Raw genomic sequence first — 144,179 nt, forward strand, 5'->3', positions numbered from 1 at the left:
TATTTTTAAAGTGAGAAGATCTGAAAAGCTGGTTGGAAACTGAGCGTCTGTGTGTGTGTGGCTTGTCATCTGTGAGCCTCGTATTAGGTTGATCGGGCTGGGCTGTTTCATTTTGAAGCCTCTGATATTAGTATTTTTGGGTCTTTTCTTCCTTTCAGGCTGGTCAGATTCCACAGAGAAGTTGTCTCTGGTTTCCTGCCTGGAGGACAAAGGCCAGTGTTTAGGAACCCAGGGGGAAGAGGCCTGGGGGTCTTGGCCTCCACTATGTGAACATTTTAAAAAATATATCCCTGCTTTCCAGTGTCCTGGGGCCCTTGACCCAGAGCCCCCCATTTTCCCCTCTCTAGGGAATAAGCCTTTACTCTTTTACCTGGCCATGTGGGGCAGGGAGTGGGGGTCTTTGAGGATTTGACTGTTTTTTTTTTTTTTAATTCAGTTTTATTGAGATATATTCACATACCGTGCAGTCATACAAAGCATAAACTCAATTGTTTACAGTGCCATTATATAGTTGTGCATTCATCACCAAAATTAATTTTTGAACATCTTCATTACCACACACACAAAAATTATAAGAATAAAAATTAAAGTGAAAAAAAAAAAACAAGTAAAGGAAAAAAGAAAACTGGGGGCCCTTTTTTTTGCCCCCATTTTTCTACTCATCCATCCATACACTGGACAAAGGGGAGTATGGTCCACATGGCTTTCCCAATCACATTGTCACCCCTCATAAGCTACATTTTTATACAATCATCTTCAAGATTCAAGGGTTCTGGGTTGTAGTTTGACAGTTTCAGGTATTTACTGCTAGCTATTCCAATTCATTAGAGCCTAAAAAGAGTTGTCTATATTGTGTGTAAGAGTGCCCACCAGAGTGACCTCTCAGCTCCTTTTGGAATCTTTCTGCCACTGAAGCTTATTTCATTTCCTTTCATATCCCCCTTTTGGTCAAGAAGATGTTCTCCATTCCATGATACCAGGTCTAGATTCCTCCCCTGGAGTCATATTCCATGTTGACAGGGAGATTACTCCCCTGGATATCAGATCCTATGTAGGGGGGAGGGCAGTGATTTCACCTGCCAAGTTGGCTTAGCTAGAGAGAGGGCCACATCTTGGCCAATTGGTTTTTGACAAGGGAGTCAAATCCACTCAATGGGGAAAGAAAAGTGTCTTCAACAAATAGTGCTGGGGTACTGAATATCCGTATGTAAAAGTATGAAGGTGAACCCCTACCTCACACCATACACAAAAATTAATGCAAAATGGATTAAATACATAAGTATAAAAACAAAACTATGAAACTCCTAAAAGAAAACATAGGGATGCATCTTCAGGCCCTGTGCTGGTTTGAAACTGTTATGGACCCTCAAAAAGCCATGTTATTTAATGCGATCTTGTGGGGCCAGACCTATTAGTCTTGATTAGGGTATGAACTTTTGATTGAATGCTTCCATGGAGATGTGACCCACTCAACTGTGGGTGGGAACTACTGACTGAATTATTTCCATGGAGGTGTTGACTATGCCGACTCAGGGTGGGGCTTGATTAGTTCACTGGAGTACTTAAGATAGAAGCTAAAAGCCAACACAGACCCAGGTGCTAGCTGACATTTAGAGATGCTTGGAGATGCAGACAGAAGGACATTTGGAGGTGTTAAGCTAAGAGATGAGGCCCAGAATTTGCCCTGGAGAAGCTAAGAGAAAACCCCCAGATGCTTAGAAAGAAACATCCTGTGAGAAAGAAGCAAGGATGCACAGGAGCCGAGAGAGAGGAGTGAAGACAGAAGCCAAGAGACATTTTGGAGAAAGGCACTTTGAAACATAACCCAGGAGCAAGGACCAGCAGACGCCAGCCATGTGCCTTCCCAACTGACAGAGGTGTTCCGGACGACGTTAGCCATTCTTCAGTAAAGGTATCATCTTGTTGATGCCTTAGTCTGGACACTTCTATGGCCTTAGAATTGTAAATTTGTAATCTAATAAAATCCCTCTGTAAAAGCCAATCCATTTCTGGTATTTTGCATAACAGCAGCATTAGCAAACCAGAACAGATTTTGGTACTGGAGAAGTGGGGTGCTGCTGAGTTTGCAAATACCAAACATGTTGAAATGGCTTTTTAAATGGATAGGAGAAAGATTCTGGAAGATAGAAAAGGCCTAGATTGCCTTAAAGAGACTGTTGATGGAAATATGGACTCCAAAGACACTTCTGATGAGGCCTTAGACAGAAATGATGCATGCATTATTGCAATCTGGAAGGAAGGTGATCTTTGTTTTAAAGTGGCAGAGAATTTGGCAAAATTGAGTCCTGGTGTCAGACGGAAGGCAGAATTTGAGGGCAATGAGCTGGGATACTTAGCTGAAGAGATCTCCAAATTAAATGTGGAAAGTGCAGCCTGGATTCTCCTTGAAGCTTATAGTTAAATGCAAGAGGAAAGAGATAAGCTGAGAACTCAACTCTTGGCTACAAAGAAACCAGAAACTGATGGTCTGGAAAACTCTGAGCTTCCAGAAAGTGAAACCATAGAGAATAATGCACCATGTGAGGATTTAATAAAACCTGGAACCAACCAGCCATTTCACTACAAGCCAGTATTGGAAATGGAGTTATCCAGAAAGGGTCTGTGGAAAGTCCTATTTTCTGATGATTTTGACCCGTCTGCTGCATGCCAAGCCAAAAAATTTTTTGCAAGATCTGTATAAAATGGAACCCCTGCCAGTCTGGACTAAAAGGGTCAGAAAAGGGACAGATTGAGAGAAAAATCTCTTCAGAGAAGGCAGAACAATGGAAGCCAATGTCTGAAGCCAAGAATGTCTGACAAGGAGAGCAGAGCAACCCATGAATGTGAAAAGGGCAAGTTTGCTCCAGAGGCAGAGGACGGGCCTTCCACCTCATTGTCAAGAAGAGTGCTGCCACCCCAGGCCTCAGAGAAGGTGGAGCACATTCCCTGGAGAGCCTGGCCACCACCCCACTGTTCTGAAGGGGTTGAGCATCTGCCCTGGAGTTGGAAGAGAGTCTGGGTGCCATCCCGATGTTTGAGGAGGGTGAGGCCAAGAAGAAGATGGTCTCCCCAGTGTGTGGATATATTGGAGCACTCATCCCAGCATTTGGAGAGAAAAGGGCTGCCACGAAGGCCCTTAGAAAGGGTTAGACTCCTGTTCTCTCAAGCCTCAAGGATAAAACATCATTCAATAAATGACTCTCAGACTTTGAAATCCAATGAAGTTTGCTCTGTGGGTTTAAGGAATTGTTTTCGTTCTGTGAACCTCATTTTTCTTCCAATTTCTCCCTATGGCAATGGGAATGTTTATCCTATGACTGTCCCTCCTTTGTATATTGGAGGCAGATAAGTTGTTCTGAGTTTCACAGGTCCACAGCTGGAGGAGAATGTTGCCTTAGGACAAACCACATCACTAACTGATTTTGATAAAACTTTGGACTTATCTATACAGTGAAGGAATGAATGTATTTTTGCATTGGGAAGAACACGTCTTTCTGGGGTCCAGTGGGTGGGATGTGCTTCAAACCATTATAGACCCCTGAAAAACCTTGTTATTTAACCCAGGAGCAAAGACGAGCAGACACCAGCCACATGTCTTCCCAGCTGACAGAAGTGTTCTGGATGCCATCGACCATTCTTCATTGAAGGTATCATCTTGTTAATGCTTTAGTCTGGACACTTCTATGGCCTTAGAACTATAATTTTGTTACTTAATAACTCCCCTTTATAAAAGCCAATCCATTTCTGGTATTTTGCATAATAGCAGCATTAGCAAACTGGAACAGGACCTTGTATTAGGTAATGTTTTCTTAGACTTTACATCAAAAGCACAAGCAACAGAAGAAGAAAAATAGATAAATTGGACTTCATCAAAATTAAAATTTTTGTGCATAGAGGACTTTATCATGAAAGTAAAAAGACAACCTATAGAATGGGGAAAAATATTGGAAACCACATATCCAACAAGTGTTGAATACCTGGAATTTATGAAGAAATCTTGGAACTCAACAATAAAAAAATAAACAACTCAATTAAAAATGGCAAAAGACTTGAATAAACATTTCTCCAAAGAAGATATACAATGGCCAATAAGCACATGAAAAGAGGCTCAACATTATTAGCCATTAGGGAAATGCAAATCAAAACCACAATGAGAAATCATGGCTATTAAACACAAAATGCAAAATCACAAGTGTTAGGGAGGATGTGGAGAAATAGGAACACTTGTTCATTGTTGACAGGAATGTAAAATGGTGTGGCAGCTGTGGAAAACAGTTTGGCAATTACTCTCCTTAGTTCTCAAGCATTCAAGGAAAATTAGGCCTGATTGCCTCTGATTCATTCATGTCCAGCATACTGCCCCTGAGAACAGTAAGGCTCCAAGTAAGCCATTTATAAGTCAATTACCTTAGAAACAAGAAACTGCTATGTGGATTTGGAGGAATGACTGAAAGGAGATACCTAGAGGTTTGCGGTTGGAGAACTGACTTAACCTGACAGGCTGTCTTTGTTTCCAGGCATCTGGGTACAAAGGTACATGGCTCTCAATGTGTCCTAAAGAAGGAAGTATTTATGTTGGTTATTTAGGGAAATAAATGAGGCTAGAGAAGATCTAGAGTTGTTTGTTTGTATTTTTGTTGCAAAATCCTTTCCTTAGCTGTGCTGACTGATGCATGCCTTCTGATACAGAAGGCAAATTTTGATGTTGGAGGAAAATTCTTGCCCTTCCTGACCATGTCTCATAACAATAATTGTTGTGTTATGTTACCATAATACTATTTCCATGATACTTCCAAAACATTATCTCAATTTATAGATAATTATTACAGAACCCCTAAGAGATAGGTAGAATATACTTCATCATATCCATTTTACAGATGGGAACACTGAGATTCAAAAACTCACTTGCCAGAATTTTCCAGTCCAAAGGGGATAGAAGAAGACTCAAATGGTCCATCCTACTTTCTTAAACTCCACAAGCCTATATTCTTTACATTTCCTTTCTTTTATCTTCTTTCATCCCTTTTGACCCCTTTATACCCAAAGTTGTCCTGTACATGAATATTCACCCATCCCCTCCAGGTAATAATATAGAGCCCCATTGCTTTTGATACCCTAACCTTCACTTTCATCCCAGTTTAGGAGAAAAACACTAGGAGGGTGGGATGAACTCACCCTGTCTTCTGTAATGATATCAACTTATATTTGTGAGATACTTTTAACATTTAGAAATTAAAAATATGAACAATCTCACAGGCATCCTTTCATCCCAGTGAGGTGGGGTAGGAATGCAAACAGTATAATTATAGCAGCTATTACTAAACACCTACTCTGCCAGGGACTTTACATGCAGTAACTCATTTAATCTCAGGGACAGTCCTGCTGCCTCAGAGGTTTTATTACTCCTTGTAGTGGTAGGGAGCTATGTACTCCAGAAAAACACGTTCTTTATCTTACTTCATTTCTGTGGCTTTGAACCCTCATAAGTAGGACCTTTTGACGAGGTTAATTCAGTTAAAATGTAGTCTATCTCAGTCAGGATGGGTCTTAATCCTGTTACTGGAGTCCTTTATAAGCAGAATGAAACTCAGACATACAGAGAGAAAGTCAGAAGGAAGAGCCAGAAGCTGGAAGTCAATGCAACTTAGAAGAAAAGCCAGGAGAGGCCACCGTGTGCATTGTCATGTGACAGAAAAGCCAAAGACCAAGGATCACTGGCAGCCACCCCCAGAACACCACAGTCTTCTAGGAGAAAGCATTGTTTTGCTGACACCTCAATTTTGGACTTCTAGCCTCAATACCATGAGACAATAAATTCCCATTGTTTAAGCAAAGCCATTGTATGCTATTTGTTTTAGCAGTTGGGAAACTAAAACATCTCCCTAGATGAGTTAAGTAATTTGCCCAAGGTCATTCAGTTAATCAGTCAGAACCAAGATTTCAAAACAGGTCCATCTGTTTCTTAACCCATTATACCATAATACTTCAGTAGCAAATGCAAGCCTCCTGACTGCCAATCCGGCACCTTCTTCAATTCCAGAGCATGAGACTTTGGCAATAATTATGACTCCCCGGTCTGCAGTTTACCTTAGCACCATCTTTAAAAGAAAATGTAAATATACAGTGTAATAATATCAGATAAGTATTTAGGTAGGCCGCTGTGCTGGTTTGGGTATATTATGTCCCCCATAAAAGCCATGTTCTTTAATGCAATCTTGTGGGGAGCAGACTTACTAGTCTTGATTAGGGTGGAGCCTTTTGATTTAATGTTTCCACGGAGATGTGACCCACTCAGCTGTGGGTGATAACTCTGATTGAATTATTTCCATGGAGGTGTGGACCATACCCATTCAGGGTGGGTCTTGATTAGTTCACTGGACTACTTAAGAGAGGTCAAGAGCCAACACAGATACTGAAACTTGGAGATGCAAACATTTGGAGATGCTAAGCTGAGAGATGAAGCTCAAAGTTTGGCCAGAGAAGCCAAGAGAGGACCTCCAGATGCAGAGAGAAATGCCCTGGGAGAAAAAAGCAAGAACACACAGGAGCTGAGAGAGAGGAGCAAAGACAGAAGCCCAGAGACATTTTGGAGAAGCCATATTGAAGCACAACCTGGAAGCAAAGGACCAGTAGATGCCAGCCATGTGCCTTCCCAGCTGACAGAGGTGTTCCAGATACCAATGCTGTTCTTCAGTGAAGGTATCCTCTTGTTGATGCCTTAGTATGGACACTTTTATGGCCTCAGAACTGTAAATTTATGACCAAATAAAACCCCTTTATGAAAGCCAATCCGTTTCTGGTATTTTGCATAATGGCAAACCAGTATTTTGTAGCTCTAGCAAACTGGAACAGCTGGATAATGGCCCCCAAAAGATATCCATGGCTTAATCAGTGGAAACTGTGAATACTACCTTATGTGGCAAAAAGGACTTGCAAATGTGATAAAGTTAAAGATTTTGAGATAAGGCGATTATCCTGGGTTATCCATGTGGGTCCTAAATGTAATCACAAGGGTCCTTATGTGAGGGAGGCAAGACGGTCAATGGACGAAGTAGGAGATGTAATGACAGAAGAAAAAAGGTGGGATGAAAGGAGGAAGGGGTCACTAGGGTCAAGCAATGCAGGCAAGGGCCTCCAGAAGCTGGAAAAGGTAGGCAAAAGATTCTCCCTTAATGCCTCTAAAAGCCTGCTGATGATCTTGATGTTAGCTCAGTGAATCTGATTTTGGACTCCCAGCCTCTAGAACTGTAAGAAAATAAATTTAAATTATCAAGTTTGTGGTAATTTGTTACAGCAGTCATAGGAAACTAATACAAGTGCAGTTTAGTTGCTCAAGAAAATAGACAATTTAAAACATTTAAAATGCATCCTTTTGTAGATAAATAATAAATGGTAATTCACTGCAAGTAGGGCCACTTGAATATTTGAATTAAAAATCATTTTAAGATTCTCTTTAAAGCCAAAATTATACTAGACCAGATTTGGCAAATCCAATTTTGTATTGGAAATAAGGTGATCTTGGTTATGTAATTTTTTAAATCTCTGTTTCAGACGTGACCTAATTCAGAATGACCTCCTCTCAATGTATCTATGAAAGAAGTATACTTAGTCCATCTGACACAAAGACTAATATTCTTAACAAGGAGGGAATAATTAGCATATTAATTGATATTGCCTTTGATTTAACTTCCATCCTGATGGTGGGTTATTTTTTCAGTTATGTATTTTGGTGTTGATTGGAGGTGTCTATATAGAAATATATATCTTTTGGCATATAATGTAAATTATCAACTTCATAGGATGATACAAATAGCTTATAATTCGAAATCCTGTAACCAAGGCAAAAACTGTATACAAACCATTAGCTTTTGGACCAGCAAATGGAAAGAAAATTCATGCTTTGCTTATTATTCTTCTCCAAGATGGAGAAGATATAGATTTCAGCTTTGAAATATTCCTTGTATGTACTTGTGCTTTGGAGTAATTGTTATTCACAAGCATGATGTTTATCATACATATTATCTAGCTGGAATTATCACCAATCACATGAATTACCATTTGGAATAATGACTGTTTTAATTGTAATCCTTTTGCTGATGAACGTGGGTTTGAACAATGTGATACGAAAATCTAACTGACATAGGCTAAGATGAAAGCCAGGGCTATCATTAGGTATTTATCCACTTGCTTTCCAAAGCAGCTACACAAATGTTCACAATGGAGTTCATTCAGCATTAGGTCAAGCAATAGAGCCCGGACAATCACAGCATGCTTAGAATGATGTTTTCTATTAGCATCATTTTCCTGGTGACAGGATGGTCAGTCTGTAAGCCACCATGGTGGAGCTCAAAGAAGTATTGGCTGCTACAGCAACTGGAACTATAACATATACAGAATACAAACATGAATATAAAACATAGACTATAAGTCACTTTAATGTAATAACACTGAGATGGAATTAGATAAGCAGTGGGGGCAACAATGGGGGGGCATGTGTTGAGCTTTGAGGCTTGAATTAGCTGTTATGGATTGAACTGTGTCCCCTCAAAAAGATATGTTCAAGTCTTAACTCCTGGCCCTGTGAAAGCAACCCTATTTGGAAATAGGATCTTTGAAGATGTCAAGATGAGGCCAAAGTGGATTAGCATGGGCCCTTATCCAATATGACTGGTGTCCTTATAAGAAGGGGAAAACTGGACACTGACAGGCAGGCAGAGGGAGGACGACATGGATTGCCAACAAGCCACCACCAGAAGCCAGGAGAGAGGCAGGGGGCAGATTCTTCCCTACAGACCTCAGAGAAAGCATGGCCCTCTGACAACTTGAGTTCGTTCTTCTAGCCTCCAGATCTGTGGGACAATAAATTTCTGTTGTTTTAAACCACCCGTTTGTGGTTCTTTGTTTTGGCCAACCTAGCAAACTAAGACATGGGCTTTTGATAGAAAGACATATTAAGTCAATTAAGAGGATGTACCCAGCAAATGAGAGGTGGACCTGTGGGTTTAAGCTGAGGCCTGGAGTTGGCATCTGCCAGAAGCAGGTTGGATGCTATTGAAGTTGCTTTGAGTCCTAGTAAGTATCTTTTCTCTCTGTTTAGTAAGTATCTTTTCTCTCTGTTATCCTCAGAGTAGGCCCAGCTGTAGGCCAACATTAATGTTCTCCCAGAATGCACTAAGTGGTCATGCTGTAGTCTCTGCATGCCGAGGTGGATGGCCGTCCCAAAGCCCATTTATTAACAGCCCAGCTGGTGCAAACTACAAAGTGTCCCTTTTAGGATCCAGTTTATAGTGTTTCTTTGGGGTTGGTGTTTAATTTGGAATTAGTTTACTCATGGGCTGTATCACTAATTTATTTCATAACCTGACTGTCACCTGATCTGTTCTGGTCTGTGTCAGCCCATGGGTATGACTTTTCTCACCCTCTCTGGATTGGGGACATTTGACCAAGTCTTTTTCTTCTGTTGTATCCTCCTCCACACCCTGTCAGTTCTAGGGAAGTACCCTAAACCTGAATTGATCCACAAAGCCAGGTTTGGGTGCCAATGGAAGGATTCGGTGGGAACTTTTTTTAATTTGATGGGATTTTAATAGCCATCTGCAAAGGAAAACTTAAGATAGGGAGTAAGAGAAAATTATTTTTTCCTACTAGCCAAATTTTCAGTGTTGCTCTGCTTCCATATTCTTGCCTTCAAATTACTGCTAAGATCTCCACTTTTCCAAAGACAGGTGTTCCGGTTTGCTAAAGCTGCCGGAATGCAATATATCAGAAATGGACTGGCTTTTACAATGGGGATTTATTAACTCACAATTCATAGTTCTTAGGCCATGAAATTGTCCAAAATAGGGCATCAACAGGGTGATACCTTCTCTGAAGACTGGTTACTGGCAAGCTTGGGCTTCTCTGTCAGATAGCAAGGCACATCGTGATGTATGCTGGTCCTTCTCTTTCGGGTTTTGTTGCTTCCAGCTTCTGGCTTCAGTGGCTTCTTCTCTTAGCTCTTCTGGGGCTTTTTCTGTGAGCTTCTCTTAATATCATCTCTTAGCTTCTGTATGTGTTTTATCCTCCTATAAAAGACCCCAGTAAGAGGCTTAAGACCCATCTTGATTGAGGTGGGTCACATCTCAATAGAAATGACCTAATCACAACGTCCCACTACAATAAGTCTGCACCCACAGGAATGGATTAAAAGACCATGGCCTTTTCTGGGACACATACGGCTTCATACTACAACAACAGGTAAAGTAACTGCTTTCTACCACAATAGGGAGATTTCTAGAGCTGTCAGGGCCATATGTAAAATTTTAGTGGCAGGAGGCCACTGATGCCTTTTTGGCTGCCATTCTACCTGGGGAAAAATCCCAAAGGTCCACTTGACTCTCAGACCAGTGGACCAGTATGTGAGTCTCCTCCTTGGTAGCATGGGGGCTGCTGCAGGGCTGGTGATGGATGCCAAGAGCCACTCAGAACAGACTGTTGACAGATGGTCTGGACATGGCTCTGTCCCTGCACATGGAGCCAGGACAGGGGTTGCTTGGGAACAGCACCCCTTTGTGACATCACTCATCTGGGAGACTATTTCCTCACTGCAGATCTGGAAGCAGTGAGTCTGACAGTGACAGTGCTCTGCCCTGACAATTTGATCCAAACAGGCATAAATAGGGGGCCTAACTGACTTTTCCTTCTTGTGGTTATCTGGGTACATGGGCACTGGTAGCTCACCTTCCAGGAGCAAGGAGCCCTTCTTCCCCTTTCAGTCACACTTGCCTCTTGCAGAAGGAGCACTGCCCCTTGGATCCTGGAGTTACAGGTGGTGGGTGAAACAGGGTCTCTTGACCCATGACTTCTAAACCCATAGCTCTGCCCTTGGGCCATGCCACCTTCCCTGCTGCCTGGCTCACAGGTGACTCAGCGAATCCAACTGCTTTGTTATCTAGAAAAGACTTTTCTCTCATTTTCCCTTTTCCTTTTCTTTCCCTGCCTCTATTTGATTTTATTGTTGTTTTATTTTGTTCCGGACATGTTTGTTAGGAAGGTAGATCAGGGAGGCCTAATATATCTGGGCTGGGTGGACTCCTATCACTTATGAACACATCTGCCTCCAGGGCTCACTCCTCCCTAACAGCTGGCACCTGGAGCGGGGAGATGACTGCTGCAGCGGAATCTGGAGAAGCACAGCTGTCTGGGTGGCACAGCTGACAGGCGGGCCCCCCACCACTAGAGATAGCCAGGGGGAGATATCTCTGAGCAGCCCCACCCTCACCCCCACCTCAGACAGGGCCCTGCAGCCCATTTCTTCTCTCTTTGTGTCGCTTCCTCGAGCTGCTTTTTAAACAAGAATGAGCAGAGAAGCTTGGAAACGGCACCCCTGGTATGTGGCAGTGGCTTAAAGTCAGGGGCAAAACCAAAAGTGGGGCATCTCTGAGGAAGTTTGACCACAACTGCTCTGATTCTTTCAGGGAAGGTAGACGTGTGTGTGTGGAGCTAGGGAGCCTTTCTGTCCACAGACTGTGCCTCAGTTTCCCTATTTGAATCATCTTCATAAAAACAACTTACTGCTCTTGGAGCAGCCAATTTAGAATATGCTGAAAAATATGAAGAAAAAAGCCACCCACAGTTCCACCATTAACATTTTGCTTTTTGTTTACCTTTTACATAAGAGATCACAGCGTAGATACAATTATATTTCTTGCTTTTAAACAATAACTTTTTCCATATATATGTTCATATGCAACATTTGGAAAATTCAAACACAAAGAAGAAATGTAAATTGCCTTCTTAATGCTCCATTGAGAAATAACCAGCATCAGTATTTTTTCAAACAAAAGTTCTTATTTATTACAGAGCCAACTTATTTATGCAGAAGCATAAAAACAAAGAAAAAAACCCAGTTTTCCCCCCAATGAAATAAGTTAAACTGTCCAGAAAGAGTGGCTTTTTCAACTTGATATGGCAAGATGCTGGCAACCTTCATACAGCAGAAATATGTATGCAATTCGTTATAGACCCAACTTGGTTCTTCTCCAATGTCTCCTTTTAGAGTTGAACCTGATTTTATTGTCAGTTTTCATTCGAATCTATTGAGCAATGGGACAGTTCTGTTTTTTTTTTTTTCTTGGCCAGGAATTGCTTGATTCTAAAAGTCTTAAGAGAAGCCATGGTGAAGCTGGGAGTCTAACGTACACACACAAAGATGGCAGATGAGATGGGGGGTGAGAAGGGAGACAGGAGGGGAGGGGGGGAGGGGAGGGGGAGAGGGACACTATTATTTTGATGTCTATCTTTCCAGTCTTTTTAAAAAGCATAATATATCCAAAAAGCATGACAGATTCATATTTTTTTGTAACTTTCTTTAATCACTTAATTCAACATGAACATTTTTTACATCATTAAATGATCTTTTGCCTCATTTATAGTGGTGACAGTGTATGGATATGCTACATCCTATTTACCCAATCCACTACTGTTAAGCTTTTGGTTTGGTTCAAATTTCTCCCCATCATAAACAGGGCTAATTGTAGCTTATTTGCATTCCTCCTGTTCTGCTTAACACCTCCAAAGCTCCTGGGTACAGCACCCTCATGGATTATGACAAGACTGAGCCTGGTTACAAATGTGACAGCGCTTTGAGAAATATACATGTTGTTGTACACATGGGAAGGGTCATCACTGTTTATCAGAGTAGTGTAGCATTGGTAGAAACGGGACACGCACTAAGCAAAGAATAGCAATAAGAGCAAACACTTACATGGCACTTCCTATGTGCCAGGCACTGTTCCAAGTGCTTCATAGCTTCGTATTATTTTCACACATTTAATCCTTACAGCAGCCCAGTGAGGTACTATTGATTATTTTAACTTTCAGATGAGGAAACTGAGGCACAGAGAGGTTAAGTATCTTGCTCAAGGTCACAGAGCTAGAAGTGGTGAGACTTAGATCTTAAGCCAGTCTGGCTTCCGAGTCTGTGTATAAGCCTCTCTTCAGAAGACAGGACCTGAGGGCAGGCCATAGGGAAATATGGGAGTGATGGAGGGGTGAGTGTGAAACAGGATTTCCACCACCCATGGTGTACTGCGTGATAGTAACAGGGGGCTGACAGGCATATTTTAAGGGAGCTCAGCAGCCTCAGGCTCTGTCTCAAAGATAAAGACACCTTGATAACAGCATGAAGGTATTTTTTTTTTTTTTTTTGAGTCATCTTTTAGAGATACACACTGCATATTTAGGGATAAAATGACATGATGTATTTCGTTTGCTTCAAAACAATTTGGGGGGTGGGGGGGATAATGAATGGATGGAGTACAAGTGAAGCAAAAAATCAGCCATGAGCTGCATTTCTTGAAGCTGGGTGATGGCCTATTTCTTCTCCTGTATTTGCTTGCAATTTTCCAGGCTAAAACGTTTCAAAAAAACTAATGAGTACACCTCAAATCACCAGAGAGTTCACAAATGCCCTTTGTTGGGCTATTCTGGTATTCCAACCCTGAGTGAAAGCTTCAGAGTAGAACCAAAGAAAGACAAATCAAAGTCGTTATTGCAGCTTTCTAGAAAGCTCCACCAGTTTCAATTGTCTGCGTAAACATTCCTTCAGGAGCCAGCTCCTCCTAATGAACCTGTGGAGACAACATCATAGGTTTGTTCATTCCTTCAAGGATGGTTTTCATCTTGAGTATAGAATGAGCTGCGAGGGATGCAGCTGAGTTTGAGGAGATAATATCTGCAAATCAAAGGTTAAATGACAATACAAGGTAATAGTTCAGCAGATGTAGCATCCTTATAGGAGGCCAAGGGTGGGAGGGGGGTGGATTGTGCCTGGTGGGCCACTGACTCCTTTCCCAGGGTTTAGCAGAGTTCCAAAGGGAGGGAGGAAGGAAGGGAGGGGTGATGGGGGGAAGGGCGAGGGAGACCCATCCTGGAGCTGGTCTCTGTTCCCCAGTCATCATCTTTTGCATCAGGGGAGTCATCTATCCCAGACTGAGTTGAGTCAGAGGCAGGTGCTGCCACTTTTATTTCCCCCCATCTATTTTTATAATCACCTGCCCTGGGCTGGATTGTACGTTTTGCAAATGGAGACCTCCTTTCCAGTTCGCTGAACCAAAGGGAGAGAAAGCCCCTCTCCTTCAACACCTCCCCTTTGCCTAAAAGACAAAAGTTAAGACAAACCAGGCTGCTTTGTATTTCTTCAGTGACTTAATTTGCCAGGAAGAATAACAGTGTAAGAGGATATATGTAATCCACTCCAAAACGGTTTCTACCCATTAAGAGATAGATTAATAGAAAACAAAACCCCCAAAAGGTGGGCTGGGCCCAATGACGAGGACCGAGGGGAAGAAACCTCAGCGTTGCTATGGAACATCCTAGTCCTCTGCGGATCACGTGCTCCTCTCCCACCAATAGAAACTGAATGAGTTTCCACCCCCACCCGCGTTCCTCCCGCCCTCTAAAGACAGTGTTTATTTCCTGACTTAACTCACTGATCTACGCCAGGATTTAGGGTTAACAGGGAAAGCGGAGATAGGGCACCCTGTAATTAGATTTCTTTCTGGATTCCAAGCAGGGCTGACTGGTTAAAATGCCTGATCTTTCCGGTTTGGAGGCAGCAGGAGAGGGCCTAGCAGTTCGCCTGCTCCCGCTGCCGTGACCCACCGCGGGCGGCCTCGCCGGCCTCCTGCCCGCACGTGCAAGGCCAGTCTGGGTGCTGTCAGTATTGTCCTGGCGCGGGGGAAGACGTGAGCGCAGGAGGGCTTCACGGGAGTCAGGCTTTCTGTGGATTAGAGGCTGCCAGCAGGGCCCCTGGGCTCAGTGTAATTGGGGCCCTGAGAATTAATTTCCATTTTGCGTGGCCTGGCACACACATTGGCATAGACAAGACAGAAATTTAAGAAACTTGAGCTCTCACTGTTTCCTACCAATCCTGAGAAACAGGAAGCAAAGAGGAAGAAGTTGCCAAAAGCACACATATGCTGTTTGCCTATGCAGAGTTCTACCTGTCTGTACCTGGAATGAGTCACATTAAAAAAGTGATGCATCCAGAAGGTTCTTTATTGATGGGCACCACCCTCCCTGGGCATGGAAGCTCTCACAGTAGCCCATAATGCTGCAAGTCAGGTTTAACTATAGTTAAACATAGCTATCTAGAACTTTCTGGGAATGCATCTTCTCACAAAGCTCAGGGTTTATCCCTTTAATCTCTTCTTGTAATAGTTTTTACATTGTTCTTCAGCTTTTACAGGAAAGGCAGCGCCCTGCCTTTCTGTATTCTTGTCTTTCTTGAGGACTCTCTCAAAGATTTTCTTCACTGTTGTAGTTGCTAAAGTTGCTGAAATGCAATACACCAGAAATGGACTGGCTTCTAACAATGGGGATTTATTAGCTTACAAGTTTACAGTTCTGAGGCTGTGAAAATGTCCAAATCGAGGCATCATCAGAAGACACCTGGACTCCTCTGTCATGTGGCCAGGCACATGGCATCTGCTGGGCTCTCCCTTCTCTTCTGGTTTTGTTACTTCCAGCTATTGGCTTCAATAGCTTTCTCTCTGTTTCTATGGTTTTCTCTCAGTTTCTCTGTGTGTCATTCTCCCTCAGCTTCTGTTCTTTCTCTCTATTTTATTCTTTTATAAAGGACTCCAGTAAGAGGATTACGACCCACCTGGGGCATGCCTCAACTGAAATAACCTAATCAAAAAGTCCTACCCATATTAGGTCTATACCCACAGGAATGGGTTCACTTTAAGAACATGATTTTTGGGGCTACATTCAGCTTCAAACCTTCACATTCCCCAAAGCAAGCTGAGTTCATCGTCTGTGAGATTTGTTTTCTAGTTTATGTGAAATTGGCCAAGGCTGTTTTGTTAATAGCAAGGCCAAATGGTAGCTAAAGCCTGAATCTGTTATCTCAAAAACTAATGTAACCTTGGAAGCATTCCTTTTTCAAAAAAAAAAAAAAAAAAGCAAAATAAGGAATGGATTCTCTTCTTTTATCGCACAGGTCAGATGGAACCTGGAGAACTGCATTAACTTCTGGGTTTCAATTTATAAGTGACAGTGACTATTTTACAAGATTTCCAAAGGAGAGATCAGGATGTCAAGAGCTCTGGAATCATGTCCTAAAAGGAATAGTTTAAGATATCAGAAATGTTAAGGCTGTTGAAGATAAAACTGAAGAGGGATATGAGAGCCACTTGCAAACCTGTGAAGGCCTGTAGTCCTCAAAAAGGCAGTACCAGGGCTAATGGGGGGAAATTATGGGGAGATAGGTTTTGGCTTTATAGTAATAAGAACTTTCTAATTATTAGAGATATTTAACCATGGAAAGAACTCAGTGGGGTAGTTAGTGAGGGCCTGGTCACTGCATAGCCCAGCAGAGGTGGACAGCCACTGCCTGGAAAAAACGCTGCAGGGGGTTTCCTTCATTGGGTAGGAAGTTAACTCTAAGACTCTTGTTCTGTAATTTTCTGAAATGCAAGATCTGTACGCCATAGATAAGATGAGGGAATATACTAAAAATATTTAAGGGTTTCTTAGAAACACTTCGGCCTTTGTTTGCAAAAATGGAAAATCAATTAAAGTGAACAAATGGGAACCATGGATAATTTTTCTAGGTTACTATCAGCATTCTGATTTCTTGTCTCTTTATGTTCCACTTAATTTCAGGTCCCATTTTCTTCCTTTTACCTCTCCTTAAATTTCATTATATTTTATATTCTCTTCTCTCGCTTTTCCACACAGAGGGTTTTCATTTGTGCCTTGGGTGGGAGGGCTTTGTAACAAACTGGAGTAGTTTAAGGTCTGCTATTTGTGACATGGTTAGAATAAAAATGCCATAATATTTTACCAAGACTAGTAAGAGTTTTTATATACTTTTTCTCTCTTCTCCAACCACTATCTTCTGGTCAAGACCACATTTGGGTTTAAGAAAAATTTTTAATCATATGAAAAATGCTCATAATATTTTAAGTAAAGAATAAAAAGCAGAATGTTGATTCTGAAGGAATAAACATGCAAGCACAACTGAACAAATGTTGAAACCAAAAAGAAATTGTGAAGACTTTCCATAGTACTAGAAGTGGCAGACACCATAAACTATGATAATGAACATGATGCTCACAAAAAAATAGACATAGCAATTAAAACAGAAGAGAGTCCACAACAGACTCAATTCAGTATGCAATTTAAGAACCATTTGAGAACAGTAAAAAAAGATGGCTTATTCATGAAATGATTAACTCTTGGGAAAAAATGGAGTTCGATTCCCATCTCAGTCTTAATACTGGAATAAATTTCAAAAATAAAACCATGAAAGTATTGGAGAAAAGTATAGGTGAATTTGAAATGAAAAGGATTGATATATTTAACTAAAAAATGTCTGTATGCCAAAGACACAGTAAATAAAATGTAAAGACATATGGCAAAATAAAAAGGAAAAATATTAATGACATACATGAAAAAGAGTTAATGTCATAATATATATGAAGCTCTTACTAATCAGTAAGAAAAAGAAGAATGCATCAATAAAAGACAGAGCAAAGCCCATGCATAGTAAATCAACCAAGAAGAAATACAAATTTCTGGTGAACATATTACAATTTAGCCTTAAGACTGATGACAAATTAAAGCTGAGATACCAATTTTTGTCTATCAAATGGACAACTTGTTTTTTATTTTAAAGTAAACATTTAGTGTTGGCTTCAGTTTTGGGAAGCAGTCATGTGAATGAATTGATTCAACTGCAGGTATTTGGGCAGTATTTCTCAAAAGCCTTAAAAAATATTCAGACTCTTTGCAAAGGAAGTCCACTTATGGGAATTTTTTTCTAAAGAACTAATTACTATATTCTGTGTAACTCAAATAGCATTTAAATGGAAATCCTGATATTGATTTACAAGTCTTTGGAAAAAAAAGAACTAATTACTGCTGTGTGACAATATTTAGCTATAAGAATATTTGTTACAGTCATGCTTATAATAAGTAAAAACTGGAACCAATCTACAAGTCTAACAATCGTGATTGGTTAAATTAATGTTGACATGTCCACGGAATATAGTGTTATACAACCATTAAAAATGCTGTAGAATGATATTTAATCACATGCAACGATGTTCACAGTGTATATTTCCATGGTTGGAGTAACGTTTATCTATTTTGTTCTGGAAGGTTTGCTCAGAGAAAAATCAGTAAATGCTTCAAGTAAAGGAATGAGACTATTATTCTGGAAGGTTAAAGAACAATTAGAATTGCATCTCCAGGGTGCTTTGATGTTTCAAACCATGTTCCTAGACACATAGCAAAGCATTCAGCATTTTGCCTGGAGAAACCACTCCTGGGCATCCTCTGTGTTTTGAGAGCTCTGAGTTAAGAGTAAATGGCCCATGGTGGCTGGAATAATTGGCTGAGATATGCAGTGTAGATGCTGGCAGCTCTCCTGGGAATCCTCCCCTCCCTTCAGGAGTGGGGCCGGTCACTGTCAGGTGGCTTCTGCTAATCTCCTCCAGATCTGGAGCAGTGTAAACATTAAACTATAGATCAAGCCAGATTCAGTGTTGCTGTCGGTTCTCCAGTTCACAGTAAACTTAAGTACAGGCTCTTGAAAGGGATCCATACAAAGGAAGGCCTTGAGCGTAGATTTTATAATCTACCTTTGATCCTGAATTTTTTTTTATCATTTTCTTTAATTTCTTTTCAATTTTTGCTATATATGTATTCTTAAACTATATTTAATATTGTTTTACATGTTTTTAAGTTTTATATAAATGGTAGACTCTGTGAAATCTTTATGCCGTTTACTGTTTTTTTTTTTTTTTTTTTGGTTTTGTTTTCTTTTACTCAACATTATTATTTGAGAAATACATCCAGGTTGACACATGTATCTTTAGTTTGTTTTTTTTTATTGCTATATAGTATTCTATTGTCTGACTACCAGAATCTATCCATTCTCCTGTTGCAGTTTTTCAGTGAAAAAAAAAAAAATAGGTTATAAAACAAAAACAGGTTGTAAATATACATACACATACATAAACTGCGGAGTAATTAAATTAGTCTCATTTTGTTGTCTAGCTCAATAGAACATAATTAATTAAAAATCCACAAACAATACTAGGAATTTGGTATATGATAGAGGTGACATTTCAAATCAGTGGGGGATAGAATGGACTGTCTAATAAACAGTGCTGAAAAAACCAGCTTTATATAGACAAAATAAATAAAGCCAAGCCTCTATCTTCTTTGATACACAAAATTAAACTCTAGGTGAATTAAAAACCAAAATCCTCAAAATAAAAATTTTAAATTTTCAGAGAAAAAAGTATAGAAAATAGCATTATGAACCCAGGAAAAGGGAGGGCGACTTTAAACAAGTCATGGAAAGCAGAAATCATACAGCAAAAAAGAAAAGAAAACTGAAAAAAAAAAAAAAAAGGCTGGAAAATTTAAATTAAATTTAATCTGAATTGTAAAAAGAACTCTATTACAAAAGATACCCCAAACAATGTTAAAAGACAAGATGAAGAGTGGGAGAAAATTTCACAACACATGTAACCAAGAATTAGTATAAAGAATAAATAAGGAAAAACAAAAGCCTTCAGAAAAATGAACAAAGGATTTGAACAGGCGATTCACAGAAGAGGAAAGTCATAAACATACAAGAAAATGCTCCAACATATTTTTACCAGGTATACTAGTTAGAACAATTAAGAGACACTGTTGACACCTACTATGGTGACCACATTGAGAAATTTGGTAGGTGCAGGGCTGTTGAGATTGCTGGGAAGCAGAATCCCTCACACTCTTTCATCTCTGAAATGGCCCAGCCACCACAGAGAGCAAGGTGAGCAAAGCTTCTGACCCTACGATTTCCACTTACAGGAATTTGGAAGAGAGAGACACAGGAAAACACATACAAGGTATTTATTGCAACACTGTTTGTAATGGTGAAAAACTGTTAACAATCTAAGCGTCCATGAAAGGGGGAGAGGCCAAATAAAATATGAAAGAGTCAGCAATTATAAGAAATGGATTGGTCTCTGTAGTAACAAGATTAGATTTCAAAGACATTGCTGGGTTGTAAAACAATATTTATAATATGACACCTCTTATGTAAACACAGCACAGAAATACATGGTATATAATTATTTATACATAATTGTTATAAAGAATTGTATATACTAAAGACATACAAATTCTGGGAGAAAACGCAGCAAAGCCCTAAGAGTGGCTGTTTACCACGAAAGGGGGAAAAGCCTCTAGATTATGAGAGGTGGTCAAGGGGTAATTTAGTGTTATATATGATCTGATTTTTATTTAAAAGGTGCATTTATTCACACATCTCTTGTTCAGTTGAAAATAATTTGAAAGATAAAATATTGGAAAGATTATGTTCACCGTTCTATTTCTTGGGAATGAAATTATAAGTGATTTTTAATTTGTTCTTTTTTCTAATTGCATTTTCTAAAATTTCCACAATTTGAATCCATCACATTTATAATAAGAAATAGTTATTTCTAAAGGATTTGCTGAAAGTATTTTTTAAAAATTAAAAATTAGTTTTCAATCACCTTAAACACACCTCCCTGCTCCACCACATTCACCCCATCCCCACTGCTCCCCACGTACTTAGATATACATCACTGTGTTTGGGAAGGGTGGCAGGTTTTATTGGAAAATGAGACAATTCCCCCAAATTTGGAAGTATAGAAAAAAGGTTTCAAAATTCATTAGCCAAGTCACGGCCATTTATAAATGATCTTTCTTGGGTAGCTTCCCTTGCTATTTTTGCTGAACTTCAACTTACTAGGCACATAAGTTAGCTATTATCATATAATCAAGTTAAACTTTTTTGTACAGAGTTTCTGTAACATTCGTTAAAATGGAGGAGCTTATATGAGATGTTAGTTTGAAGGGCCCTGGTATTCTACAAACAATTGACTTAAAACTGATTGTTTACTTTTCCTGATCAATTAAATAGAAGGCAGTGAGACCCACTGTATATACAATATGTAACTAATATTCCTTTTTCATTTTGTAGATCTCTCTTTCGCTCTCTATATATATGTATCATGGTAGTATATATTTGTAAACTTGAGCACCTTTTGAGAACTTGATTCATCAAATATTCATTTATCAAATTTCAATAAAGCTTTTTGGATATGTGTAAAAAAAAAAATTCATTAGCCATGGCTGGCCAGAGGTTTCTAGGTAAATGGCTTTTCCACTATATTCACTGATGTTCTATGAACCAACACACTCCAGGGATTTGACTTACCCACTTACCAACAACAAATATTTAGCTATACTTAAACAAAGCTACCTAGAACTTTCTGGGAATGAGTCTTCTCAGATAGGTGAGGGTTTATCCCTTTAATCTCTTCATCATTTTTACATTGTAATGATTTGGAGTAGAAGTATCTCCAGAATATTTTACTTATTTTCCTGCCTTCTTAATAGAACACTGAGTCTCTCTCTACAGATTTTCCAGCATGGACATCTCTAAAGGCTGCCACACACTACACAGTCAGTGCCTGTCCACAGCATCCTCTTACCTTTTAATCTGCTATTTCTAATCCACCATAGGGCAGAAATTAACTTTTTGAAGTAGTAAAATAAACAATTTGAGGGTTCACACTAAAAGGATTCCCTAAGAATAAAGAACACATACTTTATGGCACCTATTTTGGCTGTTTCAAGCCCCCCCCCCCCCCTTATTTAAATTCCTTCTTGCTTTGGGAGGTGTCCGGAAGAGCCAGCCAGCTCTGAAAGGTGGTCCAAGGTAGAGAGTTTGTGGTAGGCACCAGGCTCTTTGCCTTAGAAATGAGTCACCAATCGATAAGATGGTTGAATAACCCTAAGTTGAGGCAGGGACTGGAGTCAGGCAGTATCTGTATAGGATTTTGTGGTTTTATACAAGTATTTCCCAAGACATAGCAGGTGACTATTCATAAAACCTCTGTAAGTAACAACTCTATACATCTGAGAAAATGGAGGCCCAAGGAATTTTGTGCCGAGCTGGGGCTGTGATTTTAGGCCTACTAGGCAAAACCTGAAGGGAAAAGGGAAGGGGAAGTATAAACGGAGCAGCAAAGCTCAGGTATCACAAACGTGAACTTTTCTTATTTGCAAGTCACTGTTCTTTGCTCTTCATCATACTGCAATAACCAGGCAGTACGTCAAAGGGGTGGAGATTCACAACTAAATTCCAAGCCTCTGAGTGCAGGAAGTTATGGCGATTAGATGATATCAATTAGCTGGTGAACAGATCTAATAAAAGCACATAGGATAAGAGTTTCAAATTTCTTTAAGGAGGGCTCTCACTCTAAAGAGTGCAGGGCCCGAGCAAATTGCTTCTCTGATGTGTACATGCAACAAAAACTCACAGCAGAATACTAAAGAAAGGTGATTGGTCTATTGATAAGTCTCGTCCTGGGGCCACGTGGCTCATCTCTGGCAGATGCAGAGCAAATGATGGCTCCCAGGGAGTCAATGTTTCTGCACCAAAGATACAGTGAGAAAGGAGACCCCAGGACAGACACAGGCATCAGGGGTGGATGGGGCTGTCCCTGCCTCTGAGCCACTCTGTCCCTCTGAGCTTCCAGCACCTTTTTTAATAAATGGGAGTTTCATCCTTTGCCCTACCTTAAGTCTAGCTTTATAGAAGGCTAAAATAAATTATGCTTGTGCAAGTACTTAGAGTTATTGGGGGAGAAAAAGATTGTGCTAAGTTCAAGTAGAGTATTGTCTTTCCTGAAAGGGTCTAGTCTTGTATGGGAGAATTAGGAGAAATCTCTCTGGTTTTTCAACAGATGTTCTTTCATATAAAGCTTGATCTACAATCACAGGAAGTTTGGAACACCTATGGCCTCAGGACGGCCTTGCAAATGTGCCTAAACTCCTGGAATATTAGTCCTGGAAAGGGCCGTAAAGATCAATTCCCTGATTTTATAGATAAAGGAATGGAAGCCCAGAGAGGTGAAAGGACTTATCCAAGAGCACACAGCTGCTCCCAAATCCAGGCCTTCGGATCCCAAGCCCAGTGACCTTTCCACAGCGTTTCTCAAAGTGTGATCATCTCATCTCCCACATCAGAAACACATGGTGTGAGTGTTGGGGGAGATGAGAGAGGGGAGATGGTTGCAGTGGTGAGGAGAGTTGTTAAAACGTAGATTCCTGGGTCCTACCCCAGACCTACTGAATCAGAATCTCTGGGAGTGGTGCCTGGGAATGTGTATTTGAGCATGGAGTGATTCTTAGGTAGCCCTGCTTTATTTCACTGGCATCTTGGGGCGTTTGGTCCTAAAATGATCCTACATAGAGTAGCTACTATTTACAAAATGTCTCTTAAAGAACATAAAAAGAGCATTTGCTCCTAGCTGCCAGTGGACAAAGCCATGCCCTTAATCAGCTACAGGGTATTACAATTAGCTGATTGTCCTTTAAGCCAACATTAAGTTGAATGTTTTGAACAAGCAAAGCATACTCATGAAACAGACATACCTCCTGCTGCCCCTTTAAGAGCCTTTCTTCCTTCTGGGTTCCAAGATGGAAGGACTTATTTGCCTTGGCAGTCACTCCCAGCTTATCTTACCATACCCACCACCTCTCTAAGCCTTGTGTCTCTGGCCTGAGAGCTGATGATTTCTGACACAGGGCTGAACCTGCCCTCCCCCTAATCAACCAACAAGGACCCAGTAAGTCCACGGGAGATAAATGTATCTGAGATCTTTCCTGGAGGAGCCTCTTGTGAGGATAAATATGGTTGTGAACAAGGAATAGGCAGGTCAGCAGCTTCCTCTTCATGTCCACTAAGGGACCTTTCACAATTTTGCCAGCTCTGCTGGACATGTCAATGCATAATTGAACTGAAAGAGAAAACATCTGAACCCAGCTGGATTCCCGGTTACTGCATAATGGTGTGAGCATTAGAGAGGGTCTGTCCCTTGGGTGCCCCTGCACCTGACTGCTCCCCACCTGCCTCCCTGCAGAGCCCTCACCTGATGCCAGACAGCCCGGCTGAACTCAGAGTCTTTGCAGCTCTCTCTTGCTGACATGCACAGGTAGCATGCAGTGGAGACAGAGCTGGGTTTTCAGAAGGGCTCCATCAAGGGTAACCACTAATTACAAGAAAACCTTCAGCTCAGCGAAACTTCAGGGAGTGGTAGGCAGGGAGTGCAGAAGTTTCCTTTAGCCTGTATTTTATTTTATTTTTTTTTTAAAGGTAGACTTTGGGTTTGAAAAGAGCTAGGAAAGGGCTGTTATAATTTCTCTCAAAGTTGCTTCAGGAAACAAAGGCAGAGACTCTAAGGGAGCAGGAACATGGAATCCCCCATTCCCAGCTCAGTGCCTAGCACTTAGGAGGTGCTCAGAAGTGATGAAACATCAGTCTGACTGTAAACTGAAGCAGGCTATGTTAGATGGGAACCTGGAATATCACCGTGCCCCTGGATAAGCACTGTTTGGTTCACTGCAAGAACAAATACACCTGTAAGATAAATGGCCGTCAGTGCCGCTCTCGGCCCGTCCTTGTGCCTGTGCTGCTCTGCAGCGGACGCAGTCGGAATCTCCCTGAGTCATCCCCCCCCACGGGCAACCTGAGGCCTGAGGAATAAATATCCTCCTTAGCAGAGGAGATCCGTTCCCTAATTAGAGGTGATTGGGATCTAGGTACTCACTTGCACTTCTGGAGTTCAATAACTATGTGTTAAACAAATGACAACAACAATTAAAAACTGTTTTGTCAAGTGAATTAGCAAACATCTGGGTGTGACCATGGCCACGTCCTGCTGCGTGGCATTCGTTAACACCTCTTGGTGATTTACCACAGTCCAGGGTGTGGGCCACAGAATCCCAGACTCAGAAAGCTGCTTGGACTTCCCAGGGGCTGGTTTGTATTTGTCAAACTCACGAGATTACCATATGAAACTAGAATGCCAAGTTACCCATTAATTTACAGCAAGAAAGAAAGAACTGAGTCTGTGGGCTCGGCACGTTCCCCCTCTGTAGACCAACCCTCATGAAAGCCAAAGAATGACCTAGACAGTGTTACCTATTGAGCATAAAACCAGAGGAACCAGATGAAGCAGACATTACATGGCATTAAGGTAAGTAACAGTGCTTTATACAACTTTCCAGCCAAAGGCACTTAAATACTGGCATGCCACTGGCTTTCACGGTCCCTGCATGTCTCAGCATTAGAGAGACTTGTAAAGGGATGGGAGCACCCAAAGTCTTTTGCTGAGGCTGCTTCTTTCATCTCTGTGGCACTCTCCTGTAACTACAAGACTCCAAAGCCCTTTCTGACTAATGCATTCCTTTTTTTTTTTTAATTGAAATATTGCTACTTTCCATCTAGCTGTCACATTTTATGGACCTGCTCATCGTCCTCTCTGTTTCAGGTGACCAAACAGCTCTCCTCAACTCTGTGTAGACTTTAGACATTGATACTCCAAGGAAAGCTAAATTCCCCTCAGTGCCAGAGTCGCGAGGGGCACCATACCGTAGCCCTTCGATACTGACAGCAGTTATAAGCCATGCTCCCAGAGAAGTTCAGTTTGGGGATTTTTGTTTGTTTGTTTACCTTTCTCCCCCTACATTCTTAATACTGTGGTATTTAGTACAAAGAGCTTGGATGGCTGTTCATCCAAACCCCCAGTACCATCCATCTAAGGAGGCACTGATCCTCAGGGAATTCCTCAAAGAGAGCCCTGAATGGGAAAGTATAGTACACACTGCTTTGGCCCATTCGACTAGTGATCTTTCTCTCTCTTCCCCTTTCCCACCACAAGCAGAGACTATCTGGTCTGTCTGTGAAGCCTCTGGTTTTATTAGGAACAGAAAACTTCAGTCTGTGAGATCTAGCATCTGGCAACAGAGAAAGCCTCACCCAGAAGTCACGGAGAACACCGAACAGTCGACTCAGAAGAAATTGACAGTCACATGGCACCCAGAACAGTGTTTAGTCCACAGTAGGTACTCAGTATTTATTGTGTGAATGAATAAGCAGATGGATATGCAAATAGCCCGACCACCTCATTTTACAAAGGAGGAAAATGAAGACGCAAGACTGGCTTGCTGGTGACTTGAGTACCAGCCCTGTGCTTGTGATATCACAACACGACAACTGGATGAATCAAGGAGGGCAGGGGTGAGAGTAAAATGATCTTAAGAAATTACAGAAGAAGAACCCAACCAGCATCTCCCTCTAAACTTGCCCTCACCCTCTCCCATTTGGCTTCTTCCTGGATGAAGCACCGTCATTTATTCCCTCTCTCTACCATCTTTAGTCTCTCCCCTCTCTATGCCCCATAGTCAACCTTTATGACATGCAGTCCATTCTAAATAAAACTTTTGCTAGATCCAGCTACCCTGAAACACCGCCTTACTTTCCACTTACCCTTCCCCATCAAACTCCTCGAAAGAAGAGTCTGGACCTGCACTGTTCAGGAGAGTAGTCACTGGCCATATGTGGCGATAAAGCACTTGAAATGTGCCTGAATTACAAATATGCACCAATTTTGAAGACTGTATGAAAAAAGATTTAAAATATCTCATAAACAATTGTTTGGGATAAACCAGGATAAATAAAATATATTATTAAAATTAATGTCATCTGTTTCTCTTTACATTCTTAATGTGGCTACTAAAGAATTTACAATTATCTATGTGGCTTGCGCTGTATTTCCATTGGACAGTGCTGGTCTAGACTCTGCTGCAAAGTGCTTACGGACCATATCAAATAGACAGCGCAATGCTCGTAAAATTAAAGTAAGAATTAGGTTTATGGAAGAGCTTGTGTTCTCAAACCATTACTTATGTCCAGCTTTTGTGGGAGGAGATACAGAGGCTTTGACATGGGAATTCACGATAGAAATAACAGGGCAAGCTGCTCATTAACCAAGAAAACTGGCCTTGAAAGGACAGCAATTGTCCAGGCAACAATGGTCCAGGTTTTATGTCTCTAAGAAGATATCCTGGCCTTAGTAATATCCTCAGAAGCTGTTTGAAGCACCGTCTGTGACTGAACAGGAATGCCCACATGGGGCATTTGATGCCCAGGGCAGGGCAGGAAAGAGAGTGGTAGTGGGGGGCAGCATGAAACCACAGGAGCCCTGGGCTTCTCATCAGAAGCCCAGCCCCTAACACTAGTTCTGTGTGGCCTTGTATTAAGTCATGAGCTCCTCAGGGTTACCTCATCCGTGAAATCCATGCACTAGAGCATAGTTCTGTCTTTGGAGTTTCTGTTTGTCTTCCTTGCACCCAGTACCTGGTGGCCTTGAGCAAATTATTTGAGATCCCTAAGCTGCAGTTTCCTCATTTGTAAATGGGGATTATGATGGTGATGACTTGTGGAGCGGTGGAGGGTCAATGAAATAATCCATGCAGATCACAGTTAACTGACATGGTGAGTGCTCAATAAATATCGAAAGCAAACAAATAAGTAAAAACCTGAACATCAAAAGGGACTTTAAGGGCCATCCAGTCCAACTGCCACCCAAATTCAAGAATGCTCTCACAGTTTCCTTGATATCTAGCCCCTGCTTGTTCACTGCCCTTTGTGGGACGCTCACTGACTCACAAGGCAGACTCTCTGTCTTTGAATGTTTACAGCTATTGCTGCTTCCACACAGAAAGCTGAAATCTGCCTTCCTGTAACCTACACCTATCTGCCCAGCTCTGACCTTTGGGCCCCACGGCCTCAGTCTAGTCCCCTTCCAAGAGTAATTCCTGGATTTGAAAGGAGATCTTGTTTCTCCACCATCAGCCCTTTAAAGCCTAAGCACTCTCTATTTCATAACTCTCAGACCCTTGCCCATTGTGGTTTAGTTCTTTAGACATTCCACAACTCACTGATCTCCTTTTGAAAAGGAATCACCCTAAACCGAGCTGACCTCTCTTATCCGGACACTTCCCTTTGGCTAGTGCAGCCGAAGAATGCTGTCCCTTTTTTTTGACAGCTGCATTTCATTGATTCATTCATTAAACAGTTTGTTTGTTTGTTTGTTTGTTTATCAGGCTCCTACTCATAAAGGTGAGGTAGTTCAGTGTAGAAGTTTGAATCTTGGACTCTGGAGCCAGACTTTCTAGGTCAGAATCCGAGGTCCACCCCTTGCCAACATTCCTTAGCTTCTCAGAGCTGCAGTTTCCTTGTCTATAGAATGGGGGTAATAATAGTACCCGCTTCACTGGGTTGTTGTGAGGATTAAATGAGTTGATGTATGTAAATTATTAGAAGAGCACCTGGCACTTGATGTCCGTGTTGTTTCTCTGTGTGGGGCACTGTGCCAGGTGCTGGTGGTACAGCTGTCAGCAAAGCAGACCGGTGATGAGCTCCTTGTGGTTTGCAGTCTAGGGAAATGGTCAGACAAGTAAACCATTACTGACAACCAGAATTTATTCATGGGCAAACGAGTAATAAAAAAATACATTTTTAAAGTAGAAATAAACCCCAGTCGATTACACTACAGTGTCTTATGATGAGAGAATTATACGGTAATATGGGAGTACCAAAATGGAGAACCTGACCCACACATTCATTTATTCTCTCATTCATTCATTCATTAAAAATATACTCTTATTAGGTTCCTTTCATGGTTAAATACTGATGTGGATTCTGGGAAGGCATTAGTGAACCAAACAAAGAAACTTCCCCTGAGAAACTTACATTCTATTGGGGGATGGGAGTGGAGATGGACAATAAGCAATAAACATCAACATATAAGCTTAATAAATAAAGCTGTAAATAATAGACTATATTGTATATTAATAAATAATAAGTAAAATGATACAGTATATTAGAAGGTGGTGAGTGCTGTGATTACAGCAATAACACAGAATAGGGAAAGGAAGATAAGGGGTGCCGAGAGGAGAGGGGCAGCTTTCAGTGTTCAGTAGGGGAATCAGGCAATTCCTCATTGAGAAGACGAGATCTGAACAAAGACTCGAAGGGGCTCAGGGGCTTGACCAAGGGGCTACATGAAGGAAAAGGATTCCAGACAGAGGGAACAATTAGGGCCACACCATCCAATACCATAGCCACATGTGGTTATTTAAATTTAAGAAAAATTAACTAAAATTAAAAATTCCATTCCCTGTGAAATGGAGCATTTCCATCACTGTGGAAAGTTCCATCGGACAGCATGAAGCAAGAGCACAGAACCTGAGGTGGGCGTGTGCCTGGCACTCGTAAGGAAGAACAAGGAGGCTTGAATGGCTGGGGTACAACGAGGGAGAGGGAGAGGAACGGAGACGAGTCAGAGAGGATCCGCGGGGTCACACCGTGTAGGACCTTGAAGACACCGTAAGGATGTTGACTTTGACTCTGGTGAGATTGAAAAGCATCAGAGGAGTGACAGGATCAGCCTGGCTGCTGTGTTGAGAATGCACAGAATGAAGGTGAGCAGCAGATAAGGGGCACTGTGGCAATCCAGGTGAGAGATGATGGTGGGAGTGGTGAGGGGTGGGCATATCCTGGACTTCAGCTTTGGAGCTAGAGCTGGCATACTTGCTAGATCAGATATTCTATGTGAAAGATTATGAGAAATTACGGCTGACTCCCAGGTATTTGGCTTGAACAACTGGAAGCAAACTTATGAGATCAGGGACATCCTCCCAGAAGAGGGGACATTTAAATGGGGACTGGAAGGACAAGTAGCAGCTATCCAAGTGAAGAGAGTCGGGAAAAATGTGACTTGTATTGAGCTTATGGGCAACCACAGTTTCATGTGAAATCTCAGCAATTCAGGAGTGCTCTATCCTGTCCCATATCTATTATTCTTAGCCTTTAAAGTTAAATGTTAAATTTCTAAAGATTTTTTAAACAACTCTGACTTGTAGCATTCTAAGAAGCTCCTGCTTCTAGCATTGTGTCTTCTAAGAGGTTGATAAGTCTGCATTTCATAACTTTTTCTAGTAGTTGATAAAAAATAGTTGAATTGAACCTGGTCAAGGACAGAGTCCCGTGTCACACCCTTATTCTTCCTGTTGATACTGGCTCCATTAATCACCCCTCTTGGGGCACAATTACAAATCGACCCAACCATAATATAATACTCCATGACCTGCATTTCTCCATCCTACTCCATAAATAACAACCCTAAGGACAAAATGAGATAAGATACGTGAAAGTGCTTGAAAATAATCAAGAGTAACATAAGTTGCCATTATTTAGTATGACTTGGCCACCAACTTCCGGGAGGAGAGAGACACAGGGACGAAGTGAGCATCTGCTGTCATGGGCCAGATGACTAAGGCACAGAGGGACATACAGCAGAGCTTTTTTGGAAGTAAAGGATGGAACCCTGTATTTCTACTTCTATATATGTATTAGATTTTAATATCCTGCCTGGGCAAGTGCACAAGTCTTTTAAAAGACCCATGGTTTACCTACACAAAAGTGATCGTGTGTTTTTTTTTTTTTTCTTAATTTAACTTTTTATTTTGAAATAATTTGAAACCTATAGGACAATTGCAAAAATAATACAAAACTCAATCATAGCACTGCAACATACTCCCCACCCAGATATCCAGATCACCAACTTTTAACATTTTGCCACATATGCTTATCTATATCTGTCTACCTACCTATATCTATCATCTCTCTATCTATCTGTCTTTTGAACACTTGAGTATAGATTGTATGCATCATCACTGAACTCTTAGTACTTCCATGTACATTTCTTTAGAGCAAGGATCTTCACTTATATAACCACCTTAAGGGCAATTATCAAGTCCAAGGAATTTAACATTGATATAAATCTTACAGTCTATATTACAATTTTTTCTGTATGTCCCAATAATGGCCTTTTGTTGTGTTTTCTCCTCAATTGTTAGGTCCATTCCAACATTGGGTATTGAATTTAATTGTTGTTGCCTTTTCTGTCTCTTTCTTTTTTAAATTATGGAAACTTATATACAACATAAAATTTCCTGTCTCAACCATTCCCAAGTAGTGGGATTAATTCAGTGGAATTAATTACATTCACGATGTTATGCTACCCTCACCCCATCCGTTACCAGAATTTTCCCATCACTACAAAGAGAAACTCTGCACCCATTATGCATTGACTCTCCATTCCCCCTCCTTGGTAAACTGTACTGTAACTTCTGTCTCTATGAATTTGCATATTCTTGTTATTTAATATAAGTGCAATCATACAATAGCTGTCCCTTTGTATCTGACACAACTCGATCAGTTCTGAAAGATCACTATTGCTCTTGAAGTGACTTTTGAATTGTAGTCTATTTATTTCAGCAGTCATGTTCATGCCCTGGTTTTTTACTTGCATTTTTAGAAATGTTTTGATTTGGGGGAAAAAAGAAAGCAGTGAAAAAGCAGAATCAACTGCTCATTAAGAGACAGAAAACCATTGGTGAACATAAGCATGCTATAAAAATGTCCACTGGTACAGTAAGGGATCACAAACATCTGTCAAACCTAGAGAAGAATCGACATTTTTGAGCACTAATATATGTCAGGTACTTTATATACTATCCCTTTTAATCCTGTAATGTAGGAATTTCTATGCCCATTTTATATTTAAGAAATGGGACTCAAAGATGACAATTTCCCAAGGGCATACAGCCAGGTAAGTGGTGAGTCAGAACTGCTGACTTCAAAGTTCACTTTCTCTACTATGCTCTGCTTCCTCCTCAATTGATTAAACAAATGTTTATTGCTCTCCTGTTGTATGTAGGGACTTGTGCTAGGTTCCTGAGATATAAAGAAGTATAAAACAGAGATTCTACTTTCCAAGGGCTTAAGAAACTAGAAAGGCCACTGAGACATGCTGAAGTGAAAACATTACAAGATAGTGAAAGATAAATGTCATGTATATGATGTAGCACACAAATCCTAGAAAAGTTCAGTGGCGGCAGATCTGTATGGGTTGCAGGGTGAAGGAAAGCTTCATGGAGGAGGCGACAGTTTACATTTTCACTCAAATATATTTCCTGATAGCCTACTCTGTGCTAGGCATGGGGGAACACTGCTGTGAAGATGTGACACCTGGTGCCTGCTCTCTTGGAGCTTACATTGTGTATGCATGACAATAAACAAACAAGATAATTAAAGAAAGCAATGAGTGCTATAAGGTTTTTAAAAGTGAGGTGTTAAGGGTGACTGGAGTCTGGTTGCGACTGTCCCTTCCAAGGAAGTGACATGAGAACCGATGCTTGAAAGACAAGAAAAAGCTGCCCATGAGAATTGCTGATGGTTGGGTGTTCCACACAGGGGGGACAGCAAGTACAGATACCAAAGAGGGAGCCAGAGAGAAAAATGTGGCTGAAGCCTGGTGTGCCAGGTTCCTGGAGAGTAGAGAAAATGAGATAGAACACGGTAGATAGGGGCCAGGTCATGCAGGAACTTGGAGAGACTGGCCAGCCAGGTGGATCTCATTCTAAGTGCAGTGGGAAGTCTTGGAGGCTGCAGGCACCTTGAAAAAAGTGTAGACTTGGGATTAGCAGGAAGGAGTATATATGTGTGTGGTAGCCCTAAATTCAGTTCTCAAGCGTCGGGGGAATTTTCCACAGTGTTGGTTCCCCATGCTCCTCTCCCCTGTCCACAAGGAGGGAGGAAAGGATGATGAATAAGTTATTTAAGTTCCAGATCTATCATTCACAAGTATCCGTGAATGAGATATTTTCCCTCCAAAATATATAAATGTGTATATTTATATATTGACTTATGTATGTGGAAAAGTGCAGAAATCCTAAGTGTACAGTTCAATGAAGTTCCACAAAGTAAACACATCTCTAACTAGTTCCCAGGTAAAGAAACAGAACAAAACCAGAATCCCAGAAGGTCCTCACGCCTCCTTCCACTTACCACCCACTGTCCCAAAGGGCACTGATTAGTTTTGTCTTTGAACTTTATATACAAAGAATCATGCTGTCTAGTATTTTGTATATGGCTTCTTTTGCTCAACATTGTATTTGTGAATTTCATGCATATTGTTGCCTGAAGTTGGAGATCATTTATTCTTATGGACACATAATATTCCACTGTGTGAATATACTACAATTTTCTCTACTCTACTACTGATAGACATTTGGGTTGTTTTCAGTTTGGGAGTGTTGCGAATTATGCTGCCATGAGCCTCCTTGGACATGTCTTTTGGTGCACACAAGTATGCATTTCCTTTGGCTATATATATCAGGAGTAGAACTGCCAAACAGTTTTCTAAATTGGTTAAATCAGTGCTGGTTGTTTTTAAAAATGGGCTTAAAACACTCTTATGTTGACCAAATGCCCTGGTATTACCAGGATAGTTTTAGTTTTTGGTAACCAAATTTATTGGAAAAAGCTACATAATAAGTAGCTGCAGACAAACTTTGTGAATTACCACATTTGGACTAAATTGAGATGAACATATTAATCATATCAAGGGGGAATCCAGTAATTAAGAAAGCAGAATAAAGGTCTTCTCAGTTTGTGTTGACCTGCATTTCCCCACAACCTGAGCTTTAATTAAGGGAAAAGTCACCATCCATCCCATTCCAGCATTGCCAACTTGGGACTCATAACAGTGCTCCTTCTACCAACACAGTCACTGACGGTTTCAGTCTGGGAGCCTAAGAGAATGGAGAAGAACCGGTTGTTCTCCAAGGCCATTTATAGTTTCAGATGGGAATTGTAGAGATGGATAACCAAGTGGTTATCCTTGGTCAACCCTTTATCTCCTTCACCCCGAGAGACTCTTCATGCTAACTCAGACCCTACTGTTGGCTTTGTAGGTGGTCAGCATGTGTACCCTTGTGAATCTTTCATCTGTAAATTCCTAGTTGCTCGGCAATTGTCCTCCAACAGCAGCTGAAACCAAGGTATGTGTTCAAGAAGCCCATGTGACGAAAGGTCAGGAGAGATGTGCCATATCTAAGAGATGCTGTGGATAATAGGATGTTATGCACACAGAAAACACGTATGCAACCCAAATGGCAGAGGATAATGGTTGGTGCTCCAAATTGTGAATAAGCCGTTTCTCACAAGGGCAACTCTTGGAAGAAGCAGGTGTTTATTTATATAATCCTGATCTGTCTCCAAAGCAGGTGCTTTTTATTTTTACATGAAACCATCTCTGTTACCTTAAGAGCTCCTCTTCAGGCACTGAAAATATGGCAACTCTGCTGTCTGGTGGATCATGATCAATTAACTCTACTAATGTAGAGCACAGTGGTACAAGTCACCTGTGGAACCTGGTAACTGTCGCAGTGTGCTAACGTGCTGTGTCAGGGGAACCTGGCCAGAGGGGAGAATTGATGACTATCGATTTTTACAGAGTAGGCATCTGAGATATGACTAATGACAGCAATAAAAGAGTCTTATCAGCCTCAGAGTTTATTTCAAAGGTGGCTGAATGAAAGAGTACTGAATGAAACACCTGGGTTTTAATCCCAACACTGCCACCAACAACTTTTGTGTCCTTGGACAAGTTAGTTTACCTCTTCGATCTCTACTGTTTACCTGTAAGATGGGAGCCTAAGATTACATCATATTTAAGATCCCTTCCCACTCCTTGGCTTTGTAACTCCATATTATCCCAACAAAAGTAACACTGTAATTTAGCATTTGTGATATGCAGTTGGAAAGAAGGCAATGTCACTTTTTCTTCTATTTTCTATAAACTATCAGTGTCCAAGGCCTCCAGATCTGAGATGTAACCCTTTAACTTTTTGGAAATAATGGATATCTGTAATATTTTAATGCCATTAAGAAGGAATATGGAGCTGTCTTCCAAAGAACCCTTAACCATTTAATAAATATTGAGTGTTTATTCAATTCAGGCCCCTAAGAACCCACCATGTAACAGGAGCCACAGACATGGCTACAAGAACTATAACCTAGAGTGGAAGGCAGTGAGAGACCGAACGAGGCATTAAAGAGCTACAGGGTTCAGCTAATCTGTTGTGAGACAGAGACTTCATAAAAAGGGGGCCATTTGAGCTGAGAACTTAAAGACAAGTAGCATCTCAACTGGTGGAAATACTGGAGCCTCCCCTCCAAAACAGATGTAAAGAGGGAAACGTGCCATCGGTTTAGGGAGATGGACAGCTTGAAGATGGACAGCAACGACTGGCTATAATCCAGGTGATCCTATGCTCTGGGTTTCCCAGGACGGTCTCAGTTTATACCTTCTGACCTAGTATAATTAAGTGGCCCTTTTCACCCTCAAAATGTTTCCCAGTTTGAATGACAGAGTATATGGTCAGTGTAGCTCTACATGATGCTGTCTAAGAGGTAGAATCTACACACTGCTAATAGGATCTGAGAGTAGAAAAAGAGGGGTCAGGACTGACTCTAAGAGTGCCAAGTGATTGGCTGAAAATGGAGGTAAAATACAGAAAAAAAAATGTCATAAAAGGAGCTGCAGACTGGAAGGACAGATTATGCATTTAGTTTTAGATCAGAAAGATGGAGCTGAATTGAGTCGAACCCCTCATTCCACAGATAAAGAAACTGGGGCAAGAGATCTTAAATAAGTTGCCCCATGCCCCCAACCAGAGTCAGGACTAGAGCCCGGGCCTCCTGCCTAAACCCCCTCCCCCCAATTTGGGGCTCTTGCCTCTCTACTTCACTGAATTTTGGAGTCAGGCAGAACATTCTGGAGGAGTTGCCTGGTAGGTGCGTGAAAATGGCTCAGCAGAGAGGTCAGGAGTTAAAACAAAGATGGAGTTGGTAACTGGGATTTGGAAATGGAAGAGATTACTGCAGGGAAGAGAGGAAAAGAGTTCCGAGCACAGGATGTGGCAAGTGCCAACACTTTGTGGCTGAAGAGAGGAAGAAGAGGTAGAGGAGGAGGTGGCAGGTGCTGTCAGAAGGGCAGGAAGACAGCGGAAGTGAGGGAGGAATTCCGGAGGAGGCAGAGGTCAAGAGGCTCCCTCTGTGAGAGGCAGGCTGATTTGGCATTTAGGTCATTAGTGACCTTTACCAGACCTCCTTTAGAAAATGCAGGGGATTAGAAACCACCATGCAAAGTTTTAAGGAATGCATGTGTTGGGAGGAAGGGGAGACAGCAACCGTAGATTATTCTTTTGAGGACTTCAAGATGGAGGAGGGAAATAGGGCAATAGCTACTTAAGGGAAACCGCAGGGAAGGGGGCTTTTGTTAGGATATGGAGACACCCAAGTATATTTGTGGAAAAAGTTTCAGAAGTAAGCTGTTGTGGTGGGTGACTAACAGATGACTCAAAGAGGTAGTGGGCCGGAGGGCCCTGGTCAGGGCAGTGAGGGCAGGCACTGTCTCCTTCAAGCAAGCTGGGGGCAGGAAAAGGAAAGCAGTGCAGAGATGGTGGCCCCTGATGTGGAGAGGGAGGAAGGCTGGAGTCGTTGGGTGTTGTCAGTGAAAGTGCAGGGTGCAGCTGCTGAGGATGCCACAGGAGTCCCCAGGGGTAAGGGGCCTCCTCACAGCAGTGGGGGCCCAGCCGACATCACATGGGAGGACTATGAGTGGACTCGGTCAAGTCTGAGGAAGTGTGAGCATGGGCAGGCTCTTGGATGGTGGAGCACGTCAAAACTTGTCTCTAAACCTGCTGATTAACCCCCAACTCTGATCCTGGCCTGTCACCACCCTCTGTAAAAGGAAGCCTGGTGACATCCAAAAAAGAATGCCCTTCTTTGTTCTTTCAACCTGACAGCTTTCTCCAACCTCTTCATTCTTTTGACTTCAAATTCCTGAGATGAGGCTAGCTTTTTGTCTCCATTTCTTCTTCTGTCTTCTGGGGACACTCACCCCTAGGGATCAATCATAGATAGGGCTTTCAGAAACACAACAAGGGATTCTAGGGATTACAGGGTCAGGTATGTCTAGCCCTCCCAACATATAAACTTGATTTACAATTGAGCAGGAGTTGGATGAGTGCACACTGTAATAAACAGAGACAGAAAGCACACCCCACACCCGGGCCCACCCCACATGGCACTCTAGGAGACATGAAACCAGCTGCATGGCTAAGGCCTGCTGTCTGGCCAATGGCAGGAGTGCTGGGGGGCCCTGATGCAGATGAATCATTGGTTAAATTGTGGGTAGGGGGTTGCTCTATCTCTGTGCTTGCATGGTGGGTGGGCAGAGGGATGTCAGGGCTAGAGAAATTATTCCGAAAAAAGAATTTTCGGAAAAGCCTGGACCTCTTCCTTCTGTACCCGTGACTTTTTGTTCTCTTTCCTCCCAGTACCACCAAAGTAGATAACTTCACCACAAGCTTTTGCCTTCTTTATTTCACTCCATTCTCACACCACCCTGTGGTCAGTTCCTGTGCCTGTGACCTGCAGAGGAGGAAGCACGCTGGCTGGAGCCACACAGCTAGTAAGTTGTGGCACCAGAGCTTCAACAGAGCCCCTGACTCCAAAGCAAGTGCCCTTCCCCTTGCACCCTCAATAGCTTCCTCTTTTTAACAGAGCTTGGCTCCTGGTTAGGCCAGGGCAGTGTGGTGATATCTTCAGAGCTTCAACGTTCAGGAACTTTATGTAAGCCTCTGGTAGAACCAGCAAGTCATTCTAGGTCTCCTGGCCTGCCCAGCAGGAGATCCTAGTAGCAGCCACTCCTCTGCTCCCGAGTGAAGGAGCTCTTGCCTTTGTGAGAGAGAGCTGCTCCCTCCCTGTTGTCAGTGTGGCTGCAGACAGGGTTATGGGGCCTGTGAGATGTCACCCCTGGTTGAGGACAAGGGCTGGCTGCCATGTTTCCTGGCATCCAGGAGAGATTTCCTTTATTATCAACCATTTTTGCTACTATATCCAGTACTGTTGGAAGGGGTGGTAGAGCAGGCTCCAGGCTAATTTTCAGAGCCATACTGCTAAACTGGCTTTTCAAGAGGGTAACTACCTCTGTCATGTCCACAGAGGTGACGAATCAGGTCACCTGCTGAGGCCTTAGGGTCAGGACCAAGAGACTGCCCCATCACTGCTGACATCTCCATGCCTCTCCACACCCATGAAGCTGGTGACCCAACAGTGCAACAGGGAAGCCACTGCCCACACTAGCTGCCCCTAACTCAAGTGTCTATGAGCTTCCTAGGCGGCAGAAAACATCTAAGCAGCAGGAAAACGGTCTCCAACTCACTTCCTCCTTCTGTCTCCCTAGTTCATGTAATTAGCAGAATATAACTCACCTGAAGCTGCAAGGGAGACTTTTTTTTTTACTTTTTTTTTTCCTGGGGGGGGTGTTTTATTAACATTTTTTTTTTTCAGGCATTTGGGACCTTTCCTGGGAGGTATGCATGATAGAACTCTGTTAGAACCATGTTAAGAGCTTGGGTTACGTAGGTAAGATACTAAATAGTGCCATGTTAAAACAAGGTCTTGGCTATTCTGTGAGATCTTGGTCCCTCAGACATCCAAGGAAGCAAGCTAGTGTGCCAACCACAAGTCAAATTCTGGTGGAAACTGCGAGTGTTTGGACAATTCATCATTGTGACGTGTTTCACGTTTTTAAAATATGTTTTTAAAATATTTTTTTAAAATTTTTTAATGTTTTAAAATTGTAAGGCACTGCCTTACAAAAAGGGGTTTAAGATGGATGCTGAGTGTCAAATTACCATGTCTACAATATATGGGGAAAAAAAATACTGTGTACTTATAATATTCCAAAGACATTTTCTGATAGTTCTGACTTAACATTTATTTAATGAAATTAGAGAGCATCTTACATCCCCGAAGATGATGAGCATTGTTCACATTTGCCAAGAATCCTCTTATCCACAAGATGATGTCCTTCCACCAGTTCCACCACTGCAAAGTTCAGAGGGTTTCTTGCTCATTAGGAGATACATATTAGGATGCATGTGTGATGTGTGCGTGTATGTGAGTCCATATACATATATACACGCACATAATACATATATAATCTTGTAAAAATACCCCAGGAATCTTTCTACTTTTTAAATTTTAGAAGTGATATGAGCATTGTTTAAAGTCTGAAAACTAGAGTAAAAGTGTTTTACTACTAATCCTACACATTAACCATTTTATTCATTTCAGGTGCATATTTTATGTATTTTGAATGTAACGCTTGTAGAAGTTTACTCTGCTTTTTTGCCTAACATTCTGTCCCATCTTATTGCACCAAAAATGGGTGCATATTTCACTAAGTACATGTATCACAATTTAGGTTTCCAGTTATTCACTGCTATAAATAATGCTTTGAAGAAGAGCTTTGCACATATTCAAGCTTTTATGCCACTTTCCCAGTACTAGTTAAAAAGTACACACTTTTAAATGAGTATCAAAGGCTTTTTTTTTTTTTTTTTAAATCATCATTTTATTGAGATATATTCACATACCACGCAGTCATACAAAACAAATTGTACTTTCGATTGTTTACAGTACCATTACATAGTTGTACATTCATCACCTAAATCAATCCCTGACACCTTCATTAGCACACACACAAAAATAACAAGAATAATAATTAGAGTGAAAAAGAGCAATTGAAGTAAAAAAGAACACTGGGTACCTTTGTCTGTCTGTTTCCCTCCCCTACTTTTCTACACATCCATCCATAAACTAGACAAAGTGGTGTTTGGTCCTTATGGCTTTCCCAATCCCATTGTCACCCCTCATAAGCTACATTTTTATACAACTGTCTTCGAGATTCATGGGTTCTGGGTTGTAGTTTGATAGTTTCAGGTATCCACCACCAGCTACCCCAATTCTTTAGAACCTAAAAAGGGTTGTCTAAAGTGTGCATAAGAGTGCCCACCAGAGTGACCTCTCGGCTCCTTTTGGAATCTCTCTGCCACTGAAGCTTATTTCATTTCCTTTCACATCCCCCTTTTGGTCAAGAAGATGTTCTCCGTCCCACGGTGCCAGGTCTACATTCCTCCCTGGGAGTCATATTCCACGTTGCCAGGGAGATTCACTTCCCTGGGTGTCTGATCCCACGTAGGGGGGAGGGCAGTGATTTCACCTTTCAAGTTGGCTTAGCCAGAGAGACAGGGCCACATCTGAGCAACAAAGAGGCATTCAGGAGGAGACTCTTAGGCACAAATACAGGGAGGCCTAGCCTCTCCTTTGCAGCAACCGTCTTCCCAAGGGTAAAACTTATGGTAGAGGGCTCAACCCATCAAACCACCAGTCCCCTATGTCTGAGTATCAAAGGCTTTTGATCAGTTTCTTAAAAATCAACTTTTACAACAGCAGGGAATGTTTTCCTCCAGCAATCGGAGAACACAGCACTTGTCTCCTGATAAGAGGCACCTACCACTTCTTCAGCACTCACCTTGGGAACTACCACTGGCAGCCATCCCCAACGAGGAACTGGAGCCCCGGCCTGGAAGCGTCTATTGACAATGCTCCCATCACTGTGTCTCATATCCCGAAGACCTGAACCTTGGGACCAGAGTGGGGGCAAAGAGCAGGAGCAGCGTCTGCATGTTTCACCCACCCTTTCATATCTCAAGTCCCAGCTCTCCGGAGCCGAAGCCTTCTCTGGATGAGGCAGGGAAGTTCTGGTGTGGTCTGGAAGCTGATCCCACAGAGCCAAGCCTTAAGCCCTGGAACACACACATTTATGTGGGGCAGATCCCATTCTTTCAGGGAGACTTACACCTTCATCTTAAGAAGACAGGTCACTCCTCTACTTTTTGCTTCCTCTTTCCTCCCTTAAATGGAGCAAGGCAGTATTACTTAAGTTAAAAGAAAGCAGTCTGGGTTACACTTTAAGAAGCCAGGTTGGTATGATTTCAAGCAATATTTTACTCTCAACTCCTTTGTTCTTGCTTTGAGCCCAGGCCTCTAAAAATCATCCAAGCATGTCAAACCCAAAGAAAATTCATGGAGGTGACTTCACAGAAGGGCTCCATTCTGGCTTTACTTCCTGTCTTGGTCCATCCAGGGTAGGGTGAATTTAACCTCTTTGTGGGATCAAGAGGAGTTACAAATTTAAGCCCTCTGTGTTTTCAGTGAGAGAAACATATTTAAAATAAATGGGTGTCCTCCACTACAAAGCAGCCCAGAACAGGGCCTTGAGTCTTAACCTTGCACCCTCCACGGTATATGCCCTCATGCTGCCCAAAAGAAGGCGCTCAAATGATATCATGCAGTGGGTCCTCAATTCTAGAACTCCACTCCACCCGCCCCGCACCCCAACGACCCTAACCGCGCCATAACTGACATCACAGCCGCTTCCCACCCTTCAGGCCTTAGGAATGCCAAAGCTTGTTGAGCAATACTGTTTGCAAAACCACTGGCTCGGGGGGCGGATTTCCCCTGGGCCGCTTTTCTTGATTTCCCTCCAGCTCTGGGCACGTCCCCCCATGGGGCCTGGCTGACTCTCCCCAATTATGGCCACCCTGCCCCTTGCGGGCCAGCACCACCCTCGAGGTAGTTCAACTTCCCGGGACACCCCAACGTCTCCTCTCGCCCCCATCCGGTTGCTTGGAAATTTGCACTGGACAGCTGACGTCACACAGGGAGGTGGGACCCCGCTGTCCCGTACACCAATGGCGCGGCCGCGGCTGGCCTCTTCTTTTCCAGTGATTGGTGTCTCCGGCCCCTCTGCTCCACCCCACCCCGCCATGGCGTCAGGCGCCGCAGCACCGGGGAGGTGGTTCCCACTTTAAGAAGTGAAGTTTTTACCCCCCTCCCCCTCCCTGCTCACCTCTTGCAGCCTCCCGTTCCCCGCGGAGCTGGCGGATGGAGCTACGCTGCAGCGGCGTAGGGAGCCAGGCGGTGGGGCGGGGGATGGATGGGGACACTCGAGATGGCGGCGGCGGCAGCAAGGACGCCGGCTCGGAGGACTATGAGAACCTGCCGACCAGCGCCTCCGTATCCACCCACATGACAGCCGGAGCGATGGCCGGGATCCTGGAGCACTCGGTCATGTACCCGGTAGACTCTGTGAAGGTGAGGCGGGGGGAGGTTTGGGAGAGACCGGCGCAAGCGACAGCAAGCGAAAACGCGCGCACGTTTGCAGCCCGCGCAACACCAGGCTGGGGCAACGCGGTGAGAGCACGCTTTCCACGGGGCGGTGCGGGGCGTGGAGCGCGGCGGGCCGCGGGCGCTCGGCTCCTTCCCCGCCCGGCGGGAGGGGCAGGAGGGGCGGGGCGGGGGTCTCTCCGGGCGCCGGCGCGTGCGGTTGGGGCGCCGCTCCGCGCCTTCCGCTGCGCGTTCGGGAGACCCGGGCGCCTCGCGACCCCGCGGGGTTGCAGCAGCCGGCGCTCCAACAACCCCGCTCTCTCCGCTCTCCCGGCTTCTGCTGGTGGTGGCCGCTGCGGTCAGAGAGGAAGATGGGCGAGCGCCGCTTGCCTCGGTCTTCGCGGTGGGGATCCCCAGGGAGGGGATCGGTGCAGCTTTGTACAGTTTCACCACTCCTGCTTCCGCGGTCCGCGGGTTTTGGGGTCCGGGGTCATCGCGACTCCCGTGGGCGCGTTCCATGCCCGAGCTGTTGCGAGAGGCGGCCGCAGGCCTGCGTGGGGTGCCTGAGGCTGCCTACACGTGCGGCGCTCGCGGAAGGGAAGCGGTAACCGCACTCGCGCGGAGAAACTTGGCCCCAGACCGGCCGCGGCGCCTTTCGGCCCTCGTGGTTTGCTTCTGCTCGCGGGTGTTATACGGGGGAGAGGAGTGGGGTGGGGAGGGCAGGGGTTCTCTCGGCTCTTGGCAGCGCTCTTGGGGGTACAGGTTAAGCTACGCTCTGTGTGTGTTCGCTTTTTCTCAGGGTTTCCGCGCCTCATCGGAGTTCGGGCAGCAGAGCAGCTGTGAGACTCGCAGTGACAGTCATTCGCCTTCTCATTTTGCTTGCGGGGAGGCGACAGGGAGGGCGAGCTCTCAATTTGCCTGAGAAAACCTTTCGGGACACTCCCCCAGGTAGTTTTAAATACTCTTCTGTGAGGAGGCAGCCTCCGCAGGCGAATGTTACCTGTTAGACAGAGCTTGCCTGTGTCAGCCTGTTCGGAGACTGAATGGCCAGGGGATAGAGTAGTGCAGGAAGTCATGCTGGAATTGACTGTTGCACGTTGCACTTTCATAGTCATAGCTCAGCTACTTCACGCAGGGACCCTGGGGACTAGATGAAGAAACAGGCACAGAGAGGCGGGCTGATGAACTTGCCCAGGCTCCTACTTCTCTATCGTCAGACACCAGCTCAAGTGTGCTGTGGGGAAGTTGGGGGGCTTCTCTAGGTGACAGTTATCTTGCAAGTCAGGGCTCACAGTGCCTCCCCCACTAGCAGCTGTATCTCATTGCTGATGCTGGCGGTAAGTGGGCAGGCAGGAAGGCTGGAATATCTAACTCAGAGGGTTTTCCCTGACCTGGGCAGCCCTCCCAGAGCTGGCAGTTGATGGCTGGACAGTGAGAAAACGAATGACCATTCCTAGTAAGGCGAGGCCTGAGTCTTTCATTCTGCTGCTGTGCTTGAGCCATTACCCTTTCTATCCCTCCAGTGTCCCAGCAGGGAATTGAAGGAATTGTCCTTGCCTGCTGCGGTTACCAAGGGGATGGACGAGATCTTGTCTTTTAGGTTTTTAAAGCTCCTGCAGGAAAGACCTTGAACAGATGCCAGGTGGCATTTGTATAGGAAAGAATCCCTCAAATGTAATACAGGTCCCCATATTTGAAGCTGTTGTCTCAAGTGTGGTGGGACAGAGTCTGGGGAAAGCTGGGATCAGGGAGATATTTCAGCAGGCTCCAGACCCTGCTCATGTGGAGCTGAAAGCTGCATCAAGGAACTTGACTCCCTCTGAAACCCTTGGCCTCTTTGCCATGAGTTTGGTTCAGAGCATCATTTTAGCTTATTTTTAGGATTAAAAATCATCAGTCCTGCCTTTTGAGTTCCCTTTGGTACTCTAAAGAGGCGTTTGTCTCACATGTTTAAATTGTGTGATCTGTGTTTAGTTTCCTCCTGCCCTGTAGACATTGGTAAGTTGTGATTCAGGCATCACCTCTGTACTTAGTATTACTTTCTTTACCAGTTTTCAGCTCTGGACAGGCTGACAGGGTGTGTGTGGCAGAAGGAGCTGGTCTGGCTGTCCTAAACAAGTCACTTAGAGACTTTTTGGGGCTGGGCTTGTAAATTGAAGGCTTTGGTTAGCTAATCTGTAAGGTCTTCTGGGTTCTGGGATTCTAATCCTGCCCCAAAGACGGGCCGTTAGGGGTTCTTCTGTTCTTAAGCATGCATATTTGGTTTTAAAGCACCTCTTCTTTTTCTGTACAACTTTCTTGGAAGGGTATCTAGGGTTATTTTCATTTTTCAGCTGAGGCAGAAGGCACAGTGAGAGTTAAGCGGTGTGACCCTGGGCTGCAGGCAGGCTGCAGCAGAGTGCCAAGGTCTGCCCATATCAGCAGAGTTGTCTGTGCCCAGCATGAGATACTGGGGACACATTCATGCCTCAGTCATGGAAATACTTCACTTTGGAAGCCCCCAGCTGGGTTCCTCTTCCTCTTAAATATTTTGGATGATGGAGACTGTGAGTAATTGACTCAGGGAGCCTGGATTTGATTTCAGGCTCTGCCCCTGTCTGCCTTAGGTACTTTTCTGTCTCTTTGTTTTGCCACTCCTAAAACTGAGCTGCACAACAGTACAGTATTTCTCAACATGTTAACTGTCTCTCCACTTTTTTTTTTTTGAGGTAGACATTCTTTTTATATGCACCCGAGGAATGCCAGGGTTGGTTTGGACATGGGCAGCTGATAGTGGATTTCCGCACAGGTCTTCATTATCTGGCGTTGGGGTCTTTGGACTGGCCCAAGTTGTGAGGTGGGGAGGGGGCAGCTGCATCCCTCCCCCCTTTTTAATAAAGAAGTCATGAGTTGACAGAAGAATGTGTAAAATAAGGGTCCCGTGTTCCCTTTTGATTAACAAAAAACACCCATTGTCCTTTTAATGTTATTTGATGTTTCAAAATAATTCTTACCACTGAAACCAAATCAATGTAGTTGCATCTTGAAAAAACAAATTACTTGGCTTTTGAAAGGTACACATTTTGGACTTTGATCTTGCAAGTGAGAGTGTTGAATCTGCTGCTTTTTTCAGTTTTCTCTCCTAGGTAGCAGGAGCCCTGTACCAGTCACTTTCAGCACAGCCTGACGAGCTGTCTGGTTTTGCGGTCAAAAGTGCAGAAAAACAGCCTTAAAAATGCTTAAAATTATATTCAATACACTGTTTTCATGGGGTCCCTTCCCTCATGTGACATTTAGTGATGTCTGTTTCTCAAACTGTGAATCACGACCTGTTATTGGGATTGGCATTTTAAAAAGACAATCGGTGAGAGTACAAAATTTGAGCTTGCGTGACCTGTGGTAAGGAGAGGTGTTATTTCTGTAAACTCTTGTTTAGGGTTTATGCATGTGTGTAATCCCTGGGTTGCAGTGTAAAATATACTTCTTAACCTGGGATTGTGGTCAAAAAGGTAGGTAAAACGCTGACTCATGTCTTGCAAGCTCAAGCAGTCAACAGCCTGTGATTAGTAAGTGGTTATTTGGAAGACCTTTGGCAACTATTCTGCCCCATCTTGTGTCTTCCTCTCTCACTGACTTCATTCCACCAGGGTGGGATATGAGTGCTCACTGATCTCTATAGCCCCAGGCTCCTGGGACCTTTGGCTGCTGGTTTTCTCATGTCAGTTCTGTGCTCCGCAGCGGGTACCAAGGGAGAGAGCATAGGGTCTCTGCAGAGCTTTCACTAAATGGTAGCAGTTACTTGCTCCCTTCCAGCTGGGGCTTGCCACACATTTTCCATGAGCCTTTTCCTGGTACTCCAAAGTGACGCAGTGGTCGCCTGGACCAACACTTGGGGTGGTTGTGAGAGCCCCTGGTCCGGGAGTGTTGGAGAGTGTGGGGAGAATGCCAGGTGGGTGGAGGAGGAAATTCCAACCAGATTAGGCACGCTGCTTGTGGACCAGGCTGAGTTCTGCCGTGGTCGAAGCGGGGGCAAAAGGAAACAGGAAAGATTTGAAGTGGGGGAACTTCCGCTGACCCTTCCACAGCCCTTTCTTTTGCTTTGCTTGTCCGGGAAACCCAGTCTTTTAACTCTCCTAGGATCAACCCTCCTTCCCTTCCAGGGTTCAGAAGGAATGAGAGAACTGTAGAGCTGAGAGCCAAGCATTCTGTCTCGGGGTTGGTGGGTGCTAAGCAAGTTGGAATCCTCGAGTTGACCTTACGGGCTTCCGTAGCCCTGCTGAGCTCGGAGCAGCACGCGGCAGGGCAGGTGGCCAGGGCGGCTCAGCAGTCCTGAACTCGGGAGTTTTCTCCTCCGGGTCTCAGCGATGTGGACTCGTAGGAAGGGTGCTCAGGGAAGTGAAGGCAGCTGCCAGGGTCCCCTCCCACCCACTTCACTGCTTTCTAAAGTCCTTCAGCATTAGGAACAAAGTACAGTAGATGCCATTCAGCTTCAAAAAGGCGTGAAATTCCAAATTGATCTAGTTCCTGGAACAAAATTATAATGATTTTTTGGTCCCTTGTCTTCTCTTCAAATCCTTCCCCTCCCTTCTTTTTTTGTCCTTCTTCAAAGGAAGGTGTGTGTGTGTGTGTGTGTGTGTGTGTGTGTGTGCGCACGCGCGTGTGTTTCAAGTAGACTGAGGGAGGCATGGAGTCCAAAAAGGGAGATTTGGACATGAAACTCCCTGTTTCATGAACTTCCGGGCTGTGTGCTGATACCCATAACTGTGATCCCAAATTCAGCATCTGGTCCCCCAAGTATTCACTCTCCTACCCACCACCGCCTCCCCTGCCCTGGAGTTGGAGAGGGGTGGGCTGGGGCAGACGGTGGATGGGCTGGGGCAGACAGTGGAGTGCAGGCCCAAGGACCATAGCGAGTAGTGAAAGCAGCCACGGGTCGTAGGAAGAGGCATTGGGGTTGAATTGGCTGCAATGCTTGTCCCACCAAGGGCTGTGTGTGTGTGTGTGTGTGTGTGTGTGTGTGTGTGTGTGTGTGTTTGGGGGGTTTTGGTGATGTGTGTCACATCGAAGGGAGAGCATTGCTTAGTGGGGGTGTGCTTCCCATCACCTTTTCCTGCTTCCCATTTGGGCACATTTTAGCCACCTAGGGCCATCTCATCCATGAGGGCTTTTGTCCCACCTGCTGGGTGGCACAGTGACCAAGCTCAGGGCTTTAGTCTCAATTTCCCTTTTTTTACAGACTTGGGTTCTTGACCCCTCTTTCTTTCTTTTCCCTGACCCCTTGGACGAACTGCCTTGCTAGCGCTGATGCCTTTGGCAGTCTCTCTTGCACCCCGGAATGCCCTTGCTCTTTTCTCTTCTCCTCTAATGCTCAGCTTTTCCTTCTCTAGAGTTTTTGTTTGTTTGTTTTTAAACTTGTGGCCCCATCAGTGCTGGCCCCAGACAGGTTTCTACAGTCACGGTGTCTGCTGTACCACTTAAGATGGTGTCAGGTGAGCTCTGCCTTCCCCAGAGCCTGCCCTGCCCCTTCCTGCCTCCACCTTGTGTGTCCAAAGCTAACATTTTTCATAGGAGGGATATGTCTAATCACTTTTTCTTTGTTTATCAGTAAACTTTCCCTACAGCTCCTACTGAACTGGGATTTTTTACCTTCAGAGAAATACCTTGGAGAGATTTGCATTCCTGTCTTTGACTTACTGGCTGGACACTTTTGGTCAGGGCAGTTAACTCTTCTGGGTTTTTATTTCTTTATTTGTAAAATGGGGTTGGTTTTCTTGCTTTCTTTCTCCCGATCCAACTTTCCATTGCTTCGTACTTTGCATATTTTTCCATCGGCAAAGTTCCCTGCATTCACCTCTTCACTGTTCCTTGTACCACCCTGTCCTGATTGAAATCCTGGTCTTCTGCTGGGGACATCGCTTCCCGGAAGCCTCTCGAGTAAAGGTGATTCCCATCAGATCAAACCCAAGCGCTTTGGGAGTGGAGCGCGGGGCTGCCTGTCTCTTACCACCACTCATCCACTCTCTTATGAACCACTCCTTCCCCTCCAAGGCTCCCGTCATCCGCTTGTACCAGCCTCAGTCCCTCTTTTATCTCTGTCACCCACACTCCTCAAACTCCACTCTGACTTATGCCGAGAGGCAGGACGCATGGTGTTTGGAGCCTGGGCTCTCGAGCCAGACTGCAGGGCCTGGGCCCCAGTTCCCATTAGGGTGTGATCTTGGGCAAGTCTCTTGACCTCTCAGTGCCCTGTGGGGAAAAAATGGAGGGGGGGGGGAATGGTACTGATCTCACCGAGTGGTTGTGAGGATTAAGTCCTTCAAGTGCTTAGTCCTATGCCAGATCCAGAGGAGTGTCCCCAGAGCCAGCTCGCACCACCACCATCATCGTTGTTGCCATTGTGGTCACTTTCCTGCCCTCACTGAGGACACTGGCACCTGCTCACAGACTGCTGCTCCACCACATATCTTGTCATTATCTGAGAACGCCCTCATATCAGTCATTACCCAGCTGACATCCAAATCTCCGTTATCCGCACCCCTCGGGTCAATGGCCTTTACCCACACTGGGCCTTGTCATAACCCAGAACCTTTCCACCACTACATCTTAAATTCAGAAACCTTGCAGGCCGGCCACAGCTTCCTCACTGTCACGTTCTGCTGGCTCCCGGTCCTTCAGCCTTTTCTGTCTTCATCTGTCCTGGACCCTGTGGTCCCTCACGTTTCACTACTCGCAGTTCCTCAGTTTCTCTGCCTTTGGTTCTTCCAACACCAGCCTTTCCAAACCCTGATCCTGGGTAATCCATCTGTCCATTCGACAGCTGGGCCTTTCTGGAGAAAATCACGTGTCTATTTAATGGACACCCCTGGGGTTCACGCCCTCTGGCCTAAGGATGGCCCTGTTTCCTTGGTTGCTTTCTTCCATTCTCCACAGCAGCCACTTCAGCCCATCGTCTTCCTCCTCAGACCTCCCTCCACAGCTTTTCTTCAGTCTTAGCCTGGCATCTTGCTATCTAGTTCATAGTGAAGCTAGGATCCCCATCGAACTCCATCTTCCTGTTGCTGTCCCCCCAAAACCCATATGCTGTCACCCCTCCTTCCCTCCTGTCATAGGTAAGAGATGCCTTTTGTTCCTCTAAGATGACTCACCCGCTGAGGGCTCTGGTGATGGTGAAGGACCACCCAGACATACCTGGATTTGAATCCTGGCTCTACACGTGTGCACATCGCTTGACCTCTCTGAGCCCAGTTTCCTTCTCTGCAGATTGGGGATATTAATAACAATTAATTGGGTTGATTTGGGTCCCTCCCAAAGATGCTGAAGGCCCACCAGCTGGTGTCCATGAATGTGACTTTATTTGGAAGTAGGGTCTCTGCAGATGTGATCAAGTTAAGATGGGGTCATACTGGATTAGCGTCGGCCCCAGATCCAAGGGCTGGTGTCCCCAGAAGGAGAGAGAGAGATACAGAGACACCCAAGGGGAGAAGACCCTACGACCAGAGAGCAGAGGCTGGTGTGATGCAGAGACAGCCTGACGAGGCCAGGGAGGATCCTTGGACGTCTGGCCTCCAGAACTGTGTGAGAATAAATTTCTGTTGTTGGAAGCCACTTGGTTTGTGGCAATTTGTTACAGCAGCCCTAGAAAACCAGTACATGTACTTTATGGAGTTGATGAAAGAATTAAATATGGTAATACATATAAAGCTCTTGCTGCAGTGCTGGCATGTAAATTCTCAATAAATAGTGATGATAGGAGTTATTTTTGTCATCGTTCTCTTGAGTAATGCAGTTCCAGTATCTTGAGCCTTCCTCTCTCTGTTGGCTCCTCCTCAGAAGTTTGTTTATAGGTCCAAGCCTGTCCCATCTTAAAAAAACAAACAAACCCCACACATCTCACTTTGACACCATGCGTACCACCAAATACCACTCTCTTTCCTCCAGTAAACAGAAAAACTCTTGTTGCTCCCCACCCCTCCTTAAAATAACGAACGCTGTGAAAGAATTGTTGACATTCGGTCACTACTTACTTCCTCACCTCATCATCCCACAGCAGTCTGGCTGCCGTGCCTGCCACTTCACTGCAACCTTGCTGAGGCTGCTACAGAGCTTGTTGACAAGTTCAGGCCTTGTTTTCCTGGTCTCTCTTCTGCCTTGGATCATGCACCTTTGCACAGAGCTTATCCCCACTGCTCTCTCCTGTTTCCCTGCTCAGGTCTGGCCCCTCCTCAGTTCCCTTTGCACGTTCTTGGTGTCCCTGAGATGTTTCCTCAGAATTCTGCCCTCCACCCTCTCTTCTTCCCACAGGACACTTGTCTCAGTTTCCACCTCTGCCCTGGTAACTCCCGTATCTTCATCTCTGGTCTGGACTCCTGGGAGCTGCATATCCAGTTGCTTTGCAGGCATGTCCGCTTGCCTGCCTCACTGCCTCCTGAAACTCGGCGTATCCAGAGTAGACATCCTGACCTGCCCCACCGACCTGGCCTGCCTGGGTTCTTCCCTCAGAAACTTGGTCTTCAGTGACTCTTGCCGTTCGCCCTTTCCCACCCTTCCCCTCATATGTCTCCAGGTCCTGTCTATTTTTGTGTCTCTCAGCACCTCTTGACTTGACTTCTCTCTCTCCCACTGCTACCACCTTGTTCAGGGGACTCAGATGTCTCCTTTTCATTGAGGGGTTCCTTGACCTTCTGAGTTAAAATTCAGCATTCCTCCCCGACCCCACCCCACACTCCCCATTTCCTGTCCCTGCTTTATTTTTTTCCACTGCTTTTATTCCTTTCCAGTGTACAGTATGGTTGACAAAATGTTTATGATTTCTGCGTTAGTGTGCATGCTCCACGAGGGCAGGGTTTTGTTCTCTGGCGTATTCCCCTTTGCCGGCAACAGTCCCCCGCACATCATAGGTGCTCAGGAAGTATTTGGTGAACAAATTAACTTGCGGTAACCTCTTAACTGGTGCTGCCCCAAGCCTTAGAGCCTTCCAGCCCTTTCTCGTTGCTGTAGCAGAGCCTGCAGAGGGGACTGAGGAGCAGCCACGTCTTTCTAGAGTTCGGATCTGGTAGTTTCCCTCCCTACCTTAAAATCCCTTGGCTGTGCTTCTCAGCCCAGCAAGCGTGAGGCTGAGAGACTCTCCTCCCAGCCAGGGAAAAATGCTCTAAATGCTACGATTAAGTAAATGCCAGCTTTTCATTTTGTCTTGTTTTAATCCGCAGCATGTCTTGGCCACCTTGTCAGCCCTTTCATTTGTTCTTTTTTTGGTGGTAGAACCCAGCAAGCAACAGTTGTACCCTGATGAGGTGATTTATTCATTTGGTCATTCACTGCATTCATTCCACACCCCTCTAGTGCCCTTTTATGCCAGGGACAGTGCTCGACACCCGGGTACAAAAATAAGAATTCATGGCCCCTGGCCCCAGGGCATGCTCCCTATAATTAGACCCTGATGAGCTCATGCGACAGGACTGGATCCCTCAGAAGAGAAGATGCTCCTGTCTTGCTGCTAACTTTCACGTGGTCTAAAAGGAAGAGGTCTGGGCTGTGGACTTCGGAGTGCTCGAGCTGCTGTCTTGAAGGTCTGGAGCCTGCAAGGGGGTGTTGTTCCAGGTTTCTTTGCAGGGCACTCTTGAAACGGCTCCTTCTGCTGGAGAAGACCATGGTCCTCAATTGTGTCACCTCCCCACCCCCATCCTCTGTGTTACTCTGCGACTGTTAGCCGTTCTGGACGCTCAAGTTGGCTAACAGTAGGTGCCTTTGAAAACATCCCCCACCCTGCTAGTAATCCCAGACAGTCCGGAAGGGCCGTTGTTTGGTCACCAAGAGATGTTATGGTTTCACATTCATGCTTTCCTCTCTGAAGAGAAAACAAAAAATGTTGAAATAGGGAGAAATCCCAGCAGCAGCTCGGTTGAAGCAAGAGTTGCATAACAGGTTTAGGAAATACACGTCTGGCTATTGTAAGCCAGGTGGAGGGACTGCAGCTTTGTGTAACTGAGAGCGTGTCCTTTGGGTGCCTGAACCTCTGGATCCGTTAAATGCATGCAGTGGAGACACTTGGAAAGCCCCAGTGCCCTCAAGTCTGGCTGGCTGCACGGTCCGCGTCGCCTGCTGCTGGTGAATGCACTGACCTGATCTTTTTCTGTTATCAGCAGCGTTTGTTCCCTGGCACGGTCATCGATCATATATTTAATTTGCTGCTGTGTGTGGCAGCTCAGGAGAAGTGTGGGAATGTCAGCCTTATGCTGGCATTGGGGCTTCTAGAAAGGGCACCGGACAGGGTTGCATGAGTTTAAGTCCTGTTCTGGCCATTAAGTGACTTTAAGACCTTGGGCAAGTCATTTCTCTGGGCTCATATGTCCTCATGAAACTACATTTATCATCTGCTTTACCCACTTGACGGGACTGTTGAGCTCAGCTGGGATCAGGTTTGGAGATGGCTTTGGTCAACCTCTATATGCTAAGCTAACGACAATTGATGGTATCAGAGGCAATATGCTTGGTGATTGTGAGTAGAGACGTTCAGGTTAGCAGCAGTGGCTATGGGCCGGACTGCCTGCAGTGGTGTCTGGTCAAGTCACTGAAGCCTCTGTGGCTTATTTTTCTCACAAGTAAAGCAGAGACACCTCTGAGTGTCTTTATGAGACTTAATTGAGATGATGCACTTGAGGGTTAAGAAGGGTGCCTGGCACCTGGCAAGCACTCGGTTGTAGCTCCTTTTATTATTTCTAAAAGCATTAGTACTTGAATGCCTTGGTAGGCTTGTACATTGCTTTTGTAATTGTATATTGCAATATTTTGTGTTGTTTCAACTTCTATTATGTAATCTGATTCTCTTAGGTCTCTTGCCTTCAAGGTGGGAAAGGCCGGTGCTGCCTCTTCTTGTAGATGAGCAAACCGAGCTTCTAATACATAACATGCCCTGGAAGTCAGGTCTCTGCTCCCAGGTCCTGTTTGTGCTACCCCAGGGCTGAAGGGGCAGATGTGAGGGAGGGAGCTGGTAGGAGCAAGCATGGACTCAGATGTTAATAACAGCGGAGCTCTTGAGCTGGGTTCTGGGAGGTGAGAGAGAAAGGGCTGCATTCTTAGAAAAGACCCTCTGCAGTCAGGGGAACAACCCATAAGAAACCATGGCACCCTGGAAGTCTGGCTCAGAATGCAGGGCTCTGACGTATAGGCAGGAGTTCCTTGGAGTCACATACTCCAATATGGAGGGCAAGGGGATGGTGACAAATGGTTATTGCTGTAGGATACTTTTGACCCTGACTGGCTTCTTTCTCTGGAGCAAATTGCAGCCGCTAAAGCACCTTCTCATTTCAGCAGGATGGTGAAGTTGGACTCAATAAAGCAACTTTAGTTGGGACAAGTCTGAGGACTCCTTTCCAGATCACAGTATAAAAATGACTTATTGGAAAGAGCATGACATCCCAGTTCCTGAGTCTGTGCAGGCAGCAGTTTCATCATCTTCAATATGGAATAGTAACAAGGCCCATCTTATCTACCTTATAGGCTATTGCATCTAGTAATAAAATATAGCTAGGTTTACAGTGAACACAGTTTAAAAAGTATAAAGCTTTATGCAGGTGCTAGGTGATGGTATTTACTATCAAACCGGAATCTTGTTAAAGGGGTAACGTTAGCTCATTGGAGTGGAAACTACAGGCTCTCCTTCCAGCTGTGCTGCGGGATCCGCTGCGTGACCTCGGGTGCTTGACCTCTCTTTACACAGTGTCTCCCATCTGCTGAGTGAAAGCAGGGGTGGCTGTTCGCCTAGTTGTGCTCAGAGTGTGCTAAGAAATAACATTTTAAATTGATAGTGTAGGAGCGATGGTGGTAACTGTACACAGCAACAAATGACAGGCAAGGGAAGTTACAAAACCTCCTTTAGGCAGGCCAGCTGTGTGCCCTAGGGCTGCCAGGGCCTGGGCAGGGCTCTGTGGGATTTTAAGTTTATAATGCTCCCTTTTATTTTTAAAGAGGGTCTGTCCCTTTTAGTGCCAAGCAGAGGAGTCTGGGGACGTTGGAGAGGAGGGGTTGTCGAGACCAGGAAAGGGGCTGATTGTCCTGAAGTGTGTCTCTCTGTGTTTGCTGATCCTTGGGCTTTCCCCCCTTGGCCTCTTCCATCTTTATTTTACTTGTTTGCTCACCACGGCTGGCACATAGTTGCCTTTGTTTCAGGGTACCCTGGCCCTTCTTTCCTCCCAGTGCCAAGGTTGAGGGTTTTGCGGGTACTCCGCCTTGCCCCAGGCCTGGCTTTGGAAGTGGAAGGCAGAGGGGTGGGCGCTTGCAGCAGGCAGGAAGCTTGCCAACCAGGCTTGCTGGAAAAGGGAGCACACCAGGCAAATCCCTAAATGTCTTCCCGGCCCTGCCGCTGACTCACGGTGCGTCCTCGGTGCAAGGTGTGTCCACTCCCCTGCCTCCTCTGCCTTCTCGTGGTGCAGAGGGTCAGGGTGTCCCAAGACTGGTGAAAGCCTTGTTTAGAGGGGCCAGGTAGCCCACCATGATCAGATCCAAGAAGTCAGACCAGAGAGACGGCAAAGCCTCTTAAAGGGAAGAAGATGTCATCATGTATATATATAAGGGTGGAAAGGGTGAGTCCAGGGTGTGTGTTTAACTGAAGAGCCAAGAACGTTGCTTTCCGTAGTCACTGTCTCCATGGTTTGTTTGCTCAGTGCTGGCCTGATTCATAGTAAAGTCTCTACCCAGGAAGAGTTGAAAGACATTTACCAGAATGTTATTTCATCCCCTGGACTTACTGAATGACCACATTAATTAAGGGGTGGGGGCATATCAGGCATGGCCATAGGTGCTGGGAGACGGCACCCCTTCTATGAGGGAGGGCAGTGTGCCTAGTGGCTGGCAGACAGGTCCTCGGGGAGCCAGACCCCTGGCCAGGGGTCAAGAGAGGGCCCCTCCAGGTGAGGACGTAGTAGCTAAATACCTAATTTCTAGACCTGAAGGAGATGTAGAAGTTAGAACAAAGCCTACCCGAGATTCTTTGTTTCTCTGAGAATGTCGTGCTCGGCCCGGCTGTGCCTGGTCATCGGCCAGGACCCCTGCACCCCTCTAGCACTCTGCTTCTGAGGCTCTGCCCTAAGCCTTCTGACCCAGAAGCCACTGGGAAAGTTTTCCTGGTTTGGGGTCACCTGCTGGGCTTCCAGGCTGGACTGGCAGCTGCTCTTCCTCTTCTCCCTGTTCTGAAATTGTAGGCCCTGCTCAGCCACCAAGCGCCTGCCTCCTGGCTTTCCCAGAAGCCCAACCTCCTCCCTGGGTGGGAACTTTCACCGCTGAGCCTGAAGACTGGAGGAGGGTGGAAACAGGAGGAGGGGAGGAGAGTGGTAATATGAATTGCAATATCAAAGGCATTTCTGCATCCAATTTGTTCATAATTAATGGGTGACATTAGTGGCCAGTGTCAGCTGGACCACAGGCCATATCAATGGGTAAAATTAAATGTGGCCATGTGATATATGGGGGTTTAGGGTTTGCCTGAGTGACCTTTACTGGCTTCTTGTGACCAGGTCACACTTTGTAGGGCCAAGAGAGCGAGACCTGGTAGAGAGTTGGATGGCGGTCAGTGTAGCTACAGGAGGACAGCTGTGCTTTTAAGAGGACGGAATTACCTGGAGCCGCATCATACCTGGGGCCTCTTGACACACACGAGTCGTATGGATTCATGTATCATTTCTTGTCTCTTTTTTACGGTGATTATATAGCTGAACATTTCCTGTTCTCTTTCCTTTCAGCCTTTCTGTCTCAAAGTTGGAGCCTCCTATAAAATGCAGATGGTTCAGTTACCTGGGGTTGTCCATTTGCCTCCAGCCGATTTCCATAAAGGGCCTGAGATTTGAGCTCTGAGGATTTTTCTTCAAGTGTCTGTTTAGGCCAGGATTTAGACAGAAGCTTCTGGGTCTCACAGCTCCTGGGAACTGAGCCCCATTTCTCCAAAGAGGCTGGCTCTGTGACACGGGCATGGACCCGCTGACCCCCAACACCACCCCATTCCCCTGCACAGGAGGCCACTGTTACTGAATCTGTTTGCTGGGTGTTTTGAACAAGGAGGTGTGTTGGCCTTTTTTGGGCAGCATGGTCAGTGTCCTTAGACGGTGCTGAGCTGTTACCCAGAAGAAAGGGTCAGTGTAGAGGCACATGCTCCAGCTGGATGAAGTTGAAGCAGGGAAAATGCCCTGGGGGAAGGGAGGGGTTGTCAGTGAAAGGGTTAAAAACCTAAAGTGTATGTGAGACTGAAGATCTCTTTTGATGTTATTATGTTTAAAAACATTTTTTTTTCCATTGAATCTTGGCTTCTAAGGCAATAACTGAATTAACAAAAATTATTTAAGGCAGGCCAGGAAGGGTGAATTGTTACATCGACTTACTTTGAAAATTTTTTAAGATTTCTGTTTAGTTCTTAAAGCTTCAAGAATATCAGCTTCAGAAATGACTTCTAATTATAAAAACAATATAACAGTAAGGAATATATTGACAAGTTGGAATGACTTTCAGCTGCTTGTTGGCTTCCAAAAGCAAGGTTGGGAAGGAGACTGAGAAGGAGTTGAAATTGAAATTCATCACTCTGGGATATGTACCAGTAAAAATGCAGGTGGTAGCAAATTCCTTTCATCCTTGGAATCAGCACTGTTCCCTGAACAGGCCTGTTGGGAAACATTGCTTGACTTTTGGTAAAAATTCTTGTTATAAACATCCGTTATGAGGATCTTTTGTATATTCTGATAATCTAATCATAAGAAACTTTCTCAGGTTCCCTTTTAGACCCTAAAAACCAAAAGCTCTTACAAAGTTGGGGCTTTACTTTTAAAAGATGCTTTAAATTTTAAAGAGATTTCTGATTTTCTCCTTTGAACAGCTGGAGTTTAAGAGGCAGGGAAACCCACGGGGAGTCTATAACCCCACCCCCACCCCGCATCTGCCATTTGTAATGTCTCTTGAACATGGAGGGCAGGGAGTGAAACGAGGAGAACCTAGGCACAAACAGATCTGGTCTGTCTAGACATACGCATGATATTTATATTTTATTTTTAGGGTAAATTGTTAATTACCTTAATATGGCCAGAAGTCCATTGCTGGAGTGACTAGATGAAAAACATCTAACTTCTGAGTCTCAGTTTCTTCATCTGTAAAATGGCAAGATTGAACTGAAACGAAATGATCTCTTAGGAAGTTCCAGTTCTAAAATTCCCGTTACTTATTTCCATGGGGCACTATAACTTTTGGGCTCCCCGGTTTGACTTTGATGTAAAGTATAAACTTCGAAGTCCTTCTGTTTGGGAGAGGTAGCTAGGAAGACCCCTGCAGGGGAATTCTGCCCAGGGGTCTTTTGAGCCAGGGCAGGAGCCAACTGCTGATACCATTTTGGGGACCTGCCTGTCCCTGCATCTCAAAGGACCTGTCTGGAAATGACAGTTTGTTTAATCTGCTTTAAACCTCCGACGCTTAAAGATTGCAAACCTTTCATTCACACGATTCCAGAAATGCTGAGTGGGCACAACCCTGCCCAGAAATCAAGGGGAGAAGTGTAGCAGATGCTTCTGGAAGGCCCTTTTTATAGCTCCTGGCTCCTTCCTGCCAGAGACGTTTCACAAGTTCACTACTAGGAAGCTGAGTCATCGAGGGTTCAGCTGGCACGGCCAAGGTCACTCCGTGTTGCCAGCAGCACAGATGAGGTTAGCCCAGACAGCCTGAGCTTTTTTGGGGGAGTGACAGTAGGAGTGACAGAGGGTGGGGGGAGCTGCTTCCCACCCTGGGGGGTGGGGCTCAGTGCACCATCTCAGCTCACGGTGAGATTTACAGTGAGATGCATCTTCCTGTGTCAGTCGCCCCATTTCTTCCCTCCATTCTTCTCCTTCCCTGAATCCAAGGATGGAGATCAGGGACCAAACAGACAGAAGTGATTCTGTGAGAAGAGACTGTTCCACGGTGTGATGTGGGGTGCAGTTGGGTAACCTGTTGTCCTTGTGGGTACCCTGTTAACAGGATTAGCAAACCTGCTCTACCAGTCCTGGCCTCTGCCCTTCAAGAGCCCTCACCCTGGTGGAGTAGACAGGTAAGCAGATACGCACCCACAGCCCGCTTTGAGGAGTGCGTGATCTCGTGGAGGCACCTGTGGAGGCACTTTTTGCTGCCCGAAGGATCAGCAGGGAGGGTTTTGAGGATCTAGGACAATCCAAGCCAGGCTTCACAGGTAGAATTTTGCTGCTGGAGGAGTGAGGGAAGCACATTCTGAAGAGAGGGAAGAGGGAGCAAGTAGGGAATCAGGCAGAGTGTCAGAACTCGGCGTGGCAGGAATTTCCAAAAGCAGCGTAGGTGATAACAAAGCAGTAAGGGATGGCCTCCTGCCGTCGCTTGTCAGTGGACTTTGGACACGATGCTGTTGATGAGCAGTCTTTGGAAGAGAAGCTCTGGAGGTAGTCTCAGTTTCTTCATCTGTAAAATGGCAAGACTGAACAAAAACCACATAGTCTCAGGAAGTTTCTAGTTCCAAAGTACTCATTCCTTATTTCAGTGGGGCAGTATAACTTTGGGCCTCCCTGCTTTGACTTCATTTAAACACCCTGCCCTGTGTTCTTTATAACGTTCTAATTTGAGAGCAGTGCTGCAGGTACCTGGGGTGCCACTGGATGTGTTTAAGCGGAGGAGTGGGCCAATTTTACAATTTTAAGTGGAGATAGATCTGTGGTCACCACTGCAACTGGCAATGCGGGGCAGGGAGGGGGGGGGGGGTCCCTCGGAGGCAGGACGATCCTGCTGGAGCCCAAACAATCGATGGTGAGGCCTGAATTAGGTCAGTGGAAGAGGGAAAGGAGCCCATGTTTTCCTCAGTGGCTCTACCACCCTCGTGACCTGAGGCCTCTCCAGTGAGGACGGGAGGGCCTCACAGGTCAGGGGCCGAAGTTGCAGGCCCTCGCCGGGACCAGAGACCCTCCCATTCAGACAGGGGGGCCCTTGGTTTGGCGAGAAGCAGAGCGACTCCTTCAGACCCCGCACCCTGCACTTGGGTAGCGTGATGGGCACCTGTCTGTAATGGGAGTGAGGTGAGGGCCTGATGCACACCTCACTTCAGGGAGTTCAGAGCATGGTAAAAGCTTTGCTTGCATTTCTTTAACTTCTCCATGGGGGTTCTGGGGGTTCTGGGGGTTCTAAAGGAAAGAAGAATAAAGGAAGGTGGAGAAAGGAGAAAACCTAGCCAGGAGGAAGTGAAGACGTGTGTTTGTGTGTGTGCGTGTGTGTGTGTGTGTGTGTGTGTGTGTGTGTGTGTGTGTGTGTGTGTGTGTGTGTGGTGGGGGGGGTGCAGTACTTCAGTTCCCAAATCCCTGCTCCTGAATGTTTTCTTCCTGATGATACATATTTTTTATATTGTCTCTAGAATAGAGTTATGAGCACCAGGGTTTAGGATGAATGCCCTCAGGCTGAAGGGCAGACAGTGAAATGGCAGGTGTATTTGGTTCATTTTTGGTGTTTTCACATTTCCTTTGTCATCGTTGAATTATGCTTTGTGAAAGGGACTATGGGGGTTACAGACGAGGCTCGAAATCTGCCCTCAAGAGCTTAGAGTATAGGAGGTGAAACTAGATGCGGTATATTAATTTATGCATGCACAACATGAGAACGTAAGAGAGAGAAAAATTAAGGACTGTGAGAGTTCAAAATACGGAGAAGAGATTTCTCAGCTGCTCCTTTTCAGACTCCTTTTATTAGCTCTTCCTCCAGGTAACCTCCGACTGTTAGAGTGACCCAGAGCTCTGTCCCATACTCTCTACTGTTTTTACTCTGTGCTCTCACCTGGGATAATTTCATCCTAACAGTCATGCTGGTGGTTCCCAGATGTTTGTTTCCAGGCCACGGCTTTTTCTCTGTTCCAGGCCCACGTATCTAATTGCCTACTGGACATTTCTACTAGGTATCTCATCAGCATCTCAAATTAATTTGTCCAAAAGTGAAATCCATTTCTTGCCCATCCTTTCATTCCAAATCTGCCCCTCTTACAGTCTTTCCCATCCCTCTAGTTATTCAAGCCAGGAACCTAGGAATCATCCATGAAAAATATTATATACCCCAGTCCATCTTTCAGCAAGTCCTGTTGATGCTACTTCTGTAACACATCCCCAACCCCTCCCTTCTTTTCATCTCCCCAGCCTCACCCTGTTCCAGGCCAACATCCTTCCTCATCCAGACTTCGTCATATCTGCCAGCTTCTGCACACACACATACATGCACGCGTGCACCCACTCCAATATGTTTCCATGGAATAGCCAGGAATAGCCAGGGTCTTGTCTGTCTGTCTTTCCTTTTTTTTTTAAATAAATTTTGGATCATGTCACTTTGCTACTTCAAACTCTTCAGTGGTTTTAATAGTATGAAGGACAAAATTGACCTTACTTATGCCAAGGTTTTTTTCTCAAGTAGAGAAATTGTGAGTCTACAAAACAATCGTGCATGAAATACAGTATTCCCATACACCACCCTATTAGCACCTTGCTTTGGTGAGTGACATTTGTTAAAATTGATGAAAGCACATTTTTATAACTGTACTATTAACTATAGTCCATGTTTAACTTAGGGTTCACTGTATGGTACAGTAACATGGATTTAAAACTTTTTATTCTATTACTGTATATACAACCTAACATTTCTCCTTTTAACCACATTCACATATGTATTTCAGCACGATTGATTATGTTCACAATGTTGTGCTACCATCACCACCGTTACCTTAAACATTTCCATCGTTCCAAATAGGAACTCTATACATTTTAAGCATTAACTTCCCATTCCCTATCCCCACCCTGTCCCCTGGTCACCTGTATTCTAGATTCTGATTCTATGAATTTACTTATTCTAATGATTTCACATCAGTGAGATCATATAATATTTGTTCTTTGTGTCTGGCTTATTTCACTCAACATGATGTCTTCCAGGTTCATCCATGTTGTCACATGTATCAGGACTTCATTCCTTTTCACGGCTGAATAATATTCCATCGTATGTATTTACCACATTTTGTTAATTCATTCTTCCATTGATGAACATTTGGGTTCCTTCCACCTCTTGGCAATTGTGAATAATGCCGCTATGAACATTGGTGTGCAAATAGCTGTTTGAGTCCCCGCTTTTAATTCTTTGGGGTATACACCTAGAAGTGGGATAGCTGGGTTGTATGGTAATTCTATACTTAGCTTTCTGACGAACCACCGAACTGTCTTCCGTAGTGCTTATGCTACTGTTTTTAAGGCAAGCAAGAGCTCTGTGTCTCAGACTTATCTCCCTCCACTCACCTGGCTTCTAGTTAGAGCAGCTCTCTCAGGGCTTCTCACCTGCCACTGCCTGTGACCCAAAGCCCCTTTCTCCCATGCTTCTGCCCACCTCTACCTGGCCTTGAGGTTGCCGTTTAGAAAAGTCACTTGCAGGTTTTCTCCCAGATCTAAATTAGGTTCCTTGTATTTGTTCTCATAGTACCTTCTACTTTAGCTTCATAACTTTTCAGAGTTTGTAATTTTTTATCAGATTTTTTGTTTAAAATTGCTCTCCTCTACTAGACTATAAACTCCTTGAAGGCAAGGGCTATGTGTGCTTTGCTCACCATTATATTATCCCCAGCACTTCTAGCATCACACCACTGACTTTTATTTAGTAGATGCTCAATCTTTGTTTTTCTTGTTTGTTGTTTTGGTGATAGAATGACCATGTTATTTTTTTTTTCCTCTTTAAAAATAGCTTTATTGGGGTGTAATTTACATACGGTAAAAACTTCACTTATTATATGTATACAATTAATTCAGTGCTTTTTAGTAATTTCTAAAGTCATACAAAAACCACCACAATCTACTTTTAGAATATTCCCATCTTGTCTCCAAAATTTACTTGAGCCGTTTTGTAGTCTGTCACCACTTCCATCTTCAACCTCTCCAGGATTCTGATTAGTCTTGTTTTCTGGGGAACTTGCAAGAGAAGGGTCAGTAGGACAAGCTGTGATCACTTGCTGCATTTGACCTTGAGGCATTGAGATTACTACTTGGCTAAGTTGTGGCTGACTTTTGGTATTTCGCTGACATCTGCCATGGCAGCTTTTTTGAGGCCGAACTGGTGAGTTAAATTGGTGACCCTGTCATTTTACCAGCTGAAACTTGTTTTTTGGGGACCCCCTCCCCCCCATACCATCTTCTTTACTCACTTCTGGTAATCCTGCTCTTTCCTTCTGGTCAGATGACTTTGGTTTAAAATGTACACCTGAGCTCTTTGTTTCCAGAAAAAGGGTTTTAGTCAACATATCTCACCCCATCATTGGAGGTTTCTGCCATTTCTTTCGGCATCCCATAAAACTTAAAAATGACCCCCCAGAAGCTTGTGAGATAATTTATTCATATAGGTCTACTTTGTTTTAGTTTTAGCAAGTCAGCCCCTGGAGTCTTTAAGATGTTTCCTTTGGTCTCTTTCCCTAGAGACCCTTAGAACATCAAGCCTGGTGTTTTGGGTGTTTTGTCATCTTTATTGTTATTGGCCTGGTGTGAAGGGTGTAGGAATAAAGCAGATGAGGGTCCTTTAGGTTCCTCTATGTGTAAATCATCCCACATTATGGAGACATAACCCTAACCCTAACCCTAAATTTAATGGCATTTGTAGAAAACCTGACTTTGGTAGCATCTGGGAAATTTACCCTGCACACCTAGTTGGATCTCGAGCATTCCCTGAACTCTGGGGTCTGGCTTTCGTAGGGGCTTACAGCCCTACTGCTACCGTAGGTGGCAGCCGCAGAAAAAGCTGTGCAGCACCCCTGCTCTCCCTGAGTGCATCGTACTTTGGGACACAGATTTGCAGCCAGTGGATAGCAGTTTGGGGATGGGAGTGCGTGCGGGGCTTAAAAAAAACGTCTTGCTTATGCCGATGGATGAAATTCAGTCTTTTCTCTGAATCTCCGGCGATCCTTTATTGAGTGTCTGCTTTGGGATAGGCACAGCACTAGATGCCTAGATCACAAAAATGAACGATGCTGTCCCCTCCTTTTAAGTTTTGCTCAGACTTTAATAGCAGTGAGACATGCAGACACATCACCTGATATAATTATAAGTAGAGGAATGAACAAGAGAAGGCTGGCGACGAGGGTGCTTTTAAAAATCTTTTTTTCCTCATGAATAATGGACTAATGGTGGGGCATGTTTTAGGAGGTGCGGTGCTTGGAGGGTGTGGAATGCTTGTATTGTAGAAGCTGGCAGGACCAGACCTGACTTGAGAGAAGCACTCAGGGCTGTGGGGTGCCCAGCTCCCAGGGCCCAGCCAGGGTGGGCACCCCCGTGGGGCCCTCTGCTCCCCAGCTGTGATGCCACGGGCAGTGCTGGTAGCCGCTGACATGGGCTCCAGTTGCTCAGACACACGGACGTTTGGCTGGGTTTTGTCTGCTACCTTCATGCCTGAGCCAGTTGGGTTGCCGATTCCTGGGATAAGATCTTTTGGGGTTGCCCAGGCCGCGTCCTGCATCACAGGAAAGTGCTGCATCACAGGGGCAGGGACAGGGATGTAGGACAGGATGAGGATTTAAGCTCCGTACTTAAGCATGTTGCCTTTTGTCAAAGCTTTACCTTCTGTCCAGAAGCCCTTGGATTGACCTTCCAGATGCTTCCTTACAAGGCTAGGGATATTACTGTGTCCAGGGTATTGTGCTGGACTTTTGAGACCTGGCTGCCGAGACCTGGCTGCCTTAACCCAAACCAAACAAACTTTGCTATTCCAGGTGTTACAGGAGACCCCAGGGAATTATTTGTGTTGGGACTTCATGCTATGAAATGTTATGTAGAGTGAGCTGTCGATTAGATTTAGAATTTTTTTTTTTAATTTAGGTGTTTTTAGGGTTCAGTTGGCCTGATGTATAATAATGTAGATTTACTTCCCCCAAAATAAAACGCAGACACGCTTGCTTTTTAAAGCATTTTTTACAGATTTGACAGATTTCAAATGTTAAAGGTTGCAAAGGAGCTCTTGAGAGAAATCCATTAACTCCATTTATTCATTCAGCCAATATTCGTAGTTAATAGATCAGTGAACAAAACCCTTTGGGGCTTACATGGTGGTGGAAATCCTGTGTTTCCCATGTCCCCGGGTGGCATTCGATGTCCAGAGAGGTGAAGCGATGGCTCGGAGTTCCTCCATGAGTTAGTGGCAAAGCCAGATGGAAATTTAGGCCTTCTCATTCTTGGAATAGGGCTCTCTTTTATTGTGTTCACACTTAGGTGCGCATTTTCAGGGATCACCGAGTCCCGCTTGGTGGAAACATGTGTGCCCTTTACTGCCCCATGCAGACTCCTAGAGGCCTGCGCATGTGCCCCTGTGCCAGGCCGCGAGGGCCCATGTCCTCTGGGCTCCTGAGAGGACCAAGAACCCACGAGGAGGCACCGCGCCCTGCCCTGTACTGAACTTGGCCACCGGCTGGCAGCTGCCCTGGGCTGTTTCCCCACCAGGTCAGAGGACTGGCAAGTCCTGGCGCAGTGGTGAGGCCGGCCCACAAAACCATGCCGGATGGGTGCCCGTCAGCAGGGAACCTTGGTCCTCCAGTTCCCTGCCCAGCCCCAAGCTCTGGACTTTAGCCCGGTTAAAGGTTTATGGAGCAGCCCCGGACTCACGTTAGTGAGGCCGGGTGTGTAAGCTTCCGTAGCGCTTTCATCCAGGACCCTTTGCGCCTGTGTAAACTGACACTGGTGTTTTTTTCCCGCCACCTCTCTGGGTACCCACGTTTCCTTTGTTATATAATCAGGATTAATTTAAGCAGGCTGGCTCATTCAGCCAGAAATGATGATGAAGAAAGGTGAATGGGGCTGGGGGTGGGGGTGGAGGAGAGGACAGGGTCCCCTCCGTTTTCTGGGGCTACTCTCGCTCCTGTTAAGAGAGGCAGCGGAGTAGATGGTAGCTCAGGTGTCTTCCAGCATCAGTGTTTACCAATTATGAGTGGACTTGTTTTTTTTCTGTTTGTTTTGTCATGGAAACATAGATTGTTAGTTTTATTAATAACTAGTTGGCATTCTTTTTTTTAAACTCAATTTTATTGAGATTTAGTCACATACCATACAATCATCCATGGTGTAAAATCAACTATTCACAGTACCATCATATAGTTGTGCATTCATGACCCCAATCTATTTTCAAACATTTTCGTTACACCAGAAAGAATCAGAATAAGCATAAAAAATAAAAGTAAAAAAGAAACCCAAATCATCCCCCCCATCCCACCCTATTTTCTTTTAGGTTTTGTCCCCATTTTTCTACTCATCCATCCATACACTGGATAAAGGGAATGCGATCCACAAGGTTTTCACAATCACACTGTCACCCCTGGTAGGCTACATTGTTACACAGTTGTCTTCAAGAGTCAAGGCTACTGTGTTGGAGTTTGGTAGTTTCAGGTATTTACTTCTAGCTATTCCAACATATTAATACCTAAAAAGTGTTATCTATATAGTGCATAAGAATGCCCATCAGTGTGACCTCTTGACTCCATTTGAAATCTCTCAGCCACTGAAACTTTATTTCATTTTATTTTGCATCCCCCTTTTGGTCAAGATGTTCTCGATCCCACGATGCCGGGTCCAGATTCATCCCCAGGAGTCATATCTGCGTTGCCAGGGAGATTTACACCCCTGGGAGTCAGGTTCCATGTAGGGGGGGAGGGCAGTTAGATCACCACCAAGGTGGTTTAGTTAGAGAGAGAGGGCCACATCTGAGCAACAAAGAGGTACTCAGGAGATTCTTAGGCACAATTATAAGGAGGTTTAGCCTCTCCTTTGCAGTAACAAGCTTCATAGGGGTAAGCCCCAAGACAGAGGGCTTAGCACATCAAGCCGTCAGTCCCCAATGTTTGTGAGAACATCAGCAACAATCCACGTGAGGAAGTCCAACACCTCCACATCCTCCCCCGGCTCCTCAGGGGGGCCCCGAATATTTATTTTTATTCTCCACTCAAATTACTTTGGGATGTGTTGCTATTTCATGAGTGGACTAGTTTTTAACCAGAGTGGACCTGGAGGAGTCCTTCTCCTAGGGAATGAGAGTTTTATGAAGGAATTAGAGTAAAAGTAACATCATCTTAGAATTTGCAGTTTATCCAAAAGAGCTTAAATAAAAAGTAGCAGCAGCTGTATCCCAGACACCATGCAAAGGGCTTTTCATTCATTATCCGTTTTAACCCTCACAGAAACCTTAGGAGGTAGGTACTGTTGTGAGCCCCTTTTAGAGATAAGGAAACAAGCTCAGAGAGTTTACGTAACTTGCTGAAGGTCACACAGCAAGGAAGTGGTGGAGCTGGGACTGAGATGTCTTTGGGGCTCCAGAACCTGACCGTGTGCTCTCGTGCCAGCTGTGGAGGGTCTGATCTGCAGTGGGGGTGAGGAAGGCTGCCTTTGTCAAGCATCTTGCTGAGGGGCAGGGGTGGTGCTGGGGTAGGGTTTCATTCCTGTCCCTTCATTGTAAGGGTGTAGAGCTGTGGCCTGCAGTCCACAAGACCAGTTGTGTGGCTGCTAACTTCCTTCTTGGGACCCTGAGGTCTAGTTGTGTGGTTTATGGTCTATCCTATTCTGTGGATTTAATGTGAGTCGATTCAAACTTTTATTGAGATGCTTTTTTTGTGAAATGCATTGTGCTCAGCAGTCACTTGTCAGTAAGGAGGGGCGTGGGGAACACCCACACCTTCTAGGCAAGACTAAGCTAGTTTGGGTGGTGGTTCTTAATGAGATTTCAAGCCATTTCTATCAACGTAGATGGTGGTTTTCCCCCAACCAGGTAGAGAACATATTGGAGACTTTTCTAAAAATAATTATCACAATGAGAAACCTTTATTGAGCACCTTCTGTAATGTACTAGGTGATTGACGTATTTAAGTCTTCTCATCTCTTCCTTTCAGGAAGCACGTGAGATACAGAGGTTTTTACAAATGAGGAGCTGAACTGCAGAGACCTTAAGTAACTTCCCATGTTCATACAGCTAAAAAACAGATAGGATTTTGACTATGAGGTCCTCAGGTCTAAGTAATGGAGTAGAAGCTCAATATATGAGTGACTGACTGAATTCAGACCCCATTCTCCCAGTCCTGTCCTGCTGTCCCTGGCCGTGTACCTGAGACCCCACACCCACCCCCTACCCCGGCTATTTGATGTCCTCCTTATTTTCCTCCCTGCCACATTCCACCCCCTGTTCCTATTGCACCTGGACCTCTCGTTTGTCTCATTCCCCCAACTAGAATATGCTTTCCTTCACTGCAGAGACTGTCCCTGAACGTTAGGGATGGTGGCTGAGCTAGGTTCTTTGAGATTCTGTGATTGGGGTTTTCCGCAAAATACAGCTGAAGGATGGTTGGGCTGGGATCTGCGAGTGGGAGCACAGGGCCAGTTCTGCCACAGAGGCATCAGCTCGGGAACCTGGGGCAGGTCACCTATCTGTGTCCTCACTTGCAAAGCAAAGTGGGGAGAGGCTAGGTGGGTGGCAGAGCTCCATAGTCAAACAGAAGCTCACAGGAGCCCCAACATGCGAAACTGATGACAGCAGAGCTGTTGAAAACACTGACTTCGGTGCTGAGTTCCCTGTCTGCCTGCACGCCGTCAGTATCTGGTACTTTGTGGTGGGTTCATGTGCTTCTACCGGGCTTCATTATGGAGTCTTGCATTAAATTTACTCTTCTATGTGGCGTTCCGATGCTTCAGCAAGTTTATCTGTATGCCAGGAAAAAAATAAAGCTTTTGAGGATGAGTTGTTTCTCCGGGTCTGCATCTTGTCCTTACTTGTAAGTGGGGTGTTCATAAGCCAACGATATAGACAAGGGCGGGCAGAGTCAGTGAGAGAACGTGGTTAGTTAGTTGAGGTTACCAGCAGTGAATTAAATTCTTTTTTGAGAGTAGTCCAACCACTGGAATATTTGAGCCTTAGCCTTTCGCTGCTGACAGTGTCAGGCTTTCCTCAGTCAAGGTGACCTGCCTGCCCTCAGCTCTGTGGGGCAGATGCTTGGGGCGCTTTTCCAGGATAGAGGATGGGTTTGCCTTGAACCAGTCCCTGCTGCCCGGCCCCATGACCAGGGCTGTGGAACCACGTGGAGCCGTGTGACCCCATGGGCCTGGGCTCACGGCTCTGCCTGCAAGTGCATGTCTGCAGACGAGGCCTAGACAGACACCCACCCCCTCCAGGGCTGCACTGACATTAACCAGTGAGGATTTAGGTGACCAAAAAATCAGAGTCGGGCACATGGAGGTGGTACATGTGTGATATAGCATGGTTGTGGAAGCAGAGACCATCAGAGATGGAACCGTGTGGCTCGAGCTCAACTGTGACCCCTCAGAGTACACCCCTCGTGAGAAGTGGTGTCGCCAGACCGCTGGCTTCTAGTCCCACTTGTGTGCTTGTTAGCTTTGTGACCTTGGGGCAAGTCATGAGCCCCTCTGTGCCTCGGTTTCCTCATTTGTAAAATGGGGATAGCTGGCTGCTAATATTGCTGTTGTTTTTATCACTGTAATTATTTTATAAATAGCAACATTGAGGCTCAGAGGAGCAAATTGATTCATTTCAGGCCACACAGTCAAGTTAGTGCCAGCTGTGGGACTAGAGCAGGGCAGGGCAGAGACTGGTGGTTCAGGCTGCACCCTCCAGCTCCGTCTCCCTTCCCTCTCCTTTTCCCAGTGAGGTCACCAGTCCTGCCTTACCTGGAATCTGGAAATGTGCACCACCTGTAGGGCCTGGATAATTTAATCCTTTGGGGAAGCCACACACTGGATGTTCCGAGTGAGCCAGGCACAGATTCTTTCATCCCTCCCTTCTCCTGACGCAGTCATTTTTGAAGGTGGGGAGGTGAGCTGGTCTAGATCCTGGAGTCCAGGAATGTGGGAATGGCTTCCTTTGACCATTTGCCAAGGCTGTAAGCTGCCGCCCATGGGAAAGGAGGGAGGCCTAGGTGGTGTGTAACGTTACAGTGGCCTTGCAGGTGGTGGCAGTTTCAGTTCCTGGGAAGAGGCTGCTCCCTTCTCCCTCCAGATGTGGGATATTCCGTCTGTGTTGCTTACCATGTGCTCTTCATAGCTCCCATAGCACTGCCCTCCAGTGCAGTAGGTAACTGTGGGAAACTTGACTATAAATTCCAGACTCCTTAGCAAAATACTCAGAGCCTCCCATAGTCTAGCCCCAACCTGCCTCTCTTCCAGCAAACCTTTATTGATCACCAAATGCTCTAGCTGCTCTCCTAAGTCCTGGGCTGGCCTTGCAGCCATGTCTTACTATTGCATTCCTATGGTAGACCTTACCCTGCAGCCACAGGGTCCTCTGTTTCCCAGAAACGCCTGCACATTCACCTCCCCCTCAGCCAGAGTGGTTCTCTTCCTCTCCCTGCCCTGCTTGCCTTTTTTTTTTTTAAACAAAGTATAATATATGTATGTGGCTAAAAAGTCAAATGGAATAGAAGAGATTGTTGTGACAGCTTTAAATATTGCCCCTCAAATGCCCATTCTTCTGAGCCCCCTTTCACCTTTGAGTGTAATCTGGGGTCTGTGTCTTTACACTGCAGCACTCTCCCCCTGGCCTGTCCCAAGCAGTGATGTTTTGTGCCAGAGGCTCTTTTTCTGAGAGGGTGGGGAACTTGGTTATGCTTCTCTTGGTGGAGTTCTTATTTTTATTGAATGTGTGATGGAAGCTCTTCATTTGGTCATTTGTCCCTAGAAGCGGCAGTGCCCCCGAAGTATGCCCCGAGTACCTGCTGGGCGTTTGAGGATTGTGCACGTGGAGAGTGTGAATGGCAGGTGGACTGGCTCCTTTGCAGTCTGGGCCCTGTGCCTCGGAGGCTGTGTGTAACCAGGCTCAGGAAGGCGAAGGAAAGTGGGGATAGCACCCCCCCACAGTTGCATGAACTCACTTCCTTGCTACCTACCCCCAAAATCAGGACGACCTGAACAGTGAAGGACGTCTTGGGCTTCCTGTAGTTGAGGCAGGGAAATTGATGTAGACATGATTTAGCCAGGTGTGTATTTTCCACCAAGTCTCACGATCACTTTGTACTGTCTCAGTAGAAATTTTCGGGCTGATTTTCCAGTGAGATGACCCTTTTGATTGCTTTAAAACAGTGGTTCTCAACAAGGGCTTTTTCAGAATGACCGGGGAGCTTTTTTTCAAAATATGTACTCCTGGAACTCCCCTTACACCACTCCACCCATACAATCAGATTCTGATCAGCAGAGCAGATACGTAATCATTTCCTCCCATCCCCTCTTTTTTGAGGGGACGGGGTGGGGAGGCAGTGACTACTTTTGAAGAGTCAGTTTTCTCTTGTTTGTTCTAAGAGGACCAAGTTTTCCTTCTGATTAAATGTATATATATTATATATATATATACACATTATAATAAAGTATAATGTCTCTGTGTGTATATGTGTGTGTGTGTATTGCCAATTTGGAAGATGTAAAAAAGATGTGATTTGGAATTTTGAACTTGTTGATAGACTTATTTGTACTTCAGAGTGTCCTGAATATCACCGTCCCCCTAAAGGGCTTCCTGCTTGCACCTTCTTGGTTAATGTGTGGTGGTGATGGTGCTGGCTGGTGTCCTCATGCTTTTTGATGATTACACGTGGTTCCAAATGGCCAGGCTGCGACTGTTGAATTCGCTGCTGAGAGTCCATTCCGTCAAGGAGTCTACTAAGGGAGCAGGTTCCGAGGAGGTGACACTGGTGGTTTAGGAGTGGCAGTGCTGAGAGTCTTCCTGAGCGTGGTGCTCCTTGATGTGGTTTGGGTGTCCCCGTGTGCACCGTGCCTCCTAAGGATTTTGGAAGGTGAGATAGGGCTTTCCAAGTCCAAGATGAGGTTTGTGGCTTCTCTCCGGAAGACCATCCTTTCCACAGATACAGAGCACTGTGCCAAAACAGCCTCTTCCTCCTGGCCGGGTGCTTGCTGTGCACCTTGGTATCTGGTGTGGGAGGACGGTGGGTGGGAACGGCCTCCTCTGCCTGATCCTCTCTGCCATGGAGGGCTATTGATGGAGCTGGCCTCGCATGTGTTGAGAAAGTCGTGAGTGGACCCTAGAACCCTGGCGACACACCGCTGTGGGTGCCCTGAGAGCTGGGGTGCTGAAAGGCAAGGCCTTGCTCTGGAATGAGCCGTGGGGCTTGGAAGATAGCAAGGGGCAGGGGCTCGGCCCTGTGGTTTGGCTTAGGCAGTTTCCCGTGTGGTTTGATTCAGTGAATTTCACAGCTACTTGGGAATAACTGGCAGAAAGGATTGAGTTAAACTTGCCAATTTGATTTCTAATTCTGAAGCAGGTAGGTTGACAGATGTTAATATGATTTAGCATTTTTTTCTAGCACTTTCTAGGTGCCCAAACCTTCTTTCCTCTGGGAGGAAGTCTGGAACAGGGGTTCCTGGTCAGCCCTGGCTCCTGGATTGGAGTTGTAACTGCTCTCTATATAGTGATTTTTGTTTATTCTACCATGAACCCTGGGCGGCCATGTCCCTGCCCAGCATCTACACATGCTTTCCAGTGGATGAATGAATGGATTTTTGCATTTTCTTCTCCTGGCCCTAGAAGTGCCACACATACTTCAGATATGGGAATTTTTTATATTTCCACTTTTTTCTTTTTTTTTTTTAGTCTTTAAGGACACTGTGAAAGGAGGGCTGGGCATTATCAGATGCCTCCAGGTCAGGGAGGAAGTCAGTGGCTGGGTGATGCTGCAGAGGCTGGATGTGTACAGCAGGAGCCCTGGGGAGGTCTGAGGTCTCCCTGCAGCGCTCAGCTTTCTCCCTTCTCTCCAGGCTCCGTAGCTCCTCATCTGTGTGATCCTGGTTCCCGTCTGAAAAGGCAGGGCCTGGGCTAGCCATGCTCTTTCCCGGGGGCCCCTGTAGCTTGTGTTATGTGATCCTTTGAGTCAGAATGAAAAGCTCACCTGAGACAGAACACACATTTTCCACTGTCTCCTTCCCCCTCCCCTCAATGAGAGAATAGGTAAACAAGCAGGCGTCTCCTGTTGTGTTTTTCTAGGTGAGAATTTGAGTAAGGGACTGTCCCCTCACTCCATTCCAGCCTTGCTGGGAGCTTACGGAGCCAGTTAAATGAAGGTCCCAAGTCTGTCTCGCCCAGTCCTTGTCTGAGAGAATCCACCTGCAGGATCGTAATTCTAGAGCCAGAGGGAACTTGCTAAGGGTCACAGGGTGGCAGGGCCAGGCCAGGGACCCAGCATACTTTCCTCCACCCCGTGCCCTTTGAAAGTGATCTGTGATTACACAACAGGTGTGGAGCAACACCTGCACACCTGCAATGGGGGCTTCCCTGCCAATTCACCACTCCTCCTGTGGCTCTTGCCCTCTCTCTCTTCGGGGGGCTGAAGACAGCCTCTGGGTCCAGACCTGCTCCCACCGACCATTCTCTGTGCAGGTTCCAAGAGTCTTTGTGACACCCAGAGCCTTGGGGGTTCACCACTGGCTACAGCTGTGTTTTCTAAAGTGTGTTCTAAGGTGTAACTGCTCATTAAATGAAATAAGGCTTCTGTTGCTAAAGAAGTTTAAGCAGTGTCTTAAAGTTAAAAAGGTTTCTGTCCTCCCAGAGGCTTTTTTTAAAATACAGTTTTATTGAGATATATTCACATACCCTACAGTCATCCACAGTGTACAGTCAGCTATTCACAAGTACCATCATATGGTTGTCCATCACCAGAATCAACTTTTGAATATTTTCCTTACTCCCTGCCAAAAAATAAAAATAGAAGTAAAAAAGAACACCCAAAACATTCTGTTCCTCCCCCCATCCCACCCTATTTTTCATTTGTTTTTTGTCCCCATTTTTCTACTCATCTGTCCATACACTTGATAAAGGGAGTGTGAACCACGAGGTTTGCACAATCACACAGTCACACCGTGTAAGCTTTATAGTTATGCGTTCATCTTCAAGAATCAAGGCTACGCGATTGCAGCTCAACAGTTACAGGTATTTCCTTTTAGCTATTCCAGTACACTAAAAACTAAAAAGGGATATCTGTATAGCACATAACAGTGCCCTCCAGAGTGACCTCTCGACTCCATTTGGAAATCTCTCAGCCACTGAAACTTTATTTTGTTTCATTTCTCTTCCCCCTTTTGGTCAAGAAGACTTTCTCAATCCCACAATGCTAGGTCCAGGCTCATCCCTGGGAGTCATACCCCACATTTCCAGGGAGATTTACACCACTGCCTCCCAGAGACTTTAACATGCAAATGTACAATATGAATTTCCAAGAGGCAAGAATTAAAATGTCAAAAATGGTAATTAATTATAAGAAAATGGGGGAGGAATACAGCTAGGCATTGAACAGCACCACTGAAACCTGAGCAGGCAAAATTGAAATTCTTTCTTTTTTTAAAAAATCTCTGCCTCTTCTCTGTCCGTACTGATTCATTCATTTTCTTTTTCCTCTCTCTCTCCCCCTGACTTTCTCTCGTTCTCTGATGCATAAGGTAGATAAAAATGCCCAGCCCTCATGTTTACATTTTTCAGGCAGAGTCACCAGAAAAAGAGATTAATTTGATCACAGTCTCTCCAGTTCTGGCCATTTCTGTCCCGCTCTGCTTGTCTTCTAAGGAAACTCCCACGCCCTTAATTAATAAACCTGACCCCTGGTGCAGGGTTAGTTATTCTAGGTCTCTTCTCTGAACTCCTTTTTGGCACCCTGGGTGGTCCATGCCACTTTTCCCTTACTGCACCCATCACCCACATTCCTTGTCTGCTTCTCAGTTTTTATCCCTCTTTGTATCCCCCATGCCTGACCCCAGGGCCTTACCCAGTGGGTGCTCCTCACAGGCAGTTGAACAGATAAAGTTGCAGCGTGACAAAAGAGCCTCTGGTCCAAAATTGGACCAAAGTGGCTGTGGTGGACCCAGAAGGGGCTTGACTGGTCACTCCTCCATGCTCACCCGTCACTTGCCTCTGCCCCAGCCGTGAGCTCTGACCCTGGCCAGGTGTCATTAAACGTGGCCTGCCCTGGAGTAGACCACTCTGAGGGTAGAGAAATCCACTGAGGGTGCAAAGATACTTCAGTTGTCCTTTGCTTTTCCATAAGACTATGGTATGTTTTGGTTCAGTAATATTTACTCCTCTCCAACTGTCCTGCCCCAAATATAAAAAAGGGGTGATGGTAGGGGTGGTGGTGGTGGACAAATCCCAAATGGTGATACCCAGCCTCCAGCTGGCTGATGTGAACAGGTTTGTAAAGGAGAAAGCCTCCGGATGACTTCACATATATAAAGGGCAGGGGAGGAAAGGAAATTAGTAATGATTGCCTGCCAACCAGGGCCAGATGTTTCACATGGTTCTCTAACTCAGTCTTCCCAACGGTGCTGTGCAGTATTATTACAGAGGACACAGGCCCAATATTAAAGAGCCTGCTCGAGATTCCAGAGCTGAAATTCAGGTTTACGCCTGTTTGGCTGGCTTGGAAACCTTAGTGCCATCTACCCCACTTCTCCTCTGCCCCCACCGCCCTCCCCCAGCCGCTCTCCACTCACATAACCAAAGATGATTCCATTACTGCCAAGGCTGGATGGAGAACCTTATTAGAAAGTGTTAGCGCTGGCAGGGGCTTAAATGTTCTTCTCATTCGGTGGTTCTCCAACCTAGATGATCATCAGAATCATCTGGGGAATTGGAAGAGGGAATTTGAATTAATGGATGTTGGGGTGGTGCCCGCCAATTATTTTTAAACATTCCCCAGGTGATTCTGATCCTCCCCTTCCTTTCCCAGTTGAGGACACGAGGACCAGAGAGATGAGATGCTTTAGCGACGGCCGCTCGGCTCTAGTTGGAGGCAGAGTGAGGTCCAGAATCCAGTTTCTCAACTCCCAGATTGGCAGTCTGTGTATTGTCTCACTTTGCCACTCCTACTTGCACAAGAGTCCTGCTTATACCCATTAGGCCCTGTTTTAATTTCCTAGCAACTAAAAGAAATACCATACCATAGGTTGGCTTAAAGAACAAGAATTTATTGGCTCACAGTTTTGAGGCACCAGCAAGGCAATGCTTTCTCCCTGAAACGCTGATATTCTGGGGCTGGCTGCTGCTGATCCTTAGTCCATGGCTTTTCTGTCACATGGCGATGTGCATGGCTGCGTCTCCCCCTTTCTCGTCCAAGTTCCATCGACTTCCAACTTTTGGCTTCTCCCTGTGGCTTCTCTTTCTCTTTTGCTTATAAGGACTGCCACTATTTTGGATTAAGGCGCACCTTCGTTTAGTTTGGGCACAACTTTTAACTAATAACATCTTCAGAGGTCCTATTTACAAATGGATCCACGCCCACACAACCAGAGGTTGAGACCTGAATGTGCTTTTAGGAACATGGTTTAGTGTTCAGTAGGCTCTGTGGAGGGCCTTGGGCCATAGACTGGTCTTAGAGAACCTGGCAGGACAGAGATCACAACTTGTCCCAGGCTGGAAGCTGGGGAAGGAGGAGGTGAATCTGGAAGTGAGGCGGGGTCTCACCCACCTTGGAGAAATGCTGCTTCAGCCCTTTTCCTAAGGCTTGGTGGCCTCTCTTCGGGGAATGTGACTGGCACAAGCTACCCCATGTTGACTGGTCTAAGTTAGGCCCCCAAGAACAGGGTGTCTTTGCTCTGCTTATGGTTCAGTAGTTCAAACCCCAGGCTCAAGATTGTGGTTAAGTGTGGACTTTTTATCAATAAAGATCTAGGTAAAAGGCAATGAGGACAGGTAAGTCCAAGAAAGCATGACTCAAATTTAGGGAGGTAGACTTAAGATATGATACCCCTTCTCCCCAGTTGGAATTCTAAGTTGTGTTTGTTTGTATATCCATTTGGCAAATATTTATTGAACACCCACCATGTGTTAGACACTGTGCTAGGCATTGGAGACTGCAGAGAATGAGACAGACACCTGTCTATCTGGAGCTTAGACCACTGGAGGGTTTATATCCAGACCATATTTCAGTACTTATCCCTTCTGTTCTGGTTTGCTAAAGCTGCCATTATGCAAGATGGATTGGTGTTTATAAAGGGGACTTACTAGGTTACAAATTTACTTTTCTAAGGCCAAAAAAGTTTCCAAACTAAGGCATCAACAAGAGGATACCTTCACTGAAGAAAGGTCAGTAGCGTCCAGGATGCCTCTGTCAGCTGGGAAGGCACGTGGCTGGTGTCTGCTGGTCCTTTGCTCCTGGTTTCTGATTTCAAAATGGCTCTCTCTAAAATATCTCTGGCCTTCTGTGTCTCTCTCTCTCAGCTGCTGTGCATCTGTGCTTGTTCTTCCAGGGTGTTTCTAAGCGTGTGGGGGTCCTCTCGTAGCTTCTCTCGGGCAAACTCTGAGCTTCATCTCTTAGCATCTCCAAACATTTTTCATTCTGAACCTCCAAGCGTCTAGGACTGTGTTGGCCCCTGAGCTCTCTTAAGGATTCTAATAAACTAATCAAGACTCACCCTGAATGGGTGGGGTCACACCTCATGGAAATAATCTAATTAAAAGATCTCATCCCCAGTTGGGTGGGTCACATCTCCATGGAAACAACCCAGTCAAAAGATCTCACCTATAATAAGTCTGTCCCCACAAGATTGCATTAAAGAAGAAAGTCTTACCTGGGGTACGTAACAGTTTCAAACTGGCACACCCTCAATGAATCACCTTCATTCAGCCTCTTGAATCACTTGATGACTTATTAACAATAATGATAGTAATAGACATGTATTAGCTCATTTAATTTTCTCAACCATCCTCTCTGATGAGGAAAGTAAAGCTTGCAGAGGTTAACTGCTTTGCCCAGGGACATGCCATAAAAATTGGAATCTAAATTCAGTCCCAGTTCTGATTCTTGACCACCACATGGTACCGTTTCCTGGGTGACACTTGCTTTTTATCAGGGGCAATTACAAGACAGAGCCAAGTGAAATACAAAACTCCATTTGCTCTGAACTTGAACAGTTTGAAATATCTTCTAAAAGATATTCTAAAGCTCTTTCCTGAAGACTCGGTCTTGCCTCTTCCTCTCCAAAATGAACGTGTGGCCGGCGATGCCTTCTTCGTTTGGCCCGGGAGCAGTGCATTTGGGCAGAGCGGAGGGTCCGTGACAGCGAGTCAGGTGCCCTCGTGGTCTGTGCATGCACTCCCTTCTCCTTCCATATCTTTGTCTGCTTATGAAGTATCCTCTCTCGGAAAACCACCTCAGGTCCTTTCTGAAAAGCATTAGAATAGAAATCAATTTAGAAAACGTCCCCAGCGGGCATTCACCCAGGATTACTGCCCGGGCCCTGGGTCTTCACCAGTCTGTGGCAGGAAAGAAGAGAGTTTCCCATAAAACTAAATTCAATTTAAAAAGCAGTTTTATAATCAGAGGTAGTCTTTCTTGTCTTTTTGTTAAGTATTTAAAATGCCCTTTTGGGAAATGATGATTCTAATAGAGGGCGGTGGTGATTGTTGCTTATATTTTTGTTGTTGTTTTAATGTCCTTGTTTGGCAGAATAAAAAGTTGGCAACCGTGTGCCTTGTTTCTTTGTCATGGGGCCACTAATTTAGGTCATTGTTTCCACATTATTCCTCTGAACCCCAGGTGCCTTTACCCCAAACACAGTCAAGGAAGCCCTTGTTCCATTTTATCTATTGGGTTTTATGCATGATTTTGTTTGGAAATGAGAGGGTGTCCCTGCCCAAAGTCGGACAGCCTCTCCTCCGGGCTGTGCGCGTGCTGGGCTAGACGGGGTGTGTGTGTGTGTGTGTGTGTGTGTGTGTGTGTGTGTGTGTGTGTGTGTGTGTGTGTGTGTGTGTGTGTGTGTGTGTGTGCGCGCGCACACGCATGCTGCTGTCCAGCAGGGCCGAGCCAGCCCTGGTTTTTTCCTGGCTCATATTTATTTCTTCGGTGCCTGTCTCCGGGCTGTGCGCGTGCTGGGCTAGACGGGGGGTGTGTGTGTGTGTGTGTGTGTGTGTGTGTGTGTGTGTGTGTGTGTGTGTGTGTGTGTGTGTGTGTGTGTGTGTGTGTGTGTGTGCGCGCACACGCATGCTGCTGTCCAGCAGGGCCGAGCCAGCCCTGGTTTTTTCCTGGCTCATATTTATTTCTTCGGTGCCTGTCACCCCTGGGTGGTCAGATGAAGGTGCCAGAGCTCAGGAAAGCCGCTCCCTGCCCTGGAGGAGACAAGACTATACATAAGAAGAAATTAAGAACAAGACTGTTTGTTTATATTCAAATCCTAACCTGTAAAGATGAAATGTAAAAAGTAGAGGAGATCAGGGAGTGAGGGCTTGGGTTTCAGCGGGGAGATTCCTACATGAGAGGCTGAACTAGGTTCCAGATGGTGAAGATGGAGAAGACTTTGGAACCAGAGTGGAAACTGTGGGATAGTAATTCTGACATTTATCTGGGACCCTGAGTTTATTGGGGGGGGGGGGTTCACATGCACTGTTTCATTGGGTGCTTGCAACAACTCTGTCCTTTAAGTTGAAGTTCCTGAGACCCAGAGAGGTTAGGGATTCATCAGAGCCACACAGCATTGCACATGGCACGGCAAGGTGTTTCTACCCTAAATCCTGCCTTCAGCCTTTGCACTCTGCCCTTGAAATGACATCTGTGTGGGTGGGGTACTCCAAGAAAGATAGAATAATTAATCGTTCTCTTCCCCAGGAAATCCTCAAAGCTTATGAAAAAATGCGCCATTTTCTCTCACCTTCTCTCTCTCGGCCTTCTTTTCCTTCCATACCATCCTCATTAACTCCTGTTTTATCGTTTTCTCTTCTCACCCAGACACGAATGCAGAGCTTGCAGCCAGATCCCAAAGCCCAGTACACAAGCGTCTATGGAGCGCTCAAGAAAATCGTGCGGACCGAAGGGGCCTGGAGGCCCTTGCGCGGCATCAACGTGATGGTCATGGGAGCAGGGCCTGCCCATGCCATGTATTTTGCCTGCTATGAAAACATGAAAAGGACTTTAAATGAGGTTTTCCACCACCGAGGAAACAGCCACCTAGCCAATGGTATTTTGAAAGCGTTTGTCTGGAGTTAGAAAGCTCTCCTCTTCAACAGACCCTCCCCCAGGGTGCCAGTCCTGCGGCCCAGCACCCTAACCCTCGTCTTCGGCATGCTCGCTTATGCATACAGAACTCTAGAGCTGTGTGTGTACTCACACCCGGACACACACACACACGCACACACTTTTTTTTCCGTTCCCCTCTTCTGTTTTCTGAAGCCTGGGGAAATTGGTGACAGAGGTGTTTCAGTTTTTATCGTTGTGTGGGTTTTTTGTTGTTTTGTTGTTTTTTAACATTCAAAAGCAATTAATGATCAGATATAGGAAAAACCCTGAATAGAACAAAACTTTTGAATGCTGGATTCAGGAAAAAAAAAAAGCTATCTGGACAGCTTCTTTGAGACAATTTAAAAACTGGTACAGCAGGTCTCTACAGCGTCAAGATCTAACTAAACTTTAAAAGGTCAAGAAGTTTTATGGCTGACAAAGGATTTACTCCAGCGCAGACGACTTTTCCCACCTTAAGCTTCTGGGGATTTGGGCATTTTACCCCCGTTCTCTTCCGTGTGTCTGAGTTGCAGCTCGCTTCGAGCAAGGGCTGAAATTGTTTTGCTTTGTTTTGTTGTTTGGAGGGAGCGAGGCGGGATGGGGGTTGGGAGTTCGCGTGCAGCTCTTATATTTGGCATGTTTTACCAGGGCCAGGCAGAGAGAGAGGTTTACTTTTTCCTCTCGGGTGGGTTTGGCTTTGGGTTTTTCTTGTTTGTTTATTTGGGTATGGAAAGGGAATACGGATAGCAGCATAAGTTGTATTTATTTTGACAAAACTCATTTTTCAAGAGCAGAGAGGTAGCTGTAGCCAGCAACACTTTTTTCTCTTTTCCTTTTCCATTCAGAACAGAAAAATGTCCCTTCCATCAGCAAACCTTGGTAATAAATACACCTGGCTGGTTTTCAGGCCTTTGTTTTGCTTTTAAAAATTCGGCCATTGGTTACATTTATTGACATGGTCACGGAGAGCCACAGTCGGATGCTATCCCCAAGTCTGTGCCATTGGAACCTTCCTTTTGGTGCCTTGTGTAATGGGGTAGCTCCTTGGTCACTGACCCTTTGAATGGGGTTGCACAGAACCTAGTTTATACCAAGTTCTGCCCAGTGTCACTGTGGCCTTCTGGCATATGCTGTGGCTGCATTTTTGCCTTCCCTGGAGATAATTATACATGTGTGGGTGGGGGGAGCGGGATATGCATTTTTAAGGAGTTATTCTGGTGTCCTTCATTCCTTCCACCATCCAGTGGTAATTTTAAATACTTGGCAGTATCACCACAGAGGGAGGAAACTCAAAGCCGAAAGTAAAATTCCAGGCCTGGTTCAGACTTTTAAAATCCTTGGTTCTTGAAGCCAGCCCAGCTGAGACCCTCGGGTGGGGTCTGCCATCTCCCAAGACAAGGCATTATATTTGCAAACTTACCCTGGAAATCTGCCATTTGCAGATCTTCCTGACTTCCTTTTCCTTTGTCCATCTTCTTAAGAGGCTTGGATTTTACTGAGGAAGTTTTTTTCTTAAAGAGTTCCCGTCTAATGTTTCCCTCTCTCATCCATGTACATCATGGTACCCCTTTGGTTGTCCCAGCTTGAGGGCAGAGTGAGTTATTCTGTTCACAAGAGTGAGGGACGAGGAGAATTAAAATCTAGACAGTGGAAAAAGCCACAAAGCGTGGTTCCTGGGTGCCATCCAATTTTAGCAGGTCTAGCCATTTCCCAGGGTTGACTGCAAGAAGGAAGCTAAGGTTTCTGCAGGATTAAAATGTGGATAATGATGCCTGTGTCAAACTTCCTGTCTTTATCCAGATTCTTCATTATTGCTTTAGGGTTTTAAGAGTCAGCTCTCAGCTTGGTGGAGTTGGTGGTGAATGTTGCGTCTTAGAAAGCTGGGTCCGGGGTTCCGTCCAATTTTAGGTTCCCGGAACTTCCTCAAAACGTCTGATTCCAGAGGGTAATTTTATGGAGTTTGTTTTACAGGGATAGCTGGGAGTATGGCCACCCTGCTCCACGATGCGGTAATGAATCCAGCAGAAGGTAATGTTTCATGGTCCCAGGGAAGGGCCATAGGGGATGTGGAAAGGGGCAGGACAGAAGGGGGGCTGGGACACAAGGTGGGGGCAAAGGGGAGCTCCTGTTCCTCAGCTGGAGCCAGCAGAATTCTTTATCACATTGTTAAAGGCCTCAAGAAGGGTCGTGAGCATTTGAGCTTTACGGTATTCCTGTCCTCTAGAAGTGTGACAGACGTGCAGCATCAGTGTCTCCTGGGAGCTTGTTAGAATGCAGACTCTTGGGCCCGCCCCAGCCTCCGGAATCCGAATCCCTGGGGGTGGGGAACAGGAATCTGTTTTAATAAGCCCTCCTGACATTTTTTTCCCTGCTCTTACCACTACTCAGAAACCTGTGTGCATGTGAACACACACATTCCTGGCCCTCAATAACCTGTATCAACCCTAGACGAATTTAGGGGAAACTCATCAAAGGCCATCATTAGGACTTGTGTTTATTTGGCTTTTTTTTTAATTTGAAATTCTTAATGATGGAAAATTTCAAGCATATACAAATGCAGAGAATAGTATTATAAACACCCATCTATCTATCTGTCACTCTGCTTCCAAAGAACATTTTGACATTGTGTTGTTAGCCATCTCCCCTCACATCCCTTCTCTTCCCTTCCCTTCTCTTCTCTTCTCTTCTCTTCTCTTCTCTTCTCTTCTCTTCTCTTCTCTTCTCTTCTCTTCTCTTTTCTTCTCTTCGTTGAATTTCTGGAGTATTATAAAGTAAGTCCTTTCTGTGGATGGTTGAGTCTTCAGATTACTATATCTGCTAGTGTCCTTAACCAACTTGGGTCTGATGAGTGGGAAACTTTGGCTCTGGGCCTGGGCTTGGGCCTGGGCCTGTTTTAAGCTGGGTTATCATCTGTCTGGCGATGGCTTTAGGCAAGATCTGTAACTCCCTCCACCTTTCCCCTCCATCTGCAAATGGTCCTTTGCCAGAAGGGAGACTTGGAGATAGAAGGTTTCAGTATTTTCAACATTACGAGTCTCGTGTTATAAGTTTGTGGGTTTTTGTCTTTCAAGGTTAAAATTCCTTATGTGCTCCCAGCTGCCTCCCCGTGCCCTAGCAGTTGAGGGACTTGTTCTGACCTTCAGGGATGTGATGTGTCAGATTGAGAGGGGGAAGGGGTCATTATTTCCGTGGTGCTGAGGGGTTACCAGGAAGTAGAGGGGTAAAAATGTGGTTATTTCCCTTCGGATTTCTTATGTGCAGGATGAGGCATGCTGGAGAGACTGATAACTTTCTTCCCTTTTTATTTTGAAAAAGGAAAGCTAGAAAAAGCCTGTATTCCATTTTATCTTACACCCATCATCTTTCTAAAGAGATGTGGCATGCTTAAGTAAACTTACCTGTCTTCACAGTTTGTCCTGGAATTATGTGTTCAAGACAGAGTGTACTTTAGGGTCTGGAAAGATAATCCTAAAAAAAGTTAACCAATTAGATATATTCCTCGGTAGGCAGAGAGAGGGGAAGGGGGAGGTAAACACCTCTACGAAGTTGTTCAGAGAAAAATGTAAAATTCCCCCAAAGATACACTTTTAGCACTTACAGATTGCATAACCTGGGCTTTTTGTTTTTTAGGCAGTTCATCCAGGCAGTGGGTTTTGTTTAGTTTTTGTTTAAAGGAGAAGTCCCTGAGGCCTAGCTCTCTGCCCCCTCCTCGCTGTCATTATTATTGATTTAAGGTCCTGATTTCTTTAAAAGTATAGAAAAACACAGGGTTTGTATTTGGCAACGTAGTGGTGGTTGTGGGGGATGGAATCAGTCAAACCCTAAGCCTGAAGGACCAGCATTAGCCCCCACTTCCTTGTGTCCTTTGAACCACCAGTTTCTCTCGTAGTAAAGCCAGTGTCTTCATTGGAGTTTGCCATTGGATGCTTGGGCAAGCGTAAGTCTCATGTCTCTTCCAAGAGGACTGTGACATAGGAGCTAAAAACACTGTCAGAGATACAGACCACTCAAAATAAATGACGAGAAACAAGTCCAGTAAATGTGTTAGGGCCAGAGGGGGCTGAGGGCCGGAGGAGCAGGCTCTGGATTTGTCGTGGGTGCCAAAGGGCTACTGCTGGGGCAGCCCGGATCTGACCGGCCGGGTTGGGAAGCGCCTTTTCTGGTTTAGAGACCACCTTAACCAAAATACAAGCAGGAAAAACTTAGAGAAGTCACTTGCTGACACTGGGTTTTGCAGACACGTTTTAAAATGGGGTTGCTTGGAGCTGGCCGGATAGGGGCAGTGTATGAATGAGCTCTTGGTGACGTTTCGGTATGTCTAACTTGCTCGTTTCTCTTTATGACTTGGCTTCTCTTTTCACTCCGACCTGGGGTGGGGCCATACCCAACCACCCGACCACTCCCTGCTCTTCGGACTGCCCCGTGCCCGACACCAGTTGTGAAGCAGCGCATGCAGATGTATAACTCGCCCCACCGGTCAGCCCTCAGCTGCATCCGGACAGTGTGGAGGACTGAGGGCTTGGGGGCCTTCTACCGGAGTTACACCACACAGCTGACCATGAACATTCCTTTCCAGTCCATCCACTTCATCACCTACGAATTCCTGCAAGAGCAGGTCAATCCCCATAGGGGCTACAACCCACAGTCCCACATTATCTCGGGCGGCCTGGCTGGGGCCATTGCCGCGGCGGCCACCACCCCCCTGGACGTCTGTAAGACCCTGCTCAACACTCAGGAGAACGTGGCTCTCTCCCTGGCCAACGTCAGCGGCCGCCTGTCGGGCATGGCCAATGCTTTCCGGACAGTGTACCAGCTCAACGGCCTGCCTGGCTACTTCAAAGGGGTGCAGGCCCGCGTCATCTACCAGATGCCATCCACCGCCATTTCCTGGTCCGTCTATGAGTTTTTCAAGTACTTCCTCACGAAGCACAAGCTGGAGAATCGAACTCCATACTAAAGGAACAGATGGCGGGAAGTGATTCCAGAATCTTTTATTTTTAAGAGGCTTTCCCTGCCTGATTCCATTCCCTTGTCCTCACACCCAGATTATTTTTGCCGGGTGCTCACTGTGAGCCTTCCGCTCCCTGACGCCTGAGGAAGGGGGAGGCCGGAACAGCGGCTCACCCAAAGGGCGTCCGCAGGGAGATGTGAAGTGGTGGTGGAGGGGGAAAGGCTTCACGGGGAGGGAGGAACCACGTTTTTCTCTTCCTCTAAAAAGAATGTAGCTCTTCTGCTTCACTGCAGCTGTCAGTCCCCCTCCGCCTGGAATCTTAGCTTACACAGGAGGGAAGAAAAGGTGCAGTGATTGAAAACATTAAAGAAAAATTTTATGTATATAAAAGTTCCAGTACACAGTATAAAATAGATGGATAATGTTTATCCTTTATTTTTCTATGTAGAAGTTTTTGAATTTGTGTGTGTGCCTGTGCGTGTGTACAAGTAGTATTACAGCTGGGAATATAAAGCTGTTTTTAAAATATAGAGAGAGGGCTGAATTCTTCCACCAGGTTAAGTCAAAAGGCACCACAGTGACTTGATTAAATTGCTGCATGTGGCCTGAAATTGTGTAGAGCCCCCCAGATGGAAGTTTCACTTGAATGTAAAATAATAAACATTAAATTTATATTTTGAATTTCTCTTTTTATGGGAAAAAGAGGTACGTTGAAAAAAAATCAAAATAATGATACATTCCTTCCAGCTAATTCTTTATTTTCCTTTTTCTTTTAATCAATCAGTCACCTTCGTGTGCCTTTCCCCTGTGTCTTTTCCTAAAAATTCCAGGATCAAAGATCTAGACCTGGAACATTTTATACACACATGCACACTTACTGGAGGGCAGAATCTCTCTAACACTTAAAGACGGTGAACTCCAGTGGAATTATTACTAGTCTTAAACCTGTGTGAGACCATTTCCTTCCCTTTGTTTTGAGTGATATGCATGTATGCCTCCCTGGGTCCGCACTTACTAAGACCTTGAAATGCAAACATTTGGCCTCTTGTGGTGCAGGTAATTTGGATTCATCCAGTTTTTATTCCTAGGATGTATTTCTGCATCAACTTTTCAACCAAAGCACTTCAGCTATCCTCTTTGTGTGCATTTTGACTAAATCCCATCCTTTGTTTCCCTGTGCAGTTTAGGGATTTTTAAACTGTAACAAGTATAACTGGCATTTGTCTTCTCCCCGCCCTGTCCTGCCATTATATCCCCCCATGACAGAGCCAGGGCCTTTAGTCTGGGCCTCGCTGCTGCAGCCTGGCTTAGACCCTCATGCAGAAGTCAGAAAATGTCTCTTTGGAGCTATTCTTTAGCCTTCCTTGATCCGTGTCACCTAAGAACATAAGGCCTAATCTTGTTCTCTAAAACGAGTGTGCTCTGAGTTAGATCATCACGGAGGGAAAATACAAGCCTGTTAACCTCTAGCTATGCCATTTGATTTGCTGCCAGACCACTGTCTAAGGGAAGACTGAATGGCTTCACAGTTTCCTTTCATGAGCCCTTAACAGATCCCATCTCTAAAAGGGAGCCAGAAGTATTTGTGTATTTTCATTTTGGTGAACCTGAGCAGGACAGCTCAGACTGGCCACCACCTTCCGGCGCAGCCACTGTCAACGCAGAGCATCTTGCTGAGGCTCAGGCCTGGGCCCCTCTGGATGGCGTTACTTCCTGGGAAGGACTCAGTTTATGCTTGGAGAATTTTCATCTTGGGAGTATGCACACAGTGCCTCCCAGGGTAGATTTTGGTTTTGCTTTTGACCTAATAGCTATGAGGAGTTTAATGTACAATTAGCTTCCTTTTTCAGATCAAGGACAGGCGAGTTCCATGTTGCGTACCTCCCACGTATGCTCCAGGAGCAGGGCCTTGCTGCTGCTGGTGCTGACCTCACCCACCATAAGGCCATCCCCAAAAGAAACCAGTTGTAGCAAACTTCTGTCTCATGCTGGGATGCAAAAAACCCACGGAGACCATGCTGCTGCTGAAAGTGGTTTACTGAAAGTGGTTTACGTCTGTTCTCCAAACGTGTCTTGAAATTAGTGTTAAGTTCTTGGTAATGGAGGAAAAAGCTAGATCAAAAATTTTTTTTTATTGTCCAGCTACATTTTTTTAGTCTATTTAAAGAAGATACGTCACACTGCTGCAAAATATTCCTTATTTCTCAAAGGAATCTGTTTTAGATGGTATTCAGAAAAGAATGTTCATTTCTCTGGGAAAGCTACTCTGGAATAGGGAGATGCAAGAAGGAGAGGTAGGAATTGGATTTTCAGAGTTTTGTGGGCTAGGGGTTGGAAAGTCTGGCCTTGGCTTTCCTCACACTGTGCTATGATGGACAGGTTGTCTGTAAAATACAGGCAGCACCCCCTGTCCTGCCTACCTCACTGGTTTGTTTTGAGGTTAAATGAGTAATGTATCTGAAAATGCTTTGAAAGTTGTGGAAATAAATGTAAGTGGTCATTAATTTTGTGGGATTTAACTTTTTACCTTTTCCCTTAGCTCCAAAGTTTGTATTATTGCCCCTTGCAGACTGCAGTCCAGTTGCTGACTGTGAATTTGAGATTGTGAGGTGCTAAATAGGAAAATGGTTTCCCTCTCCCCTTCCCTGACAATGACCGACTTAGTATAATCACAGCACATACTTGGACATTAGTGTCTTCGAGTAACCAGGCAATGCCATGTGTGTACAATGCTCATACAGAAGGCACATGTGTGCGTGTGTGTGTGTGTGTTAGCTCTTCTTCTCAGACCACGATTTGAGGTCAGCCACTAAAGATCAGAGTTTTACTTTCATTTTAGAATAAAATTTTGATTTTTTTTTCCAATGAGATAAACCTTCAGGTTTTTTTTTTCTTAGTTTTGGATTGAATTTAGCTATTTACTGACCTCATCCTATGAGTGGTATCTGTCTGTTCTTTCTTTTTTTTTTTTTTTTCCTTTGAAATGCTGGTGTCTGATTCCAAGTGCTGTCCTCCAGAGTTCTCAGGCTGCATCTCCAACACATTGTAATGCCAATGAGATTTTATTTAACTTTATTTAAGGATGACTGTGCCTGTGAAATACAGATGGACTGCCGCTCCCTATATGCAACATGCACAATATATATTATAAGGGTGAGCAAGTGTGACTCCCTAAATGCCTAGAGTAAATATTGTTTCTGCGTCTGGAATGTTGCTATCTCTTTGAGGAAGGAGAGAGAGATCTGTTTATGTGCGTGGAGTTTGTTTCTGTTATGCTGCTACAGTTGTAACACTGGAGCTAGAGAAAATAAAGCATTGATCTTTGAAGTGTTGTGGACTCTCTGCTGGGAATTTTGAAATTAGAGCAGTGTGGATGGACAGAGGGAACCTAATTTATTCACCCTGTGTCTGTTCCAGTCTACTGGAAATCCCTTTCAATTCTTTTATCCAAATGGAAGCAAATTGCCTCCTCCAGTCAGCCTGGAGACTTCCACAGCTTTGTGCCAGGGCAGGGGCTGGGACCCTCAGGTGGTGGCTTTTCTTGCATGGTGGGGGCGTGAATGTGACAGGCCTCAAGGGTTCCCTAGTATACTGTATGCTCACACTTGTTTCCTTTCACACACACACACAAAACATACACACACTGGTCTGTTTGCTGAGGGTCAGACAGTGGAAGGGCCTGAGGTTAACCAGAATCCGTACATTCTTCTTAAAGGTCACAGTTAAGCCAGAGAATTTAACCTTTTCTGTAGGGGGGTGGGGTGGGGTGAGAATCTGGCCCCTGTGAAAAGCGAAGGACAACTCTTGACCTACAATTTTGGAGGCCGCAAGCCCCAGGGGCAGAGCCCTTCCTTTCCACAGGATTGCGAAGCCCTTAGAGTGGAGAGTTGGAATTGAGGCCAGGCCTGGGAACCCGCCATGGACAAGGGTTCCGGAAGGTGGAAGGAGACACCGATTAGAGGGTGGAGAGAGCTTCCTTTTTATAATTTTACCAAAGACCAGACCTGTGCTACTCAAAAAACCAACTTGTGGCTTGTGGGTGCTTACCTCTCCGCTGAGGTGGGTGGCAGGTATGAGAGGGCCTGTTTCCTGTGCATAAATAACCATCCAATAAGTATTCCTCTCCCTGTGCCACTGAAGCAGTGAACAAATCTGGAGTGCCTCCAATGAACAGCACTGTGCTCAGTGCTCTGGGGAGGAGAGTGAAATGTAAGTATGGTCCCTGCTTCTCAGGCCTTATAGCCTCAAAGAATATGTGGGAGGACATGGACTTTCCTTAAAGAATCAAATGTAGACACTCCAAGATGTTACCAAAGACTACCATAGAAGTCAAATGGTAATGTGATGTCTATTTGACTAATCTCCAAGAGACAGATTCCCTTTCTGTCTTACTGCTTTATCCCCAGCTAGTGGTGTGCTGGAGCTGGACATGCACCTGCTTCCTAGAGCTGACTCATTTCTTCCCAACCCTGCATTCAGTGGTGTCCTGTTGACAGCCTGAAATCGGCATTGGTGGGAATATTTGCACCACAGAAATGGGCAAACACTGCAAATCAGGGCTTGCTCGTTTTGGAGAGCTTGCTTGCCATACAGGGCCAGTACATGGCAAAGTGCTTGGTGTGTGGGAGGTGTTCAGTAAAGGTCTGCTGAGAGAAGAGATACGCCTGATACAGCTTCCATTTTCAACCTGGGGTCCCCTCTAGTGCTGCCTCTCAATTCCTGGCCTGCCTCTGGTGGCAGAGACCATCTCTCCATCGCCCAGGAGCCTTCTCAAGCTTGCTCACACTCCTCTTTCAGCCCTAGAAAGGCCGTAAAAGGAAGGTGTTGCCTTTCCTCCTGGGCCATGATCTCTTTCCAGGCTAAGATTTCCCATTGGAGTGCCCAGGCCCTCTCATCGATCAGCCACTCCTGCCCGGAGAGACTGCTCCTACCCACAGGAGTGGCCTCGGTGGGTAAAACATCTCAGAGAAGAATATACTAAGCCCAACATTGTACAGCCACTGGGTGGAAGTAGAGGTGGGGTATTAAATAAAGAGTTGTCTCTGGTCTAAGAGTGTTGTGAGTGCCCTAAGAGCAATGAATGCAGATTGGGAGAACAGCACACAGGCATTGTGGGGTTGCCCTGATGGTAGGCTGTAAGAGCTCTGACTCCCATGGCAAAGCATTTGACCTTTAATCACCAGGTAATGGGGAGTCATTTAGGGACTTAAAGCAGGCAACAACATGATTGGAGCTCTGCTTTAGGAAAAGTTGTTCAAGCAGAAGACGACAGGATGGATTGGAGTAGGAACTGCCCAGGAGGTGGTTGGTTTGGTGTCACACTGAAATCTTTGAGAAGAGGGATGACCAAGGGAAAGGCAAGTGAGGCTGGAGCGGAATGTGTGGAACTGATGAGAGTGTAGAAGCGGATTCAGCAGAGGCCTGAGGGACATGGGATTGTAGGGTAGGATGAGAATGGACTTTGAGAGAAGTGGCACTATCAGGAGGAAGACCTGGCTGAGAGGAATAGCAGGTGGTGGCAGAGAAGGTGCCTCATCCCTCAATCCATTGGCCTCTCAGTCCTCACTGTCCTTGCTTAGCAGGACACGTTAGGTGTTCCCTCTTGAACCTCCCCTTGGTTGGCTTCCATTTCCCTGCCCTCTTCCAGGTCATGCACCTTTGCAGCTACCTCCACTGGCTTCTGTGTCAGCTTCAGTTCCTTTCCAGGCCACTACGTATGGCTGCTTGGGAAGGTTCTGCCTTTGGATCTCTTCTCCCTCCACCTCCTCTTGGTGCTGGTCTGCTCTCACAGCTTTAATTGGCTTCTCTGGGAAGAACATTCCCATGTGTGGGATATAGCAACCCCTGACTTCTCTCCCAACTCCAGATCCAAATTTGCAGTGACCACTGAGGACTAACAATCTGAATCCTTACCTCCACCCCAAGAGACTGATGTCAGAGGCTTACATGTTACTCGCTTGCTCAAAACCTCCATGAGCTCCTCACTGCTTACTAAATTTAAGTATATACTCCCTTACACGTGCCAATACCCAATTCCGTTTTATGTGAGGGAATCGAAACAATAGGGGTAGCAGGATGGACATATGAGACCCATAGGCCTTACTCTCCTGAACAGGGTAGCACTGCCTTTCTCCAGACCTTTGTTCCCGCTGGAAGGTCTTCCTTCCTCTCCCTCCTCCCCCCACCTCTCCTCTCTGCCCATCAGTCTTCTCTTTCCTTTCAGGGCCACTGAAGATGAGATTTCCTGCCCAATTGCATAGCTCCTGATTCCCATGTCAGCTGCGATCGCGCCCTCATCTTTGTCACTACGGGTCCTACAGCCTGCTGTGACCTACCTTTGCATTTTTGCTGGCATCTGCCCAGAATGCATGCCTCATGTGGACAGAGGCTGCAGTTTATTTGTTCTCGTTTTCCCACTTGCCCCACCCCCAGCCCATTTTTTCCTGGGTTCTGCATAACAGCAACAATCCTCAGCAAATGAATTTAGTAAATGACTGAAGCCCTATTGAGTTTGAAATGCCTGTGAGACCTCTAAGTTGGAGACACCCAGAAGGGAATACAATATTGGCACTCAGGAGAAAGGCTGAAACTGGAACTAAGGATTTAAAGCCATGGGCATGTATGAGAGCCCCATGGGAGAAAAAGAACTCTGGGGAGTGATTATATTTAACAGGAGAGAGAAGGGGACCAGAAGAGACTAGAAAGGTCAGAGAATTATGAAGACAACAGGTGAGGTTTTTAGAAAGGAGGGGTTGTCATCAGATCTGCATGCTTAGGAATGATGTAAAATGAACTAAAACCCTTAAAAAAAGTTCCTAGTTGGTTTCTCCTTGCTTATGTCCTCTTTGTCGCTGGTTTGTTTTCCACTCTTACTCTTGCCTTTTCTGATTCCCTTCTAAATCACATCTTCACCAAGTTCAGCTGCTTTTCCTCCCAGCACCATTAGTAACATATCTAACATAATATCCCAATAGCTACCTAAGGAGATAATTGGACAAGTACTCAAAATGCACATCTCAGGCTTGTTCATAAAAGTGAAAAACTGGAAACAAATTAGATATTTATCAAGAAGTTGAACACTTTATAGAGAACCTGGATACTGGGGTATGCTGGTATTTTAGTGGGAAGGAAGAAATTTTATCAGGGGTTCCCAGCTAGATATTATTTAAAATCTGAACTCCCCAATGCTTTTTGTTTGTTTGACTGGTTGGGGTTTTTTGTTTGTTTGCTTTTTTTTGTTTTTTGGTGCTGAAACCTGGGATTGAACCAATGCTTTTTTAATAAAAGATTTTTATTGTGGTAACATACATACAATGAATATTTTCCCATTTTAACCACTTATTTATGTACAATTTAGTGACATCCATTGCATTCCCAATTTTGTACCATTATCACCACCATCCATTATCAAAACTTTTTCATCACCCCAGATAGAAACTACTCATTAAACAGTAACTCCCTATTCCCCCACCCCCAAACCCCCAGTCCGTGGCAACCTGTAATCTATTGTCTCTGTGAATTTGCTTATTCTACATTTTTCATGTAAGTGAAAATCATACAATATTTGTCCTTTTGTGTCTGACATTTCATTCAATATGATGTCTTCGAGGTTTATCCATGCTGTAGCATGTATCAGAACTTCATTACTTTTTAAGGCCAATATTCCATTGTATGTGTATACCACATTTTGTTTATCCACTCATCTGTTGATGGACACTCAGGTTGCTTCCCCGTTTTGGCAATTTTGAATAATGCCTCTAGGAACATCAGTGTGTAAATATATTTTTGAGTCCCTGTTTTCAATTCTTTTGGGTATATACCAAGAAGTAGGCTTCTGGGTCATATGTTTAACTTTCTGAGGAGCCACCAAACTGTTTTCCACAAGTGGCTGTACCATTTTACATTCTCACTAACAATTCTCACCATTTTACATTCTCACAACAAATGGCTGTACCGTTTTAGATTCTCACCAACCAGCACTTGTTATTTTCTGTTTTTTACATAGTAGTCATTCTGTGGGTATGAAGTGATATTTCATTGTGGTTTTGATTTGCATTTCTCTAGTGAATAATGATGTCGAGCATCTTTTCATGTGTATTGATCCCCCGTATATCCCTTTGGAGAAATATCTATTCAAGTCCTTTGCCCATTTTTAAATTAGGTTGTTTGTCCTTTTGTTGTTGAGTATACAGAATATATACAGGTTCAGTATATGTAATATATACAGAATGTAGGGGTTCTGTATATATGCTGTATACTGAAGCTTTATCAGATATATGATTTTTGTTTTCTCCCATTCTGTAGATTGCCTTTTGACCTTCTTGATAAGGTTGTTTGAGGAACAAAAGTTTTTAATTTTGATGAAGTCCATTTAGTTTTTTCTTTTGTTGCCCATGCTTTTAGTACTCCCCAATGCATTTTTAACATTTGAGAACATGTCCAAGTTGACCCATTTGCCTAGCTTTGCTTCCTAAAGGCAATATTACTTTGGGGGAACTTCTGTGAAGGTGTGGGTATGAGATAACACTTTAGAATTCCAGTTTCCTGCTGAAATGGCTTCTTTAAGAGGCTCTTCACTCATGTTCTTATTAACCTGTGGTCATCATGGTTTTTCACTTACCGTGGAAAGTGGAACGTGACTGCCTGGAAACTGGTAATACCAAGTACTAGCAGCATCCTTTGCTTCTTGCTGCTTCTCTAGCACTTGGAGTGGTCTTACACATGGTTTAATTTATATCTCTAATAATGAAACTCAGTGTTCAGTTGACAAGATTTAAGCCAGTCCAATGTCTGAGGGCAAATTGTAGGGTATGGCTCCGTCTCATATCTCCCCTCAGATTTATGATATGAGTGAAATCTGGGTAAATTACAAATGAAGAGGGTCATGATTAAAGGGATTGAGGGGGCAATCACACAGGGAAGAGCAGCCAGGAGAGTGTTCTAGAGGAAATGGGTGAACCGAACCCTGGGCATAGTTTTTTATTCTGGTAAAACAAAAACAAAAACAAAACGTCCTTCACACAGAAAGGAGCGTGCAGTTCTAAGCCTCGTGGTGGTCCACTGAGCTAGGATTGCCAAGAGCACTCATTCGACAAATGTTCCTAGATTCTTTCTGTCATGCTTCATCTGCTTCAGCTTCCTATTTTGAAGAGATTGTTTCAGGTGATTTTGATTTAGATCAAAATCTTTGTTTATTGACTCTATCTTGAATTTCCACCTTGGCTTTTACGCCTCTTTTGTTTTTAAGATCAGCAAGTTTCTAAAAGCCAACTTTGAAAACCATAAAATTACCTTGTAATGAATGCCAAAGCAAAGATAATTTTTTGTGTGTATTTATGTGTTGGTAAAGCCACGTGTTCCGGTTTGCTAATGCTGCTGGAATGCAAAATACCAGAAATGGATTGGCTTTTATAAAGGGGGTTTATTTGGTTACAAAGTTACAGTCTTAAGGCCATAAAGTGTCCAAGGTAAGGCATCAATAGCAGGGTACCTTCACTGAAGGGTGGCCATTGGCATCTGGAAAACCTCTGTTAGCTGGGAAGGCATGTGGCTGGTGTCTGCTTGCTCCCAGGTTGCATTTCAAAATGGTGTTCTCCAGAATGTCAGCGTCAGCTTTCAACAGCTATCTTCAAAATGTCTCTCTAAGCTCCAGCTGCTCTGAGGTCCTTCTGTTTGTGAGCTATTATAGGGCTCCAGTAAACTAATCAAGATCCATGCTGAATGGGTGGGGCCACACGTCCATGTAAATAATCTAATCAAAGGTATTACCCATAGTTGGCTGGGTCACATCTCCATGGAAACAGCCTAATCCAAAGATTCCAACCTAATCAACACTAATAAGTTGGCCCCCACAAGATTGCATTAAAGAACATGGCATTTTGGGGGACATAATACATCCAAATCGGTACACCACATAATTTTTTGCTCTGGTCCATTTTAACCACTGAGTGCATAGTGGATAGGTTGCTATATCCAGAGGCCTGGGCTTTAGTCCTGGAGGTCACTAACTGCTCTGGTAACCTTGGGTCACCTCTGGTAACCTTAGGTCACCTTGGTCATACCATTTCATCTCTCTGGTCTACAGTTGGTCATCTTCAGAATGAAAGTGTTGGGCCCGTAATAGCTCCTCCAGCTGCAACATCCTAGAATGATGTCTGTATAATACAGACTCTATCCAGTCTCTATGGAAGTCTTTAATTAAAGTATGATTACATGCTTTTCATATGAAATTAGAATGAAAATCTTTTAGCCTACCTACCATAAAGAATCATTCATTATCATCTTTCCTTACTCTTTCTCACTTCCTACTTCCTAAACTACTTTATAAATAAAATAAAAACCCACAAATTTGACATAGGAAAATGATGAATATAAGTGTGTTTTGCATTCTTCCCTTTGTTTTTTTTTAATTTGTTATAAATCATGAAAGAACATTCTTATATTTGTACTGCTAACCACAGTCCATCATCCACAACAGAGTTCACTGTGTTATACAGTCCCATGTTTTATCTTCTAACTTTCCTTCTAGTAACATACATGACTCCAAACTTCTCCTTTCAACCACATTCACAAATATAATTCAGTACTGTTAATTATACTTGCAATAATGTGCCACCATCACCACTATCCATTTCCAAACATTTACAGTCAACCTAAATAGAAATTCTGCACAAATTAAGCATCAGGTCTCCTTTCTCTACCCCCATTCTATCACCTAGTATCCTATATTCCAGATTCTAATTCTATGATTTTGTTTATTATAATTTGTTCACATCAGTGAGATCATATAATATTTGTTCTTTTCTGTTAGGCTTATTTCATGCAACATATTGTCCTCAAAGTTCATTCATGTTGTTACATACATCAGGACTCCATTCCTTCTCACGGCCGAATGATATTCCATCATATGTATATACCACATTTTGTTTATCCATCATTGCTGGATGGACGCTTAGGTTGCTTCCATCCTTTGGCAATTGTGAATAATGCTGCCATGAACATCAGTGTGCAAATGTCTGTTCACATCCCTGCTTTCAGTTCTCCTGGGTATAGTCATAGTATCAGGATTGCCAGATCAAAAGGTAATTCCCATGCTTAGTTTCTTGAAGAACCACCAAACTGCCTTCTACAGCAGCTGTACCATTTTACATTCCTACTAACAGTGAATGAGTGTTCCCATCTCTTCACATCTTCTCCAACACTTGTAGATTCCTGTTCTGTTTTATTTTTTTAAATAATGACCATTCTAGTAGATGTGAAATGATACTTCATTGTGGTTCAAAATTTTTTTTTCATGCATGTCTTTATTTTATTTATTATCTACCCATACACTGGATAAAGGGAGTGTCAGTGACAAGGTTTTTACAATCACACTGTCACAAAATGAAAGCTATATAGTTATACAATCATTATCAAAGATCAAGGCCACTGGATTATAGTACAACAATTTCAGGTATTTCCTTCTGGCTATTCTAATACACTAGAAACTAAAAAGAAATATCTATATAATGAGTCAGTAATCTATTTTCTTCATGCTGAAAAGAGTGTCAACATTATGGGATAGAGGAATGAAACTGGTTGATGTTCTTGGAGAGACTGGTACCTCTGGGTTTCAGGGCTTATTTGGCATAGGGCCCATCTGGAGGCTTTAAGTTTCTGAAAAAATAAACTTAATAGGTAAGACTTTTATAGAGTCTTAGACAGACTCCAAAGTGTTTCAGGAATATTGTTGGTTGGGGCTGGGCATACTGTGACAATTTGCAATATCTGGCTGAAGCTTGCATAAGAGTAACCTCCAGAATGACCTCTTGACTCTATTTGAAATCTCTTAGCAACTGAAACTTTGTTTCATTTCTCTTCCCTCTTTTGGTTAAGAAGGCATTGTCAATCCCATGATGCCAGGGCCAGCCTCATCCCTGGGAGTCATGTTCCATGTTGCCAGGGAGACTTACACCCCTGTTAGTCATGTCCCACATAGTGGGGAGGGTAATGAGTTTATTTGCAGAGTTTGGCTTAGAGAGGCCACATCTGAGTAACAAAAGAGGTTCTCTGTGAGTGACTCTTAGGCATAATTATAAGTAGGCTTACCTTTGCCATTATAAAAATAAGTTTCATAAGGGCAAGCCTCAAGATCGAGGGCTTGGCTTATCAAATTGGGGGTCCTTAATGCTTGAGAGAATATCAGGAATTCTGCAAGTGGGGAAGTTTAATATTTCCAAATTTTATCTCCAGTCCCTCAAGGGGCTTTGCAAATACTTTTTTTTATTTTCTGACCCAAATTCTCTGGAATGTATCAGGGTATTAAAATAACCTGTATAGAATAACAAGATCTCATTCCCTATTCTAGTTTCCATGTAATTAGATTGTTTAAATAAACTGACCAGACAGGTTAAGTTAGATAGTGTGGTACAGAAAATGTTAATTTTGGACAAAATAAACATCTGTTCCTTTGGTCTCACACAGAAGTTGAAGTTTTAAAATACAGACAATATCATCCTTTACTCTGTATTCTGATTTACCTTAGTCCTAACCAGATTAGCTTCATTCCTATCTCTAATTGAAGTCTGATTACTTTTTCATCTTCTTTACCAGTTGCTGAACAGAGTAATGCTGACTTTCAGAGTTGCATAACTCTGAGTGTCAGGTGTCACACAGACACCCAAAGTTCCAGGGAACTACCAGGTTATACACAAAGAGCTCAGCATCTCAGAATTTAGAGATAACAGTTAAAACTCGGGAATCAATGTGACTGCCGTAAGAGCTTACAGTCAAGGAAACTTTACAATTAAGCCTTATTGAACATTCTATGCTACTTGATCATTGATTGCCCAATCTCTTCCAACTCTCTATCTCCTGATAACCTATGCTCTCAGATTTCGTTCTCAGAGTTTTCTCATTATAGTTAGTTTATATTAATGAGGCCATATAATATTTGTCCTTTTGTTTCTGGCTTATTTTGCTCAATATAATGTCCTCAAGGTTCATTCACCTCGTTGCCTGCCCCCACGACTTCATTCCTTTCTGCAGCTGCACGATATTCCATTGTATGTATACACCACAGTTTGCCCCTCCACTCTTCAGTCGATGTACCCTTGGGCTGCCTCCACCCATTGGCAATCGTGAATAATGCTGCCTTAAACACCATTGTGCAAATGTCTCTTTGTTTCCCTACTTCCCATTCTTCTGAGTATATACCTAGTAACTGGATTGCAGAACCATATGGCAACCCTGTACTTAGCCTCTTGTGGAACTGCCACACTGTCCTCCAGAGGCGCTGCACCGTTCTACTTCCCTACCATGAGTGAATAGATATATCTCTCTCTCCACATCTTCTCTAGCACTTGTATCTTTCTGATTATTTTTTAAACAGTTTTATCCACACACCATACAATCCATCCTAAGTGTACAATCAATGGCTCCTGGTATAATCACATAATTATGCATTCACCATCACAATCTATATGAGAACATTTCCATTTCTTCTGCAAAGAAAGAAGAAAAAAGAAAAAAGAAAAAAAGAAGAAGAAAAAAGATCCCGTATGTCTCCCATATATCCCCTTCTTACTGACATTTAGCTTTGGTATATTGGCTTTGTTACAATTAGTGCAAGCATCTTACAATATTACCATTAACTATAGACTCTAATTTGCCTTGATTGTATTTTTTTCCACTATACCATCCAATTTTCAGCACCTTCCAATGTTGACGTTCATTTGTTCTCCTTCATTTAAAAACGTTCTTATATTTATATGTCTAATCACCATCATTGGCCACTCTAGGTTTTGCTAAGATATACAATCCCAGTCCTTATCTCCAATCTTTCCTTCTGGTGTCATCCATGTTCTTAGTCTTCCTCTTTCAACCATACTCACACTCACCTTTGTTCAGAGTACTTATAATATTGTATTACCATCATATAATATTATGCTATCCACAATTCTCAAATTTTGCTCTTCAATATTAGTCCATATTAGTAAGACCATAAAGTATCCTTACTGATGGTTTTCATTTCTACACTCTTCTCCAAACCTCTCTCTCTCCTGTCTTTTCCTATCTGCCTGTAGTGTTCCCTTTAGTATTTCTTGTAGAGCAGGTATCTTGTTTGCAAACTCTCTCAATGCCTGTTTGTCTGAAACATTTTTGAAAGACAGTTTTGCCAGATATAGAATTCTTGGTTGGAAATTTTTCTCCTTCAGTATCTTAAGTATATCATACTACTGCCTTCTTACCTCCATGGTTTCTACTGAGAAATTTGCATATAGTCTTATCAAGCTTCCTTTGTATGTGATGGATCACTTTTTTCTTGCTGCTTCCAGAATTCTCTCTTTGTCTTTGGCATTTGATAATCTGATTATTAAGTGTCTTGGACTTGGTCTACTCAGATCTATTCTTTTGGGGGTACATTGTGCTTCTTATATCTGTAATTTTATGTCTTTCAAAAGAGATGGGAAATTTTCAGTGATTATTTCCTCCATTATTGTTTCTGCCCCTTTTCCCTTCTCTTCTCCTTCTGGGACACCCATGACACATTTATTCATGTGCTTCATGTTGTCATTCAATTCCCTGAGATCCTGCTCATAGTTTTCCATTCTTTTCCCTATTTGTCCTTTTGTGTGTAGCATTTCAGATGTCGTATCCTCTAGCTCCTGAATCCTTTCTTCTGCCTCTTCAAATCTGCTGTTATATGTCTTCATTGAGTTTTTCTTCTCTTGTATTGTGCCTTTCATTCCCATAAGTTCTGCCAATTGTTTTTTCGAACTTTCGAGTTCTTTCTCATGTTTGCTGAATGTCTTCTTTATATCCTTCATCTATTTTGCCATATCTTCCCTCAACTCATTGATTTGATTTAGCATATTTGTTTGAAGAACTTTAATTAGTTGTTTCAACTCCTGTATCTCATTTGAAGTGTAAGTTCGTTCCTTTGACTGGGCCATATCTTCATTTTTCCTAGAGTGATTCAAAATTTTTTGTTGTCTAGGCCTCTGTTTTCCTTGATTACCCCAATCAGATTTTCCCAGAACATATGGGCCCAGGTCTCAGGAGGAGGCTGTATTCAGTATCAAGTTTCCCTGAGGGTGAGACCCAGAGGTTGTTAGGCTCTCCTGTGAGGCCTCTAAACTCTGTGCTTTTCCTATCCTGCCCAACAGGTGGTGATTGTCAGACTGCAGCTCCCCACTGGCATAAAGAGATGCGTTGCCTTTAATTCTCAATGGACTCTGTCCTGGCCAGGGGCTGAGGGTGTCAGAAGCCAAGCTTAAGCTGTTTCTGTTTTTTTCTTCCCCCAGGCCCTGGTGTCTGAGTTCTCTAAGGGAGGGCAGCCACTTGAGCTGAGCACCGCCCCCCCCCCCACCTTTTCTTAGGGAAGACAAGCCCTTTAGGGAATTATCTTCTACACTTGAGTTTTTCCTTTGACTCTCTGGCTATCTTAACTCCACCCTTGCCTGGGTCATTGCTGACAACTGAAAATGGCTGAGGCTTTCTCTAAGGAGATACTTGGAATGAGAGAAAAAAAAAAAAGGAAAAAAGAAGTCCCCTTTTCAGAGCCAGCCCCCAGCCCTCCAGTTCATCAGGCAAGAACCAGAGTTGGTACTCGATTCTGTGTACCCCTTTTCTTGGGACACAGCCCTTTTCTAGTATTCTGAGCTCAGCAGACTCCAAAAGCCTCTGTTTTATTTATTTATGTATTTTTTTCCATCAGCCCTGCCTCCTCTCTGCCAGGAGAAAGCTCTGGGTTCCTTTCCTGCCTTTTCCAGGTTTATGTGTACCCACAGCATATATTTAGTAGTCCAAGTTTGTTAATTAAAATTGCAATTGGTTGAGCTACATTCCCTTGCTCCTGGCAGGGACTGCTGCTTTTTCCCAAGGGGAAGTTTTCCAACTAAGCCTGCCATGCTGGTGGGGGAGGGGCACCAGCTCCGCAGTTTGGGGAGCTTTACTTACATTTCTATGATGTGATCTCAGCCATTCCACCCATTCCAGACTGGTGTACGATGTGTATTCAGTCACGGATGTCCCCTCATCAGTTGTTCCAGACTATTTTCTAGTTTTTCCTGGCTATTTACTAGTTGCTCTAGGGGACTGACTGGATTCCACAGCTCCCTATGCTGCTGTCTTGTCCCACCTATCACATAATTTTTAAAAGGGAAATAATTCAGATAGAAGCAGCTCTTCTTTACACATAGAGGTAAAAATTCGTTTTAGAAAAGGAAATAAGCTAACTAGACACTTTTCTTTAAAAATGTTTAAAATCTTCAGATGGCAATTTCAGAAACTAAATAGTATAACTGAATTTGAAAACATCTACCTTTTAAACAGGGAATGGGGTGGGGGGAGAAAGGTGCTAATGTCACAGTGGTAATGAGCTTTGGCTTTGACCCTCACAACTTTGGCTAGGCTCTCATCACACAATTTGAAAACAAGGGTGTTTCAGACTAAGCATATACTTCCATCCACATCTCAGTCTCCTATAAATAATGCTGTCAAAAGTTGGGAAGGGGGCGAGGGGCTTTTCTTGCCCTTTATTTAAAAATGTCGGTACTTGGAGACATGCATTTTTGTTTCTCCTTATCTCTATTCTGATTCCTTGGTATTAAGGAATCAGAACTGAGAGAAGAGGGAATTCTATGCAAGTGACCCATTGTGACCTCAATGAAATAATTGAGGCCAAGTGCCAACAATACTTTACCAGAGTGTAAATATTGACAGGAGAGCCTGAATGCATCCGAGCCAGTGCAGTATTTGCAGGTGGGGTGTTCCCAGTGCAGACAACGGCGCTCAGCACACTATGGACCCACCAGAGCTGGGGGAGCTGGGCTGCGGCTCCACTGGACGGACAGCTCCCAGGAGTCTCTGGAATCCCACCCACTGGCCCTCTGTGTGTTCAGTGACTTTCAAAAGGAGAGAAATGTGGCTTTGCGGATCCTCAGCTATTGGCGTGAAGCCTAGTGTGCAAAATCTGTTTCTAATTTGCAGTGGGGGTTTAAACAACCTATTTTTGAAAACTGAAATTATATTCCACTGTTATTTATTCCTTAGTATTAACATCAAAGGCAGTTATAAATTTAATTATCTTATCTACAGCAAATGCTTTAAAGGTAACAGTGCATATCACTTTAAAGTTAGTCCTATGAAGTAAAAGCAAACTCATGATTTTAAACAGTGATGTAAAGTCCCAAACAAGGTGATCTAAAATAATAAATTATGGCCTTGGAACACCAAAACTGCATCAGTTGAGTCCTATTAGAACAGAAAGTAACCAGAAAAATAGGAAACACACAGTTGCTTAAGGTTTACAGATGCTGCCTGTATTTCTTAGATATCAGGCAGAGTCTTATCCAAACCAGATTTGTAAACATCACTTCTCTGTGGATGACTTTTAGTTATTGCGTTACAGATCCTTTGATCGATTTTTCTCTGCTGCAACACATCTTTTATGAGGCCATTCTCACCAGGGCACTGCTGTTACAGTGGCTCCAGCACCAGAGTGGCACCCTTCTTCAAGCAAAAGAATCGGAAAAGATCTTTAGGTCTTGGTCTGCTAAAGAACTTGGCACTACAAAGCATTCTGGAAGGCAAGTGGATAGAATGTAACCCTGTTAATGGAAGAAACTCTCCACCTGGAAGCTCCCATGCTCTTGATTTTTCTGTCTCAATCTGAGTAAGTTTTGAACAGAGGAATTTTTTGGCTGTTGCCACCACCAGCTCCAACAGCTCCTCCTCCACCTCCTGAGGGTAGTCCTTTATGTTGTTGGCTGAATTGTGGTATTTTTTTCCCAACATATTCAAATGCAAAGAGTATCTGGAGGTCTGTTGGCTGGGAATAATGAGCTATCGCAAGGCATATCTTTTTGGCACATTCAGGACCTGATGAAATCTGACAGTCCTGAAATCTTTACAATAAATAATTAACTGTTGGATTAAATTTCAGTTTCTGTTTGGGATCTAGGACTTTCTGTTTCCTCTTGTGGTCATTCACTGTGACACTTTGTTCAATACATGTTAAAGGGACATCGTGTTCACCAAGAAGAAGGTTTTTATAATGGAATGTCTGTATTGGCATTGGATCATCTGTAATAAAGGAAATTTTGAAGTTACTGCGTATCAGCTTTCCCCACAAATCGTACTGACTTGTGTCTGTTGCAATGCCTTTTCTCACAAAATTGACTTCATTTATGACAATTTCTCCTGGCAAAAGGACTGGCTCCAGTTTTTTAATCTTCGGTTCCAAATTAAGTCTATCGGAGGCAGGAGGTACGATCTGAACGTGGCTCTGGCGGCTTGAGGGAGAACACGGTGCTGTGGTCTATTTTCCCCCGGGACCGCTGCTAAGCGGCAGTCGCGCTGACGCCTCTGGGCGGAGAGGCCCGTGCAGGTGTGTGTCTGCGGCCGCCAGGCGGGACCCACTGACGGGCGGGAACGCGGTGGAGCGCTGGCCTGAGCGGGAAGGAGCAGGGGCAGGGCCCGGCCCACGTGGGCACTGGGGCCCATCTCCCGAAGGGCTGAAGGCTGGCAGCTCCCGGCTTCTATGCCCTGCTGGCACAGGAACTCAAGGCTTGCTCGTTGCGCCTGCTGCCCGTGACCTTAGCAAGGGTGCCGGGGACTTAGGGCCAAGGGCTACCTTTGCAACCCATATATTTTGATATGTTGCATTCTCATTTTCATTCCTCTTGAGATATTTATTGATTTCTTTTGTAAGTTCTTCACTGATCCACTGATTGCTTAAGAGTATGTTGTTTAATTTCCATATATTTGGGAATTTTCCAATTCTCTGCCTGTTATTGGTTTCAATCTTTATTCCATTATGATCAGAGGAAGTGCTTTGTATAATTTCAATCTTTTTAAATTTATTGAGACTTGTTTAGTGTCCTGACATGTGGTCTATCCTGGAGAATGATCCATGAGCACTTGATAAGAATATACATCCTGCTGTTTGGGGGTGCAATGTTCTGTATGTGTTGGTTAGGTCTAGTTCATTTATCGTATTATTCAAGTTCTCTGTTTCCTTATTGATCTTCCATCTATATGTTCTATCTATTGATTAGAGTGGTGTATTGAAGTCTCCAGCTATTATTATAGAGGTGTCTATTACTCCTATCAGTTAGTGTTTGCCTCATCTACTTTGGGGCACTCTGGTGAGGTGCATAAATATTTATGATTGTTAGGTCTTCTTGGTGGATTGCCCTTTTTATTAATAGATAATGTCCTTCTTTGTTTATTATAACAGCTTTTGACTTGAAGTCTATTTTCCAATATTACTACAGCTACCCCAGCTATTTTTTTGGTTAGCGTGCATGGAATATCTTTTTTTCAACCTTTTATTTTCAACCTATTTGTGTCTTTGGGCTAAAGTGAATCTTTTGTAGACAGCATATAGTTGGATCATACTTTTTAAAATCTATTCTGCCAATCTGTCTTTTGATTGGGGAGTTTCATTCATTAACATTCAATGTTATTACTGTAAAGGCAGTACTTACTTCAACTATTTTATCCTTTGGTTTTTATATGTTGTGTCTTATTTTTGTCTCTCCTTTTACTCTTTTACTTATTCTTACTAATAATCTTCATTTCTACACTCTCCTCTAAGCCTCTCTCTCCTATCTTTTCCTTTCAGCCTGAAGAACTAACTCCCTTTTGTATTTCTTGTAGGGCAGTTCTCTTGTTGACAAACTCTCAGTTCTGTTTATCTGTGAATATTTTAAACTCCCCCTTGTTTTTGAAGGATAGTTTTGCTGGATAAAGACTTCTTGGCTGGCAGGTTTTCTCTTTCAATACCTTAAATATATCATACCACTGCCTTCTCACCTCTATGGTTTCTGATGTGAAATCAGTACTTAGTCTTATTGCAGTTCCCTTGTATGTGATGAATCACTTTTCTCTTGCTGCTTTCAAGATTCTCTCTTTATCTTGGGCATTTGACATTCTGATTAGTATGTGTCTCAGAGAAGTTCTGTTAGGATTTATTCTGTTTGGAGTATATTGTGCTTCTTGGACATGTATATTTATGTCTTTCAAAATAGTGTGGAAATTTTTGGCTTTTATTTCTTCAAATATTCTTTCTGCTCCTTTTCCCTTCTCTTCTCTTGGGACAACCATGATGCATATCTTTGTGTGCTACATGCTGTTATTCAAATCCCTGAGATCCTGCTCAGTTTTTTCTATTCTTTTCTCCATCTGTTCTTCTGTCTGTAAGATTTCTTTGCCCATTCTTTTAGTTCACTGATTCTTTCTTCTGCCTGTTCAAATCTGCTTGTATGCCTCTAGTGTATTTTAAATCTCTTCTATTGTGCCTTTCAGTCCCATAATTTGTTATGTTTCTTTTCATACTTCCAAACTCTTATTTATGCTCATCCAGTGTCTTCTTAATATTCTTTGTCCTTTTATGTATATTTTCCTTCATCTCCTTGAATTGATTTAAGAGATTTGTTTGAACGTCTTTGATTAGTTGTTCCAGATTCTGTGTCTCTCCACAGTTTTAATTTGTTCCTTTGACTGGGCCATATCTTCTTGTTTCTTAGTACGGTTTGTAATTTTTTGGTGATGTCTAGGTATCCAGTTATCTTGATGAGTTTACTCTGAAGATCAGATTCTCTCTCTTGAGTAGGGTTTTATTTCTGGTTTTTATTTTTTATTTTTATTTTTTTTATTTTTGATTAACTTTGTGTTAAGCTTCTTCTTTGACACTTGGTTCAACTCATTCTACAGCTTTAGAATTTCCTGTTTTTAATTGATCAGATTTTGTCAGCTCTTCTTCATCTGATTCTTGCCCTGAAAATATGGTACTAGTTTGCAACTGTTTCAGCGTCCTTTCCTCTGTTTCTTCTTCAGGAATCTTGAACTCTTCTGTTTGTTTTCATTTTACCTCTATAGTTTTTTTTGTTGTTGTTGTTGTTGGTTTTTTTTTTTTTAAACACTCTTTTCATGGCAAATTCTGGGAGGATGGTCACCCTGGAGAGTACTTTCCCAAGTCAGTATCTCCCAGGTCGAACAGGGCCAGGGATCCAGCTCCAAAGAGCCCAGTGGAGAGGGGCAGGAAAGGTTTCAAAAGCCTTTTTGACAACTCCCCAGAGCTGTGCTTTCCTGGCCTGTGTGACAGATGGTGCCCTTCAGCAAACTGTTTACTGCTGCCCTAAGGAGGCCCTGAATCTTTAAACCTCCACCGTGTCCACCCCGTCGTGGGTAAGATTGAAACAGTGGTCACAGCGGTCCCTGTCTGGGGTGGGCTGAAATAGCAGCTCAGAGTAGGGGTCTGGTGAACCAAATTCATTGATCAAAACCGTGATCAGTGTTCAGCGATGCCCCCCACCCCTTCCTTGGGGAAGAGTACTTCCACAGCCTTCTCTATCCACAGCAGTTAGCCAGAGTCCAGACCCCTAGGCGGCCCTCCTTGAGAGTGGGGTCAGGCACCAGCAGCCACTGCAGAGCAAGCTACTCACAGTTCTTTACTGCAGTTTGTCAGCCTCTTTGTCTCGCTCTTCTCTGGGTGCTGGATAGTGCTCCCCTGGCCTCCGAAGACCCAGAACAGTTGTTTCAGACAGTTTCTGCCCATCTATTAGCTGTTTTGGAGGAGGAGCTCCCTTTGTTTTGACTACTGGATCTCCCTTTTCTGCCATCTTCCCAGGTAGTTCTCTCTAATACGTTTTTAATTGCTACTTTTCTAGCAATTGCAATTTACAATGTGCACAGTTTATTTATTTGCACAGTTTGTTTTTAATATCTATATAAACTTTGTGAGTGAGGACTGCTCACTCTGTTGAACTCCAGGCCCTCAAGTACAGTGCCCGGCACAAAGTAGGTTATATTGAGATCCTGCAGTTTGGGGACTGGGATAACAATAACACCCCTATTTTTATATGTAGTCCATTGCTACAGGATGACACAATGTGGTTTATCTGTGGCATGGTTTATTGTAGAGTCTCTATGTCAACTTTTTTAAAAGGATCTAAATAATATCTGCAATAAGGCATGACTGTTTATATTGATCTTTTCTATTGAATAACTCTTATTTTGGGGGAAATTCTGAACTTTCCATTAGTACCAAAATTGGTCACTTACACACAACTATAAAATATTAGTTAACAATTACTTCCAAGGACTTTTTACAAGGATGCATTCCCTTGTCATTGAATTTCTTATTTGTTCATGAAAGCAAATTGTGTTTCACTTAATTTCCTTGAAAATATCTGTGATGTCATCTTCATCCTTCAGAGGTCAAAATTTCCCTGAGAGTTTTCAGGGTTTAATCCAGGCTGGATTTAGAGCAAGGTGACAGCCAACCTCATAGATTACAAAAGGAGAAATTTAGGGAGTTTATAAATTGTAGTGTGTATGTGAATTATGGTTTATGATGCTAAGGAGATGATAGTTTAGAGAAAAGAAGTGTTTTTAGGATTAATGGGGCAATACACTGTTCCCACTGGGGTGGGCTGTGTCACTTGTGGAATGCAACTTGATATTTCATTCAGATCCAGAGCTATCAATTCTTTTGCCCAGCTGAATCGCTGAATTTCTATTGTTGGCCACAAGGTGGCATCTGATTTTCATTAATATACCTCATATCTCACCCATCCATTAGAAACACATCTGTTTCAGCTTCTGGACTCTTATTGTACCAGAAATTTCTTTTTCAAATGACAATGCGTGTTAAAGAAATTACCTTAATTTTTGTTTGTCTGGAAATCTTGAAATAAGCCTTACTTCTGGTTAAGTTGTAGCTGTATCAAGGCATGCCTGTGCATTTTTAATGTTTTTAATTGATCATTGTGTTGAATACTTACTATAGTTTTGGAAAGTTTTCCATGTATTTTTTGCCTTTCAGCCAAGAATGGAGGCATGTACTATTTTGACATATAATTATTAAATGGCACACACTGTTTTGCTTGTGAGTGGAAGGGTACAAAGGAAGTGTACTCATGGATCTAGCTTTCATGAAATAAAGGTACATGCATGAAATAACTGAAAAGGAAACCACACGAGGCAAATTGCCTCAGTGCCATTTGAATGAGATCTCTAGAGCTGTAAGGGAAGAGATAATTCCGATTGATTCACCATTGCACCGCTTGCACTTTGAACAGTACTAGTGCATAGTAATACTCAAAAAAGTCCTTAGGGAATGCATGGATGAAGAGACCTAAACAAGGTTTCATAGAAGAGTGGGATGGAGGTGATACTAAAATGATGGGTGCAAGTGGGATGGAGAAGGTCAAGGTGGGGGTGGATGTTATCACTTGGAGAAACAGCATGAGCAGGAGTATGGTGTGTATGTGTGTGTGTGTGTGTGTGTGCAGGGAGCAGTGTCAGTAGGTCAGAAGGTATGAGAAGGAGAGAATCAGACATGTGCTAGCACTGCCAGGTCTCCACCTGTAGAGAACCCTGAGTGTTGTGCCTAGGAGCCTGCACTTTGTCCAGGCAGAAGTTGAGAGCCACTCTATAGGGCTGTAAAAATGCAAAGCACAAGGCACTGTGGTCATTGGTGAACTCAAGAAAAGGCACAAGGTGCCTGGAGAAACAAGAAAACAAAGCAGTATGGGACGTGTGCCCTTGGTTGGGACAAAACATGAGCTAGAATCTTTCAGAGATGGAAGAAATCTATCTGACTGGGCACACAAGGCTTGCTGCAAAGTGGAGGTAGCCTCTGAGCCAGGCTTGCTATAATAATGGCTGATATTTGACTGGCCTTTTACAGTTGACAAAATGTCTTTTCATACACTAGCTTAATGTTTACAATAACCCTGTGATATCAGCACAATTACTACCTCTGCTTTAAAGATGGGGAAATTGAGTCTCAGAGAGGTTGAATGACTTGCGCAATGTCAGTCAGGCCCTTTGGACAATGCTGTTTATTGAAGGACAGACAGAATGAGGCTCAGCAAGATACAATAAGCAAAAATAGGATTTCTCATTTCTTTGTACGTATTACACCAGCCCAAAGGTGGTGTCTTAGTTTCCTAGGGATGCCATAACCAGGTACCACAAACAGGGTGGCTTAAAACAACAGGAATTTCTTGTCTCAGTTCTGGAGGCTGGAGTCTGAAATCAAGGGATTGGCAGGGCCCTGATCCCCTTGAAACCCACAGAGGAGAACCCTTCCTTGTCTCTTCCTGGGTTCTGATGGTTACCAGTACTCCTTGGCCTTCCTTGGTTTCTCGATGTATCACCCCAGTCTTTGCCTCCATGTGCACAGGCCTTCTTTCTTGTCTCCATCGCCACATGGTGTTCCTCCCTGTGTGTCTGTCTGTGCAAATTTCCTCTTCTTGCAAGAACACCATTCATATTGGATTAGAGTCTATCCTAATCCAGTTCGCTCAAATAGGGTTCAAAGACCCTATTTATAAATAAGACCACATTCACAGGACCAGGGATTAGAACGGTAACATGTCTTTTGGGGATCACAATTCAACCCATAACAGACAGTGATAGATAGAGTTGCTACCACAGTGAACAAAAGAAGACAATATGTTTTCGTATATTATTTCCTTATATGGTGTTTGAGCCATGTAATGAATGGCATGATGGTTTTATTTTTCAATGATAGCATAGGAGTAAGGGATTAAATGCCATTAATTAAAAATAAGAAAGAGCAAACTATCTCAAGGTTTCAGCAAATCATGTTAATATACAATTGCAACCATCTGCATCACGTTTTCTTTCTTCTTTTATGATGTTTGCACTTAAGGAGCTGATAGTCTGGTTGCAAAGGGAAAACACATGTATGTTCACAGTAGCAGATGCTTGTGCATTTTGCCAAATCCTCTTAGCTTTACTGCCACAGGACTTTCTCTGAAGCCGATGAAGGCCACTCAGATGTCAGGTGTGACCCGAAAGTACAAAAAAGGGGTTGGAGATGTTAAAGCCCCTGTGATTAGGAATCCATAGCTGTATTCTTCAGCCTCCCCTCTTTAGTTGGGTCATTTTCCACATGGGTCCTCAAAGGATCTCAGTGGAATTGAGACCCAGTTGCTCAACAGGATAACCAGCTTCTAATGAATCCTCGATTGGGTTTTCTTCTTTCCCCATCTCACACTTCACACTGCCTTGCTTCTGCTTTTTGGCATCATCTTCCAAATGAATATCTGCACTCAAGTTCTTAACTCAGACTCTGATTTCTGGAGAACTCAAAACGCATTTGCTCACTTGTTTCTAGAAAAGCTTGTTCTATAAGACAATAAAGTGGCCCCACATATGCATGTACGCACTAATTCTTCTGTGAGCTCAGAGTGGGGTGTTATAAGGTGTTGGGGTGGGTGAAATAGGCTTTGTGTGGAAGAAGAGAGTCACCCAGTATGTCCCAAGTGTAGACACATTGGCTTTGAAAGAGGAGTGGCAGAGGAAGGTCATTCTTGGAGAGCTGGACCATTCTGAGAAAGAGCTTGGGGTTTGGAAGAGCTGAAAGAATGTAGAGGCATGCTTGGCTAGAGTGGATGTTACAGGGAGATAAGTTTTAGATTTGGAGAGACAGGTTGCTCTTGGTTGGATTGGGTCTCATGTACCCAGGTATTTCTCTTTGCTTGGGATTTTATTTCAGGCGACAGCTTTGCTTCTATTTGAGTCATGCCGTGGAGGAAATTTCTTTTCCTTAGCAAGCATTTTTACAGCAAATTGTTGAGCCTAGGTTTGCTAGTTGAAGAATTGTTTTCCTACCTGCCCTTTCATCCTGAGCTTGGAGCCTCCAACCCTCTTAGCCACTCTCCAACCTCAGCTTCCTTCAGGAGTTTTCACTGTGCTTCAGCCTGTACTACATTCTTTCATGCTGATGATTTGGGGCTTTAAGAAAAGGGATTGGCAAAGTGCCTTCTCCATATTACCAACATCTGTGTTTGCACCTGTGATGTTTTCTTTAGGTAAGTGTTGAGTGTAGTGTGTGTGTGTTTGAGTGTTGACAATAGCTCTCAGCAAATTCTAGGTGTCCAATGATCAGAAGGGACTAGTCAGGGATTGAGTTGCTGCCTCATTTTCTGAGGGGACCAGGAGACGTGCCGATTCACAAGAGTACCACTTTCTGACAACTCTTCCTTGTTCTCCAGGATCCCTGACCTCTGAGCCGGCTGACACATCTTACTTTATCCCCTTGGTTCATTCACCTGCTGTGGTCTTGGGAAGCCCAGTGCAGTAGTGGTCAAGCTGTTATCTAGTTCATGAACTTTTTCAGTATGGCAAAAACCCCAAGAACCTGCTACTCCTGCCAATGTCAGTCAGTAATACTTTTGGCTAATAACCCTCTATATTTGCATAGTGCTTTCTAGAGGGAAAAATACTTACACAGGCATGGAATTAGTTTATCATCTTTATATTAATCCTATGAGGCAAGCAGGGTAAGTATTGCTTCTATTTTGTAAATCAAGAGAATGAGAAGTTGGGTGACATGCTCAAGGTTACATAACTGGTTAACATCAGAGTGGAAATTTGAAACCAGGACTCACTCACCACTAAACTACACAGCTAATGGAGATAGTAAGAGGAATAAGACCCAATCCTTAGTCAAAGTGTCATAAAATATAGTATAGTAGAAAATGAGAGAGACCAGACAGGCAGGAGCAGAAAAGTTCCATTGGGTTCCAAGTGCCAAATGAGTTCTGCAGGTGGTGAATGCTCTCAGCCTACAGAGGAGAGATTCCTCCTGATAGCTAAGGCTGAGAGAGGGCAAAGTATATGTTTGAAACCCATGCCCTAAAAAAAAAAAAAAAGCAACACATGTTGGGATATCCTTTGCCAATTGAACAAGTTCATTTTAGGCAAAAAGATACGGACAAAAAAATTTAAATAGCTTCTAAATGATATAAACAGATCTATGAATGACAGAGCATTAAGTAATCACTGCAATTGGCCAATATTTATCTTACTTTAAATGTCAGCATGGATGAATATGATTTCCCTCTATGCCTGCAGGTGACACAACACAGTTGGAAACTGTGGGCTTTGAAGTCATGAGACCTGGGTTCAAAATCCCCACTTTCCAGCTGTAGGACCTTGGGCAAGTCACGAAAACCTTTTGTGCTTTATTTTCCCTCTCTGTACCATGAGGATCATCATTTCAAACTCAAAAGATTGCTGTGAAGATTATGCAAATGATATAAGTGAAACTAACTGGCATTGGGCATTAGATCTATTAATTCCTTTTCTATTCTAACATTTTGGGCTACAGTTGGTAAAAGCATCTTGAGCTAAATGTGCCAGGGATTTGACCCAGAAGCACCACTCCTGTGCTCCTCTGTGTAAGGCTGTTTTATCCATTAAGTGCTGTTTATCTATTGCCTTAAGTGTGCTAGCTTACAAGGGACAACAGAGGGAATGTGGGACAGCTGAAAAGCAATCTATTGGTTTCCAAATAGGAAAAGAAAACTGTAAGATCAAAATTAATAAACATTTAATTAAATGTCTATAAACATTATATCAACTAACTAACTGTTTCTAATTCTTATGTAGCTATGTAGACATTATACTTAATGTGGAACATGGATACATTTAAAATTTCTGATTTGATGTGGAATGAGGACTCCAAAAGTAGGAGAGCCTCAGGCCTATGAAATTCTGAACACAGCTCTGCTCCTCCGGCTGCTGTGGCCAGAGACTCCTTACTGAATGAGCCATGGCTTGGCAATCCAGATGAGGCAGAGCCTGGTAGGGTATCTGTTGGTTCTCCTGATCTTTACTCTCCCTCACAGGTAGCAAATCAGATAGCATAGGGGAAGCCTGGTAGAAACTGATGAATGGTTTGGGTCAGGGGCCTGTGGTCTCTGTCTCGTTAGAGGATACTTTTTCGCTTCTTAATAATAAGGCACGTCACAAGATAAATTTGATTTATGCTTAATTTTATTTAAAAATTTACTAGTATTCACTGCCTCTTCTAGTTGTGGCAAGAGCCCCCCCACCCCGCTTCCCCACCCCTCCCCACCCCCAAAAAGAAACTAAACTCTGGTAGTGTTTTGGTAATATGAGGACTTTTGCATTACATCCTCTCTCTTCTTCTTTACTAAATGCCTAGTTAGTTGCTGTTTGTGGTGAATTATGGCACCACATTCTCCTTTTGTGAAAGATGCTTCACTGCAGTGTGCTTGCTGTATGGTCAGGAGATAAGCTGTAGTGTGTGGTATAGAGAGAAGAGAAACTGCTTCTGTCAGGAGCTTGGCGCTCCCAGCAGTGGTTTTGATTTCCAGCAACTAAGTTAAAGCTTCTACCTCACAAAATCACTGCATTAACCCATAGATAATTTTAAGGAGCCCAGGAGAGTGGCTAGTAGAATGCCCACCAGACAAAAAATACCACATGCTAATAGGGATTTAGTGGCTAGAGAAACTGGCAAGAGTGTGTGTGTGTGTGTGTGTGTGGTTTGGGTGGAGGGAGGGATTAGCTCCTTTACAAAAGGAGACTTCAATCCATAAAAGAAGCCACACTGGGCTTGCTTTAGTAGGGAACTCCCCTTGGCATTTACTATGGTCATGATGGATAAAGAGATTTGCATCCATTGTTTTTTCAGGAAGTCATTGAACAAAGTGAGGAACACCTTCTTACTGGGGGCAAAGGCAGAGCTGTCTGTGATTTTTTGAAAGACTATTGAACGTGAAATACAGCTTGGGAAAGTAAGTCCTGAGGAAATGTGACCAGGATGTGCAAACTAGTGAGCAGAGCACCTGAGCTAACTGCAGGGCTAGAAAGAAGCCAAGAACAAGGAGTGTAAAGTTTACCTGGGTTATTAAACAGGTGTCATCACTGACATACATCACTAAGCACCAAGCTGAGACAAAGGCAACTTCCTCCTTCTCATGGTGTAGCTGTTTGCACTTGACATCAAGGCGTTCTGAGGCTGGCAGGGTTGAGTGGAGGGAAATGGCAGTGATCTGGCCCAGTGGGGCTCAGACCCCGTCACCTTCAACAGTGAGCACAGCCCAACAAAGGACAAGTCACGGCACACCCAGGAGCCCCAAACCCTGTCTCCCAGTTTCTCCTTTTCAGTAAATCATGGAATGTTGGATTTCTCCAGTGACAGACAGGTCCTGTGAACGGCCCAGGAAAGTGCTCGTACCCTTTTCCTTCTGGCTTTGGCATGGGGAAAGACTGTAAGGATAACTAACTCAACCCATTCACTCCTGGTCAGTGCTATGAAAAAAAATGAATATCCGGAAAAATCGTCAGAGGTGCACATTTACCTGACTTCAAACAGATGATGAAGTTCAAAGGCTCGGTTTACATACACGATAAAAAGTATCAGATCCACTTAACCAAGTTTACTTTGCAAAAGAGTTCACACCAAGATTCCTTTTAAAAGCAAACTTCCTTGGTGAATTTTTAAATATTTAAATTTACAAGAGCTCAATTTGCATTTAGCTTTTAGAAATGTGTACATTGACTAAGGAAAGGGACAGATGAAATTGAAAAAAGTAATGGATTGCCAAATTTCTTAAAATTTATTTTAAAATTTACAGTATCATTTGCTTTTTGGGTGTGCAGTTCTGAGTTTTGAGAAATGAGGAGTCATGTAACCACTACAAGACACAGCACAAGTCCATCACCCCCAAAATTAACCTCAGGCTGCTCTTTTGTAGTCAACTCCTTCCTCCACCCCTAACCCTTGGCAACTTGTCTCTGTCCCTATAGTTTTGCCTTTTCCAGAATGTCACGTAAATGGAATCGTACAGTATGTAGACTTTTGAGCCTGCCTTCCTTATCATAATGCATTTGAGATTCATCCAGGTTGTTTGTATGTATCAGTAGTTTGCTCATTTTTATTGCTGGGTATCATCCCATCGAATGGATAGACTACAGTGTATGGGCCCACTCACTAATTGAAGGGCATTTGAGTTGTTTCCAGTTTGGGTAATTATGAATAGTGCTGCTTTAAACATCTGCATACAGGTTTTTATGTTACAAAAGTATTCCTTTCTTGTGTGTATATACCTAGGAGTGAATTTCTGATTTATATGGCAAGGCTATATTTAACTTCATAAAAAACTTCCAAATAGTTTTCTAAAGTGGCTCTAACATTTTACCTTCCCACCAGACACGTATGAGAATTCCAGTTGTTCTGCATCCTTTTCATCACTTGGTATTATCAGTTTTTGTTTTTTTGTGGGTTTTATTGCTTTTATTTTGAATTTTAGCAATTAATAGGTATGAAGTTGTATCTAATTGTTTCAATTTGCATTTCCTTCATGACTGATGATTTTGACAAACTTTTCATGTGCTTGTTTGTCATATATATATGACAAACATAAATGGAATCGTACAGTATGTATATATATATGAAGGGTTTGTTTAAAACTTTTCCTAATTTTTTAGTTGGCTTATTCATATCTTATTGTTGAATTTTGAGAATTCTTTACATATTCTAGATAAAGTCCCTTTGTCAAATATGTCATTTGCAAATATTTTATCCAGGATGTGGCTTGTGTTTTCTTTCTCTTAGCAGTGTCTTTTACAGAGCCAAAGTTTTTCATTTTGATGAAATCCAATTTATAAATTTTTCTTTTATGGATTGAGTTTAATCTCAAAGATTATTTTTTCCTGTCTTTTCTTTGAGAAGTTTTACAGTTTTACTCTTTAAATTTGAGTATATGATTGATTTTGAGTTAATTTTTGCATAAGGTGTGAGGTATGGGTCAAGGTTTAATTTTTTTTTGTATATGAATGTCTAAATATTCCATCATCATTTGTTGAAAAAATTGTCCTTTCTGCATTGAATTGCCTCTGAACTTTTATAAAAAGTCATTTGACTTTATTTGTATGGGTCTATTTCTGGATTCTCTAGTCTGTTCCATTGATTGTTCTATCCTTTCACCAACACCACACAGCCTTGATTACTGGAGTTAGTCTTGAAATAGATGAATCTCCTTGGCCATTTTAGTTCCTTTGCCTTACTATATCAGAATTAGAATCAGTTTTTCGATATCCACAGAAATCCTGTTAGGATTTTAGTTGAGATTACATTGACTCTATAGATCAATTTGGGGAGAATTCACGTTGTAACAATATTGAGTCTTCCAGACCATGAATATGGTATATCTCTCCATTAACTCAGATCTTCCTCGATTTACTTCATTAGTGTTTTATAGCTTTAAGCATACATATCATGCACATATTTTGTTAGATTTATACTTATGTATTTCATTTGTTTATGCTATTGTAAGTGGTGCTTTAAAACTTTCTGATTTTCAATTGTTCTATACTAGTGTATAGTATAGCATATAGAAATACTATTGGCTTTTTTTATATTGACCTTGTATTCTGTGATCTTGCTAAACTCACTTATTAGTTATAGAAGATTTTTTTGTTGTGGTTGGGATTTTATACATAGAAAATAATGTTGTATGCAAACAGAGACAGTTTTATTTCTTTCTTTTCAATTTATATGGTTTGAATTCTTTTACTTGCCTTAATATAATGGCTAGAGTTTACAGTATGATATTGAATGGGAAAGGTGAGAGTGGACATCCTTGTCTAGTTCCTAATACTAGTGGAAATATAATCGGTCTTTCACCCTTAATGTTGATATTAGTTGTGGGTTTTCTTGTAGTTATCTTTATCAGGTTAAAGAAGTTTCCTTCTATTTCTGGTTTTCTGAGAATTTTTATTATGAAAGGATGTTGAATTTTTTCAAATGCATTTCTGCATCAATTGAGATGATCATGTGGTCTTTCTTCTTTAGTCTGTTAATATGGTGAAATACACTGATTATGGAATGTTGAAGTAGTCTTGCATTCTTGGAATAAATCCAACCCAGGTATGATGCATTATCCTTTTTTACATACAGCTGGATTTAAGTTGCTAATATTTTATTGAGGATTTTTGTGTTTGTGTTCATGAGAGATATAGCTTTCTCATAATATCTTTGTCTGGTTTTAGTTTCTGGTTAAGGCCTCATAAATTGAGTTGAGTAGTAGTTCCTCCACTTCTATTTTTAGAAGAGATTGTGTAGAATTGGTATTATATCTTTCTTAAATGTTTGGTAGAATTCACCAGTGAAATTATTTGGACTGGAGTTTTCTTTGTTGAAGATTTTTCACTTCAAATTTAATTTCTTTAAAAGTTGTAATATTATTCAGGTTTTCTATTTTTCTTCTTGAGTGAGTTTTGTCAGTTTATGCCCTTCAAGGAATTGGTCTATTCCATCTAAGTTGTCAAATTTGTTGACATAGAGTTTTTCATAATATTTCCTTACTATCCTTTTAGTATTTTTATTGTCTATACTGATATCCCCTCTTTCATTGCTGATATTGGTAATTTGAATCTTCTTTAAGTTTCTCTTGGTCAGTCTAGATAGAAGTTCTCAATTTAAAAATATCTTTTAAGTAATCAGTGTTTGGTTTCATTGCCTTTTTTCTTATGGTTTTCTAGTTTCATTTTATTGATTGCTTTTATCTTTATTATTTTCTTTCTGCTTACTTTGAGTTAATTTGCTCTTGTTTTTCAAGTTTCTTAAGGTAGAAGCTTAGGTTATTTTTCTGGGATATTTTTTCTTTTCTGATGTAAGCATTAAATGCTATAAATTTCCCTCTAAGCACTGCTTTAGCTGCATCTCACAAATTTTGATATATGGCATTTTCATTTTCATTCCATTCAAAATACTAATTTCTTGAGATTTTTCTTTGACCCATGGATTATTTAGAGGTCTGTTTCTCAATATCCAAATATTTGTTATTTTACTAGATATCTTTCTGTTATTGATTTATAGTTTAATTCCATTATGATCAGAGAAAATACTTCTATGATTTTAATTATTTTAACTTGTTAAGGTTTGTTTTATGGCTTAGAATATAATCTTTCTTGGGGAATAGTCCATGTTCACTTGAGGTCTGAGGTTATTCAGAGGAAGTTTCTACAAATGCCAATTCGGTCAACTTGGTTGCAGTAGTTTTGGTCTTCCATATCCTTACTGATTTTCTGTCTCTCATTCTATTGATAACTGAGAGAAGTGTGTTGAGGTCTCAAGTATAATAATGTGTTTGTATTTTTCTCATTTTAGTTCAATCAGTTTTTGCTTCATGTATTTTGAGGTCTTTTAGAGGGTACATACACATTTAGGATTATGATGTTGTCTTGGTGAATTGAGTCTTTTATCATTAAGTAATTCCCTTCTTTATCCTTAGTAATTTTTCCTGTTCTGAAGTTTACTTTGATATTAATATAGCTTCTTCAGCTTTATTTTGATTAACATTTTCATGGTGTGTCTTTTTTTTTGCTTTTAACCTATCTATATCATTATGCTTAAAATAGATTTCTTGTAGAAGTAATGTATGTAGTTCCTTTTTAATCTAATCTGCCTTTTAATTAGTGTATTTAGACTATTTATAGATAATATAATTATTGATTTGAATGGATTTTGGTCTACCATTTTATTATTTGTTTTCTGTTTGTCTTGTATGTTTTTTTTCCCCTCTGTTCCCCATTTCCTGTCTTCTTTTGGATTATTTAATATTCTATATTCAATTTTAATTTATTCTTTGGCTTTTTGACTGTAGCTCTTCACATTTTTCTTTTTCAGTGATTGCTCTTATGGTTACAATATAGATACCTAATCTTGTACAATCTACTTAAAGTTAGTATTTTACCACTTCAGGTAAAATGTAGACCTTACAGCCATTGGTTCCCTTTTGTGTACAGTTGTCCTGTGTATTATATCTATGTACATCAAAAACCCCACCAGAGAACATTAAATAGTTTTGTTTTCAATAATCATACATATTTTAAACAACTTAAAACAAGAAAAAAGGTCTATTATTTTTACTCAGATATTTATAATTTCTGGTGCTCATCTTCCTTCATTCCTGAAGTTCCAGGTTTCCCTTTGGTATCATTTCCCTTCAGCCTAAAGAATTTCCTTTAGCATTTCTTTTAGAGCAGGTCTGCTGGTGACAAATTCTTAGTTTTCCTTCATCTGAGAATGTCTTTATTTTGCCTTCATTCCTGAAGATGGATATGACAAGGATATAAAGGTCTGGATTGACAATTCTTTTTTAGCACTTTAGAGATGTTGTTCCATTGTCTTCTGGTCTTCATTGTTTCTGCTGAGAAATTTGCAGTCATTTGGTGTTCTCATATATGTAGTATGTCATTTTCCTCTAGTTTTCAAGATTTTTTTCTTCATATTTAGAGTTCAGCAGATTGATTATGGTTTGTTGGTTTTCGTTGAGTTTACTCTGCTTGGGCTTCATTGATATTTTGAATTTGTAAATGTGTGTCTTTCACAAAATTTCACAACTTTTCACCTTTATTTCTTCAAATATTGTTTCAGCAGCAATCTCTCTCTTCTCATTCTGGGACTCCAATGACATGAATTCCAGACTTTTTTATATCATCCCACAAGTCTGTGAGGCCCTGCTTATTTTTATTTGTTTGTTTGGTTTTTACGATCTGTTTTCTCTCTGTTCTTCAGATTGGAAAATTGCTCTTGATCTATCTTTAGGGTCACCGATTCTTTCCTCTGTCATCACATTCTCCTATTGAGCCCATCTAGTGAATTCCTCATTTCAGATATTATTTTTTTTTTGTTCTAAATTCACCAGTTTTAAAAAACAGTTTATTTTTCTTTGCTGGGGATGTCTACCACATATCCCTCCACTAAAACAACTATGAACTGGCAGGGACTGTCTGAATCAACGACTTTGGAACTCTGGAGTCTAGTGTAACACTTGCAGGATCCAGGGAAAAGTTGGATGAAAAGGTGGTAAATTTTGGTAAATATCAGTGAATTTCATCTGCCATGTAGCAGCTACCATCCTACATGCCCCAAGCTCATGGCTGACTTAGGTAAGTGATTGCCATTAATTGAGGCAATAAACCTTGAAGGGAGAAAATGGTTGAGGCTGATGGAGGGGGTAAGGTGGTGAATTTTCTGTTACACATGCTGAACTTGTGGTGCTGGTGGGGTTTTCTGTGCAGAGATAGAAGGTGACTGATAGCACAGCCGCCATTAAGTTTGCACAGGGGCCCTGCTGGGAGCTACCTTCTGGAGGCATGATAAGAGAGTACAGTGCATTCTAGTCCCAGGGTCTTGAAGTGGTTCCAGAGGCCAGAAGCCTGAGGATGAGAAACACAGGCCCTATTGCTGGGAGTAGCTGTCAGCCCTTGGGCACTGCAGCAGAGGATGGCCATGCACAGGAGAGTAGAAGAGCCAGGTGATGGAGCCACACCTGATAGCTCCATGGAGCACAGCCCTACAGGGACTGCTGAGGAAACTCACCACTCTATCCACCCACTCTGGTTGGTCCCTCCATCACCACAGCAAAGTCAACAAGGATATCTCATCAAGGGTAGAGATGGTAAGATTTTCCATATGTTGCATGCTGAGAAACAAGTAAATCTGGTGGACTTGGAAACCTACACACTGTGGAGGACTGAGCCAGGACTGATAGCCTGCAGTTCCCTCCCCTCTCCACAACTAGTTCCTAAAATCATCAAGAGTGAAACCATGGCTATTATATCTCTGTGTTCCCCCAGAAAGGGCAAAGGTCTCCATGTTTATTGTTTAGACTGACTGCCACTGAGTTAGTCCAAGGACTATTGTGCAGGCTAAAGTAACATAAGTAGTGGTCTCCAGAGTCAAGGACTTAGTCCAGAGTTTCCCCAAAGGATGCTTTGCCTTCCAAGATATGGAGGTGGACCTAGTCCCAATCCTTCTGAGTGAGATAGGACATGTCAAGCCTCTTTGCTCCAGATGCTGGCATATCCTTCATATTTACATAAGAAGAAATTGTTGCTGACTGGAAAACAGACAATTAAGAACCAAAACCTGGTTTGGAGACCTTGGACCTCCTTTCAGCTTTATAATCAGCCTCAAGAGCAGGGCAGAGGGGTGGTGGTACAGGGGAGTGTTATAGTTTTCTCTATCTACTTTCTCTTTTAAAAAGAACCCTCAACAGGGTGATCAAAATTAATCCCTGTCTCAAGTATATCTCTTAATTGTACCAGAACACACTATAAACAAGCAAGTGTTCTCCCTGGAATGTACATTTTGGATTAGGATCAGTTTTAGATATGTCATTTCTTTAACTAAAGTGAAGGGAAAACAAATTTTATTTGATCTTCCATAAAATGTTTCCTCAATGTCTTTTACTTCCTCTGCCATCAAATTCTTACCGTGACTGAAAGCCATGGTAAGTGTGAGGCAACTTCTTTACTTCCTTGCACAGAGATTAGCAGTGCCTGGGTGATGGGAGTGTCGAGTGACTTGGTTCTGCCTCTACTAAAATGTGTGACCTTAGAAAAGTCGCTATACTTTTTGAGTCTCAGTCTCTTATCTCTACCATTGCAGGCAGTCTTCATTATTGAAAATAATTGGTATAAAATCTGCCTAAAATTGGGAACAAATATCCAAATTAAAAAGTGATGGGGAGAGCTGGGAAGGGGGAGCAGTGTGAATTAACAGAGCCCCATTCAGCCATCATTTGAGCAGACTGGGAGCCTCCCAACACAGCCCAGCAGCCCAGAACTGCCCTGGGGGGACGGCACTCACCTGTGACATAGCACAGTCATCCCTCAACAGAGGACCCGGGGTGCACAGCCTGGAAGAGGGGCCCACTTGCAAGTCTCAGGAGCCATACGCCAATACCAAAGACTTGTGGGTCAGTGGCAGAGACAAACTGTGGCAGGACTGAACTGAAGGATTAGACTATTGCAGTAGCTTTAAAACTCTAGGATCATCAGGGAGATTTGATTGTTAGGGCCACCCCCCCTCCCCGACTGCCCAGAAACACGCCCCACATACAGGGCAGGCAACACCAACTACACACGCAAGCTTGGTACACCAATTGGGCCCCACAAGACTCACTCCCCCACTCACCAAAAAGGCTAAGCAGGGGAGATCTGGCTTGAGAACAGGTGGCTCGTGGACGCCACCTGCTGGTTAGTTAGAGAAAGTGTACTCCACGAAGCTGTAGATCTGATAAATTAGAGATAAGGACTTCAACTGGTCTACAAACCCTAAAAGAACCCTATCAAGTTCAGCAAATGCCACGAGGCCAAAAACAACAGAAAATTATAAAGCATATGAAAAAACCAGACGATGTGGATAACCCAAGCCCAAGCACCCAAATCAAAAGACCAGAAGAGACACACCTAGAGCAGCTACTCAAAGAACTAAAGATGAACAATGAGACCATAGTACGGGATATGAAGGAAATCAAGAAGACCCTAGAAGAGCATAAAGAAGACATTGCAAGACTAAATAAAAAAATGGATGATCTTATGGAAATTAAAGAAACTGTTCACCAAATTAAAAATATTCTGGACACTCATAGTACAAGACTAGAGGAAGTTGAACAACGAATCAGTGACCTGGAAGATGACAGAATGGAAAATGAAAGCATAAAAGAAAGAATGGGGAAAAAAATTGAAAAACTCGAAATGGACCTCAGGGATATGATGGATAATATGAAACGTCCGAATATAAGACTCATTGGTGTCCCAGAAGGGGAAGAAAAGGGTAAAGGTCTAGGAAGAGTATTCAAAGAAATTGTTGGGGAAAACTTCCCAAATCTTCTAAACAACATAAATACACAAATCATAAATGCTCAGCGAACTCCAAATAGAATAAATCCAAAAAAACCCACTCCGAGACATATACTGATCACACTGTCAAACATAGAAGAGAAGGAGCAAGTTCTGAAAGCAGCAAGAGAAAAGCAATTCACCACATACAAAGGAAACAGCATAAGACTAAGTAGTGACTACTCAGCAGCCACCATGGAGGCGAGAAGGCAGTGGCACGATATATTTAAAATTCTGAGTGAGAGGAATTTCCAGCCAAGAATACTTTATCCAGCAAAGCTCTCCTTCAAATTTGAGGGAGAGCTTAAATTTTTCACAGACAAAGAAATGCTGAGAGAATTTGCTAACAAGAGACCTGCCCTACTGGAGATACTAAAGGGAGCCCTACAGACAGAGAAACAAAGACAGGACAGAGAGACTTGGAGAAAGGTTCAGTACTAAAGAGATTCAGTATGGGTACAATAAAGGATATTAATAGAGAGAGGGAAAAATATGGCAAACATAATCCAAAGGATAAGATGGCCGATTCAAGAAATGCCTTCACGGTTTTAACGTTGAATGTAAATGGATTAAACTCCCCAATTAAAAGATATAGATTCGCAGAATGGATCAAAAAAAATGAACCATCAATATGTTGCATACAAGAGACTCATCTTAGACACAGGGAGACAAAGAAACTGAAAGTGAAAGGATGGAAAAAAATATTTCATGCAAGCTACAGCCAAAAGAAAGCAGGTGTAGCAATATTAATCTCAAATAAAATAGACTTCAAATGCAGGGATGTTTTGAGAGACAAAGAAGGCCACTACATACTAATAAAAGGGGCAATTCAGCAAGAAGAAATAACAATCGTAAATGTCTATGCACCCAATCAAGGTGCCACAAAATACATGAGAGAAACATTGGCAAAACTAAAGGAAGCAATTGATGTTTCCACAATAATTGTGGGAGACTTCAACACATCACTCTCTCCTATAGATAGATCAACCAGACAGAAGACCAATAAGGAAATTGAAAACCTAAACAATCTGATAAATGAATTAGATTTAACAGACATCTACAGGACATTACATCCCAAATCACCAGGATACACATACTTTTCTAGTGCTCACGGAACTTTCTCCAGAATAGATCATATGCTGGGACATAAAACAAGCCTCAATAAATTTAAAAAGATTGAAATTATTCAAAGCACATTCTCTGACCACAATGGAATACAATTAGAAGTCAATAACCATCAGAGACTTAGAAAATTCACAAATACCTGGAGGTTAAACAACACACTCCTAAACAATCAGTGGGTTAAAGAAGAAATAGCAAGAGAAATTGCTAAATATATAGAGATGAATGAAAATGAGAACACAACATACCAAAACCTATGGGATGCAGCAAAAGCAGTACTAAGGGGGAAATTTATAGCACTAAACGCATATATTAAAAAGGAAGAAAGAGCCAAAATCAAAGAACTAATGGATCAACTGAAGAAGCTAGAAAATGAACAGCAAACCAATCCTAAACCAAGTACAAGAAAAGAAATAACAAGGATTAAAGCAGAAATAAATGACATAGAGAAGAAAAAAACAATAGAAAGGATAAATATCACCAAAAGTTGGTTCTTTGAGAAGATCAACAAGATTGACAAGCCCCTAGCTAGACTGACAAAATCAAAAAGAGAGAAGACCCATATAAACAAAATAATGAATGAAAAAGGTGACATAACTGCAGATCCTGAAGAAATTAAAAAAATTATAAGAGGATATTATGAACAACTGTATGGCAACAAACTGGATAATGTAGAAGAAATGGACAATTTCCTGGAAACATATGAACAACCTAGACTGACCAGAGAAGAAATAGAAGACCTCAACCAACCCATCACAAGCAAAGAGATCCAATGAGTCATCAAAAATCTTCCCACAAATAAATGCCCAGGGCCAGATGGCTTCACAGGGGAATTCTACCAAACTTTCCAGAAAGAACTGACACCAATCTTACTCAAACTCTTTCAAAACATTGAAAAAAATGGAACACTACCTAACTCATTTTATGAAGCTAACATCAATCTAATACCAAAACCAGGCAAAGATGCTACAAAAAAGGAAACTACCGGCCAATCTCCCTAATGAATATAGATGCAAAAATCCTCAACAAAATACTTGCAAATCGAATCCAAAGACACATTAAAAAAATCATACACCATGACCAAGTGGGGTTCATTCCAGGCATGCAAGGATGGTTCAACATAAGAAAAACAATCAATGTATTACAACACATTAAAAACTCGAAAGGGAAAAATCAATTGATCATCTCAATAGATGCTGAAAAAGCATTTGACAAAATCCAACATCCCTTTTTGATAAAAACACTTCAAAAGGTAGGAATTGAAGGAAACTTCCTCAACATGATAAAGAGCATATATGAAAAACCCACAGCCAGCATAGTACTCAATGGTGAGAGACTGAAAGCCTTCCCTCTAAGATCAGGAACAAGACAAGGATGCCTGCTGTCACCACTGTTATTCAACATTGTGCTGGAAGTGCTAGCCAGGGCAATCCGGCAAGACAAAGAAATAAAAGGCATCCAAATTGGAAAAGAAGAAGTAAAACTGTCATTGTTTGCAGATGATATGATCTTATATCTAGAAAACCCTGAGAAATCAACGATACACCTACTAGAGCTAATAAACAAATTTAGCAAAGTAGCGGGATACAAGATTAATGCACATAAGTCAGTAATGTTTCTATATGCTAGAAATGAACAAACTGAAGAGACACTCAAGAAAAAGATACCATTTTCAATAGCAACTAAAAAAATCAAGTACCTAGGAATCAACTTAACCAAAGATGTAAAAGACCTATACAAAGAAAACTACATAACTCTACTAAAAGAAATAGAAGGGGACCTTAAAAGATGGAAAAATATTCCATGTTCATGGATAGGAAGGCTAAATGTCATTAAGATGTCAATTCTACCCAAACTCATCTACAGATTCAATGCAATCCCAATCAAAATTCCAACAACCTACTTTGCAGACTTGGAAAAGCTAGTTATCAAATTTATTTGGAAAGGGAAGATGCCTCGAATTGCTAAAGACACTCTAAAAAAGAAAACGAAGTGGGAGGACTTACACTCCCTGACTTTGAAGCTTATTATAAAGCCACAGTTGCCAAAACAGCATGGTACTGGCACAAAGATAGACATATAGATCAATGGAATCGAATTGAGAATTCAGAGATAGACCCTCAGATCTATGGCCGACTGATCTTTGATAAGGCCCCCAAAGTCACCGAACTGAGCCATAATGGTCTTTTCAACAAATGGGGCTGGGAGAGTTGGATATCCATATCCAAAAGAATGAAAGAGGACCCCTACCTCACCCCCTACACAAAAATTAACTCAAAATGGACCAAAGATCTCAATATAAAAGAAAGTACCATAAAACTCCTAGAAGATAATGTAGGAAAACATCTTCAAGACCTTGTATTAGGAGGCCACTTCCTAGACTTTACACCCAAAGCACAAGCAACAAAAGAGAAAATAGATAAATGGGAACTCCTCAAGCTTAGAAGTTTCTGCACCTCAAAGGAATTTCTCAAAAAGGTAAAGAGGCAGCCAACTCAATGGGAAAAAATTTTTGGAAACCATGTATCTGACAAAAGACTGATATCTTGCATATACAAAGAAATCCTACAACTCAATGACAATAGTACAGACAGCCCAATTATAAAATGGGCAAAAGATATGAAAAGACAGTTCTCTGAAGAGGAAATACAAATGGCCAAGAAACACATGAAAAAATGTTCAGCTTCACTAGCTATTAGAGAGATGCAAATTAAGACCACAATGAGATACCATCTAACACCGGTTAGAATGGCTGCCATTAAACAAACAGGAAACTACAAATGCTGGAGGGGATGTGGAGAAATTGGAACTCTTATTCATTGTTGGTGGGACTGTATAATGGTTCAGCCACTCTGGAAGTCAGTCTGGCAGTTCCTTAGAAAACTAGATATAGAGCTACCATTCGATCCAGCGATTGCACTTCTCGGTATATACCCGGAAGATCGGAAAGCAGTGACACGAACAGATATCTGCACGCCAATGTTCATAGCAGCATTATTCACAATTGCCAAGAGATGGAAACAACCCAAATGTCCTTCAACAGATGAGTGGATAAATAAAATGTGGTATATACACACGATGGAATACTACGCGGCAGTAAGAAGGAACGATCTGGTGAAACATATGACAACATGGATGAACCTTGAAGACATAATGCTGAGCGAAATAAGCCAGGCACAAAAAGAGAAATATTATATGCTACCACTAATGTGAACTTTGAAAAATGTAAAACAAATGGTTTATAATGTAGAATGTAGGGGAACTAGCAGTAGAGAGCAATTAAGAAAAAAAAAAAAAAAAAAAAAAAAAAAAACAAAAAAACAAACAAAAAAAAAAAGTGATGGGGATTATATCTTGAGGAATCAAACTAAAAATCTTAAAAATAAGTTCATCTTATTTTATCATAAAATATAGATTTAAATTAAAACTATGTTTTATTCTTAGAATGAACAAAGAATGACAAAAATATTAATTCTTCTTTGAGGTGTGTGATTTTGCTGGCAAAAGTGTATGCTGCATAATACAGTGGTCTCCACTTCTTGTTTGAGTTTCATAATACAATTACAAACAAGATGATTTTTGGAAAAATATTCAAGAACTTTGTCAATTTTCACAAAGGCCTTTTTTTTTAAATTCAATTTTATTAATATATATTCACATGCCATACAGTCATCCAAAGTATACAATCAATTGTTCACAGTACCATTGTATAGTTGTGCATTCATCACTCCAATCTATTTTTTGAACATTGTCCGTATACCAGAAAAAATAAATACAAGAATAAAAAATAAAAGTAAAGAAGAACACCTAAAACACCCCTCCCTCCCACCCGATTTTTCATTTAGTTTTTGGTCCCCATTTTTCTACTCATCCATCCGTACATTGGATAAAGGGAGTGTGATCCAAAAGGTTTTCACAATCACACTGTCACCTCTTGTAAGCTACGTTGCTATACAATCGTCTTTAAGAGTCAAGGCTACTGGGTTGCAGTTTGATGGTTTCAGGTATTTATTTCTAGCTATTCCAATGCATTAAAACCTAAAAAGGGTTATCTATATAGTGCATAAGAATGCCCACCAGAGTGACCTCTCGACTCCATTTGGAATCTCTCAGCCACTGAAACTTCATTTCATTTCATTTCCCATCCCCCTTTTGGTCAAGAAGATGTTCTCAATCCCACAATGCCAGGTCCAGATTCATCCCCCGGAGTCATAACCTGTGTTGCCAGGGAGATTTACACCTCTGGGAGTCAGGTCCCATGTAGGGGGAGGGCAGTGAGTTCACCTCCTGAGTTGGCTTAGCTAGAGAGAGAGGGCCACATCTGAGCAACAAAGAGGCACTTGGGGGGAGACTCTTAGGCACAATTATAAGTTTTAGCCTCTCTTTGCAGTGACAAGTTTCATAAGGGCAAGTCCCATGATAGAGGGCATGGCACATCAAACCGCCAGTCCTCAATGTTTGTGAGAACATCAGCAACAATCCAGGTGAGGAAGCCTAGCACTTCTGCATTTTCCCCTAGCTCCTCAGGGAGGCCCTGCACATATATATTTTTATTCTCTGTCCAAATTACTTTGGGATGTGTTGCTACTTCACATTAACCTATGCAAACCTACCAGGTCTCACTTCCTACTAAAAGTTCCATGTAATTATGGTATTTGAACAAACTATGCAAGTTAAATTGTTTAGGAAATTAGACCTTGCACCAACTAAACACCTCTTCCCTTGGTCTCACATGGAATTTGAAGTTTTGAAACACAGTCAGTATTGTCCACAAAGGCCTTTTGTAATCCAGGGACTTAGACCAAACTTTTGAAGAAATTTCATGTCACCATTCTTGCAATTTTCTCTTCTATCAATTCTTTTATTTCTAGCAGTTCTTCTTTTATCAACGGCTTTGTATGTGATTGATCAGTTCTTCAACATTAATTTTATTGACTTTGTGAATTCTTTTAGTAAGCTTGTCAATTTTATTTTGCAACCATTTGGCATTGTTTTTGATGTTTATAGTGATCAGAAAAAGACTGACCAACAAAAATCTTGACCTAAAGTGTGAACCTAACACTAGTGCTGAGCAAAGACGGATGTTTGAGGGACCACTAATTTTTAAGTGACAATTCATTTAGCAAGCATTTTCTTATTAAAACCACTTTTGCTTTCTTACACAGCCTCATAGCCTGGATCCGTTGATAATGAATGTTGGAATAATGAGGTTCTCCTCTAGTGGGTGAACTGAATAAAACCTGTGATGCCTTCCAGTAGTTCCTTCTAGGTTTTAGGATCTGGAGCACATTATGGCCATACTCCTTATATCAAGATGGTTAAGACAAAGTGGGATTTGTTTTTATTTTTTTTATTGTTATAGTTTTTACAAAAAATCATTATATATTATATATTTAATGTTTTTCTAAGAGCTAACTATAAATAAGCTGCACCTACTTGAATGTAAGCTCCTTAAGAAGTTTCTGCATCTTGGTAAGACCAGGGGCAAAAACATGCAAGTACCTGACATAGGCAAGATACTCAACAAATGTTAAACACTAAGAAGGAGCCATGCTGCAGGGATTCTTCCACTGATTAGCTGTGTTATCTTGATAGTCTCTTCATCTCTCAGAATCTCACATGTAAAATGAAGAAATTGAGCTAAATAATCTTCAGGGCTCATGTAAAGCTCTGATGTTCTATCATTCTATTCTATCTTGGGTATTTAGAGAGAATCACTTTTTTTTTATTAGAGAAGTTGTGGGTTTACAGAGCAATCATGCCTAAAACGTAGAATCCCCATATACCACCCTATTATTAACAACTTGCATTAGTGTAGTACATTTGTTACAATTGATGAAAGCACATTTTTATAACTGTACTATTAACTATAGTCCATGATTAACTTAGAGTTCACTGTTTGAGTTGTGCAGTTCCGTGTATTTAAGAATAATTATTCTATATATATATATATAACCTAACACACCCCCTTTTAACCGTATTCAGGTATATAAATTCAGTGCTGTAATTACATTCATGATGTTGTGGTATCATCACCACCATCCATTACCAAAACATCTCCATCATTCCAAGTGAAACCCTGCACATTTTAAGCCTTAACTCCTATTCCCTTTCCTTACTCCATCCCCTAATAACCTGTCTTCTAGATTCTGCCTCTGTGAGTTTGCTTATTCTAATTATTTCATGTCAATGAGATCATACAATATTTGTCCTTTTGTGTCATCTTATTGCACTCAACATGGTGTCTTCGGGGTTCATCCACGTTATCACATGGACTCACATTTTGTTGAATTTTCTAGAGTCTCAGAGTAAGTCATAATATTTCTGATTTGGAAAGAATCATAGCGATACTAATAGACCAGTGAATTAGTAGCATTAGAGTGAAAAATTCTTAACTTGTTTATTAATTTTTAACTTTTTTTGACTGATGAAAATGACATTTAAGCTGCATGGAATTTGATTTTCAAAACTGGGAAAGACGAGGGTAAATTGGAAGATCCGAACTAATTGCAAATTCTTGTAATTGGAAAGAAAAGAAGCCCCTCAAACCAACTCATAGAAAGAGAATGCTGCATGGCATCTAGGACCCAGTGCTTTTCATTGGCACAAATGATATGCACATCATAAGAATTTCCCATCACAAATATGCATGACTGCTTGCTTTTCCCAGGCTGCCGTTTGTTCAGGGAGAACAGTGAGGACTTGATGTCCTTAAGTCTGGGTTGTGTTTTAGTGTCTGTCCAAGTATTCTGGCCTAACAGTTTGTTTTGGCCATAACTCTAAAAGGTGTCAAGCCATATTTAAGCAGGGGTGTAATAAGAATAAAGCTTTGCGAAACCTCCCATCATCCTAGGGGTTTGAGGGTTCACTTGCATCACAGTTGATGAGGTTAAGAATCCTTGTGTCTCAGCTGCTCAGTGAGTGTTATTGTTGCCAACAACATTTCCCCAATGGTTGTCATTCAACTCATGCCACTGGATAAAGGTTTTGTGTTTTGGATGTTTTCTCATATTTTGGTATAGTATTTTGAGGTCCTTTGGGAGGCAAACATTCTCTAGGCTCTATTATCTCTCTTTTGTAAAAGTTCCATTTAGCACTTGGTTACACATCATCTCGTGTTGTTTTCTAACTACTTCAAGTGTACAGCTCTTGTCTCCTCACACAGAGATTTAAAACTCCTCCAGGTCAGGAGCTATGCTTTCTGCACAGGTAACTGTATACAATTAGCACTTCCAAAGTATCTACAAATGGTTTTGTCAGGATGGTGGGAATATGGACAATGTTTTCTTATTTTTTGATTTTCCAATAAAAATATTCTTATATTTATAATGACAACCTAAATATGCTAAATACTTTAGATAAATTGTATTGTTGAATTCTATCACTTTGGCACCCCCTACCTCATGTAGCCCCAAGTTAACACTAAAGGAAGTACCCATCAAACTTACCGACTTGTCCCAGAGTTTCACACAAGAGTCAAACACAAATTAATGCTCTATTTTTTCCATTAAAATTTTTTTATCAGAAAACATCCAAAGAAAATATTCCTTTGGATGTATTGAAACTTGAATTCCTAATTCACATGTCTTAAGGTACTTTTAAGCACCTAATTGCCCACAGGAAGCTGTAAAAAATAATTGCAAAGACATGTTCCATCAAGTCACGAAAAATATGTAACCTAAGACAGCCATGTGGATGTAAACATGGAAAGAGAAAGGAGAGAAATAAATGTAAATATGAAACCAAATCTGTAAACTATTCATGTCAAATTTGAGTCAGAGATCATGGAAATTTTGTGGGGAGCAAGGGTAAGAGCATTTTGAGAAGAGAATAGGGACGCCATGGGATTTAAGAGAAGCCATCAGTCCTTTCAAGTCGATCGAGAAAGTCTTTGGAAATTTGTGGAATTTTAGAGCTTAATTTTAATTAGGTCTAGAGACAGATTAGTAAATTGTTGGAGGAAAAGGATGGCATTCCAGGCATAAAACACAGCTTTGAAGAAGACATGAGATCCCTAAATCAGTAAGTCAAGTACTGCACAACACATCCAACATCAATCATCTTAGCTGTGGGTCAGACTCTATTCTCAACTACAGTCAGATGAGGGTGGATTCATTCATCTTGTGATACAGACGAAGATAGCTGGATAGGAGTTAGGAGAAGTGTATGACCTGGCTCCTCCCCTCAAGGAGCTTCAGAATAGTTCAGAACACAGCATTTACACCGATGAAATGACTGCTGAATAAAATACACTATAGTAAACATCAGCTCCCCAGAACGGTCAAACGTGGACTCATTCTGGAGAGATGAGTTTTCTGGACATTTAAGAAGTTACCTCTAAAACAGAAGATATTAACATTAATGAAAATCACTGATTGTCCTTTGTTCCAGTAGACTAACTCCCTTAGGACCTATTGAAGTGTGTGTATAAAACAGTTTATTTTCTACACTAGAATTCTTTGTATTTTATTTGACATTTTAAAATCTATAATAATTAGTTTATCAATGTACCTTTTAATTTGCTGACTATAATCTATCATGGACTGTAGAATAAACTAATCTTACTAGGTTTGGGTGTAAAATAGCCAACAAATTAATCCTAAGTAAGCCTATGGGTTTCTCCTTTTAAGAAAATTTTCAAACTAGGTAAATAGGCTGCTCAGAGTCCCTCCCCTCCTCCTTGTTTTAAAGTTTCTTACCTGATCATTGATTATATGATAGAGAATTGAGAAATCAGGAGAACCAAGTGCTAGATAGATGAGGTATTATAGTATATTAAAGCCAGTAAACTGAATGTAATTGAGCACTAAAATATTTTACAGACATGATTTTTGAAGATATGAATAGAAAATAGAAGGATAAATTTAAGCAGTAATGTCAGAGGAGAGTAGTTATGTAGATATCTTTCCTCTGAAGAGTCAGGAATCAGATTTTATTGGAAGCCCTTTAGAAATTATTGATCTTCATTTTGTGGAAAATGATACTGAAGCCAAGAAAAGTTAACCAATTTATTCACTTCTTCCAGATCACACAGAACAATTCTAAAAATCTGGTCATTTGACTCCTACGTCCATTTCTTGGTACATTTATTGTCACTGATAAATGAATAAATATTTCTGAATTGAACTAGAGAAAGTATATTAGGAGGCCCAGCCTTATGAATGAATTGGATAAATATTTAGTTACATGACAAAAGAAGGAAAAAAAGCAAAGAGCCCTGCCATCACAACCAAAACATCTTTCCACTCCTTCTAAAACTCTACTGAAGAACCTGAAATTACATGCTTTCAACTTTTTTTGGAGACTTTGTATTAAGAAAATAAATCACTGGCTTCAATTTCTGGTAAGGGTAGGCTAGGAATTTGGACTACCATCCTACTGAAAGCAGTTATAAAATCTAGATAAAATATATATTTTTAAATCTTCTTTAAAACTTCACAGAAGTGACATTGTGCTAAGATATTATTAGACTTAAAAGGAAGGGAAAAGGGGGACCTAGAGAAATAAGAGGATTATGGAAACTGCTTTTGCCAGGAGAGTGTTTGCTTAATTGGACAAAAAAAAATTTTAATCAGTTTTATTGAGGTATAATTTACATACAATAAAATTCACCCATTTTAAATGTATAGTTGATAAATTTTTACAAATGTATGTAGTCATGTAACTACCTCCATAATCAAGAAATGTAACTTTTCCATTATACCCCAAAGTTTCCTCACGGCATTTTGCAGTCAATTTCCTCTCTTTACCCCAGGCCCAGTCACTGATGTGCTATTGTTATAGTTTTGCCTCTTCTAGAATTTCATGTAAATGGAATCATATGATATGGAGTGTTTTGTGTCTGTATTTCATTAATGTGGTAATATGGTGAATTATATGGATGGATTTTCAAATACTAAACCAATATTGCATTCCTGGAATAAACCACACTTGGTCATGTATTATTAGCCTTATATTGCTGGATTTAATTTGCTAATACCTCGTTGAGGATTTGTGTCTATGTTCATAAGGGATATTGGTCTGAGATTTTCTTCTCTTCTAATGTCTGTGTGTGGTTTTGGTAACAGGATAATGCTGGCCTCAGCTTTTTAAATTAGGAAGTATTTCCTCCTCTTCTATTTTCTGGAAGAGTTTGTTTAGAATTGGTTTTATTTTTTTTCTTTAAATGTTTTATAGAATTCACCAGTGAAATTCTCTAGACCTGGAGCTTTGTTTGTGGAAGGATTTTTGATAAAGAATTCAATTCATTTGTAGATTTAAGGCTATACAGGTTATTATGAATGTTATCTTGGTAACTGCTGGCTTTTGTTGTATGCCTTTCAAGAATGATAGGTCTTGGGGGAATTGTGAGAAGATGGCAGAGTAGCAGGCTCCAGGAATCATTCCCTCCACCAGAACAACTATTAAACAGGCAAGAACTGTCTGAATCAACTACTTCAAATCGTCAGAGCCCAGTGAAACACTGTATAGCATCCAGGAAGAGCAGGAAGAAGAGGCTGGTAAATTATGGTAAATACCAGTAAATTGCTCTCTCCACACTGCAGTTACTAGTGCCCATCCCTCACTTTCATGGCAGACAGCAGCGGGGTCAGGTCCCTGGCACAGCTTTCTGGCACCACAGAAGGACATGAAAATCCACTTCTCCAAGAGCAGGCACAAGCTGATTGCTGATCACTGCTTTTGATTAGCTACTTCGGGATGCTATAGGCACGGTTCTGAGGGTGGCTATGGTTCCAACCTGCCCCAACAAAGGCTGCAGAAGAGACTTAAAGCCGGTATGCTTCCTCAGTGCTACAGAGGACAGTGGAAGGGCTGCACTGGCTGGGTAGGGGCCAGGTAAAGAAAGCAGAGCTTTCTGAAGCTCTGGAAGAAGCTCCTGGTACCCTTTCTGCTCCCCACCTCATTCACTCCTCAGGGTTGTTTGGAGCCAGCCAATGCTCCCTTTGTAAGTCCTTGGCCTTGTTCAGGGTGGGAAAGACTGACTTGGGAAACTCCTCTGTGGCATGACCCCCACCCAATTTGCCCTTCAGGCAAAAGCAGCTTGAGAAAACAAAAGTAGTATAAGAAACAATTAAGATGGATGGCCTGCTTTAAGTTCTATGGTGGAAAACCCAGGAGAGCCAGAAGATGTGTTTTTTTGGGGAAGTAGAGGGGGCATTCAAGCTCCTGTAAGCAGGAGAATTCCCAAGGTCACTAACAAGTACAAGCCCAGGACAGGACACAGGCCAGAAAAGGCAGGGAGGACCCTGCACTTTGCATTCTCCTTGGGCTGACCTTCCTGATAGGAGGGCTGAACTCTGACAGAGAGCACAAGCTAACACAAAGGCAATTTACAAAGACTGTAAATGGTGTTTTTTGTTTATATTTGCTTGGTTTTGTTTGCTCCTGACAATCAAGAAAAATCTCATATCACCAGCTGGTTATAAAGTGAAAAAACAGACATCTCTGGGAATAAATCCCAGGGTTAACATTTAAAATATTAAAATGAACAGTGTGCAACAAAAGATTACAAGACAAACAAGGAAACAGGAAATGATGGTCCAGCCAAAGGGAGGGGATAAAGATCCAGAAAACATCAACAAAGAAGAACAGACTGTGGACATAAGGACAAAGACTTTCAAAAAATGGTCTTCAATATACTTAAGGATATTAAGGAAAACAAAGAGAAAGAACTAAAAGGATACCAGGAAAACAATGAATGAACAATTTGAGAATCTCAACAAAGAGATAGAAATTTTAAAAAGGAATAAAACAGAACTACTGGAGATGAAGACCACAATAACAGAAATTTCCAGGAATGTTTCAACAGCATATTGTGGCTGGCAGAAGAAAGAAACAGCAAACTTGAAGACAAGACACTTGAAATGAGAGCAGGCTGAGAGGCAGAAAGAAAAAGAAATTATAAAAATTATAAATAGCCTAGGAGACCACTGGGACACCATCACACATACAATATATGCATTAAGAGAGTCCTAGAAAGAGAAGAAAGAGAGAAAGGGACAGAAGGAATATTCAAAGAAATAATGAGAGAAAACTATCCCAACTTAGTAAAAGAAGTGAATATGCACATCCAAGAAGCTCAGAGATCACCAAACAGGAAAAAAATTAGAGAAAAATGTGCCCCATCACATACTGATCGGGCTGTTGAATGCAAAGGACAAGGATACAGTTCTGAAAGCTGCAAGAAAAAAGCAACAAATTGTGTTGCTTGTTATACACTAGAGAGTCCTAATTAGATTAAGTGCTGATTTCTCATCAGAAAACATGAAGAAAAGAAGGCAGCAGTTGAAATACTTAAAATATTGGGAAAAAACAACTGCCAACCAAGAATTTTATGTCTAGCAAGACTTTCTTTCAAAAATGAGAGATTAAGACATTCCCAGATAAAAGCTGAGGGAGTTCATCACTACTAGACCTACCCTACAAGCAATGCTAAAGGGAGTACTTCAGACTGAAAGGAAAGGACACTAGACAGTGCTTCACAGTAGCATAAAGAAAGACTTCCAGTAAAGGTAACTATTTTGTTAATTATAAATGCCAGTACTATTTTATTGTACTTTTGGGTATATAACTCTACTTCTTACTCCTTACAGGTACTAAAATGCAAATGCATAAAAAGTAATGATACATCTATGGTTTGGAACACAAAATGTACAAAGATATAATTTGTAACATACAAAATAAAAGGTTGGGTGGGGGGGACATAGTGGTACAGGAACAGTGAATATGTATGCTATTGCAGTTAAGGTGGTATCAAATAAAATATGATTGTCATACATTTAAATATTAAATTTTAATCCTATGATAACCACAAGGAAAATATATGAAAATATATCAAGAGAGAAATGAGAGGGGACTTGCTACAAAAAAAAATAAAATAAATATTTAAGTAGACATTAGTGGAAGAATTGAGGGACAAAAAGTTAGAAGACTTACAAAGACTAAGTAACAAAATGGCAGAAGAAAGTCCTGCATTATCAATAGTTACTTTAAGTGTAAATGGGTTAAATGCCCAAGTCAAAAGGCAGAGATTGACAGAATGGATAAAAAAGCAAGACCCAACAAAATACTGTTTATAAGAGACTTACCATAAATTCAAAGACATAAGTAGGTTGAAAGTGAAAGGATGGAAAAAATATACCATGCAAGTAAGAACCAAAAGAGAGCTGGGGTAGCTATACTAATATCAGATAAAATACACTTTAATTTCAAAAATATTATAGGGATGAAGACAGTCATTATATACTGATAAAGGGGTCAATTCAACAAGAACACATAGCAATTATAAATATATATGAACCTGAAAGGGCCTCAAAATATACGAAGCAAATAGGGATAAATTTGAAGGGAGAAATAGATGGTGCTATATTAATAGGAGAAGACTTGAATACACCACTTTCAATAATGGATAAAACATCTAGTAAGAAGATCAATAAGGAAATATAAGACTTGAATGATACTCTAAATCAACTAGATGTAGCAGACATATATAGAACTCTTCATCCAACAGCAACACAATACACATTCTTCTTGAGTGATCATGGGTCACCATGGGTTTATATAACATAGACAGTATCATGAGTCATGAAAACGTCCAAATAAATTCAAAAATATTGAAATCATACAATGTGTCCTCTCCAACAATGGTATGAAGCTAGAAATTAGCAACAGACAGAGAAATGGAACATTCACAAATATGTGGAAATTAAATAACATATCCTTAAACCAACAATGAATTAAAATGGAAATCACAAGGAGAATTATGAAACACCTTGAGGCTAATGAAAATGAAAATACAAGATTGCAAAACTTATGGAATGCAGCAAAGGCTATGCTAAGAGAGAATTTTGTAGCTCTAAATGCTTAAATTAAAAAAGAGGAAAAATTTTGAATCAGAGACCTAATGTCAAAGGTGGAGAAGTAGGAAAAGCAGAGCAAACTAAACCCAAAGCAAGCAAAAAAGAAAGGATATAACAAAGGATAGAGCAGAGATAAATGAAATAGGGAATTAATAAAAAACAATAGTGAGAATTGACAAAATCAAAAGTTGGGTCTTTGAAAAGATCAACAAAATTGACAAATTATATTGAAGGAAAAAGAGAGGACACAAATAACTAAAATCAGAAATGGAAAGGGGGACATTACTACCAACCTCACTGAAATAAAAAGGGCTATAAGAAGATGTTATGAATAACTGCTCACAAATCAGATAACCTAGATGAAATGGACAATTCCTAAAACACACAAACTACCTACCCTGACTCAAGAAGAAACAGAAAATCTCAACAAACCAATAACTACTAAAGAGATTAAATAAACAATAAACAGCCTCCCAACAGAAAAACCCAGGACCAGATAGCTTTAGAAGGGAATTTTACCAAATGTTCCAAGAAGAATTAACACCAATCCTGCTCAAACTCTTCCATAAAATTGAAGAAACTTCCTAATTCATTCTATAAGGCCAGCATCACCCTAATACCAAAACCAGATAAAAATACCACAGGAAAAGAAATTACAGACCAATATCTCTTATGAACATAAATGCAAAAACCCTCAACAAAATACTAGCAAATCTAATCCAACAGCACATTAAAAGAATTCTACACCATGGTCAAGTGGGATTTCTCCCCGGTATGCAAAGGTGGTTCAATATAAGAAAATCAATTCTTCTAATATACCACATTAACAGAATGAAGGAAAAACAAACAAACAAAAAAACAAAAACAAAAAAAAACACGTGATCATCTCAATTGATGCAGAAAAGGCATTTGGTGAAATCCAGCACCCTTCTTGATAAAAACACTTAAAAAACTAAGAATAGAAGGAAACTTCCTCAACATGATTTAGGGAATAATGAAAAACCCACAGCTAACATCATACTTTATGGTAAAAATTTGAAAGCTTTCCCTCTAAGATTAGGAACAAGGAAAAGATGCCCACTGTCACCCCTATTATTCAACATCATACTGGAAATTCTGGCCAAACCAATTAGGCAAGAAAAAAATAACAGGCACCCAAATTGAAAAGAAGTAAAACTTTCACTATTTGCAGATAACATGAGCATAAACAGAAAATTCTGAAAAATTCACAACAAATCTCCTTGAGAAAATAAATGAATTCAGCAAAGTGGTGGGGTACAAGATCAATGCCCAAAAACTCAGTAGTGTTTCTATACATTAGTAATGAACAATATGAAGAAGGAATCAAGAGAAAGATTCATTTACAACAACTAAAATAATTAAATATCTAGGGATAAATCTAACCAAGGACATAAAGGACTTGTATAAAGAAAACTGTAAAACATTGTTAAAAGAAATCAAAGTAGACCTAAATAAATTGAAGGACTTTCCCTGTTCATGGATTGGAAGACTAAATATGTTAAGAAGTCAATTTGACGCCCAAATTAATCTACAGATTCAATGCAACCCCAATCAAAATTCCAACATCCTGCTTTGCAGAAATGGAAAAGCTAATCATAAAATTTATATGGAACGGTAAGGGGCTCCGAATTGCCAAAGGTATCTTGAAAAAGAAGAATGAAGTTGGAGGACTCACACTTCCTGATCTTAAAACTTATTACAAAGCCACAGTAATCAAAACAGCATAGTATTGGCACAAGGATAGACTAATGGAATCAAATTGTGAGTTCAGAAATCAACCCTCACAATTATGGCCAACTAATTTTTGGCAAGGGTGCAAAGACCACTCAATTGATGCTGGAAGCAAATGTGCTGGAAATACTGGATCTCCATTTGCAAAAGAATGCAGGTGGAACCCTACCTCATACCATATACAAAATTCTACCCAAATGGATCAAAGGCCTAACTATAAGAACTAGAACTATAAAACTCCTAGAAGAAAACATAGAGAAGCACCTTCATGATCTTGTTAGGCAATGGTTTCTTAGCCTTTATACTGAAAGCAAAAGCAACAAAAGAGAAAGTAGATAAATGAAACCTCATCAAAAGTAAAAAACTTTTGTGTATCAAAGGACTTTGCCATGAAAGTAGAATGACAACCTATGCAATAGGAGAAAACATTTGGAAACCACAAATCCAATAAGGGTTTAAAATACAGACTAAATAAAGAAATCTTTCAACTCAACAACAAAAAGATGAAGAACCCAATTTAAAAATGAGCAAAAACTTGAATAGAAATTCTTCCAAAGAAGATCTACGAATAGCCAGAAAAGATGTTTAACATTATTATCCGTTAGGGAAAATTCAAATCAAAAGCACAATGTGATACCATTTCCCACACAGTAAGATAGCTACTATTAAAAAATGGAAAATTACAAATGTTGGATAAAATGAATGGTAGCACGTATTCATTGCTGGTGGGAACGTAAAATGGTGCAGCTGGCTGTGGAAGACAGTTTCACCATTTCTCAGAAGGTTAAGTATAAAATTACCATATGAGCCACCAATCCTACCTCTAGGTATATACCCAAAAAATTAAAAGCAGGTACTTGAACAAATATTTGCACACCGATGTTCATAACAGAATTATTCACAATTGCCAAAAAGTGGAAGCAACCCAAGTGTCCATCAACCAATGAATGGATAAACAAAATATCATATATATACACAATGGAATATTATTCAGTTGTAAAAAGGAATAAGTTCTGATACATTTGACAGCATGGATGAACCTTGAAGACCTCATGTTGAGTGAAATAAGCCAGACACAAAAGAATAATATTGTATGATTTCATTGGTATGAAATAATTAGGAAAATTCATAGGTTCAGAATCTGAACTATGGGTTACCATGGAATGGGGTTGAGGTTAGGAATAGGGAGTCAAGTCTTAAAGTGTTCAGGGTTTCTTTATGGAATGACGGGAAATTTTGGGTAATGGATAGTGGTGATGGTAGCGCAACCTTGTGAATGTAATTAACAGCACTGAATTATCTATCTGAATGTGGTTAAAAGGGGAAATGTTAGGTTGGATACATGTTACTAGAATATATTTTTTTAATCCATAGGACTGTGCAACACAAACAGCAAACTCTAAGCTAGACCATGGACTATAGTTAATAGTATAATTTTTAAAATGTGCTTTTATCAATTTAACTAATGTATGACACCAATGCAAGATTTTAATAACATGGAAACCCTGTACCTGATGCATGATTTTTCAATAAACCCACAACTTCTCTAATAAAAATAAATTAATAAATAAGAGTTTGGACCTTTATTGGGGTTAAGTTATGTGTAGATTCTTTTGAGGTTTGGTTTTAAGCTTTGTTAGGGCAGGTTCAGAGCAGCTTTGTTCTAGGACTAATTTATTCTTTCTACCAAAACTCTACTCGGTGACAGTGGCAAATGTTTAACAACTGATGCTCCAAGAAAAAAGAAAAACACACTGATTTATGGTATTTGTTGACTTTGGTATGGCCAATTTCAAGCTACCAACATGACATCAAACAGCTTTCAAAATCCCTGAAAATTTAGCCTTCAGCTCTCTTAAGCTTGTACAAGCCAGGCCCAGCACACCACTGCCAATGCCCCAGGTATTACGAGGTCTCTCCATCCTGGGTGGGGAAAACCCAAAATATTCCTAACTCTGTGGAAGCTCCAGAAACAGTTTGGCCTACTGCTTTCTGGTGGGTCCTTCCCTAGACTTAAGGAGTGTCACCCCACACAGATGCAGTTTAGGACTCAACCAAAGACTCAGGTGGATACCTTTGCATAGCCCCAGAGCTCTCTCTATGCAGCTTCCTTCTCTCCAGTACCCTACTCCACAAATTCTGGCCACCTCAGGTTCCCAAACCCTAACTCTGACCTCTCAATTTAGTGAGACAACCAGGCTCTGTTAGGGTTCCCCGCTTTTACTACAGCCTGGAAACTGTCTACAGGCAGTAAGCTGAGGCATTTGCAGGGTTCATTTCCTTTGCCTAACTTCTTTCAAGGATCCCAGTTTTAAGCTGACTGTTGTTCAATATCTGAAAACAGTTGTTTCATATGTTTTTCTCCATTTAATAATTATTTTCGGTGGAAGGGAAATTCCTGTAGCAGTTAATACTCAACTGGGGAAAATTTAAACTCTGGCTTTGACTGCCTCATTTGGGTAAGTAGTGAATTGCCTACAGTTTGCCAAAAGAAACATTACTGTCCAGTTTCTATTTCCCTTCTATCCTCTTTGTCAGGGAGAATGGCCTTCTTACATAAATGGGAAGAGGAATTAAAATGGAAATTAGACAAATATACGATAGCATCTCAATGATTGCAAGTCTTCTGGCCCTAAAAGCATTGCATTCTATGCCACTCAGAACTTGTGGCTGAGACTGCCCAATTGTTGTTGCTAGTGATATTTGAAGGTTCATAGACAATGAGAGAAGTATCAGAAGTTGGCATAAATATGGTTTTAATGTTTGAAATGAAGAAGAAGGTATGTTGACTAGATTATCCTTGACATTGATATTAGGAAAAGTTTCTGAATGAATTATTAGAGGAACAATTTCTGAGAACTTATAAAAGGAATTAGTCAGACCAGGTCTCAGCTTGAGTTCCAAAGAAAGAAACATATCAGACTGAACATATGTACAATGTTTGGCATGTGCTGGAATCTCAGAAGATATTAATTAAATGAGTGAGTGAATGTCTAACTAGAGGAATTAACAAATTCCTTTCTTTAACAGATGACAAAACTACTAGTTCAGGAAAGCACAGCAAAGAGTATAGCTGGCTTTCAGCAAAACATTTGCATAGTCCACACAGTTCAGTTCAATTGATATTTATTGAGTGTCTATTGTGGGTCAGACAGTCTGCCAGTTACTGGAGATGGAAACAGTTTAGTACATGATACCTAAAATTTAGATTTAGACTTAGACCTATAAACAGATAATATCAGTATGAGGCAAGTAATATGATAGAAGAATGCGGAGGCTCCATTGAGAACTCAAGATAATGGGCAAAGAACTACTTGGCTCAGCTTGGGGAGTTAGAGGAAAGCTTTCTAAAGGAGGGGACCCTTATACTGAGTATCAAATGATATTATTATCTGCATTTACTCCCTCCAATGTGGGATTTAATTTTGTCACTTTGCCTTTTAAGTTCCTTATGATTCTGGGTAGGTTTTTCCCTCAATTCAACTCCATCTGCCTTATCTAGTGGAGATGCCTTCCAGATTCTGGTATTAGACTGTCCATCAGCATTAGTTTTTATTTTTGTATTTTTAGTGAATCTTCTAGGATATTTTAACAGGAAATTGAGATAGGTGGAATTAGAGATTGTATCCTATTGCTAAGTAACCATTATTATTATGTAGACTATAGTGCTTAAAAGGACTGGTTTCTCTGTATGGGTGTTCTCTTTATGGTCTTGGATGCTGTGTCAACACTGGTATAAACAAGAGAATCTTAGAAATAAACACAGTGATTCCCAACATTTTCACCACTAACGACCCATTTTATTTTTCTCCCTTTTGCAAACCAGTTTTTTTAAGAGATATCCTATAAAAATTATACTTAATAATTAACAAAAATGAATCTACCCATGCAGTGTCTGATTGCCAGGAAATATCCAGTTGGAAGTCATATAATTTAAGAAAGCAAAAAATAACAATCAGGACTTATCAAGAACTTACCCTATGCCAAGCACTGCCTACCTGTCTTCCCTGAATCAATCAGGTAAGCCTCACAACCATTACATAAGGTAGATATTAGTATTTCTATTTTGCTGATGAGGAAACAGATTCAGAGGGGTTGAGTAAGTTGGACAAGTTTTCACATCTAGTGAGTCATGGTTCTGCATTCAGATTCAGGCAGACTGGCTTGAGATGCTGAAGTCTTAACCTTTACAATGCATAGTTGACACTTGAATTAGACGTCGTTAATTGAGTGCAAATGAGTGTTTTCCATTATACTTTCTGAAGTTGTGAAAATAGCTTGTAGATATCCATTACCACCTTTAAGAATAACTAAGTAGAAGCCTCTGGTCTAAAACTTAGAATACTCATTTGTATCCTGAGACTTGCTTTGAACAAATTCTGCACAGTCTAGAAGTCATCGTCATTAGAAAGCCCAAAGGATGCTAAGATATTATCAGATACAACCATGATATATGTGTAGAAATGGGGGCTGCGCAACGCAGGGTGCTTGTAACCTAACCAGAATTTCATTTTAAAAAATCTGGGCTTATTTAAAAGAGAAGCACCTCACCCAACAGCCTACTGTCGTGCAAATATGTATTTAGGGACATTTGAAATTGTTCTGTTTACCTAGTCATTAATGGCTCCTTTGGATCTATGACAGCTGAACATGTAAATATGGCTCTTAGATCTTTCTCAAGGTATCATACTGGTCCAATAGACCATAACAGCTTCTTCAGAAAACAGGATTTCCTTGAAGTAAATTCTGTGGGGTATCAAACAGGGCTCACAGAGTTTTAGGAGTTTTTAATTAGGTAATTTCACACAGCTCTTCTCAGAGCTGTATTTCAAAAATTATCAAGAAATTTGGCTACCACTAAGATCTAAATATTAATAAACTTGAAAGCCCCAAACGCTGATTTTTAAAAGCTGGAAACAGTGTCAGCATGTTTCTTTATGGGTAATAAATAGATAATAGGCAAAGAGTCATAATTTAAAAAGTTTATGCAGCCAAACCAAATATGCTAGGCAGCAAAGCTATGCTAATACTGATTACTATGTAGTAAAACAGCAATTTTTGATCTTATCCAGAAGGAACATAGATATTATTCCAGTATATTACAGCACATTGAGAAATTATTAACTTGACAGGTAAAGTTCACCTCTTACACACCCTGAGATCTTACACCACGTGAAGAATCTTCTTTTCTCTATTCTGTCAATGGGACTCCAGCACAGCTTGCAAGGCCCAGCTCAGCTCCCATCTCTTCAATAAGACTTTTCTAATCACTCTTTTCTCTGCATTTGTAGAGCTTGTCAGTCTCTAGCCATTCATTTGTGCCTATACCACTCACCTGGTGCTTACCATATGTTGTCTCATATTATTAGCTGTTACTTTATGCTGTTTGTCTTGTCTCCCTAATTTACTGTAAATGCTTTGATTAGCAAAGAATTCTTAAACTTATTCCCATGAAGCACTTAAAACAGTGATTTCACATTAGTAGCATCTTCTACTCTTAGAGCTACTCTATACTTTCTGAAAATTTTCTTATGTATTATCTAATACGGTTCTTTAGATATCCCTGTGCAGTAGATTGAATAGTTGTCATTATCGTAATTTTCTAAGGGAATTATGATTTGGAGAGGTAAAGTGACTGTGCCAAAATAATGAGACACTTGGCTTGGACTTGTTCAGGCCTCCTTTTATTGGAAAATTTCTCCTTCCTCCCCTCATTTCCCATCACTTGTTGGTATATTAATGTGCTAAGGGTCCCTTGGGAAAAAAACTTTCCTTACTCTCAAGGCAAAGCGAGTGTGAGGAGAGAGAGAGAAAAAGATGTGTGTGAATCCAAAAGTCTGCTTTTTCCATCAACACAAATGGGCTGAAAGAAATTTATCACAAAACCACCCAACCCTCCTTCTGTGTTTCCTTGGTCACTTCTTGCTCTCTTTCTCCAGCAAAACAATGTGACACTGCTACTTTTATTACACTTCTGACCCCACAACCTACTCCCTCATCCTCCTCCTTTTTTTTTAGTAAAAAGTATCAGGAGAAACTCCTTCAACATCCTCCCACCTGCTGGACAAAGAAGGAGAAGTGGGGAGGGGAGGAGAAAGGGAGTGGGTGTGAGAGGGGACAGAAATCCATGTCTTTCCGACAAGGGACCAGATGGCCAAGTGTGTGTGCAACAACTGGGGAGCCTCCACCTTTCCTCCACACAAACACCAAGGTTCACCAGACCCAGAGAGCCACGGA

General features: G+C 42.4%; 1 protein-coding gene, 1 long non-coding RNA gene and 1 pseudogene across 5 annotated transcripts; 1 reads left to right on the forward strand and 2 right to left on the reverse strand.

The window, feature by feature from the left end:
- Positions 1 to 38,226: 38,226 nt before the first annotated feature.
- Positions 38,227 to 42,299, reverse strand: LOC119516289. The gene is made up of 3 exons (XR_005213269.1): positions 41,568 to 42,299; positions 40,353 to 40,461; positions 38,227 to 38,698 (listed from the first exon to the last, which is right to left on the reverse strand). It is a non-coding gene; the product is annotated as an uncharacterized LOC119516289 (long non-coding RNA).
- On the forward strand, positions 41,484 to 86,604 carry SLC25A37 (solute carrier family 25 member 37). Of its 4 annotated transcripts, none has more exons than XM_037812542.1 (4): positions 41,484 to 41,812; positions 78,516 to 78,744; positions 80,757 to 80,813; positions 83,222 to 86,604. In XM_037812542.1, the coding sequence occupies exons 1-4, from the start codon at positions 41,603 to 41,605 to the stop codon at positions 83,740 to 83,742; spliced, it is 1,017 nt and encodes a 338-aa protein (XP_037668470.1). In that variant the 5' UTR covers positions 41,484 to 41,602; the 3' UTR covers positions 83,743 to 86,604. The 4 variants fall into 4 exon arrangements, with proteins under 4 accessions (XP_037668470.1, XP_037668472.1, XP_037668471.1 ...); XM_037812544.1 differs by lacking the exon at positions 41,484 to 41,812 and adding an exon at positions 42,621 to 42,772; XM_037812543.1 differs by lacking the exon at positions 41,484 to 41,812 and adding an exon at positions 56,101 to 57,854.
- A 14,370-nt stretch (positions 86,605 to 100,974) lies between these two features.
- LOC119516441 lies at positions 100,975 to 102,222 on the reverse strand (annotated as a pseudogene).
- Between the last annotated feature and the right edge of the window lie 41,957 nt (positions 102,223 to 144,179).

This window comes from Choloepus didactylus, chromosome 20 (assembly GCF_015220235.1).
Source record: "Choloepus didactylus isolate mChoDid1 chromosome 20, mChoDid1.pri, whole genome shotgun sequence".
Lineage (NCBI taxonomy): Eukaryota > Metazoa > Chordata > Mammalia > Pilosa > Megalonychidae > Choloepus > Choloepus didactylus.

Coding starts and splice junctions, on each gene's coding strand:
- SLC25A37 (XM_037812542.1), top strand. CDS start 41,603: ATGGAGCTACGCTGCAGCGGCGTAGGGAGCCAGGCGGTGGGGCGGGGG. Junction 41,813..78,515: donor ACCCGGTAGACTCTGTGAAG/GTGAGGCGGGGG, acceptor CTTCTCACCCAG/ACACGAATGCAGAGCTTGCA. Junction 80,814..83,221: donor GGTAATGAATCCAGCAGAAG/GTAATGTTTCAT, acceptor GCCCGACACCAG/TTGTGAAGCAGCGCATGCAG.